General features: G+C 39.4%; 5 protein-coding genes and 2 long non-coding RNA genes across 9 annotated transcripts in view; 3 read left to right on the top strand and 4 right to left on the bottom strand.

Moving 5' to 3' along the window:
* The window catches only part of LOC111575595 (arf-GAP with coiled-coil, ANK repeat and PH domain-containing protein 2), a 52439-nt gene extending 28566 nt beyond the window's left edge, over positions 1 to 23873 (bottom strand). The window contains exons 1-6 of one of the 2 annotated variants that reach the window (XM_023280820.3): positions 23448 to 23873; positions 10508 to 10565; positions 6628 to 6747; positions 5768 to 5821; positions 3699 to 3757; positions 1083 to 1266 (exon numbers count right to left, since the gene is read on the bottom strand). In XM_023280820.3, the coding sequence (XP_023136588.2) occupies positions 1083 to 1266; positions 3699 to 3757; positions 5768 to 5821; positions 6628 to 6747; positions 10508 to 10565; positions 23448 to 23500 (528 nt within the window). In that variant the 5' untranslated portion in view covers positions 23501 to 23873. The remainder of the gene's footprint in view (positions 1 to 1082; positions 1267 to 3698; positions 3758 to 5767; positions 5822 to 6627; positions 6748 to 10507; positions 10566 to 23447) is intronic. The other variant, XM_055017356.1, reaches the window with a different exon arrangement.
* Positions 23874 to 27765: 3892 nt separating this feature from the next.
* ppp1r2 (protein phosphatase 1, regulatory (inhibitor) subunit 2) lies at positions 27766 to 48688 on the bottom strand. Its single transcript, XM_023280839.3, has 6 exons — positions 48344 to 48688; positions 39335 to 39442; positions 37016 to 37099; positions 34369 to 34475; positions 32021 to 32215; positions 27766 to 30679 (listed from the first exon to the last, which is right to left on the bottom strand). Exons 1-6 carry the CDS (start codon positions 48472 to 48474, stop codon positions 30660 to 30662), a joined length of 645 nt encoding a protein of 214 aa, XP_023136607.1. The 5' UTR covers positions 48475 to 48688; the 3' UTR covers positions 27766 to 30659.
* A 1211-nt stretch (positions 48689 to 49899) lies between these two features.
* LOC111575605 (protein ANKUB1) lies at positions 49900 to 55232 on the bottom strand. Its single transcript, XM_023280838.3, has 6 exons — positions 55100 to 55232; positions 54323 to 54466; positions 52201 to 52417; positions 51884 to 51998; positions 50862 to 51755; positions 49900 to 50408 (listed from the first exon to the last, which is right to left on the bottom strand). Exons 1-6 carry the CDS (start codon positions 55187 to 55189, stop codon positions 50327 to 50329), a joined length of 1542 nt encoding a protein of 513 aa, XP_023136606.1. The 5' UTR covers positions 55190 to 55232; the 3' UTR covers positions 49900 to 50326.
* Positions 50271 to 56747, top strand: LOC118471030 (uncharacterized). Its single transcript, XR_004848244.2, has 3 exons — positions 50271 to 50405; positions 51232 to 51382; positions 51910 to 56747. It is a non-coding gene; the product is annotated as an uncharacterized LOC118471030 (long non-coding RNA).
* Positions 56748 to 57863: 1116 nt separating this feature from the next.
* rnf13 (ring finger protein 13) lies at positions 57864 to 107783 on the top strand. Its single transcript, XM_023280816.3, has 10 exons — positions 57864 to 58085; positions 60570 to 60819; positions 61037 to 61117; positions 74297 to 74419; positions 93578 to 93665; positions 95928 to 96018; positions 96814 to 96919; positions 97939 to 98032; positions 104534 to 104614; positions 106183 to 107783. The coding sequence occupies exons 2-10, from the start codon at positions 60706 to 60708 to the stop codon at positions 106551 to 106553; spliced, it is 1149 nt and encodes a 382-aa protein (XP_023136584.1). The 5' UTR covers positions 57864 to 58085; positions 60570 to 60705; the 3' UTR covers positions 106554 to 107783.
* Positions 107784 to 111590: 3807 nt separating this feature from the next.
* On the bottom strand, positions 111591 to 119586 carry LOC111575594 (profilin-2). 2 transcript variants are annotated; one of them, XM_023280817.3, is made up of 3 exons: positions 119238 to 119578; positions 116264 to 116456; positions 111591 to 113538 (listed from the first exon to the last, which is right to left on the bottom strand). In XM_023280817.3, exons 1-3 carry the CDS (start codon positions 119364 to 119366, stop codon positions 113441 to 113443), a joined length of 420 nt encoding a protein of 139 aa, XP_023136585.1. In that variant the 5' UTR covers positions 119367 to 119578; the 3' UTR covers positions 111591 to 113440. The 2 variants fall into 2 exon arrangements, with proteins under 2 accessions (XP_023136585.1, XP_023136586.1); XM_023280818.3 differs by lacking the exon at positions 111591 to 113538 and adding an exon at positions 113601 to 113966 and having other exon boundaries at positions 119238 to 119586.
* On the top strand, positions 117584 to 142582 carry LOC118471034 (uncharacterized). Its single transcript, XR_008603803.1, has 3 exons — positions 117584 to 118096; positions 120194 to 120980; positions 129749 to 142582. It is a non-coding gene; the product is annotated as an uncharacterized LOC118471034 (long non-coding RNA).
* The last annotated feature ends 1597 nt before the right edge of the window (positions 142583 to 144179 follow it).

Genomic DNA, 144179 nt, shown 5'->3' with positions numbered 1-144179 from the left:
TAAATCCTGACATATTTTCTTGGAAAGGTTGGAAATAATGGAGGAACATTCCTCAAGTACTGTTAGCCATGGGTCTTTTTAAAAAGTATTTTTTTTCAGTTGCTCTTTGAAAGATTTCCTCCTCTTGGCTTCTTCATCTTTTGCTGTTTTCAAATTATCTTACCTAAAAATATGAATCACTTCTCTTCCACAGTGCTTCATCAAACATGATGCCACGAATATTTTCATGACACAATATTAACCATTTCTTGTTATGTATTATTGTTACATCAATGTATGAGCTGATGTGAGAACTACTGTGAAAATTAATGAATATAAACATGAGAAGATGACAGTATTTTATCCATTTATATGTTTATGTATTATGTGCACCAAATGTTGTAGAATCCTTTACTTTTTTAATCGCCCCTTTATAAGCAAGTGCACATAAAGTGTGCTCGATAATGTCTTTTTCATGCAACAATCAACAACTACTACTTACTTTTACTACTATGGTCTGTCCTGTATAAGGCATTGCCGTTTTTGAGCCAAATCCACTCTGATGTGTTAAGCTGCAACAAGTGAGGTGGCTGAGCCTGAGTGTTTCTTGTTGGCTGTAGCTGAATCAAACACAGCTGTGGTTCATTCTTCTCTGTGCCACATCAGCATTTTTAATCCAACGCAGGGTAATAGGTTCTATGTAAAAAGACATGTTGGCTGGAGAAATTTTGTACGTTACAGTGTACAGCTCAGCATTTTGAAGCTTCTGTGTTAAATGCTGCATGTCAGCAAACTATGTCTATATATAGTCTCATTGAAAACTGCATCACTTTCAGGAACACAATGTACTGTTTGACGGCTCTGCAAGATTTGGACTAAAACCTCACTGTAACAGCAGTGTAGTGATTGTAATGGACATGATTTTTCTGTTATATCTTATTTTCACCACATTTTGAGGATAAGTATAGATATACACTGACCTACTACTGCTACCTGTAATTAGTAGCTGGGCCACTGATTCTGTGCCACAAGACCAACTGATCTCTTGTGATACTGCCATTTAAAGAGCACAACAGGTGAAATCCAATGGCGAGTCGCTGTACCTGTAAGACGTAGTCGAGGACGATGTGTCGGAAGCACTTGCGTGTGGCAGTGAGGATGTTGGTGGCTTCCTCCACCTCGTGTTGTTTGTTGCGTGGAGCCTGAGCGTTTTTTATCAGTGCTGCCTCCTTTTCCTCGCTCACTTTGTCAAATTGCTTCTTGGCCTCCTTGAACTTACGCAGATCACTGTGAAGGACAAGAAGCAAAGAGAGTCATTAGCATGAACACAATGTCTTCAGTCCTTATTATATAAGCATGTTTAATTGTGTGGGAGTGCAAATTGGGAACTGGGTCAAGAAACATCAGCTGTCAATAAAAATGAAAGCACTTTTGGGCTGTACATATATATACATATATTAGCTCAGTAATTGTCTTTCAGGCAATATCTACATTCATTTGTTGTAATTTTAAAACAGCCCTTTAAAATGAAAACAATCTCTGTAGAGTTAAGCATTTTAGCTCATGCAATGGCAAACAATAAAACCAGAGATTTCCTTAACAGCTGCTCACAATAAACAAGATGGGGAATGCCTGTAATTCATTATCCATGTTGAATTAACCACGGGCAGTGAAGGCACATGTCCTTGTTTTCTTCCAGAAAATAGTCAGTGCTGTCTATGTCATCATTTCCCAAAGTCTCAGCTTCTGCATGTCAGGACTAAAACACAAACTGGAGTTTTCAAACTAGAGGGGATCAGCAGCGTTTCTAATAGTTTCAATTTTAAGGGTTCCAAAATGCTGTACTGGTATGCATAGTAGGTGTAAATGTACTAAAGGTTAGGCATTTTCAAATGAAAACATTTGTGTAGATGTAGCCCTATTTGATATTTATATTCTTGGCTAGCTATAATACCTCTACTTATTTTGTTACTCATAATGTTGAACTACCCCAGAATAATGTTTTAGGGGTTCTAAATTTAAATGTATTTAAAGTTTTGTACACTAATCTTTGCTAACAAACATAATACGAAAGCTAAGATTCCTTCACGCTTGTATCAGAGCAAAACCTGAAATCTCATTGGCCACCCCAGATCTGAGAGATCAATCTCATTCATTAAAAGCTCTGAAGTCCAAGTTTTAGTGAATGCAGCTATGGTGTCCAAATGAAAGCAGCATTAAATTATGATATAAAGGCTATCCCTTTACAAGAGTATATTTACAGCAGTGGCACTATTGCATGTGGTATAGAACATGACCTCTTTAATTAATCAAGTAACAGCTAAAATATGGAAACAGATAGCAAAGTCACAATGAAAGCAAACATTTTGGTGCCATAATTAGCTGTAGTTTGAAAAAATGCCATCACACATGGGCAGAATTTTCAGAGCTGAAATCATAAATACTCTGAATATTTTTCCTTCCTCCCCTGAAATGCTCTGCAACATCTCTTCTCCTGGGCTGTTTTGAATGGCGGTAACCGTGGTTACCAAAATATTAACTGTACCTGTATTAGTCTATGCACATCAGAGAATCAGTAATCTTCACTGTAAAATAAGAAACAAAGATATACGAGTATGTGATTACTTAACTCTCATTCAGTCCAACACTTTTGAACTCACCTCTACATTGCAAAAGTAGAATACAATTCTTCACATGAATTTACAGTTTTTGGTTTCTGTGTACCACCATAAAATATTTAGTGGTCTTATCTGGTTCACCCAATGAACCTTTGGTAGATATCATTTTCAGACCAAATATCCCTTACGTATGCAAAAGAAAAGTGTGTACTGTAAAGCCGTGAATTTCATGTAGTGGTACAGTGGAATTTTAACTTAATTTAGGGATAAGCTTTAAAGGATTTCTTTTACAAACTGTAGTTATTTAGGACACTTCCCTTTGTTTTTAATAATCATGTAAGGGGAAAGGTGTGTTGCTAAAGAAAGGAAAGGTGTCCTTAAATATGAATTAACACAAGTATGTCTGGGCAACAGGAACACTCAAAGGTCAAAATCTTGGTCTTCTGGAAATCCAAGAAGGTTGGAAAAACAAAGGTTTTTGTTGAAACTACTTGACCCAGCTCCTGTGAAAGGCTTCAGATTGTATGCTCCACATTTGCTCTTTGATGTTCTGTGTATGAGATTAAGTCACAGTGGAGTGCTACAAGGTACTGATTAATTGTGAGGGAACATACTTCCCAGCTTTCTCTGAGAAGTATGGGTGCTGCTGATGTGGGTGTTTAGCCCTGGTGTGCCGGGGGCAAAAACTGCTCATCCTTAAAATGAAATAAACCAGAAGTGCAACTGTTTCCTGTAATTACACCATCAGTCAGAATTTCTGAGCTGCATCAGGAGGCTTGAAACAGGGAGATAGGAGGTGCAGATTTAAATACAAAACATTGTGTGCAATGTTGTATCTTCATATCATGTCAGTGTCCTCCATCTTCTACTTTCTATTTGTAATTTCAAGAATATTTTTTTCCGCCATTTCTCATTTTTTGTATAAATGTAGGTACAGTGTGTTCACCTCAAATATGTGAAGTGTTCATGCCTTTAATTTGATGTAGATGTGCGTCATCACAGACGGATGACAGGAAAAATTTAATTCAGGTCATTCTTCAAAAGGTCAGATTGCTCAAAGAAAAAGTCAGTTTTATTGATCTTTAGCAAATTAACACTCACTCTTTGACAAATGTTTGAAGTTGGGTCTTGATAGATCTCTGGGCCTGATCGAATAATATCTGTGAAGAAAGAAGAAGAATAAGTGATTGCTCTGTCCACTCAAACATTAAACATTTTAAGGAACTTGTCTAAGAAAGCAACAAGAAGCTGATAAATATATTCCCTTTCCAGGCCACAGCATGACCTGTCAGCATTCAGCATCTCTGTTTAGGAGGATTTTTGTTAACATCACAGGGTGCAATTAAGCAGCTAAATTTACACAAACACGCTGACTTTGTAAACTCCCCCCATAAAGACATAAACACGAGAAATGACGTGAGTTGCTTCTTCTCGCTGATGAGTCATACCCTCATTAATCTGCATGCTTCCTTAAAAATAACTACCAGGCAAAAAGCCCCACAAACACTTTAAATAGGGCTTCAATGCAATTTTGTAGTCAGACAAGACAATATGGGCAGTGTGGCTGGGAGAGGCTACCAGAGAAAAACAGATCAAGCTCTGTGTTTGAGCGGATCATGTGCTGAAAGATCGCTGAGTGGCAAAAACTTATCTGACAGTCAGCTGATGTGACCACAGTCTCTGTTAAAGAGTAACAGGCCTGCACTGTGATTCCTGGAGATTTTTAGAGGACTAGTCTAGAAAGGTAACAAGAGGACCTGGTGAAGAAAGAAACCTCTGTTTAGTTATTCTGATCTGCCCACCCTGCAGCTGTTTACCAGTTCAGAAGACATAAAATTTGTCATCTCCTGGTTTGTTTATCAATCAATTATTTAGCCAGTAAATAAACTGCAAAAAGGCACACTTTCTGAGCCCCAAGTCAAAGATTATGGCTTCAAACAGCTCTACTGTGTTTGTCTGACAAATAGTATAAAACCAAAAGACACTGAGATGTATACATTCATGAACAAAGATTAAATCCGAGCAGCAGTAACATCAGCTTTAGTTGTTCATTCTAACAGTGTATAATGACAATCACAGCATAGTGCTGGCTGGAAACTCACTCTGGACATGTAGAGCTAATAGAGACAAGACACTGACAAGAGCGATCAAGAAATGAGTATTCACTGTAGAGAAAAAAGCCTCTAGCTGTGCCTACTCTGTGTCTGAGACAGTCTTAACAGGAGGACAAACAGAGGAAAATCATGTCTCCATTTTGAAATGTCAACCTCAGACTGACAACTGAGGAGTCTAACAAGGAGACTCAAGGGAAGAGCAGTCCTATAATTAAATTTGCTCCATTGGATTCTTGAAGAGTTTAGTAATATGTGATAAAGCATCATGTGTATTTATTCTCTAAGATCTAGTGGACTGCATTAAGATACCAGGCAGTAAAACCTATAAGGCTAACAGAACACCTACATTACTTCAGCTAAAGCCATGATTGGTTCTTCTTGGATTTCAGCTGTCTAAGGTTTGACAACCACATAGTAAAATAGTGACCATGACCATACTTACCTTAGTGATGCATGATTTATTCCAACATTCCACAACATGAAGGGAATAGATTTTATGAGAGAGGAAACTCATCTCTTTATCCCATGGACTTTTTATACTGGAAGAAGTAACTGGTTGTTTATGTTACAAGAAATCCCAAAGGTTTGTTGACATTTAAGTAAAGGTTAAAGAAAAAAAATAGATTTTTTGCAGCTGACTCAAAGAGGTTGCTTTTAACCACCTTTTATGCAGGGTAGTGTTTGCTGCACAGGCGGGCATGTTTTCAGCAGCACCCTGCTTCACAGTTTTACCAATTATATGAAATCCCACCCGCAAGCTGCTTATTATTTTGCTTTCTTCATATTAAACTACAAATGCTTACTACCAGGCTAAGCTTCTTGACCATTTCCTGCTTCTTAAACCAGCACTTCTCGTATAGACACATTATCTCTGCTCTGCTTCATAGTCTGTTTCTGTCTTTCCCAGCAGTAAATTAAACCTCTGACAGTTAAAAAAACAAAAAAAAAACAAAACTGCTCCAGACCATTGGCCCATCTGGGTTTTGTCATCGCCCAGCTGTCAAGTGGAAAAAATTATGACAATACATCCACTTTCACATGGCAGCGACAGCATACCGTGTGATAGTTGATCATCTCCTGCAGACTCTCGGCAAACTTTGTGAGGCTGGACTGTGGAGAGAAAAGGAGGACAGTCAGGAAGGCAGGCAGGCAGAGAGAGAGAGAGAGAGAGAGAGAAAGCGTGTTCATGTATTCTCAATGAAGACCATAGCAATAAAACACAAAACAGCACAAGGCAAACTATAATAAGACCTATGTTAAAATGTTAAAACAAAGCTACACAAATGGTATAAAGTGCTAATTTCTGTTGCATGCTATATCACAAGCATAAGCTTTTCAGGTATGTCTGAAAGCAAACACTGGTCTTTTTGCAGAAACAATAGCACTTTAGGAAAGAATTCCTTTGGCTAAGTTACTCTCTCCAAACACACCAGTGGTTGCAGTTCAAACCTAAGGGAGTTGCAGTGAACAAAATACACAAAGGCCGAGAGGAAGTGCTTGGCGAGCCATGCAACATTCATATGAGAAAACAAAACATCTGACCTCTGCAAGACCCAGTGGACAGTATAAGGTTTTATGAGCCCTCTTTTGTTTTTCTTTTTAAAACTTAGATTAATCTGGTAATGTCATCAATGAAAAAAAAAACACTTTACTCAAGAAAGACAACAAAGCAGAGAGGAAGTGCTCATCTGGGATTCACATCTGGTAGTTAACAAGAAGTCAATTATGGTTTTACTCTAGAGATGCAAGCACTTAAGTTTCTTTATTTTACTAATATTTAGAGATTATAATAGTTTAACAGACTGTTCAAGGAGGCCTGCACGGGCAAAAGCAGCAACAAACAAAATACACTGTGATAGTACCGATGATGAGTGCTCTCTGAGGGTCAGATCAAGTAAGATTATTTTTTTGTTTACCTCGATGACCTCATCTTTGGTGGACTGCTGGGCAAGCTCCCGGATCCCGTTAACAAACTGCTTGTTCGCTGCATTGTAGGCTTTTCCAGCATCAATCATTCCAATACACAACTTCACCAACTAGTAGAGGAGAGAGAACAAAGAAGAGGCAAATATTAACTGGTAGAAAAGAGAGCAATGCAGAAAGGCTTTAAAAGAAGATAACACTTGAGTGAATAGAAACTAGAAATGGTGCCGGTCATTTCTTCAGGGCATTCTCTTATTAAAAACAGCAGAGGTTTGCTGCTAAAAATATAGCCAGGAATCGTACATTTGGAGGAACCTGGAGTTTGACAGCAAAGTGCTCTAAAATATAAGATGCGTAGTGCTTATTCAGTTTCTCGGTAATTAACAACAGGCACTTTTTTTCCCTTCTGACTCATTGGGGGCAAAGATAATTCCAGGTTACGTAAACTCACGACAAACTCTGGCAGCTCTCCATCAGCTCCCACACAGGAAGATGATACAGAGCCTGAACATGCATCTGCAGCCAAGGCAGCTAAATAACTCAACTAAAAACATAAATTCTAAGCAGTTCTTTTGCTGATTAGTACATGATCAAGAGTCAATTAATTAAAAGCTGATAATATACAAACTGCTTAATCCTTGTTCTGGATAGACCTCTTTAAACAATGGATAACTGGTATTTTGCAGAAAAGAGCCAAGTGAATCATGGATTAGAATCAGTAATGAAATAAAATTGAGTCAATTTTTCCAGTCACAGATTACATGACTAATCTAAATAATTCTGCCACTAAAAATGTGGCAGTTCATTTTAAAAAATACATGTTGTTTTTTTGTTTTATAACAAAAATAAATTATTTTAGTCCCAAATATATAATTGTCTCAGTAGCAAAGGTAAGAAAACAAGATGTAACAACTCAAAGTGCCTGATATATGCCTGACGATCAGCGACTAAGCAGCTACCACACTGAAAGTTTTACAAGACAATGCAGAGTCTTTTATCTGAACATCTGTACACCCACTTCTCACCACCAGGCTTTGCATTTCTTCTACATTTGCATAAAATATTTAGTTGCAGTTGTTGTTCCAGCCACTCTTGTTATCACACACATTATGTTGTTGGCTTAATATATTCATAAGGTTTTTAGGATACATTGAAACATTTTGTAACTTTTTTGGTTCAGACCACGCAAATCAGGACTTCAAATTTAAAGTTAACTCATTTCAAATATGATTTCACTAAACTTCTACTGCTCATCTGTGCGCTCTGTTAAATGCAGATACAGTAGCAGTTTACTGTTTACTCCAACAACATTTTATTTTCATTTCAGTATATGATTATTTTGTTTACTTGTGTGATCAGTAAATAATTTTTCAAAAAGTAGTTTAGTAATCTTTCAAGTAGCCATATGGGTTTTCCATTTCTCTCTTGCTCAAATTTCTAAAGTTCAAAAGCGAGACCACTGAAGGATGATTTAGCTTCAAAGGAACTGAACCACAGTCAAACATGGTCAACTGTAAGACACCAGACAACCACTAATACAGTTTCCAGCCTGTTTATGCACCTTCTTTTTTTGAAAATAGCCTTTATGAGAGCAGATTTAATAATGACAATTTAACATGTGTTTACTTTTCATTCAACATGACTGTATGTGTGCCAGTCAGGCAGGTAGAAGCTCCACGAGAAAGCTGAACTCTGGTCTCTTTGGCACGACTCCACCCAAGTTAACACGAACACATTCATACACTATCACAGTCATACACATGCACACAAACACACCCACTCTCTGGCAGATCCTTCCTCTCCACAGCAAGAAGGGAAGTGAGGCCGGGGCTGAGTCACAGGGGTGGGGTGAGGAGGAGGGTGGGACTATGTAAGACTAAGTCCAGGAACAATGAACTGGACTTTTCCAGGCTCTCAGCGAGTGAATATAGTTGCAACTCTGCAGGGATCCATTGAGAGGAGGGTCTGGTTTGCTATCATCCACCGATTAACGACACTTCGTTTGGTTGGTTTATTACTTTGGTTTGTAAATGTGAACAGAGTGTGTGAGATCAACTGCAATGCAGTTTACTGGGAATGAAAATGTAATCTGAAGCATCTGCATGAAAAAACCCAATAGGCAAGAATTTATTGGCGTTGCAAACAGAGATTCCCATGTGAACACTAGCAGTTACTTACTCCAGTGAAGCAAAACAAAAAGAAGCCAAGACACACTTAGGACTAGTACTAATCTTCAGCTAATCACATCACAGATGGAAAACTATGACAATGAAAATGTAAAAGATCCTCATCTAAACCATACTATAAAAGATGAGAACATGCTAGAGTTGCTTTACCTTTCCTATAATTTTAAAAATGTATTAAAACTGACCGAACAACCAATCATTGTCAGCGTGGGCTCTGGATCTGCAATGTTCACATGCATTCACACATGCAGTGTGCATGCCTTATCAGTGCTAGCAGTTAGCAGTTTAGTTAACTATGATGACTGACATGGACAGTAAAAAATTAACCCAGTGTTGTAGAAAAAGGAGAAGGCAGAAAAAATAAGCTGTGTGGGCGCACTGTAGCTTCACTAAGCATGACACTGAACAGAATGAAGGTACATGCAAATACTGCAAAGACAAACCATGTCTTGCTGAGTGCATGTCCAAGAAAAAGGTAACAGCAGAAAATCACACACCTAAATTGGGGACTCTTTAAAGATAGTAATCCATTACATTATGTTTGCTGATGCTACACGATTGGCTTATATCTAAAAATTCATTTGCTAAGCACGTTTGCTAGGAAATCTAAAGGCGAGCAGTATTTGAGCGGTTTAGTTTTTCCATTTTCTAAAATAACAGAAACTGTGAAGAAATTCCAGTTCTATTTTTTATTTCAGCAAAAGCATAATAGGGTTTGAAGCAATAAATAAGACGTACAAATGTTACTATCAAAGCTACAGTTTGACACATTTAAGACAGAGAGGGACTAGAGAATGCATTTTGCTGTATTAGAAGTACCAAAACAATACAAAATTTTGCTGCAAACATAGAAGTCTTCATATTGAATGCTTAATAAATTGCATTCTGGGTACATGTCCATAATTCTCTGTTCCATGCGCAGTGAAAATAATAATAAAAAAAAGTCTGCTTAGAGGACAGAGTAACACAACTACACTTCATCATTATTATTAAAATAAATATGAATAATTAATTGTGATACTTATGTTAAAAGAAATCTTGTAGCCCAAATGCAAAAACTGGGATCTGTGTCTATTTTGACACCAACAGCAACCTAAATCTCTAACCTTGTTTTCCATCATAGTTTGGCAAAAAAAATCTAACCATACGGAGTACTGTGCAACCACTTTTTCCATTTAACCGTTCTTGGCCAAAGCAGATAGCATTTTCACACTATTTTTCACATTTATGATTTTGATCAACAAAGTGTGACTGTTACAACAAAAAATATCACAAGTTTCTTGGCAAAAAGGCTCAAATTGTGAAATAATCAGACATGGGTACCATCACTTGGCGGTTAGTGTTTACCTTTAACTGTCAGTGGTAAAAGAGATGTGATCTGCTCAAACTCACTGGTACATCTGAAACACTGAGTCATCATGCTGAGAATTATGCATCTAAAATGTGAGATTACAGCACATGCAGCTCTGTATAAGGTCTGACAATTCATATACATTCAAAGCACATGAACATCCACATATTTCAGATACTCAGTGTCTATATTTACTCAACAGGCAATCTGCCAGGGAATCTACTGGGGACAAGGCCAGAGACAAATCTACACCTTACAGGATGGCCATTGTAGCTGCCAGTTCACACAGTGGCGCAAAGGAACAATTAAGCAATGTTTTTCATGGGTGGTACTCACTTTGTCGAGTTTGGATTCCAACTCGCACACATCCCCCTCCACTTCCTCTATGGTGGCTCTGTGAAGACAGAAAACACAAAGGTTTGAAATCATGCACAACCATGACTCAACACTTTCGACTTAATTGATATTCAGAAGCATGAACAGTGAAACTGAGAGAGAGACACAGAAGGGAAATCCTGATGTAATACACATGGACTCAGTTTCAGTTTGGTTTTCCATATTTGTCACATTAAGATTTCGACTTAACCATCCTGTTTAACTGTGTATTAAATGTGAATATTTAAAAATAGAACTAAGATAGTCCTTTTGTTCTAATAACACTAATTTAACAGGCTACAACATTAACATTCTATCTTACAGGAATTCATACTGATCTACAGTGGAAGGGAAGCAATAGACTTCTTATGCAATCAAAGCTCCAGAGAACCACAATGAAAGCCAGTTTGACCTTTATTATCGAGGCTGCTAAAGAGAGACAGGAATAACAAAAAGGATGACGTGCAAGAAAGGGCTGGAATTAACTTATTTTCATTGTCAATTAGATTCTTGATTATTATTTGATTACCTAATTAGGTGTTTGGTCTATGAAATAATGGTGACAAATGTCTATCAGTGGTTCTCAAAGCCCAATACGACATCCTCAAATGTATTGTTGTTTCCACAACCCCAAGATATCCACTTTGATGTCATAGATGTCATTGTTGTTTCCACAACCCCAAGATATCCACTTTGATGTCATAGAGGAGGAAATAAACCATAAAATATTCACATTTAAGAAGCTAGAGATAGAGAATTTTCCCTGCATTTCTTGAAAATAATCCCTCAAACCAATTCCTCTATAGCCAAAATGGTTGGCAATTAATCTAATAGGTGACTAATTAAGAGACTAATTAATTGTTGCAGCTCTAATTGGAATTCAAACCTAAATGATGCAGTAAAGGACGCAGCCTTTGTACACGGTGCAGACGTTCTTCCAGGTGAGACATCTTCAGCATCACGGTCCTTTTCAGACATATACAGTACTTCATTCTATTTAACATTTAAATTTCACCACCATAACAAAATTCCACAATTACAGTTTGTGAAAACTACAACTGTAGTACATGATATCACGCACTTGTAGTGAACTGACACAAGCATGTGTAGACACACACACCATTAGAGGCAGCCAAACTGAGAGCTGCCATTTTGGTTCATGCCGCAGGACTGGAATCAGGTCTGGCACTCTGCCCTGTGAAACGTGACAAGGCACAGCTTGGTTCTCCACAGGATCAACAGCCTTCAAGATTCAGAAGAAGAAAAAACTCAGATGCCTCATCCCAGCACAAGCTGTGTGAATTAATCTCTACTATCTTTGATGTTAATCTAGGCAGTTTGATTTGTGACTGTAGAATCGCTTCAGTGCAGTTAAGATAGAGAAGTGGCTGATTAAAACGTTTCTGTGTACGACAGTATACTTATACTGTATGCGCAGTATGCATTTATAAGTGGAAGAGAGTACGAAAACAAGACAAATGCCACCACTACTAATAGGATTATATGGATGTGTCTTTACACTACTAAAGGACACAGATCTGCAGAGAAGTACCTGAAACGCAAACTTAACTAGTCAGTACAACACTAAGGCAGCTTGTGTTCAACAATCTTGTAAGAATTGGACACTGGACAAGAATTTATAACACTGCACTAAGCCCCTAAAGTCTGCCCTAGAGTTGCACTGGCTAACCACAAACCATAGTCTTTTAGAGAAAAATATATTCAAAAGCAACTAAAGGATCCCTTAGGAGACGAAAATACAGAAAGACTAAGGTAGAGAAGACGGTATTTGTTGACTTTGTTAGCACATGACGAATGCCAAATCTATGATTGTGTTGCTGTGCTCTGCTCTGTAAGCCACATACCATCAGTTTTGTCCTACAGCACAGATGTGGCTTTAGGTAATGCATGTTTTACATTTCTGACCATTTCGCAGTAATAATCACCAGAGAGCAAATTTATGTTTTAGACAATAGTGACGCTAGCCTGGTTTACGTCTAATAATGTAGCTGAAGCTCTCATCCTCTCCATTTGTTCCTTGTAAAACTAATTATCCAGATTTCAGGCCTATTATGTGGCTGCCCTCAGTGTAAATCACAGCAGATTAGTGTAATGCTCAAACATAAAAGTAATTCCTCTATTCAAGGAAAAAACTCACAAATTATCATTCAGTGCTGTGAGTGTGCCATGTATCAGTATGAAGCACAGGGATTAAGAGTGTCACCCTGCAGTAGCAGCGGATGGCGTTACCTAAACCCCCAGCAGCTGTTTGTTCTTCCATATCGTCTGACACTGACAGCTGTCAACATCTGGTCACTCAGAGAAAAACAAAAAGCCGACTGAGCCAGCCAAGAGATGCTACACTCTTAAAAAAATCTTGCTTTTTTGACAGCTTTTAACTGTAATTTTCTGAGAAATTTCCTGTTGTTTTACAGATTTTCTATTTAGGTAAATTACAGATAATAGCTAATAAATCACAAAAAAAATAAATAAATTCATGCTGATCCTAAAAAAAACAGGCCAAACTGGAAATAATGTTCACATCAAAAATCTTTTTTTGTTGTTGTTTTTCAAATGGTAATTCATTCTTTTGAATGGCAAAATCACACTATTTCAATATTTTTACTGGAACTGACTCAGCAAAAGATGCACACATATTTTCAGTTATTTAAAATAGGGCTGGACTTAGTAATTTATATGTTGACTGTTTAAAAAACAAAAAGCAAAACTGCACATCACGTATACATCAAAAATCTGCATTTTTAATAAAAGTAAGTTACCCACAGTGCTTTATTGTATTTAAATCATCAAAAAAATCATTATTTTACACAAATTTTCAATGATTTCCAGATTTTTACTGAAGGGATTCCATCGTTTTTATGACATATTTCTTCTGGCAGCCTTGCTTTTAAAGGAATCATGTTCACGTCTATGAACATATTTGTCCTGCATACTGAATCTCAGACACTGTATTGGTACATGTATGATTTACTTTTTTTTAAACAAAACCCAATCCTAATATACAAAATTGTCAACTGAAATAGATCTACAGTTGCCTGCTGTGCTTCACTGAGAAGTAAATAACCTGTTGGCAAGTCTAATTTATCTAACAACAAAAAAAAATCACATCGAAGCAGCAAATCCATTACACTGCAAGTTAAATAGTAGGAATGCCAAAACCAAATTTTTAAGCCTTCACAAACTGACATAAGCCTTATTCAGCTAAATGTGTTAAGTACCAGGCCCTCTGAGAATGTCTTTTGCTTTGCAGAATGCACTATACAGCAAAAGAAACTTTACTCATTTCATATGCTTTAACTAATACATACAAACCTAAACCTAAACATGAGCCAGCATGCGTTTATTAATTACTTTATACCTTCATAATACACTTCATAATTCAACAAGCCCCAACTAAGTGAAAGGCTTTCAGCTTGGCAGCAGTATAGTGCTCTTTTTTATGAGATTTTGACAGCAACCCAAACAAAGCAGAATGAGTTGAGGACTTAAGTAGACAGGAGGGCAGAAACAAGGTCAAAAGCAATAAAGAAGCTTGCCTCTTTCACACAGACATTAACCCTGGTCAAAAGCTAAAGAACAGGGTACCAGCGCTGTTTGCTCGTTGCTACAGGCAAACTTAATTTCTTTGATGAATCACCCAGAATCATGACTGTTCTGCTGACAGGCTCTAGTGTCTGACTTCAAGAGGATTAGACCTATTCTTATATATTTCTAATTTTAAACACTAAGCATGTGACTGCTAAAGATGTGAGTACAAAAGTAGTGAGCAGAAACCCTAATCACCGACTCACCAACATTACCAGCAACTAAAAGACGGATAAAAACATGACCTAAATTAGTCTTTCCATAACCCTTAAAAAAATGGAATCAATTATTATATTAATATTATCCCAACATGTGAATATATTTGCTGATCCCTCAAATAAAAGTTATCAGATTATCTTAAGTTATCTGGTATCTCTGCTGGATCTGCCAATTCTTACATTATAACAGACACTTGACCTCCCCGCTCAGGGAAAAGCAGCAGGTCGCATTTAGCAGCCAACTCTCACATATGAAATACGTTAAACATGACTGAAATGAAGGCAGGCTGGCCTGGAAAAGGTCAGGTGCATCCTGGAAATAATGGTATAGAAAAATAAGCCTTGAAGATCAAACTCAAATCGTTTGTCAGCCAGTCTGTCACTCTGGCTTTCTATGCAACCACAAGAACAAGATCATTTCCTTCTAATCTTGAAACCTGAGCCTGTTGGGTGAACTTGCGAAAGTGCTGACAGAGGATAAGAAAAGGAGGGGTCGTAGCAAAATGAAAATCTGGGCTATTGCCTCACAGCTCTGACCTTGGAGCGTGTCCAGTCTGAATGTGGAAAATGAGCACAGCAAGAAAGCAGGAGAGAACAAGGGACAGATTTTTAATTCCAACACACACATCTCTTTTACTCAGGAAGTATGCAGTATATGCACAGCAGAACGAACGGCGAGAAGACAAAGAATTTCAGAACCTCAGAGAAACACTGACAACACTCCTCGGCCTTGCATTTTGAACTGAGAATGATATACTGACTGCTGAGCAACACTCTTTCCAATGGTGGCTGATGCCAAACTGAATAGCTGGTTTCAGCAGATGGTTCCCAAATGGGGCCCAAGGATTATTGTGGGGTTTATAGCAGTATGCAAAAACTCACAGCGTGACACAAACTTGACATTTAGGGTGTCCTAATTTCTCTTCTAAAGATTTTTGAAAAAGCAGTGAAAGTTGGTAGATCATCAACTGCCTATAACTTGTAGGATTAAGAGAGACATTGTTGGGCCTTCACCCAGGACTGCCTGAGCAAAGAGCAAGTAGATATGACTACTCATAATATGTGGCAGTTATGTGAAACAAGAGACCCGAAACACCACAGTGCACTACACTGGAATTTATATTCTCCACTTTAATAGGTCTATTTTTTCTTATCTTTTTTTGTTTTTTACTCTTCTTAAATCCAATTTATGCATCTTTTCCTACTGTCTTCTTATATCGCTATGTTTCTTTTATATCTTAACGATTTTTGTTTAATGTAAAGCACTTTGTACTAGCTTAATGTTGAAAGGTAATGTAAAAATACATTTTCCTTACACACACAATACTTCTGCAACTGCATCAATCAAGTATGAATTGACAAGCTGTTTTATAAGGCTGTATCTATGCAGTTTAATATGTGGCCTATCACTTCACTTTTTATCTTCATTCAAGATTAAAAAGTTCAACTAGCGTCAGTGAAGAGTGCAGAAAATAGCAGTGATAGGGTTGTTCCTAGAGGCTTTATGCTGTCTATATTTAGGCAAAATATGCTGCACACACATTAGGACTTTGGTTTATGTAATAATACTAAAATGCAATATCACTGACCTGCAAGTGAAATAGTTTTTTTTTGCCAGTGATATAAAAGTTTAGAGTAAGAGCTGAGAATTAAGTATACTGAGTAATAATTTTGGTTAAGTACAGAAATAAAGAAAGTGTGGAAGTCTTCTGATTGCTGAGATAAAGCTCCTTCAGGATCATGTCAGACAGACAAGAGATTACCTGAACACTCTCAGACAACTGAATGCCTCAGAAAATAGGAGTATTAGCCATCACACAATTCTTCAGCTTCAAGGAAATCCATTTCAGGTATGAAGTACTTCAGAATTCAAGGAATAAATCTGGCAACCCATGTCTTTCTACAATACTCTGATACTCCACATTTTCAATGTACAATGTTATCAACATTTGGTATAACTTTTGCTTTGGAACATGGATGTGTCAAGGTGTTTCAAACAAGAGACTGCTATTTTCCATCCTATATATTGCAGTTTCAGACTGCTAAATTAGACGGGGATCCCATAAGGATAAGTTTTGGACTGACTTGCACTGTGAGTTTGATAGCAACGTATTGTCAACGGGGCTCCAGAGTGTGACCAAAAGATTTGTAAACTACAATAACATCAACCTTTTCATCATATTCATAGGTGTTTCTGTAGTTTGTAGCGGGCAACCAAGATTGAACCACTGCAATTTGGTGCTGTATTTTAGCTTCAGCTTACTGCATGCTGTTTTTTCTTTATCATTTCTTATTGTCAGAGTACATGGCTGTCAGAATACAAATCACAAATCACTGTGTCTTGGCGTATTGTTCTTACAACAACACAACTCAGAGCCCAATTGCTTGTTTCATCTCACCAACAGCTCAAAGACATCCAATTTGAGCATTTTCTTAGTACTGTTATAGAACATCTTAATTATTTGAAGGATTTTTTTTTTAAACCCTGCTTTCTGTTTCCACTCCCACTTAACTGTCAAAGAAACTGTATCATGATAGTAAATGCTTCAGAGTTCATGAGAACTCCAAGTACATTTGCCAAAATTATACAGTGTCTGGTTTTCCTCATTCGGCACCAAGAAAAATCATATCCACCACATTTGTTGACCTTAACAGCTAAGAGAGGACTCTCCCTCTGTGAAAAAAGCTGTACCGGTAGGAATAAATTCTAGCAGAAAAGTAAAAGGAAACAGAAACATATGATTACTACCTTTTTAACTACATGAAACAATATAAATTAGGGAACTAAGACATCCTGGTTTAAGTGCTGTTTGGGTGTGAGGGTGAAGCCGTGGCTAAATAAAGAGAGACGTGTGGTATAAAAGAGACTGCAGCCCATGAAGAAAACGAAGAGAAGAAAAGCCTGCCTTGTAAACCACATCACTGAGAAAGAGGCCAATTCAGCATCACTGGGGGAATGTTTGGCTCCTAGTTCTCTTGGTGCTGACCAAGAGCACGCAAAAGGATGCTGATCCACAGTATAGGCCAGACAGAGGTTTACAGCTCTGTACGTCAAGAGGGAAATCATCTTCCAGGATTATAATAGTCTAGTAGATATCATTTGTTATGATAAGCTAACAAAATCATAATAAATGTCAATATCTTATATCATCACAGCACATTTTCTCATTCTGTCTTATTTACATTTTTATATCGGCATACTAAGCATTTTCTGCACAACCACAAGCCTGGCTACACAAACTTATTTTCTACTTTAGAAAATCTATTGTGTTTTGATATCTGAATGAGCTTCCAGTGTTATCCTGATAGTCTTTAGTTTCTATATTGTTAAAATATGAATCAAGTGGATGCAGTTACTTTGAGTAAACATCCACGTAAAATTGTGTTATTTTAGCAGTGGATGACAAAAACTGTTACACTGCCAACAACCAACAGAAAGAAACACAATTTTGCATTCTTATTGTGCTACTTGCCCCCATTCTGTTGTAGAACAAGCACTAATCAAAGATGTGACTGCATAGTAATATCTTCTATAAAAACGAAGACACCTAATTCTTCTGCAGTGATTCAGTGACCAAACTAAAGCAAGAGTGTCGCCTCTGGAGCTCTGTGCGGCTGTTGGCAGCCATCCAGCAGCCTGTGTGCACTCTGCATGCAGAAGTGAGGCAGTTGAACAGGTTTGTCATCCAGGCTGCCAGCACAATGAAGTCTTCTATGGGACCATGGCACAGGCTTCAGCACTTCAAAGACATAAGCAGACACTCAAAGTCCATCTGCTCCTCACATATTTTTAGTTTGCTTCTAATTGGCGTACTTTTTTGACAGAGATGCACTCTGTGATTGCCTGATTTGGCTGGAAATTTGGTATAATACAGTTTCTGTAGAGCAAACTGTTATAATGCTGATGCTATTATGAGCTGATTAATTGATTAAGAGACTGAATGAATGAATGAATCGGCCCTTTCCAAGCAAAAACATCAAACTAATCAGGTGGGTATTTTTGACAGTAGGTAATAAACTGGAAGCAAAATGAAGACATCATTAATTCTTAATGGCAATTCTCACATCGTTTTTAACATGGATTAATTAAAGGAGTGATGGGCAGATAAAGTAATAATGACAATCATTACTAGTGGCAGATCGAAACTGTTCAGTCCCAAACTGCATAACTTAATATTGAGTCCTATCCTGTATTTATATTTTCCAAATAACACAGCTGCAAACTTGAGACTTAGCCCGAAGCAGGCTTACTTCAAAATTACTATAACTAATCCAATTCAGATATGTCTGACAGTTGAGCTGCTCTGCACTACAACTCTCCTTTGATGTTTTCTAATTATATTTTCTATAGTGTCCTGGAAAGTTTTGTCATCTCTTCTTCTTCCCTTTGGTGCTTCTGTCACTGACAATGTTTTAAGATATAGGAAGAAGAGAACATGTGGTGTTTGCTTTGTTGTTTTTCAAAGTATTATTCTAATACCCATCACAAAAACTGACAAATGGACACAACATGGGTTTATTCCACTGGACGGTAATCACAGTTGGTGGAGGCAAACAATTCAACACATTGAATCTGCTACTGTGGATGGAAATGTGAAGAATGGGGTGAGCTTCAGTGCCATGACGTAGATCCTGTAATTGTTAGAGTGGCGCAGTGGTGACATGGAGGGGGTCCTCCTGCGGTAAATCCCACCATTAGATGCACAGGCTGCAACAACATCAACAAGATGAAGTCATGACTTAAAGATAAACGTTACAAGCTTTGGGAAATTCTGCTTCGTGTTGTAATGATGAATTAAGGCCAGTTGTGCAATTAGAGTACATCCTTAGTCCTTCCATGTCCGACACAAGTTACAGGAAGGAAACACGCAGACTGAAGAGTGGGTGAGAGTTTCTATAGCAAAGGTTAAGGAGTGAATGTGACTGACAGGGCTAACGTGTTAATGTTTTAGCAGTTTTACTCTGGAGGAAAGAAAATATTACACAGCAGTAAATACACAGATGGCTATAAACTAGGGCCAGAACTATCTATATTTAATTATTGATTACTCTACAAAATATATATTCAATTGGCTGGTTAGTAATTTTGCCTGTAAATGTGAGAAATCTGAAAAAAAAGTCCCCTCGCAATTCAAAAATTTCAGAGGACATATTCAGGAGATGAATAATTAACAGAAAATAGACAAATCCACAAAATCCTTATTTTGTAGAAGTTGGAATCCAACAATATCTTTTAAAAAATACTTAAATTCAACAAATGATCGAAATAGTTGAGTAATTTTCTGCACATCGATTCATCAATATAGCTACTTTTATCAACTTCAAATGAAAAAATTTTCTTTTCTTTTTTCTTTGAGTTGCCACTGCTCTATTTAAAAGCTCAAGTTGCGTTTGTTATTTGTGGCCCTGTACTTAGTGAAATAAAACTGTGCTGCTATAGCTATACACAGAGTCATTACATTACATTAACTGTTAATTGTCTTAATTTATCACCACTAAAATGAAATGGACCGCAGCTCAATTAAATCAAACTACAGCAAGCCAAGCATGCTAATAAGCCTTCAACTGGGCTCCCATGGGAAACTACTCAGGGTGTATGGCAGTATGAGCGCTTGTCGTTAGGCTCTAAGTTCAGTGTAAGAGAAGTCTGTCAGTGATATGTTGACTCTACAGCTGCTGTCAGTGACTCAGGGGAAACTGCAACAGACGACGTCGGACCAGTGACTTCATAGCATGGCACTCTGCCAAGCTCAGAATCAGCAAAACCAATGGGGTTTGTACAATCGTGATATAATGATTAAGACAAGGGAGAAATGTTGCTGGTAATTACAGCAATTAGCTCACGTCGGGGCAGTTAATGTCTACTAGATTTGAAAATATATCCATCCTACTCCAGTGTCTTAATGCTATGCTTCCTTGCGTGCTCTATTTAGAGCTGGATATGGTCACACTTTAGCGTCACAGATGTTTTGCTCAGCTGGATGGAAATTTAGTCCAAAACAACAACATCTTTATTATGGGTCATAAGCTACCAATACAAACAACACATAGTTAATGTAGTACGAAAATCACATTACAGATGCTGGCTTTCTTGGAGGTCCTGCAGGATGGAAAGACATATAAAATATGTAAAACATTTGTTCTTATACATGTGGGGAGAAAAGCCACAGCACTCTGAAGGGAATTTTCAACTATCATACTTGAAGAGGAGCCAGGAAAGCTCCCGAGGCCAAGTCCAATGTCTATTCTCAAGTGGAAACTAGGCTACTAGGGTTTACTGCCAAAAATACATAATTTTTGCACTAGTGCATCGTCTCCTCTGAGCTAAAAGCATGGTTTATGACCAAAGACAGTTTCCCAACTAAAATGAGGATGAGAGTTAAAAAAAAAAAGTGTGGGATGTGCCAAATTACCACTTAAAAACAACCCTCTCTACATTTGGGGGCTCCATATTCTCTGGCACCAAGTTGAAAGCAAACACCAAAATGGAAACAGATGTTGGGCAAGTGAGAGCTGCACTATACTGGTGTATATTCCATGTTTTCATCCATTCTCTCTTTCTCTCCCGCTGTCGTCTTCTCTGGCCAAACAAAACGAGTGGGGGTTGGAAAAATGAGAGTAAAACTGTGGTGGTCGAAGTGGAAAACTCTGCTGCAACAGCGTGTGATAACTACAAACCAGTTATGAATCTACAGTGGCGTTTAAGTCCGGAAGCACTGACAGATGACACTCCCAAAGGGTAAAGGTGGCTAAAATATAGACAGAGATGGGGCTATATGCTGAGCTCAACTTCTGAGCGCAATTCAATTCAATGAAGCACGAGTGTTCATCGTGCTTGATTGTACATGTATCTATTAAGTTTTATTCCACTGACAAAAAATTGGCAAAAAGCGACAAATTTAACCTACTGTACAATTATGTCTTATTTAGTCTGACCAACATTACAAAACTTTAACATATCTAGTTTACTATTACATAAAACTGAGACATGCTACATTTTTGCCAGAAAACAGATCAACAAATTGGTTACAATACTCTGGCCAATTCTTCACATATTTGTCACTGCACATAGGCTTTTTTGAAGGAAAAAAATAAGTGGCATCACCAAACTTCATGAGCCAATGACAGTGAGGAAATAAAGCTGTTATTTATAACAGGTGCAGCGAAGCTACAGGATGTCAGAGAAATGTCAGTCATGGAACATCTGGACACAGCCTCAGAACAAGTCTAATAAAATGAGAACACCTGGGCCAGCAGTGCAGGATCTTTTAACAGAAGTACAGCCTTCCCTCTAGTAATAGAAAGACAGTAGTTGGCATGTCCATTACGTCTACAAAGTTGATATTGATGTTTGAAATTTTCCAAATTTAATAAAGGGTTTGGAGCAGCCCAATAATGGCATGCTTTGTATTTACCAACACCATAATCAGGGAGGCCTTGTATACAAATGATTCAATAGGAAAGAATACATCATTCCAAGTTCTATTGAAAATCCACACCGATGTGTCATATATAAACTGAAAAACATTGGTTCAAGGTATCAGTTTCAAGAAAACAATAAATGTTCACCGCAGAAGCAGTTTCCTACTTTTGAATAAAAACTGTACATCACTGATACAGACAACTTCACACTATCTGCAGTGTTTCAGCCCTCCGCTACCTGCCATCAACTGAAAGTGAGCTTCTGTACGATGACAGTGATGATGCAAAAGTGGAAATAAAGGTTTCACACACTAGACAGTATGTTCAAACAACACCAAGTATACCAACCACTTGCCACGCTTTTAAAGAAATACATGTAAATAACGGACCAGTTAGGCGACGTAGTTACACATTAACAGCAGGGAAGTTATTGCTATGGAGTGTAAAATCACTCAACTCCAAGTATCACAACTGACTGGGATGTTTCAGTTTGTTCAGCCCCCTTAAATATGATCCTAAAGGATGTGCTTCAATATATATATTAAAAAAAGTCCTACTCTTCTGCAAACGACTTTCTAACATCTGTTCCTCGTTTGTGTGAGAGGATGTTGCAGCAGCAGAGTGTGGGGGCTGAAGGAGGAAGGAGGGAGATGCTTTCTCAAAACACGGGAAAATGCAAGAAGGGACTCGAAGACAAACATCCCATTTTACACAACTTTTCGGCTTGACTAAGTAAAAAGTTAAACAGTCTAAGAAAAAAAAGAGGTTGTGAGAGTAGATGTCAGAAATGACAATACTGTCGGGAATACATCACATGAACACAAACCACCTGATCAATGCTGATGGTGAGTTTTAGGATGTCCTAGCTATAGTGGCTGGTGGGAAAACTGAAACAATTAGTCGATCAGCAAAAAAAAAAAAAAAAGCTTTGGTAAGAATTTTGATGATTAAATCCTATAAGCAAAAAGGCACTAAATTCATTTATTTTAGCTTCTTGAACGAGAGTATAATTTGTATTCAGTATTCAATAAACTTGAGTTGTGGATTACTGGTGGGAAAACAGGAGCAATATGTCAATTTGGTCATTGGGAAATTGTGAAGGCTTTTTTTTAAACTAACATTTAAGGTGAAAGAAAGTAGCAGACATACTAATTGATGATGGAGAAAATCTTTACTTGCAAGTCCTGTGTCCTGCTGAAAATAATGTAGAATTCTAGGTAAATAAAGTGTAGTTTAATACAAAATTAAAAAATAAAAATATCTGGGTGACAGTAAAGGACACAGGACTATACAGTATCATGCCCGTTAAGGCTACTAGCAAAGACTGTAATTTCCTGCATTCATATATAATATTTTTTTTTTTTTTTTTTTAACATAATTCATATATGGAAAACAGGCACTGGAGCAGCTTCCCCCTGTACATTTGTGCTCACTACACCGCTCACTGAGTTTGTTTGGTTTCTTGCCCCACCAGCAGCCTCCCCGGCTGGGCCCAGCTTTCTTAAGAGACAAAAATAGAAAAGTGGCAGCCAACAAACAGCTAGCTACTTACTACTGATTGGGTTAGCAAGCGGCTAGCTGGTTACTTTCCCCCCGTGATAATTCAATGAAAACTAAACGGGACCAAAAAAAAAAGCCCAGCTGTCAACACTCACCTGAACCGTGGGGAGTCCTTCAAACACTCCTCGAAATCCACAGTTATCTTCATTTTTACCGCAGTGAGTAAAGCCGCAAAGCTGCGCTGTCTTTGATTAAACACAGTAATCCAGGCTCAGTCTCTCTTGCTAATTAGCTTGTTTGCTAACGTCCCTGTGTGTGTCCGACCAGCTGGCTCCACTCTGTCACCGCTCGGCTAGCCAGCTAGCCCCGGAGGCCAGCAGCTACGATTAAAAAGTCGCGGGAATGCTACCATAAACGACGGTATGTTGAATGTACGGTTGCCAAAAAACGCCGCAAAAAGTGTTTTCCTTTTTTTTCCGAGGCAGCGGTCAGTGCTGAAAACAGAGAGTGCCGTCCGGTAGCTCGGTCATAGCAGCCAGCGGAGAGCAGCTTTTCTCCAGAGCAAATACTACAGACGCGCAAAGATCGTCTATGCAGGGACGGAGGGAGCAGCGGCCAGTGTGCATGTGCCCCGCCTCCGGGAGCGCGTGGAAAAGATCCGTCAGTTAGAAAAGCAGTTAATAACAACTGTAATGTGATGTCAACGCTTTAAGATAACCAACTTCTACAGCACAACTTTTCTGGAGCTTCAACTCCCATTTCAGGCTGAGTGCATTCTTGAAAAGCAAGTGATAGTGAAATCACTTCACCACTGATTTTCTGATAACACTTAAACAACTTCCTAATAAATGTAGCCATTAGCATACAAATAATAAAATAGGACTAGAAAAATAGTTGGACTATTCCATGAAAAGTCGATCAGGTCCTCTCATCTGATTGTTATGTATAACTTCAGTATATTTCATGAAACCATGCACAATTTTATCTTCATATTATGGATATTTTCAGTTACAGGCCCTCTAAGCACACAGTTTTATTTTCTTCCTGAAAAAAACATGAACTCTGTTGGAAACTACAACCAGATCAATGTTACATCTACTCTAAAGCCATTATCTAATTTTCTTCCTGTAACCAACTTTGAGCATCAGTATTATGGGATATATCATAGTCTCAACAGCAAAACTTCAACAGAGTCATTTTGGTTGTAATTGTTCATCATATCACTTTACCACTGATTTTCAGATATCTGGGTGTGACAACACTTCAACAACTTGCTAATAGGTTTAACAGTTAGCCTACGTAATAGTAAAATAGGACAAGAAAAACTGTTGAATCATTCCATGAAAAAGCCTCTTGTCTGAAGGAGAAGAGAATCATGTGATTTATATGTACAATAACTTTAGTATATTTAATGAAGCCATGCAAAATTTTATTTTCATGCTATGAATATTTCCAGTTATGAGCTCTCTAACTACATAAGGATGGATCAAAAGTTATTTCTTTCTGAAAAACATGTGAGCTCTGTTAAAACTTGCCACCAAATCAATGTTGCATTCATTCCAAGTGTCACAATCTTAAGCCCATATCTAATTTTTGTTCAGCACAAATTTTCGTATAACCAACGTTGAGCATCAGTATTGTGGGATATATCATAATTTCAACAGCAAAACTCTAAAAGTTTAATTTCTGTGACACATAGAAACAAGCATTAGTGGCCTGAACGTGTTATCTATTTTCTCATAATTCACCAGAAAATACTTTTAAAAGTGCATTTAGGGTAAACTTTCAGAAGTCGTTCATCAAAACAAGTTACAACAAATTAAATGTCTCATTTTCACCTTATGTTGATACCAGGTTCATCTTCCAGCCATGATTCCTTCTGGGTCCACACTATTTTCTAATATAAACAAAATGGTTGATCCTATATAGAATGACTCAGTTATTCTATTAGTGCTTCACTGCTGTTTCCGAGAAGCTGGAAAATAATCAGCTGATTTCAGCGTCTTTGGAGTCATTTGACAAACCAGTTTAGCTACATATAAATGAAGGCTTTATCCTTATTTTCACAGTCACTGCATGTAAGTCTCACTTATACAACACTGTAAATATTTCTTTCATTTCATCATACCTTTGATTTTCTACATTTGCTTTTTATTTGTCTAGTAACACTATTTATTCAACTTGCAATAGATAGATAGATAGATAGATAATTTATCCACTTTGGGAAATTCAAGTTTGTATTGAGGATTTTAGCAATTATGTATGCGTTTCACGTTGCATTTTCGGATTTTCCTCTTCTTAATCTGTCAGCAAGATACATTTACTGTTCAGAATAGTGCATTAAGTTCAAGCTGAGAGACAAAAATTCATACCTTCTCATTGGAAAATGATTCATAGGAGACAAAATGTCACAGAAAAGTGAAATAAAATTGTTCGTTTTCCGGTCGGTTTGGCCGCACTTGAATGGGACATACATTTAAGTCAGAGTGATCGCTCTGTCCTCACCGACACGATCTTTGTGTGAGTTGACAGGAGCTTCCTGATCCAGGAGAATTACGTCTTTATACTTTCAACAAACTCTCCTCCACTGGATCTCATCTGAATTCACTCACGAACAGGACGACATGTGTTCAACATTTCACATCTCACATGAAATAAATCCACCAACCTCTGGAACTGAAATGTTGTTTTTAACGTCGGAACAAGACGCCAGATTAAGCGTTTATTCTGAGCTGTAAACACCCACCAGAACGAACACGCAGGATAATCCCTGCAGGAGCAGAGTTTCCTGCTCTTTTCTGGTAGAATTACTAGAAATCCTTACGGGAAATAGAGATGTGTTGTGTGACAGTGCCATCTGGTGGTAAAACAGATACATTCAAATTTACTGCCAGGAAAACAGTGTTCATCCAACCAATCGACCCTTTTTCCTCCAGTGTAACTGTAACTTTATATAAAATTGACAACAGACAGTTGTAAGAATTTCAGTGTTGCTCTGTTTCTACATTTCTGATTAAACAGATTTTTACATTTGTATGTGTTTCAAGTATAAGCAGTGGTGGAAGATGTATCAGATCCTTTATTTAAGGAAAAGCATTAATAATAATAATAATAATAATAATAATAATAATAATAATAATAATAATAATAATAATAATAATAATAATAATAATAGTCCTAGAAGTATAAAAAAAATAAAAGGGTCATTCCAGAATTGGAGGACATTTGATGCCCCACTCATCAGTTTCAAATAATCCATGTACAAAATACCAAAACATGTAATTGTTGTGTAAATTTACTTGGCCTTCTACTTGTGCTGAGACCAAATCTAAACAACACGAGGAGAAAAGAATGTTTGAAAATATTTTTTAAATACCAAATAACTCTGGAGTTCCCCCAAAGTTTGGACACACCTTCTCATTCAATGGTTTTTATTTGATTATTTTATACACTGTAGATTAATACTGAAGGCATCAAAACTATAAAATAATACATACGGAATTATGTTGTAAACAAAAAAGTGTTAATCTTCAGTATAAATCTACAATGTAGAAAATAAGACAAATAAATAAACAGCAGTGAATGAGAAGGTGCGTCCAGACTTTTGAGTGGTAGTGTACATCCCACTATTGCCACCAGGAGAGCTGAAACATGTTTAAGATGTTTGTAATGTAGATAATACGTCACTGGGAAGGTTACCTACTGCAACGCAGTGTAGTCTTCTAAAATACACGCAGACTGATTGTTACGCAGCAATAATGTAATTTATGGCAGAGTATCGAATCAGGAAGTTTGTTTTGATATTTTGATGGAATATTTAACACGAGTAGCTTTCAAATCTCTGCAATTTAACTTCCAAACCGCAATAACTGAGTTTAATTCAAACTAAATAAAGACTTATGATGGAGTATGTTTCTAATTCAGTTTGGTATCGACACCAGTTAGCCACAACATTAAAACTGCCTGCCTATTGTTGCATATACCCACCTTGAGCTTCCAACACAGGTTTGGCTGGTCTGGACATGAACACAGGACGTCTGTGGGTGTCCTGTGTTGTATGGCTGCAGCATGTCGACAGCAGATCCTTTGGGTCTTGTGGGGTGCTGGGTGGGACCTCCACGGATGGAGCTTTTTCTGTTAGTAGTTTTAATGTTGTGGCTGATTGGTGGACATTTAAGTAAAGGCAGATTTTTCTTTTATCAATGCAAAGTTAAATGAGAATTAGTTGGATAAAATGTTCATGGCATCTGATAATCACAGACTGGACATCAAATTGACATGGGTCTTGTTTGCATCAACGCCGCAACAGAAAAACAAAGTCAAAGCTGGATGAAGATAGAAAAAAGGTTGGCTGTGTTTTTGACAAAAGCTGTGTAACTCCAGGCTTTAATTCGACACAGTTTCTGAGACACTCACGTTTAGTCCAGATTTTCTGCATCATCGAGCTGCAAAACAAACACGACAAGACACTAGTTCCTAACAACGTCTGTTTAATGGTAGGAGACAGAACAGAACACACACAATCTGATGGTTAAGGACATGCAAACTGAGAATACAAAAAAAAGAAGAAAACAATAAACACCTGGATTCAACATCCTTTTAAGACAGACAGTACAGAGTCATGGGGCTGTTTAACAGTCTATCATTCTTAGAAAACAATCAAACAGGGCAGAAGTTGTGTGAAACAAAGAGCGACACATGAGGCAACAAAATAGTAACATGGAGCATAGCCTGTTCATTTTACATACATGTACATAAATACATAAGAGGCACATTTGACAGGTAATAACCACCGACCGGGTGATCGTGTCAGTCACGTTTTGTCTTAAGTGAGAAGATAAATCGATCAGCTCAACTCCTCTGCAGTTGTTTTCTATGATTTCTAATATTACTATATTCAGTGATCAAAACAGAAGACAGCAGTATCGTCAAAATCTGTTTCCAGACACATTCCTGTTTATTGAAAAACAATAAAATAATCAACTGCTCAGTTGTTCCATCTACTCACTGTACTGTGATTTTTAAAAAAATTTTCTGTCGTTGGTTGGTGGAAATGGTTAAATTAAAAGGAGTTTTTCACCTCATGGAGAGAAAACGCCACCAAATACTAAACTACAGGCAAGAATGAAAGCTGCAAAGGACATTGGCAGAAGTCATACTGTTGGTCGACGCTCACTTGTGTTTCCACAATACAAAGCTCAACACTTCCAATCACAGTGAGGAGTTAAAGGGTCAGAGGAAAATTAAGAGATCACAACACAAGACATACTGAAGCATCCCGCATGCTTTTCATTTCATACTGTTCTCCTTTTGTTTACTGGACTCAAGTGAGGCCATACAGTGTGTAGTGAAGCCTCAGGAAGCTTCAAGTGTGCAATTTAAGTCGCACCAGAATCAGTTTTGTCTCCCCCTCCTCTGTACTTCAGTCAAACTATGCAGTAACTTTCTTGACACTTGTGGGAACACCAAACTTTACCAAAAAAAAGTCTTTGAAACACCTCCAATAAACTCGGTTTAACTCCACCTCCAACGTCTTCTTTAAAGTCAGTAGCATCAAAAAACATCTCTTTCAACCACGTTCCCCAGCTGCTTCGTACAAGACACTTTAGTAGATCAGACAACATTGAACAAAATGTTATGAAGCAGGGTGAAAAATTCAACACAAACTAGATGACTGTACCCTCCTGCATATAACTTATGCACAAATGCTGTCTGGCAAAGCTCAGATGCGATGAGAATTACCTAAGCACAACAAGCACTGTTGTTTTTCTTGATCAGATCTACTTAAGAGCACTGTGCTTAAAGCTGTAACTTATTAAAGACGAGAGCTTGTTTTTTCCCTACGAGAAATTCTCCTGTTTATCAGTAGCACGTGTTATACCTCAGCAGCAGGGTTCCAATACTGTCCCTCCTGTTTTCTTAGAGAGCTAAAATACCTTAAGTGCCAATACAGTTACTTTACTCCTCTGTCCACTAAAACACACATCAGCTCTGAACATTTACAAATGGATTACTGGTTCATCCTGTGATCTTGTTTCACAAAATCATCTTATGTGCAGAAGGAAAAATCGGGGATCAATTTCTAATATTTTTAGTGAAAGAGTGCTTCTTGTTAGACAACCTACATGCCAATTCATAGCAGTGGATTCAAATGGGAAAAGACTGAGTCCGGTTCTATGAGGTATACATGTTTGTGAAACAGAAATGAGGCTTGGTGTGGTGTCCTTGTTTGTACAGACAGAAAGTAAATGTAATATAACTGGTCCAAAGCAAAAATATGTAGATGAGCATCATGGTCAGACACCGGCAGTGACTCTCAAATTTTTTTCGGTCAAAATATTCAAAGCCCCCTTCACACTCAGCAAAAATAACAATACTGGAAAAATGGCTAAAAGACCAAGCTAAATTTGATCTAGAGTTAGCAAGATAGCCCTGTTAGCATGACTAAAACTTTGATTTCAACACTTGAATCCTATTCATGCATCTTTAGGGCTCCTCGACATTGCTCCCCCTGGTCATACATGTCTCCCTAGTTCTTTATATACACCCCCTAGTTTGAGATTAATAGTAAAGTATTGTTGGTTGTAAGGCATCAAATGTAGATTTGGGCTGTGTGGGCTACATAAATAATTCCTAAGCTGCTGCAACACAGTCGTGCCAATATGAAGTGAATTAATCTTATTTTCAGGGAATTAACCATGAATGACCATGTTATGAAGATGTGAATGTGGACAAAAGCCAAACTTGCCGTGATTTTGACCGACTTATCACAACAGGTATTGAAGGTGGAAGGACAATGCAACAGAGTGATGGGTCACAAGGCCAAACAGAAACCAAAAACCGTCTGATGTGCACCCAGTAAAAGCGCCGTCGTCATGTCTCAGATATGCCTTCAGTGAGGCCGTGGGGTTTCGTCTGGCTTCCTCCAGCGCTGACGTGCTGGCTCTGTGGCCGGCAGAGCAGCTGTGGAGTGGCCAGCCAGGAGTCCAACTGTTTTTTACATTTTTTGTTTAAAAAAAAGGCCTTGATCCTCCTTTCAGGGTCAGAATCACATATTCTTCAGTGCGACGCCAGTCCAGAAGAAATGGCAGGAGGAAATTCTTGGCAACAGGAGGGGGAAGAGGAGGGAGCAACAGTCTTTACTTGTGTGTTGTACTGATCGTTGGAGTTGAAAATCAGTTTGTTTGAAGGTTATACTGCACAGTTCTGAGGAACAGTAGAGACAGACAGGTGACCAGGGAGGTTATTGACTGGAGAGTTGTTATATGGGCGGTGAAGCAGAGTTTTCCATACGGCCCAGTGTTGAAACGCAGAGCACAGTGGCATTGTCTGTCTGGACACACAGAGCTGATGGTGGGAGGCGACATCTACGAGTCCAGAGACTCAGCTGGAGAAAAGACACACAGAGACTAGATCAATGAGGAAACAGTTCTGTATATCTTTTTGCAGCTTTTTGATCCTGTGAATTGAGGAGCCGCTGGTACCTGTGCGAGTGTATTTTATTTCAGTTCCATTCAGTTTTAGTATAATTAAAGTTTGCTTTTGATCAGACAATCAATAGTCCTTTTCAAGACATGCACTTCTTTTGCTTCTTCTGCTTATCCGTAAAAGTCGCAACGGTAACAATTTCTGTATCACTTTCAACATGGCAGTGGAATGGAAGTCTGAACAGCATGCCGTCATATTAACAGGCCCGCACAAGCAACACGCTGTGAGTTGTGCAAAGTTATTTCGGGAATACTTTTTCCACATTTCAGCACCAATATTCTAGAAATATCACAGAGAGCAAAATGCATAGTTTCTATGTCAAAAATGACTACACACATTTGCTTTGCCTTACAATTTCACATCTATTACAAAATGAAATGTCCATAAAAATACATCTTCCCTGCAATGAAGACAGTCTGTAACAGTAAGACTGATGAGACACAAATATATGCTGGGGTTTTGACAAAACGTTAACAGGAGCTGAAGTTCAGTGTGTTGCTTCCAGCTGTTTGGAGGAGTCTTTCCTTCTTTCTGAGCTTGTTAAATACTTGCAAGATAAAACAACAGTAGGATCCATATGAGCGTCTCAAAACCGAGAGGGTTGCAATAATTTATGCACATGGAACAAGAGCAAGAATTGCATGTACTAGACTTTGTTTTGCTTAAAAATGATTGCAGATGTGGAGAAAGAATCGATCAAAATCTATTGTCAGGATTTTGTTATTTTTACTGTTGGTAAAGTGGTTGTTTCGTTTTGTTCATTAGTAAATTATTGTGTACTACCACAGGGAATATTTATTTAAAATAGATTTTTGTCTGAATAACAGAATGCTGTAACTTCAACGGACTGATTCAGTCAGCGATGTTACGCATCACATCTCTAAAAATATATGCATGTACTACCGGCTCAGTAATATACTATTTTCCAAACATGAAAACTAAGGGATGCATGTTTTATGGCATGCTATTAAAATGAAGTGTTCATTTATACAGTAGCTTCATAAAACACTAGGACCTCATTCTGATGCACAGCTGTGTGATGATATGAACCATAGAGGCGGCACAAATAAACTTTAATGACATCCACACTGATGATGAGCAAAACCATTATTTCTATCCATTTCACATTTTTTCACTAAACCACTATGGTTCTCTACACGCACTGATAAATGTATTCAACTGGAAGCTGATCAAATAATTTATTCACATATGCACAGGAGCATGATCTCTCACTCCGTACCTTCCTGTGGTGGGTCAACACTGATCTCCTCTGTCTCTTCAGTGTCCTCCCTCGGCTCCTCTGTGTCATCCCTCATCTCTTCATCTGCATCTTCGTCATCTTCTAGCTCGCTGGCGATGAGCTGGCGGGCCAGCTTGATGTTCAGGCCCTCATTGTAGTGCATCTTCCTCATCATCTGAAAATGCTTCTTTTTGGCTACAGGGTAAGAGACATTTGAAATTGCTTTAATTGGCTAAAAACCAATGGGTGCATGCAGAATTTATGGCTGTCAATTAAAAACCGGAACATGACAAGATTATTGGAACAATGGTTTCAGTTTTTCATTATGATCCAAAAACATGCAAAAGCCTTCTACTGCTTCTCTATTTTTTTCTTTCCAAACTTATTTTTGCAAATATGATATGAAGCAGCTGTTGACAATTGTTTTAGGAGACAATAACTTTCCAATGCTTGTTGCAACCTTGGAAGGCTGGTAATTGCATTAAATAAGGAACAAGAGGGCCTGACACAGTAGCAAGAACAATGTCACTGCTCTGGACTGTATTACCTGAAAAATCCTAACAGAATTCAAGGGTAAGCTGTCGCTTTCCAGAAAGGGTCTTTATCGTATGAGTTAAAAAGAGAAAATGGACCCCTTTGGTTTGGGTTTATTTCTGCTCTAAACACTCCTATAGAGAGAATCCATAAATCTCTTAGTGAACTTTGTCAACTCCTCATTCCAACAGGAATTCTCTGTCCTTCCTCCATGAACCCCTTAAAAGGTTAAAATTGTTTGCTGTACTTTCTTTTGTCTTTCTTCAATGGAATAAACACAGCAGCACACACACCTCACATGAAAGCCATGTACCACTGTGGTCATGGAAATGCTCTGATTAGCTGTAATCAGCCCATATGACCCCTTTGAGGACAGGCATTGAACACCTCCAACAGTGCATAACAGCACGTGGAGTACGTTCACCTGAGTCATGCATTTGTGCTGTCTGAGCCAGGCTTTGTCAATTCTGTTAGTTGATTCAAGCAGGACTCAAGTTTCTAACGTGTGCATTTGAAAACAAGAGGTTAACTGTTACTGCAATGCAGTTCTTTAGACTGAAGTCTACCACATCAACAGTGTATTCGTGTACAAATGCAAAGTGTTACAAGTATTCATTATTATTTTACTTGTTTGCAACAGTGTTAAATTACTTCGGATATTAACTCTTCAAAACACTGACAACTTTAAATGACTTTAAATGAAAACTTGTAAAAGAGAAAAACTTTGTTGTTACATATATTTTATGTATATATTTTATGGTTATTTACTTACAATATAATCTTTTTTTTTTTTTTTTTTTTTTTAAACAAATGTAAATACAGGAAGACAGCTTGATCTTTCGTTACAACGCAAAAGCAGATGGCAGCAGCCTCACCCAACAGAACAATGAGCGCTGACACACCTAAAACACTGGCCAGAAACAGCTCGAGCAACACAACAAAAAGCCCACAGCATCGACCTGGCTTCCAAATCCCCCAGCTCTCAATCCGATTGAAACTAAAGAATTTGCTGCCAACATCCTGGGGCCAGACACCACAGGACACCCCCAGAGGTCCTGTGTCCATGCACCTTTAATTATAAGCTATTTTGGCAGCACCAGAGGGCCTACACAATACAGAGAAGGAGGTTTTGATGTTGTAGGTGATCACTTCATTCAGACATAATTAGATTTAGGATTTTAAGATTCCCAGTTACAACACTTTACAACCCATATTGCTGCCCAAAACTGCTGCTGCAGCTCTGCAGTTGGATGATATTGATCGGACTCGTAGGTTTCCAGCCTGTTCCAGATATAAATATGAAACAAAAGGCCAGCAGCCAAAATGGGTTCTGTTGCAAAAGTATAGTATGCATGTGTGTGTGTGTGTGCTCTGCAGCAGAGGAGTGTGTCTGAGAGTGTACACACAGGGACAAGGTCAGAGAACGGTCAAAAGCATGCTGACACAGTGTGTATGTTTGTGTGTGTCTGTCTTGAGGGAAGTCAACAAACGGTAAAGAGCACAAAGAACACACGAGCCCTTTTCCAGACTGACCCCTCCCGACCAACAATCCACTGAGCAGTGTCACCCTGAATTTAGTCACCTTCACAGCTGCACTTTGTATGAATGTGGGTGGTATAAATAAACAGGTGAACTGTGGGATGCACTCGCTACAATGAGCAACAAAGATCTTCACTATCGATGCCCATACACCTCTCTCATAGAGCTGCTGAGTTCTGACTGCTACTGAATTTTATGACATCATCATCAAACAGCCATGATAATATCCCACTGAAACTTAATAAATGAAGTTAATTAAAAAAGGAAAAGTTTACCTTGTTCTTCAGGAGTCAGTTCTTCTTCTTCCTCCTCACTGCTTTCCTCCTCCTCTTCTTCTTCTTCTTTCATGAAGCGAGGCTCTGAGCCCTCCGCTGCCACCAACCTTAACAAGACAGAACCAAACAGAAAAGGAAAGGATAGGTGAGACATTTTAATTAATGGACTCTAAAGTATTTCCATTCCAATTTTGCTTTTTATCTATTGAGGTCTGCCCACATTAAATGAATATATAATCAAACAAACAGGAGACCATCAATACATGCTCCTAAACTCACTGTGGAGAGAACAGAAAACTTCTAAATAAGGTTGACTGCAGAGAGAAACAGACATGTGAGGAACACAGATGGAGGGGCATTCTAGGCGAGGTGGAGGAGAGAGTAGGCAGTGTGGAAAGTGTAGAGATGTGACTGTGTGTGTGACTACTCAAGCATGAGACAAAAATAACGACTTGCTATCCCCGTCTCTCACACTCGCAAAGAGCTTTAACAGCGGTGGACAACATGAGTAATGGTTTATGGCTGAATGGATAGTAGTGAATATGTGTAACTGCCCAAGGGAAGCTCCCACTTACTGTACTACTGCTCTCAACCAACTGGCCTGAATCAGCCAGAGAGAACACTGTCAGCTTCCCAACAGTTTCACCCCAAGTGCACCAAAAATTGTACGAGACAGCCAAAGACAGAAGGAGGAGAAAAAGTATAAGAGAAACGGTGATAGAGAAAGGAATGAAGCAAACTTGAGAGAATCACAGGTGGATGAGAGAGATAAGAGGAGAGCAGAAGAGTGAATGAGAAAAATAAAGAGGATGGAGGAAAAGAGCAGCTGCTGTACTATCTGAAGGGTTTAGTGTAAAACAATGGAAGGCACTCATTGTGGAAGCAAACAAAGGCAGCTAATTGACTTGCAAGCCTGGAGCTAATCTCCGTCCTCTCTGTAGCACACACACTCAAACACTCCAACAAGCTCATCCAATCCCTGCATCAATGCACTTATGTAAGCACGATGGCCCACAGCGAATACACTTCTCAAGCTCCCTTTACCATCCAGATCACAGCTGAGTGGCACATACAGATTCTTAACACAGAAAGACTTTTCAGATCGAAGCTGCAGGAGACGGTATAAGATGGTATTCAGCATCCTCTTCTCCTTTTACATGTCCTTTAACATAACATTAAGCTTGAGTTCATAATTTCTGATGTATCCTTAAATTTCTTTTTAAAATGAAAATAAGTTCATGTTAAGTTTCCACATCCAAATTATTTGCATATTTACACCTGTAGTATATGCACAGTATGACATTGAATTTTCAAATAAAGTCATGGTGGCTTTAGAAAGACGGTTTTTACTATTTCAATCTGTGATCACTAACAGCAAAATCTATAATTTATGAATGTGGTTTTAGTTAACACACACGCAACTCTGTAAAATACTCAAATATTTTTGATGAGGACAATATGTTGGGAATAAACCATACATTTATCCTATTTATTCTCCACTGGTGGTTGTAAAGCGGATGAACCATATGTTTAAATTTTATGTAGTTTTGTTCATTAAAATATAACTAATGATAAGTAAATGTATTCCAGCAGTTAAAACACAGCTTCAAACATAGGAAATATATTGAGCAGCAATTCTGTAACACTAAAAGCCAGTGTGATTTAGAGCCATTTTTAATGTTTTTGAATGTTTTTCATTGAAATTCAAGGCCCACCCCCCCGAAAAAATACCTATTATTTATTGATCAGCAGCTTATGTTGCTAAGAATGAAAATGCAGAGGAAGTATTTCCATGAAATGTCACAGGCTGATGTTTAACGTCCACACAAACCATAAAACAGTAACATGAGATTGGATCACATCTGCCCTAAAATCAAACGTTTTTTGTGGTTTTGTGAATGTTATGCACAACATATATGCATTTTTACAGATGTGTTTTTTCATACTGTACATAATCAGCTGAAACACACAATCACATTAGGACCTGTACACATAGTGGTAACAAATACAATGGCATTTTCTAGTTGAGGTGGGAGTTTAATCCTCTGGACTACATGAACTGCTGAATTTATAACATCTATGCATATTTCTTTTGAGTGTTATCAAGCCACACACTGAATGTAAAGACCTGCTGTTCAGTGCTGCTGGTTGTGGTAAATCAGAGTGGAAAATAGAATACGAAAGAAAACTTATTGACTACTATGTTTTCACGCAATGCGATGTATCAGCAATATTGCAGCATTTTGGCAATGTGACCTTTGTGCTGTCCGAAAAAGTTCTGTGTAACACTGTAGTAAAAGGGCCTCTGAGCGTCTTCCAGAGGTCAGCGGCTGTACAGTAAATAACCCTTATCAGTTACTGCTGTGACTCATTACTGTTGGACGACATCAACATAAGTGTGTGTAATCAGGTGTGGTTTATCTCGGCTACATCTCAGAGCACAAAAGATTTCTCCCTTTTCCAGATTACACTTCTGCTTCATTAAAAATCTAAGCCACTGTACCAGTTAGAGGAAGTCAAGACAAAAATGTAGCAGCGCTGTTACAGCAGCTAACCTAATTATCCTTCCTTTCATTGCTCTCTTCTACTCTGTTCATCTGTGAATTCAGTTGGTACTTGTCTCCTTGCATTCACGTTAAATTCTTACTTTGATGCCAGGTCATCCGCTGCGAGTCCACTCTGACCGTCCGAGTCACTCAGTGCTCCCTCATCATCATCATCTCCAACCATCCTGAAAGAGAAAAGTTAACTGAGTAAAGTAAAGCAAGAAACAAGCAAGGGAGAGACAGCTGGAAAGGAAAATCAACAGAAGCAGACAGCCACACAGTCAAACTGACAGAGGAAATACAGTGTGGAGAGGGGGGCAGAGAGGGAGAGAGGAACAGGAAAGAGGGTCATGAAGAATGAAAACAATCACCTATGACCAGGGTGGAGCACCCAGACATACTGATTACAAATCTCCTGAGACACCAACACACACACAGTAGCTTAACAATAGAGGTGAACATCAAAGAATGAATCTCTAACAACACATTTTCAAGGTGAGCTGACTCTACAGAATCAGCCTCGTCACAGACCGATTCAGTAGCCTTTAGCACTTGAGCTCTCCTCACTAGTGACTGAGAGCCCAGCTGTCTGCTGAACTGTGATACACAGTTTATTACTTCCTCACTCTGTAATGTTACACATGTATTCCTAACACAAATATTTCTTGAGTCTATTTTGTGGTCTGAAATTAGGGATCGATCGGGTATCAACCTGGCCAATTACTACGTCTGATATTTACCATTTTTATTGTTATTTTCATATTGCTCACCCATGACAAAAGAGTACTACACTACCCATAGTACTTCCAGATTGTTGGGTACATGTCACAAGCCAATCATCAATGAAAATTACTGTCTGCAGAAGGGAACAGATGAGCATACTTGCAGTGTAACGCAGCTCAATGAGTTCAGTTTGGAAGGCAAGGTAGCAGATGTTGCTGAATCTAACGCTACAGTCTTACAGAAACATTGCCAGTGTCCCTGTTACACTCAGAATGCCCAAATAATGCACTTGATGGTGTCAGTTACCTGTCAGTTACCTAAAACTATCACAAAAAAGCTTACTGTGCCTCTTAGTCTGACTAATATTATCTAGAGTACTGTAGCATCTTTCTATGGTCGATAAACTTTAACAATCTGCTCTAACTGACAGACACGTCTCTCTAGCAGAGACGAAATCTGCAAACCTGAACAAGAATCACAGCCTTTACCACAGATCAGGATGTTAGTTACTTTCACAGTTCAAGGTGGGTGACTCTAGTGGCTACCAACAAAGTTAGGAGGCAGCTACAGATAACCCTGAAACAGTGTCTGGAAAACAATACCTAATAATGCTTTCAGATATTAACAGTGAGAGATCAACAAAACAGAAAAGAACAGCAGATGTAACTTCAGGAGAAGAGGAGAAAAAAAATAAATCAATTGTTCTCACAGTTAACAGAGAAGAGCAACTTGAACCTCTTCACTCCTATTTCTGTTGTACATACACCAATCAGACATAACATTATGATCACTGACAGGCGAAGTGAAAAACACTGATGATCTCTTCATCATGGCACCTGTCAGTGGGTTGGATATATTCGGCAGCAAGTGAATGCTGGTTCTGAGAGAAAGGTGTCAGCATACACAGTGCATCACAGTTTGTTGCAGATGGGGCTGCATAGCCGCAGACCAGTCAGAGTGCCCATGCTGACCCCTGTGCACCGCTGAAAGTGAGAGATGTGTGATGCTTTGGGCAATGTTCTGCTGGGAAATCTTGGGTTCTGCCATCCATGTGGATGTTACTTTGACATGTACCACCTACCTAAGCATTGTTGCAGACCATGCACACTCTTTCATGGAAATGGTATTCCCTGATGACTGTGGCCTCTTTCAGCAGGATAATGTGCCGTGCCACAATGCAAAAATGGTTCAGGAATGGTGTGACGAGCACAACGAGTTTGAGGTGTTGACTTGGCCTCAAAATTCCTCAATCCTCAATCCAATTAAGCATCTCTGGGATGTACTAGACAAACAAGTCCAATCCATGGACGCCCCACCCTGCAAGTTAAAGGACTTAAAGGATCTGCTGCTAACATCTTGGCGCCGGATATCACAGTGGAGTCCATGCCTCAACGGGTCAGGGCTGTTCTGGCAGCAAAAGGGGGACCAACACAATACTAGGCAGGTAGTCCTAACGTTATGCCTGGTCGGTGTATTCAGCTATGCTAATCCTTATTAATGAAGTAAACTAGTTATGAATGACAGGTTCCGTGTTATCACATGCTGTTATAATACAACACATCATGTTTATCGGCTTCAAACACTGTTCTTTAATCAATAATCGGCATCAGCTCCGGACAACAACAGCATGACAATGTTTAAAATTGCCTTAGTAATACAAAAAGGTATTAAGAATATTTTTGGTTGAAGCTTTTAACCTGTTGTAAGGTGTGCTGGGTTCATCTATCTTCATCAGGCCGTAGTCTTTGTCAGCTGGATGGTACGTGGCCAGGATGTTCATCTCGTCCCATTTTTGAGATTTCTTCCTGTAAAGGGATCAAAGAAAAAACAGAGAGAAGAAAAAGAGGGTTAAATGGACTGTCAGTCTATGTGGACCACTGTGTACCAGCTACCAACCCACTGTCACAGTCAGATTCCTACAGGGAGAAGAGCGACCACATTTAATCTAGGACTGAAAGTGCCCCAGTTTTCACTCAGACTGCATTATTTTGGGAACAAAAGCCCAGAAATGTCATCTGTACCAATTTGGCTACTGACAAGTCTCAGGAAGTGACAAAATATTTGTTTTTGTGTCAAGTTAACCCACCTTGGATGCGAATGAGAGTTTGAGTGGGTGTTGAGGCTGATCACCTGTGAGTGAATAAGGTTAAAAGTCAAACCGAGTCTCATTTGTAACAATTGTTTTTTCAAGAGTTGATTTTTGGTCCATCTGCGTTTAACACATCTGTTTCTAATCCCTCAAATGCGTCTACTGTCATGCTGGAGAATGGGGTTTTCACATAACCATACTCTGTCTGGGGTTTGTGTTCAAAATTACAATAATCCTTGCTACCCTTCCAAATCCTTAGAGGAAATGAAGAGAGACAAAGACACTAAATCAGCACTGCATGTATTATTTGGCTCAAGTGGATAAAGAGAATACCTGCCATTATAGCTCAGGAGAGACAAACAAGAGCCATTTGTTCTGAAAAAAGCATCAGTCCACTGCCAATTATTTCTGTGTTATGCATTTTGTATTTCACATCTCAGTGAGCTGATATAAAATTGTTTCTGCAGCCTCACTCACAATTATCTGAGTTTTTATATTTGAATTTCCTTCTTCTTTTCAGTTTATTGCCAGTTAATTGCGTTTTCATTAGCATAGTATTTACCTATTTTCTCACTACATCAGTTTCATTTGCTGATAAACGAAGATAAAACTTACATCGATAAATGAAGGTGCCCCTAGGAGTTATCGGGGTTTGGTTACACCTTTTGTGCCATTCAGTGCCTCTTCTGCCAAGGTACTGAACATCATCCCTGCCCTTGTTAGTGAAGTAAAAGGTTAGGTATCATGGGAGACAGGAGAGAAATGCTAAATCCACCGCCTGCTGCTACCAGCCTGCAGAGCTCCCCTACGTCTCTCCCTAGAGCAGACTTGAGTAATTTAGACTTTACAAAGTCATATAATTGAATGGGATCAAAGCGATGGACTCCTTAGACTATTTTTACTAAAGAAAATGACTAAAATAGAAGATTAATTTATGTTTAAAACATCTGCAGTAATAAATATGTATGTTTCTGTGTTCAGTGACAGAACAGGCAGATTCTGTAGTTCTAAAAAGGTATCATCAGTTCATACTGACACACCAAAAAGAGACAGCAAAAAAGGTCTAGCAAATTAACTTTCCAATCTTCAAATAAATTTAAAAGGATTATGGGTAACAGTTGTCAATATTACTTGGCACAAAATGGCCCTATAATGAGTTGCTAGACTTATAAGCAATAAAATGACCTCGTCTATTAATGAACCCCTCTGTAAAAATGCAGGCACACAGGGCAGTGTTGTCTACCCTGATAAAATGTCCTGGACCAACATCCTGAACATGCAAACTCATTCTATAAAAGTAGTGACCCAGTAAACATGCACAACTGAAAACCTCAAAGAGAGTGTGCACCTATGCAAATACTACACATAACAACCTTCAACAGATTTTAGCTGCAGCAAAACACACACAAAGATACAGAGACAATTATTCAGATTTTTGGAGATAAATTTAGAAATCCTGAGACCATCATGGCTTTTTAAAATTTTTTTTTTTTTTTTACCAAGGATGAATTTGTTAGAGGACATAAGAACATTGCCGAAAGCATAAAATCAGAAAACACGAGAGACTTTCATGAAGATTATAACAGCAAGCTCAGATCTTAGGAATAAATGCGACTCCAAACATTTTCTCAGGAAAAAGGTGCTCATAAGTGCATAGTGCTTCACTCTAGTATGGTTGTCCTAGTTACATAACACAAACCAGAAGCAGATAGCCATGTTCTACTCCCACCAAACTGCTGTTGCCCTTAAATCCACTCCAGTTCACTCAGTCTTTCAGAGCAGTTCATCAGAAATACAATGATGATGCACCTGCCTCTATAAGCGGGAAAAAACAGGACAGTAACAACTTCTAGTACACACTAAATATAGAGCTCTATCTCTTATGTGATGAGGACTATCTCTCGAGGGTGGTCAACAGCTGGCGACATAACGCTTCAGGAAAACTCATTAAATAGAGTGAGTCATCACCGAGAGCTGAGCTGTGCTATCAGGTAGCGTAGTAAGAGGGCGATGAGGAAAGGTCCAGCCCCGTGCCCTCCACAACAGACGAGGCACACCAACAGGAAAAGCAATAGACTCTTAGAGTAGAGACAGAGGCTTGTCAGAGTGCACAAAATATACTGCTTGTGTTGACTCAAGTAGTGCGGGAATGGAATTAGGACCAATCGGGTGGAAAAACTCATCAATTTTACCTGTGTCCTTCCCAACTCCCAGCTTAACTTTGGTTAAAAGACACGGTTTTCATTGAATCTAAATAATTCAGTTTTAAATAATCATGTAGAAATTCTGAAATACTTTAAATTAAGCAAACATCCATTATATTACTGGCATACTCTAATCAGCTATAATGTGTATAATAAAGATTTTACAGGTTCTTTTAAGTTGTACTTTAACCCTAGGTGCATTTGCCAAGTTAGTGTGGCTTGTTATAACTGGTGTTAACCTGCTGAACACTGGTGCAGTTTGTTTGTGGTGTAAAAATGTACTGCTTTGGTTCTGATACATCATAATCTAACAAACTAAGCATTTATCGACACTGAGGGATAAATACTGAAAAGTTTCTGAAGACCTACATAAAAAAATGTTTTCACAAAGTTGTGCAGTGGAGTTTGTTATTTTGAATTTAAACAAATAGATTTTCATTTTTATTGCAAATATATATCTGCTCAAAATATTGTTTTTTGGCCTCCTTGATTACTAATAATCTGAATCAGTATTGGCCTGGAAAAACCCTATTGGTTTGACTACTATTGCATTAATCTCCTGACTGAAACACAAAATCTGCATAAAGACTGTATATGTTTGTGGAAATCATTTAGTCACCATGGGAACATGTATACTTGTCTGAATGTATGGTTCTCCCTTAGCACAGAACAATGGAACCAAATAACAGGCCTATAAACACCCACATTAACTACATGTAAAGTACATGTCCCTGTCTGATAATGTCTCATAGCTCAAAGACACTAACCTAACTTTCTGATGGAATGTAACAGAAAAACCAATATGTAGAATTTGAGAAATTTGAGATCATCTGTCTTTTTCTGCTATTTTCTATATTCACAGTTAACACAAGTGTGAATCAGTGCTCCCTCTGGTCCGTCCTCAGACAGCTGTGAAAAGATTACCCAAAGTTTGAGAGATAGCCAGCTAGAATTAGGACTAAATCTATTTCTTAAGCTCTTGTCATCTGTCCAGATTGTAGAGAAGGAAACACTGAGCACATTAGTGATCATGATGAAGTCATGATGTGGAGAAAGATGAGGTCCTCTACAAAATATGCAGAGGATTTTTATTGTTACGCTAACAAGTAAAACTGATATGACTCTTAAACTTAACCTAATCAAAAGAGCAACAACTGCAGCTACAAAGGTCAAATCTTTCATTTTATTTGAACATAATTAGACCTATAGATGGTATAGTACTTTTTTTTTTAACCAAGTTTTTATTGAAATTACATGTCCTTATACATATTTATATGCAACTCAAAATGGGCAAACAAGAACACATGATAAACACAAACAAACATACAATTCGGCAACACGACAAACTCATGGCATCGTCTCAACCCACCTAAAGACAAGAATTACATTCAAGGAAGAATTAGAGAGCAGCAGAGGGTCGTGAAACATGTCAAAGTACACACTCCAGACACAAGTGCAGTTACAACTGCACCTGCAATTCATACAAAAACATCCTCCCCGGCCTGTTAAATCAAATTAAAGTAAGCAATAACTGGGGCCCATAAATTCATAAAGAAACCTAATTTCAAATGGAGTTTTGCTGTTATTTTTGGTATAGTACTTTTTTAAACAAACCTCTGTGCCAAGAATACAAGAGATAATACAGAAACAGATAACCAAGTATTTTTCCTCTTTTACTGCCTTCAGCTAAAACGGATGCCATCCTGTCACTGCAGAGAGTTTCCAGACACCTGTTGATTCAGGCTTTGTCAGTGTCCCATTAGTACAGAAACTGTATTTGTTTCTGTGAACACCTGACCCATACAGAGGAGGGTAAAATGTCTGAGTGGTCCAGGTAGTATTTTTTTTGTCCACATTATGGAAAGCCAGAGATTCAGTGCCTAACAGTCAAATTGTCAATTGCACAGTCAGGATGAGGCTTACAAGACAGTGAAGGAGAGATAGAGTTTCATGGAAGCACCCATGAATTATATATGGGTGTGAGGCTCATACATCAATGTTAACTAAATAATGGTGGATGACTAAAGGGATAATTAAGAAAAAGTGGTCAAAGCTCACGATCACCTTACAATGCTGAAAGAAACTTAGACAGGGAATAAACAAATAAACCAGTGGGTCCCTATATAATTCCAGTGACATCTTGGAACCAACATATTTTATTTTCTATCTTTAGATCTTTTGTTAGCAAACAGACATGATTGTCTTGTATTTTCAGTCATTCAGCACTACTGCAGATTATAGACAATAAGAAGTGATGAGATATTGTAAAAGACATCGACAGAGCCATGCTGTGATAACTGTAAGCCATAGAGTTACATCTTTGGAGGCCATGTTCTGACTGGAAATTTATGGTGGGAAGCAGAATTCTTTAAACACAGACAGGTATTCAACTAAATGAATGCTGGGTGGTAGGTATTTGCTCAGGATATCCTCTGGGTACTGTAGAATGAGCTGGGAAGGCAATGCAATATGTTCCACACAATTGAAGCAGATAGGAAGAAAAACATGTTTGGCCTGTTGTTAAGCTCAGTGTGAGCACTGCTGCCCTAAACAATGGTAGATATGAAGCTTGCAGATTTTTTTGTTCTCTTGTGACTAAACAAAAGTATCAATGGTTCAAATTCCTTGGTGTGCAGACTGCCTGAATAACCAAAACCAGACAGGTTCTACGTTAAATCTTTGGCATACCACACGTACTGATAAGGCCCTGACATAACTACACTCAGAATATACTGAGATGAGGTTTGTTTATTAGCTGAATCCTGTTGAGTTCATGTCATCTGAGAGCTTGATAGAAGCAATAATGAACAACAATCATGCAGGAAATACCAATGTGTTAATTCCACTCTATGAACACATACGATAGCATGGATTTTCCTCCTTCATTCTAAAAATAAATCTCCATCCACATAAAAATACAAGAATACAATTTAAACACTGTCAAGAGCATGTCAAAAGTACAGGCAGCAAAATAACCCCTAACCCCAAAGTCATGATTGTGATCAGAAACTTGAAAAACGTTCTGTCAGGCTCCCTACAATGACAAAAATGGGAATCATATGTCTGGACAGATTCTGTTTCTCAATATATTGGAGGAGTAACTGTTTATTTGTGTGTAAACATCTAAAAGGTGCTATTAGCAAGGTTAGCACTATTTTGGCCACATCCACCATAACACAAAATTACCTTAATTAATGGTATAATGCTGCATAATCTGACTCTCATAATCCGAAACTTATCTTCTTCTACACATCAACACTCTCCATACAGACTCTCTAAAAATGTTCCACAAAAAGGTCAATTTCCAGGGATCTAAAACTGCATTCACAAATGGGAAAAAGTCAAAATGCATAGAAAAAGCTATATTTAAAAAAAAGACCTGAGAGTTTGTGTATTTTCTCTAAACTCAGAGCTGACAGTTGCAGTATGGCACATCATGGTCAGCTCTTGCTCTCCTCCAAGGATTTGGTGCTTGGCTGCACTCAGGATCCTTCTAGAAATCTCTTTTTCCTCCACTCCCTTGTCACTCAAAGGGAGATTATTTTTGTAACAACACAGAAAAAGCTTGATTCACTGTTGGGAAAGGAATTTGTTAATAACTACCATCCTTCTATGGCCTAATTTCTCAGAATTGCTCAGAGATGACTGCTTCTAATTTCTACACCTGCTGGCAAAACAATGAGCACAGTGGATGAGAAACTGAACATTCCACATTGACCAACTACAGAATAATTAGTTATCCTTTCCAAAGAAAGAAACCGATCAGACATACACGACACGTATGGTAACATCAAGAAGGGGGTTAATTTTGATAGATGCAATTCACAATGCAAAATAGCATGCATTCTGATCTAAATCACCATATCTTTTAAAAAAAACCAAACATTATTCTCATTATTTCTTATTTCCATTTGATCCGATTTTTCAGGAATTAAAATCTCAATATGGTTCATTGCCCAACCCAGCAGGCAGATTTTCCAACTAGCACCAAAGATTTAGCTGCATTTGGCAGGTGGGTGGTGTTAATTCAAGTCCATGACTGTAAAGGGGACAGAACTCAGTTCATGTAGAGCTTTACAAGCCATCATATGGTGATGCATTTATTTTTTACAACCTAATCACATCAGCATATTTTAAATCAGCTGTTGGAAACATACTTGGTTAAGATAATGCTGTTTTTTTAGTTTCCTGTAGTTGTTTTTAAAGCAGAGTGGCAGATGTGCTTTGCAGTGCACAACGTACACTTGCTCAAGGGCACTGTAAAAGCACAAGTGCATCAATGCACCAATGCTTCAATTATGAGACAGCTCTTATGCAGATCTGCACCCTTCTTTGCTTTAGGTATTACATCCTGTTACTTACTTCTCGGATGACACAAACAGGTAAAGCTATCCAACTAAGAATAAATTTATTCATAATTAAATTGTTCCACAGCTATACCCTAAATGCAGTTTGTGTTTCATCAGGATATGTCTCCCCATGCAAGCTGCAAATTTCCTTCATATTGCCTAATGTACGATTGACTTGGAAATTCAATGAACATTTTTCTTAACAACAGAGCACAGTAGAATCATTACTATTAAAAGTGGATAGAGTGGGCAGTATTTACTGAATTGACTCTTTAAGCAGCCACCTTATTCAAGTACAATGTCCCTATTTTCTAATCTCACTTCGTTGGAAACCTAATTCAACAGCATCATACTGTGAACTCTGCATGTCCACAGTGTTCCGAGGGCAGAGGGACACTGAGCGTTGGCTGTGATAGACCAGAGTACTGAAATGACCTAACAGTGGCTGGTAATTTGGGGCGTTATGTCTTGCTGCCACAGTAAAAGTGTCACTGCCAGGGAAATCAATATATATGAGAAGGCAAGGGCTTCAGAGAGAAAACAAACTCGAACTCTTGTCAACTTAGCGCTGAGGCCAAGTACCTTTTAGCCAACAGAACAGCTGATTTAGCAGTCTCAGACCAAATTTCATAATCTGCATGTCAGCATATCATTATAGATCCTAGTCACATCCTCACACTGTGAGCGTATAGGCCCATTCCAATTAACTTGCCCTGCAATGCTCTTGAGCAAATTTGAGATGTCCCCCATGCCATCAAATACACTTGATGCTCCAGTCAGGCACCCTCTACTGTGAGTGGTTATATGAGCTGTCACTTTGGCCAACATTAAGATGGAAGTTCAGTCAGACAATGTGAGGTATACACAAAACCTACTGATTGGCTGTACTTAAGGGCACATTCAATCTGTTCAGGAAGCAGAGATTTTAATGACAACTGCAAATATTCAACAGACGTCCTAGGAGATGGTTGGATTTGAACATAAGAAAGGTGGGTGTGAGATTATCAGATGAGAATTGTCATGTTTATCACAGACTGCTGCCTTTTTCGACACAGACTGGTGCTTTGGTGCCAGCGCTGGCCTGTAACACAGCTGTCAGTGTCAAATGTAGCATCGAGTGTTACATCTGACACTAACAGAGGTAAATGGAGGAAACCCAGCTCTACTTTGTCTATCCACTGCTGTAGAGTGGTATCAATCTGATTTCAATCCTAATCTCTGTAAGAGACTTTTAGCAGCATGCATTTTTACCATTTGTGTCGACTAAAATTTGTTTGCGGCCTTTAGTTGGTGGTATTGATCACTCTAATGTAACCTGTAGCAGATAATGTACTGCACAGTGTATTGTTTGCTAGCACACAGTTTATAGTCACTGTATGCTAGCAGTGTCTGTCTTCATATTAGGTGTTTAAAAACTCAACTATGATTTGAAAAACAATATAACCACTGTGCGTTTAAACTTTTTAACATTCTGGTGGGCAGGGTATATCAACTTGATACAGTGTCCTATTATTGGGTGGCATGGAGGTAAAAGTAAAATGGGTTAGGAAACATTTATCTCAATATGAAGCTACATGAGGGTGCGACTTTAAGTTTTTGCTAATTTACCTTATATGGTCATCTTTGCCTGGGAGTTGTCACTGTATTTTCTTCAGCGTAGTAGTTAAAGAACATAGTTAGGCTACTAAGTTATGCTAGTCGACATTAACAGTCAATTATGCTTCCACACCTCTTATTATCTCTATGACTAACCGGTACAATCATAAAGCCTGTCGTGACTCTCATTACTGGCTAACGAACAAGCTAACCCGACAAACGGTTCCCAAGGGTTAACGTTAGCTCTCCGTTATATTAAGATTTTGTCGCGGAGGAAAGACTAACTGATAGCAGCGAGTTAGACTCAGAAAGTTCTGGTACAGAAAGAACACACTGCCGGCTCACACCGACAGCGGGGGACCGGGGAGGTGACAGAGGAGGAACGTTGGAAAGGCTAACAAGTGTTTAGCCATCGCTAGCTAACGTTACCTGGTTATCAACCTCAGCACAGCTAAGCAGATAACTTACTGTTGCTCATCCTCCGAGAGTCCCGGGGCTTGTTCAGTGTTCTCTGGAGGTACGTCGTCGGGCAGCGATTTGACGTTTGTACCGCTGTTCTTGTTTTTCAGGATGCCTTTTATCGGCCGGGGAGCTGCCATTCCCACACGCTGACTATCACACCGGCTGGCTTTCAACTGCTTCTCCTCAATTGGTTTTCTTATTCGGTGATTTCTGCGAGTCAAATACCGAAGACAGGTTGTGTTTTAAACATGCGCTCCGTCATAACTCAGTGTTCCTCCATGCACTCCCGGCAAACCTGCAAGCACTGACAGTTTAGCATGTCTGCTATCCGGTTGCTTACTGACTGGTGGGGCAACAGCGCTACTAGCGGGTCGACCGGGCTCATCGCGAGATTTGAGAAACGTGATTTCATCCCTGCTGTCAAATGCTCGGAAATTTGAGTTTTATAAACCTAACAAACAGACATTTAGTGTGAAATAATATAGAATGCAGCAACATCAATATCTTGGTGAATGCTTCATATTTGTATTATTTATCATCAATTAATTGTCAATATTAAATATGACTCCATAAGCCTGACCTTTTTACGGAATAGCAGGATGAATAGAAAAAGTATGTAAGGGTGTGTAACTGGTAATAAATTCATAATAAGTAAATAATAACCAGCAACTGTATTTGTGGTGTTGCTCCGCTGACAAATAATGTAAGGTGCTACATCAATTGAAATTCACTGCAGATGCTATTAATTGCAATTATGGATGTTTCACAGGAAGAAACACTATCAGACTACTCTTGTAGTGGAATCCACGTCCTCTGTTTATCTGAATGCCTATTATGTCTTCATCTTGTATTGTTGTGGGTAATCACATTATATGTCCCAGTGCTCATGCATGACTTTTTGCAGCTCATGCAGTTGAGCCTTGTGTTGGTTTCTGTAGTATCTACTTAATAGTGTTCTGTTTTACAATATCTTTCCTAAGTTTCCAAAATTTTGATTTTGTGTTTGCCTTTATAGCCTATGAAATGTGACAAATTTTATTTATTTAGTTTTGCTTTTCCTTCTGGCTCCACCCTAATTTTATTGCCTTTGCATCCTTACTAATATTTCATTGGTGCTTATGTTTTAAAAGGTTCCTCCTGATTTTGTGTCCAGTCCCAGCAACCTTGCTTCAACAAGAAACATAGTATACAACAGAAGTGTGTACTGTTTAGAAGACTAAAAAAAGAAAAACTAATTATTTGTGTAGACAGTAACCCAAAATTCATTATTGTCCTCTCTGTTATTTCATGTAAACCCCAGTAAAAGGTAACTCTGTGCAACCTCCCACCTTTAATAATGCTGGTTCATTCATTTCAACTCAGTTTGTCTTTACTTATCCCACTTAAACTGAGCTTTTTCGCGTATTCCTTTTCACAGTCCCAACTCCTTTTTACACTGCCATTGTTTTAATCTGTATTCATGAAATATCATCATTTCCAGGTTTGTAGTAATTAATGAATTGTTGTACAACAGTGCCTTCACAGTCTCACAGTTGCTTCCAGGTAAAGTAAACTAAAACGGCTGTTTTTTTAACCTTTATTGTAAGTGGGTTTAAGTTAGTTGGCTGTAAACTTGCAACACACACACATGGTCACAGTGAGGGCAGAAGCTACAGCACGTTTTTATGATCTTAGTCTCACCTCAAGGAAAGTAATTTCACAAAGCTAGTCCTAACTTGGACTAGTGTCTCACAAAAAATGCTTTCACAAACAAATTTTTGAACATGGCTATTAATGATTTCTGTCTATTTTTCTCTGGTTTGGCATATCAAGACAAACAAACGTAGGTTTATTTTCAGTTAGCACACTAAGCCTGAGACACGCTCCCCAGTTGTCATTCTGAAGCATTTTTTGTCGTCCACAGTGTTTCAGGAAGTTGATTGGAGCTCCACATGCAGCCGTGCTGATGGCGCACAGATGTGTGGTCTGTAGCACCCAGATTCATGAGCATCAGAACATGGTGTGGACATGCTTCCTGACCAGAGTCCTTGCTATGTCCAGCTGCTTCATCCAAGGCTTCTCTGTGAAGGTACTACATAACAAGAAAGAAAAATAGTCAGTTAAACTGCCAGGTGTCAAATTTCCCTGCCATTTATTGTTAAATAATTGTTTAATTGGCTGTGATTTTTTAAGCATGTGGGTAACAAGGTTATTTAAACATTTAGGTTTACTTCAAACTTTAACACAAATTTTAACATGTAATGCAGAAATTTTTCTCATTACAGATGCTGCTACATTAATTACAAAAATATCTTGATGCTCACGGCACGTGCTTAAGTACTGTGAGTAGCTGTACCAACTACTCTACTTAGTAAGAACAGTGAATATATCTGTAACTAGTGAAAGAGAGAATTTATAGATGAAAGTGATGATCGTGTAAATAATTTACAGAAAAAGGAAATTTTGCCTCACTGATATACAATGATTGTTTACCATGAATCTTAAATAAGATGATGTTTCTAAGAACCATACAAAATACAGAAACCTGGCTATAGTCAAGCAGTACACAGCATTTTCTCTCAGCGTCTGGCCACATTGGTGCGAGGACTCCAGAGATGCATCCGGAATATGGAAGGATTTTGGTGATGCACCAACGAACACCAGCCTGGGAACATTTTCTCTGTTGACTGGAGGGAGTTTAAAGTTGCTCTTGCCAAGGCTGTCATTTCCTTCTTTTTTCTGATCAAATACACCATCCCCTCTGCCCTCAATATTTGCTTGCTTTTCCTGCATCTCTTTCGCAGAGTGCTGGCTGGGTATTAGGGGTTTTGCCCTTTTAGAAGGGAGATGGGATATTGAAAGTAAGTTGCTGATGGGTGGTAAAGCCTTGATTCCTCTTCTTGATTTGATTTCAGCTTTCCAGGATTTAGAGGACATCTTTGGTTGATTGAAGCCATCTATGAGCAATGTTTTCCCCAGTCTGGCTTTAAAGGCAGCACCGTTGTAATGGCATCGATTGGAAGCAGCTCTCTCTTTCCCTGAACTTACCCAGCGTTTTATTTGGAGGTAAATATGCATGGGTAGGGACACATTTGGCAGAGATACTACTGAGCACAGCTTGCTGGTTATGTAGCATGCACATTCCCTGTGACCACACTGAATGGCAATTTTCAAAGGGTCACGACCTTCAGGGTCCCGACAAGCCAAGCTCCGAATGTTGTTGTTGACGAATAGTTTGAGAATGAGGAGCTGACCGCTCTCTGCAGCTGCATGGATGGGACACTTTCTGGTGTCCTGGTGGGCAGTTTGTTGGCACCACTGTCGGTATGGATGAACTCCCACTGGTTCCTCTGCATGAACCCCCCTTTCCAGCAACCAGCCTGCCAGGTCCAGGTGGCCTGACCAGGCAGCGATGTACAGTGCCACCCGCAGCTGAAATCTGGAACCGCAGGAAAGGAAAATTTCCCCTGACATAAGTTCAATCTGTTTTGTGTGTATTCATATATTGTTGATATGCTACAAAACAAAGGAGCAATGTCAAGACATTTATCCATAGGAATCTCTCACCTCATTACTGGCTTCTCCTCTGATAGGTGGCCTTGGACTGTTAATCTATGGCCTTGGAGGCAACCTTGAAGGAACTCCACCCACCCGTCCCACGTGTCCAAACGGAGAATGGTGCCTGCAGCAAACACAATTGGATGCATTATAAAGTAATTCAGCACTGTAGAAACCGAGACATGATGCCATTTCCAGCCTTTTTAGTGAAATAATTACACATATTATTAAATTGTTCACAAATATTTTAGATAATTAGCTACAGGCCCATGATGAAAACAAACATAAATCCTAGTAGAGCTGCACAGAAAGAAAGGTAGCCGTACCCATTTTAATGGCGTAGTCCTGCAGCCAGTTGCAGTCATAGAGTTGCACATTAGCAGGTGTTCTGAGCCTGAACGTGCTGACTGGTATCCCACACTGAACAGATATCAGGGTCGTCAGTTTGTCCACAGACGTATGAAGAAGAGACTCAGTTCCTTCTATTGGTGAAGTTTCTCCTGTCACAGTATTAAACACGCACATCACAGGCCTTTGTTCAGTCTGAGAAGTAATCAGAATGACACAGAGACAAGTAAGGAAACAGTGTTACAGCATCAAAGATCAGCAGTGATGAAAGAGATATTTTGATCTTTTACCCAGGTAAAAACAGAAATACTACAAATATTACACCAAACACACTTCAAACCTTTCTTGAATGAAAATATGTCAGAATTACAAAGACAGTGTATTTAAAATATGAAAGTGAAAATATTGCATATCAAAATGGGCTCTGCCGCTGTTCTATTTTTATATGTCATGCTATAGTCATATGTTACACGGATGCAGTAAGAAGTATCAAAGCTGCCTGAAGTAGCACTGATTTTACAAATTTTGTGTACAAAAAGGGGGCTAAATTCATTGTATATTTTGGTATATTTTATATAGGTCACTATATGGTTACAGGTTTTTAAAAGTCCTAATCAAAAAAATATGACCATGTGAAATTGAAATACTTAAGTACCTTAGAATTGCACTTAAGTGAAGTACTTAAATACATTTACTTAGTTACTTTACCCCACTGAGGTTCAATATTTACTTCAAAAGGTATGACTGGCAGTATAATTCAGACCTACATTAGTCAAACTCTCATTTCCATTACATTTTGAGCATATTAAATTGTACTTCATTTGTTTTCAAGCACAATTTAAGGATTAGATGACCACTACATACCGAGCATAGACATATAACTCACAATATAATAATAGAAATAACAGCTTGCAATTAATAATTTATTACCAAGCAAGATATTTTAAAGCACAGACTACTCACGTCTGTAATTCAAAGTCAGTTGTTATTTTTTAAATCTAATTATATGGTCAGTATCGACCTCTTTTTTTAAAGCTCATATCTAACAAAAGTTGAACACAAGGAGGAATTGCCAAACAATATATCACTGTAATAGTTATCATGTAATGATCGAGTTTGCTGCCACTCTAGTGGACATTTTATATAATCACAGATTTACTTACAAATATTTTTTAATTAAATAGATGCGATTGTCATTACTGATCCGTCTATGACTTTTAGAATCACCCTTTCCAATGAGAAAATGTATCTTTGAGTGAACAAAAGAAGTGAAACATCACAGCAAAGTAAAACAGAGAAGGGCATGCAGAAGTATAGAGAGTGAAATTTGACTGAAACATCATGCAAAACAAATATTTTTATGAGAGGGTGTAACATGAAGAAAGCTAAACATATTCACATATCCTTTGTAAAAAGGTGATGAGCTCGGAGGATCTTGTTTCACGTTGTTACAGGGATTTGACATAAAATCTGGACACTGTAAAACAGATGTCTTTGATTAGAAATAATCCCTAGTACTGAATATGTATGCAGGAAGATACTAATTTTAGCATCTCTAAAGTAAAAGGATTAAGAATAGTGTGTTTTTGAAGTATGCTGTCAGTGAGTTCGGAGCTTGCAGATGCCTGAATGTATAGTTCCAGTAAAAAAAGACTCCTGTGACAGTAAGCATAAGCTCTGCTGAACTGTTGTTTAGTAAGATTCTAAATATTCAGCAGTTCCAGGAATCAAAGTTATATTTAATCTCCTTGAACATTTATGTAAGTGAAAAATTTATTTGGATCTCAGAAAAAGAAGAAGTAAGTCTGAAGAAGGTTTTTGAAGTATCTGAAAATTATGGAAACATTAGCAATAAAGTTTTCCATATTTCTATATACAACAGTATTCTGAATTTAAACATGTACTCTTTGTTTTGTTTTTATGCAAAATGTTTTTATTGTCAGTACTCCTCTGTAATAATTTAAATAAAACATAGAAACGGTGAAGTGAAGCATTAGTGCAGGAATTAAATGTGCATCTCTGTGTGACAGTTAAGCTGATTGTGTTTAAAGCAAATCCCGATGCAGCTAAAAAAATCTAAATCCTTTTATATTTTAATACCTTTATGAAGCATTGGATGACACTGCCACTTGTGATGGCCACATCACTCAGAGCCCAGCTGTCGTGCAGCGCTGCGCCTCCATAACTTAGCTCCAAGTATTGTCTGACCTGCTGGTTATCAGACAGCTGCACAAGAAAGTTGCTCTGCAGAAAAGAGTGGAAATTTAGGGAGGCATGGGACAGTACAGACCAAGGAACAAAAACTTATTGGTTCATTTTCAGTGTCTGCAGATGCATATGCCATACTGCCAGTATCATATTCAGAGTATTGACACTGAAATGCAAATGGAAAATGTAGTGCACTGTATATGACACATTACAAGCAACTTTAAACGAAAGATATAATAAATCCATCAATCATCTATCCATCCATCCATTCTATACATATAGGATCAGCTGACTTAGGGCGAAGGCAGAGTTTACCCTGGACAGGTCACCGTTTCATCACAGGGCTACACATAGAGACAAACAACCAAGCACACTCATGTGCACATTCACAATTCAGAATCAACAATTAACCTCAGCATGTCTTTAGCCTGTGGGAGGAAGCCGAAAAACCTGGTGACAACATGCAAACTCCACACAGAAACACCCCAGGCTGAGATTCAAACCCAAGACCTTCTGGTTGCACTACTGCACCACTGTGCTGCTCTCCATCAATCATTTCCCCTCCATTAAGACATCCAAATTATCAGGCAGATAATCAAATGCAAGTCAGAATTTGTCAAAAATTTGTTAACAGAGGAGGCCCTGAGCTACAACTTTTACGTTTATTACCTTCACCATCTGCTTCAAGGCCATCACAGTCTGATAAGGGGGGACGTCCAAAGGCTCAGTGAAGCCCTCATAGCAGACAAAGACCCTCATAGTCGTTGCATTTGTCCTCCTCTGTGCTGCTCTGGTGGACGCAGGAGTGTGTGAGGTTAGTTTGTTGGAGGCAGAATCAGTGTAGGAGGGGAGGGTTTGAGAAAGCATATGACTCTGCAAAGTAGGATTTGGACAGGTCGCCAAAAGATGATGCTTTTAAACATAAATTTCTTCAATGATCATTTTTTTATATTTGCCAGTAGTAGAGAAGTTAATTCAACTTTTCTTATGGCTTTAATTGGGTGATATGGAGTTTTGAAAGCTATTATATATATACATATATTACTTTTTATGACTGAAAATTCCTTATGTTTGCAGCACTAGCTATTTATTTGACTTGTAACATGCATGGGTTATGGTTATTATTGCCACATTTATTTTCTTTTTAGATCCTTCTTTAAAACATTCTCCACTTTTTTACTGTAATGCACCAAATCACGACATCAGATTCTTTGGATGTGGATCTATTATCTACTTGACTATAAAACTGATTCTATATTAACAAATCTGAGATGGCTTTCATGAGGCAATGAAAAAACTATATTACAAAACAATAATACAACAAAATTATATTTGCTCATATATATGGAGTAAATTGTAAACCGCTCAGGAAATCAACACCAGAAACCACAGGTTGCATGTGACAGTTGTCAGCAGCTGCGTCATAAAACTGGAGTTGGATTTTTCATTGTACCTGTTCACCTGACTTGCTTCTGGTTTTACAGCAGCAATAAGAGTTTCCCACAGATGACTCTTAGTCACAAAGTTCAGACGTAGTGACAGATTTGGCTTCTGAGGAAAATACTACAGCACAACTACAGTGTACATCAGCGCAACTGACTGACTTAAGAAACAGTGCAGAATCTTGTGTTTCTAGTTATTCATTCTGATCTAACGTTACTGTGTAAAGTGAGCTGGATTCATCATTTTGAGTTGTGTTGTTTCTGTTTTAATCTGTTCTGTTCCACTGCAGTACATGTGAATACAGTAGCTGCAAAGAGACTATCACAAGACAAAAGTTACTATAAGTGTATAGAGTTTTATGTGTGAGTCCACATGGAAACACGGGCCCGACCCCAACACTCTTACGTCAGCTCCTCGTTCTGCCTTTTATTTAGAAACAAAAGGGCTGCCCTGTGGTTTCACACTGTTCTGAAGGTTACAGTAATTTGAAATGTTTTTGAGAGTTTTATAGTTCTACTATAAGGTTTTTACAGTGGCTGCTTATTTGCATTTGACCTTTTAAAGTCTAGAGCAGTCCCAGACGTTTTTGTGTTCAGTGTTGACTTGAAGAAAACAGTGATTCCGTTTGTTAAGGTTCCAAACCTGTAAATTGTGATTATTTCTGTTTTAGTGCACAAAATCAGAACATACACTGAATATGAATGAATAAATTTTGTTCAGTCCATGAAGGGAGAATAAAAGGTTGTTCAAAATCTCAGCTGAGTGTCCATCATACGGCCAACGCAGAGACACAATCATTCACCGTTATCCCCAAGGACAGTGTTTAATGTGGAGGGTACACTGTTTTTCCTTAATTTTTATTTTCGTTACAGGTGTGTGTGTGTGTGTGTGTATATTTATATATACATACATATATATATATATATATATATATATATATATATATATATATATATATATATATATATATATATATATATATATATAGTTGTTTACATGTATATATTGTTTTTTAGAAAAAAAATGTGTTTGTTTTTGTATTTATCAGTCCGATGGTGAGCTTGTTGCACCGGAATTTCAGTCATAATGTGCACCAACTAGTGTATGTTCTGGTTGACATTAAAGTGGCTATTCTATTCTATTCTATTCTATTCTATTTGCTTTTTTTTTGGCTTTTTTAAAAAAAAAACTTGGCATAAATAAAGATGTACCTGGAATGTTTTCTAAAGTTAAAAAAGGCAATTTGGTAAAAAGCACTTATTAGGAAGAGCGTTCCCTTTTACAGTGCAACAGCTACTTTTTGTGCTCATACATATGTTTCTATATATCATTTGCAATATTTGATATAATGCTTAATATTACATTAGAATTTCAATACAATTGCAACTATCGCGTCTTGCTTTTCTATTCTAGTGTATTTCAGCTCGCGTATTTTTATGCTAACATATTGTGCATCTATGTCATTGCTATTCTATTTAGGCACTGCATTTATTCTCATGTTTTCAAAGCTTATAACAATACACAGTATTTTTTAAAGCGTTACTCTGTTGCATGCAGCACCCCACACTACAGTAAATACCCCCCAACTCCCCCCAAAAGGTTACAACTTGTGGACTGCAACCAATTCCTAATCACAAACATGAAGCCCTCAAAAGAAGATACACCCCGTTTTCTATAGAGGGTGCTAGAGATTTAAAAGTGAGCGTCTATTCTTTTTTGAGTAGGTGGACGACAACATTTGCTGATGAGAAAGACCTCAATGTGTTTTGTTTCCCTATTAAAATATAGTTTCTTTACGTGTTCCTCTGTGCGCCCAGGTAATCTGATCATGCTCAGATGCAGCGGTAATAAAGCTGTAAATGCAGACTGGCTGGCTCAGCCTAAAAGGCAGTAAAGAGCTGTTTATGCCATCACGTGGATCTGTTTACGTCTGGAGTCATTTCCGGAACGGGATGATTGACAGGTATAATGTCCAATCAGAGGCCAGGAGCAGAGCGGCGGAAGTTTGCGCTCCCACATGAAACAAGAAGCTAACGGATTAAACAGTAACGTTTATGATCACATTCCCCGATCCAACGTTCAAACGGAATGAACCGCATCCGAAATCATCGCTGTTATTCATGCTCTCTCACACGACGTATAGCAACGGAGGGCAATGTTGCTGTCACCTGCTAAATTCGTGGACAAGATAAACCTGCGAGCAGAAATCAAGGTAAACACCCAGGCTAGCTACCAAAGCTAGCCCCATGCTAACTCGCACACAGGACGCTGAGTTTCTGTAGCTAGCTGCACACCTTGGAGACTGTCCACGCCGATTTATTTATGTTAGCTATCTTCGAAAATGTCTCTGTTTAAAAGTGTATGACATTATCGCTGCCGTTATATGATAACGGCTATTTCTTGTGTAAACCAATACTGGTCTTCGACTTTCGGCTTAGTTCAACGACTGTCTTCTGATGTATTATTGGTAATGTTGGCAATGTGTTTTCTCATTTTCACTTGTATTCTCTAGTCACACTGATATATCAATTGAGTCATGCTATGATGGTCTCATGGTTTCTTCCCAAAATGTGATTGCTGTCATTTGATGCTCAGTCATCATCTGCTCACTGCCGTTGCTGCTTTCGATTCCCCTTTGGGTTTGTTATTATCTCAGACAGGTTTGGTGCAATGTCTCCGTCTGTGCAACCATACGTTTGAGTATGTCATGCACAAATGCATTTTAGGCATCTAGATCACATTTGCAAACTACTGTTTTCCTCAAGGTTAGCAGCAACTTGTGTGTCACTTCTGAAACATACCTCAGTAAAGTCTAATCATTTTAAACTGTACTTTGAAATGCTGTATGACACTGACAGGTCATGAAAATACACTTTATGGCTGGGCAATGGGATATCATTGTATATTCTGACAAGACAACTGAAATTTAACAATCAATAGAGGTGTTTTTATGAATAGAATGCATTTAGTTCACTAAGCAGGACTGTTTTAAAGGTCTCTTATAGTGTTCTTTTTCAGCAAGTTTATTAAAATATCACGTTTCCATGATATTTTTCTTATCTTTCAATTTTTCTAGCTCAAAATACTTCAGAAATGGTTCATTTTGAATTTCTCATACAGTGTTTTGCAGTTAATGAAATCGGTTGTTTAGGAGTGCAGAGCAGGAGCTTGGAAATGGCTACAAAGTGACTTTCTTAATTGGTTGTGTTTTAGTCACTATTTTATATTCGTTCAGTTGTCTGACAACAGATGTGAAAACATACGTCAACGATTACTTTATTTGTGAGTTAGTTGTATTAAAATACACTATGTGTGTGCATAAAGAGTAGGATAAAAGCAAAAACGATCCTGGCTGAGCCAAGGATGCACTGAAGCATAACAGGTAACCTGAAGACACATTAGGTTATTTTGATAAAGACAGCCAGTATTTTATATACACAGCGTCTGAAATTGATTTTCAAAAAAAAAATAATGATACCATTATTGCAATCTAAAATATCGTATACTGGGAATATTTTAATCATCTCGCCCAGCGCTGATATCAATGATCGTTGATTATCTGACAATGTTTTTGCACCAGTGAACCAGACAATATGCAGATGCTTAAGCACAGTAGTTAGAAGTGAGTGCAGGTGCTACTGAAGCTGTTTATAGATTTCCTCGTATGCTCAAACCACCACAGCCACAGTGCTGAAGTTAACTTTTGTCAACTAGACACGCGGTGCCCTTGCAATGGAAAATAATGATATCAGTCAAAATGGGAATGAAAACAAGCTGTTAATGGGTTATGAATAAAACAGGAAAAAGGTTACTGACAAGATACTGTGCCTTCCTTCTCGGACCCAGGAAGTATTTGAAAACATTTCTTATCGTCTTTCAAATGCCCTCAACAAACCAAGGCCATGCAATACTGCTTCCCCATTTTGACACCAACGCAGCTTACTGGTCTTGAGTTCAGCAAGTCTTTAGCTGTTGTTTTCTCCTGACCTGATCACATGCTGCCCTCTGCTTTGTGAGCTTGAACTCCTCATGCTGGGATGTTTGGTCTGCAGCTCAGTGAAGTCTTTATGAAGTAACTGGGCAGTAACAAAGAAAGACAGTCCTGACCCCATTTTCTCCATGGAAAAATGTTGCAAATTCTTGCTCATTTCTTGTCTTTGTTCTCTTCCCCACAGAATGCATTTATTTTTGCAGGGTATTTAAACCAAGAGAAAAGCAGCACACAGGAGAAATAAATGTTCTGACACCCTGAATATATGGAGTACCTACATTCTCAGTTAGTCTGTGTAAGTTATCATTTAATAGCAGTAAGTGTGGTGAGATGATGTCATTGACACTCGATGTGTTCAGGTCACGCCAGTAATGACTACCAACATTAAAATGTTATAACTCCTGATTAGTAGCTCAACTTGACTCGTCGTTTCTCCGTGGAGCAAACAGTCAACCATAAGATTTTCTCTTTAAAGACACTGTCGCTAGAGATTCCTAAAAAAAAGCACTTAAGTTCACCTAGTAACTCATTTACTATTTGTGCAAAGCCTCCTCCAGTGACAAGTTTTCGAAACTCGCTTACAGTAGATCAAAATAACAACAATGTGCTCCTCGCTCTGTCTTTATGTTAAACAGCTTAATTACAGTTTTTAGGCTGTGTGAAAGAAAGGCTACTTAATTACACAAACACTGGTGTCTTTTCTAGGTGTGACGACAACGGTTGGTCGGTGCGTAGGAGCCCCACTGCAGGCCGGCCGAGTGGACATTTGTGTGTGTTTATGGTGTTGTGTGTGTATACGAGTAAGTGGCATAGCAGCTGGGGGTTGTAACGTGATGCCAAGATGCTGCTGTCCCTGGGAATGCTGATGTTGTCAGCCACACAGATCTACACCATCTTCACCGTTCAACTCTTCGCCTTCCTCAACCTGCTGCCTGTGGAAGCCGATATTGCTGCTGTGAGTAATTCACGTAAATACATGCACAAATACAGATGGAAACCTATTACAATAATATAACTGTGTACACCACAACTGATAGAGAGACAAATCTTCAATATTGTGTTGCTTTTTTGCAGACAGGTTTGAAATAATGTAAAAAGTAAAATTCAGAGGGCTGCGTTTGTCTGTTTATGTATTAGTGAACCCCCAGTAATTTAATTTCTTCATCTTTCAGTACTCATTTGACAACAAAACGGAGAACTTCGATGACCTGCCTGCGCGGTTTGGTTACAGGCTTCCCAGTGATGGACTGAAAGTGAGTGCAAAAGGGTCATGGGTTGTTTTTATGATTTGTCAGTTGATTGTTTGTTCAGATGTTTTTTACTTTACAGCTTCACAGAATTAAAGTTTAACTATGCAAAAGATTATATTATATTACGTAATTTCTTGCTTTTGACCAAAAGGTCATATATGTTGCTCGTGTACTAGATATAGATGAATACAAACATCTTGTTATACATTTGTAAGCCGAGCAAAATTAAAAATGCATGTAGGTATGCAAAAATGTACATTTTATATATACAACAGGAGCTATGCTTTAAATATTCCTTATCCGTTTGTTAAAACAATGAAAATCAGGATTGGTTTTGAAATATTATCCACTGAAAACACACAAGTTGCCAATGACAGAAAGTGTGGTGGACATGCAAAGTCTAACTCACAAAGCTGAAATGTGAATAAAAGTGTAGTGACACTTAACACACATTGCAAATCAGCTTTAAAAGATATACAAGATATTTTCCAGAGGGACTTCAATGAAGCCTCATCAAAGTTTAATCATACGTAATGGAACGGCTCACAAACATTGCTGCTCTGTGTTGAGAACTGTGATAACGTGTGTTGTTGTGGTGTTTGTGTATGCCGCACTCGTCGGCCTGCACATTTGTTGATCCACAAAGCTCATAGAAGGGATGATTCATGTCTGCTATCTAAGCTGGTCATTGTGGTGTTCCCCACTGTAAAGAGCTCCCTTGTTGTTGTTGCACAAAGGCATTCTGCATGCAGAAGCAAGCTGATAGCAAAATGCTTTGTGTCTTGTTTAGTGTCTGTGTTTATATGCGAGTTAAATCATGTGTATATGGACATTTATAATTTCTGACTCCTATCTGAATTTGAGGGCGCTATGTTTAGCATCACTACACCACTGTCACGGTCTCACAGCATAGTTTTGGTAATGTCACGTGAGTTGTGACACCATGGAATATTATAGGGCTTAAGGTTGAGAAGATTAGTAGCGTCACATGTCATGAAGTTTGTAAAGATCAGCACAAGTGTTTCTATTTTCTCATTTGCTGCTGCCTATTTCACTCCAAAAGCATAATTACATGTCTCTGTTGGACATCCGTTGTAGTGTTAATTTTTGCCATGTTATTCCTGACACATGAAAAACACTTCATGCCATAATCACAGACTGGGATCAGACGTGGAGACAGTTGACTGTGGCTCAGGGTGTCACAACTGTATGGAAATTTGGCAAATGGTAAAAGATGTATATATTAACTAATAATTGGAGCAGATTTCCAACTCTGTTAGATTTCAGAATATATGGAGGACATGTTTCCACAGGAGTTTCTAGTATATCATCTTTAATCACTGAGGTGAGAAAAGAAATGATCTTTATTATGTATTTCTGTTTGCCGATATGGGTCATCACCAAGACAGATTTCTGCTACATCTACTCAAACAGCTAGGGATATTTCACACATATTGCTCTGTGTATGTATACAGGAATATTAGACTTATGTAAGACTCTGTGCTGTGAAAACTGACAAAAGATTTAGTCTCTGTCCTCAGCTTTGTCTTAAATTCATCCAACCTCTGCGTCTTAATTGTTTTTTTCTTTTACCTCTGCTCTCTGCTGTTGTCCAGCCAGTGCAGTGAGGCTAAGTGCCATGCAGACATGAAGTCTGGTCCCTAAGGGCTCCCAGACTTACCCTCCCATTTGCTGCCTCTGTCTGCCTTGTTGAGTTCAGCAGCGAGCTCTTTCACACAACTGCTGTGATTTACAGCTGCTTTAACAAGCTTTTTAATATAAAATGTAGACGCATCAGCACATATATTGTCACAAATGAAGGCTGTACTACAGGAGAAGTTCTCATTTTCTGTAGTTTAGCCACTGAAGATTTATTTGGTTGTAAGGTTGTGTTCAGGTACATGGTAAGGTTTTTGTCCCACAACATCCTTCTTCTTTTATGCACCTGCAATACACTCTTACACCTGCTGTTAAGTTGTTATTATAAATCCATTGTTATACTTGACTAATCGCTTTTCACATGCCATGTTGCTAAATATTAGTTATTCAATCCTTTCATTAATATGTAAGCAGCAAAGAAGGGATAACAGCTTACAAAATCTCATGACATGAAGCCTGCAGCAGTTTTTCCAACCACAAGTGATTCATGAAATGATATGTCAATGTGTAGAATATTCACTTGTTTAAGAAGAATTTGCTCATGTTTCTTCATAGTATTCCTCAAAGTGGAACAGTACTGAAGCTGTGTTGCACCTAGAAAACCCCTGACATCACATGTCAGCACAAGCCTGTTTGTCTCTGGAGGATTCCCCACAGGGAAGGAGGCTTCAAACAGAGCCTTTCCTATTTCCAGTTACACAACCCGGGCTGTTTACAGTTGTCTGAGAGTCTCACAACAAGACCACTGTGCACCGTGTACCCTGCTACCCAAATTAACTCTCACATGTGCATTGTGCTGGTTTAATACTCTAGATCAAAGTGGAGTTAATGTACACTGTTACAGAATTTGCCGGTATGAAAGTGGCACTATGTGTCTTAGATGTGGAGTCACAGAGTGAAGTTTTTACATGGTGCGTTCCAGTATCTATTCAAATCAAATACTGTAAATTATTTAAAGTTGGCTACCATCCCTGTTGAAGTAGCGTCCTTGTGCAGCAATATACTGCTCCAAGTGCTCCTGCGATGCTTGTAATGCAGATCTGCTAATATCTGTGACGAGCGCTGAATCTCCTAACCTGTGTGTTATTTTGGGGAAGAGGAAGAAGTTGCGGGGAGAAATCTGGTGAGTGCAGTTGGTGGGGAGCGATGATTTTGCTGCTGCGGCAACAAAACCTGTCCCGAATCATTGTGATGTGACATAGTGCGTCTGGCACCCACGTGCCACAGTCGTCCACATCAATTGTGCACCAGATCTTTTGCCTGAAAAGCCTCAGAACGTGCAATAGAACTCTGCCTTGACAGTTCAACCCTGTGGGATTAATTCATTCAATCATATGAATGACCAAGAAAGCAACGAACATGTTCCTGTTGTGCTCCTGACCTCATACCCTGTGTCTGGTTTCACTGTGAAAACTGCTGTTTCTTCTCTCTGAGGTAGCTGCAGAACAACCTCTCATCGCTAGTGATGATCCTCCACATGAGGGTTGGATCATCCAGCTGCTGACTGGCACAGAATGCAAAGTTTTCTTCACAAATGTGCAGTTACCTGTGATCACAAATACACATGTATCACAGGCCCTGCTGTTTATAGTATGCCATTTGGTCTCCTGACTCTTGACAGTTGCTGCTCACAAAGTTACATACACAGAATTGAGACACACTCTGTGTACGTACACCACAATCAGCATCTGACCTTTTTGATCACTCCTCATAACATAAAAATGAAATTAATAGCTGTCACTACACACCCGTCACCCTATAAAATCAGTTTTTTGTTTTACATACATGCATACATACATGCATTTAGATTCAAAATTTTTGTCTAAAAAATAACTGTCGCATATGTTTTGAAGTAAACTCTTGTTTGTCCCTTTAAAATCAAGTGAAATGAACACAGTACTGTGCAAAAGTTTGGGGTCACAGAGGCAATTTCATGTTTTCCATGAAAACTCACACTTTTATTCGTGTGCTAACATAATTGCACAAGGGATTTCTAATCATCAGTTCGCCTTTCAACACCATTAGCTAACACAATGTAGCATTAGACCACAGGAGTGATGGTTGCTGGAAATGTTCCTCTGTACCCCTATGTAGATATTCCATTAAAAATTAGCCGTTTCCAACTAGAATGGTCATTTACCACTTTAACAATGTTTAGACTGTATTTCTGATTAATTTAATTTTATCTTCAATGAAAAAACTGCTTTTCTTTCAAAAATAACAACATTTTTAAGTGACCCCAAACGGTAGTGTGTATAGTTACAGGACAAGAGAACAATCTAAGTTGAAAATTTGTATAGCACTGAATATCCTCTGGAGACTCTTACACTTGATAATGGGGAAGCTTTTAAAAAAAAATACTGTTTCTGACTTGTCTCAACAACTCCCACATCTCATATCTGGCATGAGATTGACACCAAAATATTTTTTTAAAGGTCATCATGTGATTAGTTGACTTTATTTAATAATCTAGATAAAGGCTGAGAGAGAGGAGAAATATACAACCGAGCTGAGCATCACTCTGTGGAGACAAGGCTCAGCACTGTGACATTTCATTTAGACATTTCTTACATTAGATACTGGTCAAGAAACGATGCCAAGAAGATACAAGAAATAACTCTGCTCCCATTTCGCAGTAAAGTTCTTGGCATCTTTCTCGGGGTTTAGGCTTTTTTTTTTCAATTCCATTTTGTACCCACTTTCATTTCCACAATTATAGGCCTATCTATAGACAGCCTGAAAAGAGATGCTTGCATTTCCTTTGGAAAGTCTTTGTGGTTTGGAAGGTGCAACAGCAGTAGATGAGAACCAGTGCGAAAGTCTCTTACCCTAGTATAGAGCCCATTTTCTGCTCATTTGCAGGTTCATAATTTTATTTTTGAGGTCTCCTCGAATATGTTTGCATGCGTTAATGTTCAAAAAACACAATATTTTACTCACGGTGTGTGTTTCTGTCTAAAATTGTTTAGTTTTAGCACCTGTCTCTTAAAGCCTTCAAAAACTATGAAAATACCACCAAACTAACAGCAGTCGCTGTTAGTGACTCATATCTATGGTGAGCTGAAACAACACTGTCGTGGTGAAATCAGGATTTTAACTGTACAGATCAGCAGCCCATAAAGACCACATGTGTTAATAGTCTTTGGAAACCTTTGCTGTCACTGTCTAAAATTGTAGCAGTGACTGGAGCCAAAAATGACTGACATCATGACACAATAATTACACAGTGATACTGAAGAAAAATATTTGTCATAATTGAATCACATTGAAGTTAAAGAAAAACACATCTTTTTAAAAACTGATGTCGATGCAGTTTCATCGATTATACTGACTAATTATAGCAACTCTACTCTGATTGGAGAGCTGCCTCGACAAAATGAGACCGTGTGGCGTATGTACCGTCATCCTAGATCTACGAGTACAGGCAGAGAGATGAAGCCCAGTAGAAGGGATTCTTGTGAGGAAATAATGGTGGGATGAGAGGCAGCTGCTCATTCTTCGTTTGAGCGCCAAATCAGCCACAAAGAAAGCAGGCATTCTGCAAATGTGTGACATGGTGACATAAATAATTAGAAGAAGAAACAAGAACTGAACTGAACTTGAAACAAGATATTTCAGGCCGGTAAGGACAGGCTCCCTCTGTGGGGGGGCAATATATCACTCTGGCTTTGACTTTTGGATTTTGTAAGTTTGCAAGCCTTTTACCTGATCAAAAAAGTTTTTTGGCACATTTTAGGAAAGAAGAAAACCCCAAAAAAGCCTAATATGGGCTCTTTGAATATGTTGCTATAAAGGTATGATGTAAAAATATTTATATTTCTACTTAGAACATAAAAGTGTAATTTCTGTGGCAATGTGTGTCCACAAATTAAAAGGTTTAAGAGCCTCTATAACATCTTTACATCTGATGAAACCCTTTCTAAAGAATTCTGAATACTAATTATGCTGCTGTAGAATCAGCAGAAAGAATTATCTTCTATCACTGAACAAACCTCTTAATCTTCCCATGTCACAACTTGAGTCTTACATTTTGACTATTTTTTTTTTAAATTGGGGAACAGACTACTGAAAATTGCTTATAGATATGATTGTGAAGAAATGGCTGTCTCTGGTAAGTCTGGCTTCTTGTTCAGGCAACTGTGCCTGTTGTCTGGTGTGAACTAAGGGTGTAGCGTCCTGCTGCCCTGCTCAGGATTAGCAGGAAAAGACGACCAATAAATGGACGTTTTTGTACGACACACCTGCTAGAAGCTTTCATTCATTCCCAAGATGCATGAGCAGGTGTACACTAATCAGCCACAACAGTAAAAACCAAATGCCTAAGATTGTTTAGGTCCCCCTTGTACCGTCAAAACTGCGTTTTAGTTGGGGCATGTATGCTTGACTTGTGAGGGTTTCCTGGCACTGGGATGTTGAATTTTTACGTCCTGTGGGTTGTGATTTGTTTCATTTCATCCCATTGGATTGGGATCTTGTCAGTTTGTATGCCTGGTCAACCCCACTGCCTTTGTTGTGTTCCTTGAGCCTTTCCTGAGCAGTTTTTGCTGTGTGGTGCGCTGCATCGTTGTACTTGCAGAGGCCGCAACCATCAGGGAGTGCTGTTGCCATAGAAAGGATGGTACATGTCAAAGTAACATCCACATAAATGACAGGACCCGATGTTTCTCAGCAGAACATTGCACAAGACAGATCGGTGTCTTCTGCTTTAACTCTCAGTGGTTTTGTTGTGGCAGACCAGCGTATGTCGTTGTTCCTCCACTGACTTGTGTTTTGTCATGCTGCTTGTGAAGCTAATAGTGGTCATTTCCAGTTCACTAATTTCCACTGAATTAAATTGTAATGGAATTATCTGACAGAATTATCTCAAGGCAGATGTTGACTCATTCGGGTTCTTAGCTCTTCATGTCACTCATGGGTCTTTATCAGCAAACTGAGCCAGTACAGAGGCATTATGTCGCCACACATATTGTTCAGCTGCTCACATGATTAAGAATTTGCTTCTCTGCTCACATTCTCTGCCCTCAAAGACCCCTGAAGGTTCCTGGACTTCACTTTAAAAAGTACCTCTGTTTTGCTCTCAGCCAAATGTGTAATAAATGACCTTCTGGCTTCTGCTAATACTCAAACCAGCTTTCTGCTTAAACGTGCACTTTTGTGCTTTTGTTGTCAACAGGAAAGAGGTGAAATGTTCACACTGAAAGGAATGTATGTGGGATTTTCTCAGTTATGGTGGTGGCTTTCCGTGGTGATGAAGCACTGATATAGTTATTTAATGCATCTGCATGAGTCATTTGTCTTATGCCTGGTTCTGGTAAATGTATAATAATGAACTAATAGCAGGCAGTTGTGATTCCTGTCAGTTTCCGGATGACTTAAGCACATTTGATACTCCTTCCGTAGTACTTGCTGGAAGGAGGGGTTCAGAATGTCTTCAGAAATGTGTTTCCCAACACTTTTCTGATGCTGGATTTGAGAGATCTGTGTCTGACTTTCTAAAACCGGTGAGCCAACATTAACGTTGACTTCAGGCTGTGAGGAGCTAAAACATTGTACATCTCTTGCTAGGGCCTGATACCAGTTTCGGGGAATTAGAAGTACTGAACTTACCATGAAGACAAATCTTGACTATACATCTAACTGTTTGCTTAGCTGTGACACATACTCTGCTACATGTTCTGCAGACAATAGTACAACAACTGTAAACAGTGGAGTTAGAGCTGCTCTCCTGGACAAATTATGTGATGACATGACACTATTTCTAAATTACCACAACCTTATTCTTTAAAGCATTCTGTAAAAGACAGTTTTCATTTCACTAATACATCTATGGCACGCCAAAAAAATGAAATTGTGTGGTATTATCTCCGTTTTGAAAGAAAACCACATCTCCCCCATCTATATCAGCCAACTTTAAACTGTGCCTTCCAGTGAGACTGTTATTATACAAACTGCAAAACTAACTGAAGTCAGACAACACATCTGACAAACTACTTCCTGGAGACCAAATCCGTCCGTTTACAGGCATAAAATGAGTCTAGTGGTTTCATTGGCTGCTTTGCCCCTTTTCTCTTTCGACTTTCAGGTTTACGGTTCACTTTCCCCAACCACATTTTCTCAGCAGACGTTGACCTAGAAACAGACCACCTTTTTTTATTTTACATCAAGAAAGCAGCTCCCCCATTTCACTGGCATTCCTGTCCAGGCTGAAAGCAATAATGGGATAAGCCTCAGTAAGAAGGTCAGGGGTCGGTGCCACAACACTGCAATGTAGTAAATACCGTAAATGGTAACGTAAGAATAAAAAGTGCAGAGTACAAGCAATGTATGTTTGTCTGTGAAAGTAAAGTCTGTTGCCTCACCTGCTTCCTGTTGAGGCCGTGCTTGAGGCCGCATGTTTTGAAGTGGTTTAGGTAAGTTCAAGTGGGGAATCTGAACATGAACGAATCAGTGTGGAGTCTCACAGGCTTTAATCTGCTTATGGGAGGCTTCAGTCAGGCTAGAATGATTTATTAATTCCTTTGTTTTTTTCCTGTCTCAACACAGAGCAAAGCTGCAAACAAGCCCTATAGTCAGATTTTCACTGACAGGATTAAGTGTAATCACTGTGCAATAATTTGGGATAGTCAAACATCACCTCCTCCCCCCTTGAATTCAAATGGAAACAACAGAACATCCCTTCGTTTGATAGCAGGAAAGACGACATTAGCACCCTCTTGGGTTGTTTGGTGTCCAGTGAGTACAACAGCAAGAAACTAAAGGTTGTTTTCTGCATAACTTTGTTTTTTTTTTTTTGTCATATTTAACACTAATTCTCTAAAATGTTAATGTAAGTTTTAGTTTGAAAAGCGTGACTCCACAAACAAGTTGCTGTTAGGCTTTTAAGGTGCTTATTTGGGAGTGCCATAGAAACTTAAAGAAGCAACCTAATCTGTAGTTTTTGTCTTGTTTTTTTTTTTTTTGTCCTATAACCGCTCTTTTTGCCTCTCTCTTCAGAATAGACAGAGCCAGCCAATTATGTGTTTGTGACACATATTGTATACATAATTTAATCTGCAGAAGCAACAGTTAATGTGTATGTTGTTGTGTATTGAAAGTTATATTTGCATATCCGTTTGAATGTTATTGCATTATACAGAGTTTTGATACTGTATATCATTGACAAGTGTGGATTTGTTGACAAATTTATTCGTTTGGATTGGATTTATTAATCAATAAAATGAATTCCAGGTTTTTGTAACATTAAGCTGTAGAACAATAGCTAATTCACTCCGCAGGAACACCAGATTTTTTTCTTTCTATTCTTTATAACCCACTCAAGCAACAAAAACCAGCCGACTTCAGCCCAAGTGTTAAAAGTTAGTCTTGAATTCAAGGCTGGAGTGCAGAACTTATACATATAAATGAATGCTGGTTTCCTTACCAGACAAGCTCAAACAATACTAATAAACCCCAACGGTGCCAGGTAAATCTCTCTGTATTTATCATTATACCAGTTTTATATCTGCTTCGGTAACATTCACCTGCTGACGCACTGGTGGTGATGTTTTATTTCAGCAGTGGTTTGCCAGTGCTGAAGGGGGATGCAACTGTAGCAACAGAGATGAAGGAGACTGGGAGCAAAAATCCAGAAAGTAGTGACTGTGTTATATACTGTAAATACTCTCACTGCCTGAAGGGGGAGACACTGCAGGTTTAAGAGTTCAGTTCTCAGGGATGTAACCACTCCTTAAAACTGGACAAACTACTTAAGGCTTGCACTTTGCACCAGTATGTTGTCTCAGATAAAAACATCATGTGGTTCAACAAGGTCCGTCACTGAACCTGAAAACACTTTGTTGGGTCTGATTAAGTAAATTTACTGTCCTTACACTTGATGCCTTGACTTTGCATTGCTAGTATCACACTGTTGAGTACATTTGAGAAATGTCATTAATCATATTTGTACTCACTGTGGGCTTATTTTTTTATTGCAATTTAAAGTCCTGCACCTCTTTGAAAACATGGCAACCATGGCTAGAAAGGAAAGGAACTCAAAAAGATCTTTTGTGCAGTTTAACAGTGCCATATATCTTTAAAAAAAAGAAAACTGTTAAATTTCTGCGATTATACATTTTACAAAAGTGAAAAGAACCTGGCATCACTATGTACAGCATTTTTCCAAGTGCCCACAACTGTGACCATTACTGGAAAAATGGTGGCTTTACATCCTAATTTCTTTTGTGGTTGTCTGCTATTTGCTCTGTGTGAATGCATCCTGCAGTTCAGCCAAGTTCTGCCAAAAAGTCCCGAAATTTTCATCATGTGACTGTTGGTTGCAGCTGAGTCACAAAGTCACTGATTCACTTCCTGTTTTTACCTTTTCTTGATATGGAAAAAAAGGTGTAAATTTGGCAGTTTTTAAAAAGATGATGCACCTTTCCTGCCTACCCATAGGCAGGTTTTGGGGTTCAGAGGGTTTATTGTGGAGGTGGACTGCAGCCACATATGTAAACTAAAATACTTTGTACCACCTCATGCTTAATGACAGATCTGCCCTCGTGTGGTGTTGTTCCACATTATGACATTCTGGCCAAACTTTGCGGAATGCAGTGAAGGGAAGTTTGTTTTGTGCAATTCAGGCATTCTTATGGAGATGAGTTTCTTTATTACTATTCTTAGTATGTCTTTAAAACCGCATACCGTGACTGTGCAGACATCTTCCCCATTGATGCCTCTCTCAGAACAAAGGAACATGTTCTACTCACAGCACTCACAGGGGCATGAAGTCATCCTGGTATGTACAAACAACAGAGTCTCAAAGTCACAGTAAACGGGCACCACATTATGATTCAAAACTGTGAATTATTATGCAAGAAGACTCGTGTCACAATTTGCAAGTTGCAGCTGTCAAATTCTGGCAGAGCAAATGAATTGTATACTGTGGGATTAGACCCTTCTTGTGTGGGTAAATGGGATATCCTTACACAGACAGGTTTTTCATCTCCTCTCAGGCTACGTTTTCAGGATCCCTCCTCCTTCCTCAGTTATTTCCTGTTTCTCAGCCCGCTCGTGTCTCCGCATTCTGCAGTGCTGGCAAGTGTTTTTTTTTTTTTTTTTTTTTTTTTTTTTTTTAAAGATGTTTTTTCCATCCAACAGAGGGCGCTCTTGCCACTGCTTTCAAAGTCAGCAGGAGGAATGTGAGGCAGTGGCACAGTGATGTCATTTAGCAGCAAGGCTGGGCTGCACTGGAGGCACCCAGAGGTGACGAGGGCGAGGGCAGTGGGTGATTCCTCACGTTCCTCCCGCCTGACGTGAGATTCCGCAGATTTCCCCAGATCGCAGGATTTGACCTTCCATATGCCGAGCCTTATTAAAGTTTAACTGCAACCACACAAGCGCAGTGTAGTCAGCACTTTTCCTCTCCCTGCTGTAGTTCAGTCGGACAGATTTGCTAGCGAATGTGATGTGTCACAACGGTCGTTTTCCGTATGTAGCTCAGCTGCTGTTTTGGAGTTGCACCAGAGCGGCACCGGCAAGATGCAGGAAATCAGTTTGCTGCTAACTGACACCAGACAGAAAGTGCTGACTGTCGCTGGTAATATTGGAGCAGGTTTTTTTTTAAAGCCTTGGCTTTGTGAGATGGAGACAGAAAGATGAAGAGATGAAAGTGGCAGCAGAGTCCCAGAGTCCCACAGCAGTCCACACTTCCTGTCTACCACCCAGCTCTGACACACACAGTGGTGTTAGTTACTCTTACATAAGAACAGCAGAGGTTTTGAAATGTCTGTAACACCAGGTCACACCCTCCTCATGACTTGTTAATTTCCTTTCTCCTTTCATCTGCCCTAGTTCTTTGCTTAAGTCTATTTTTGCGTTTCTCCATTCATTTTTTTCCCATTTGTTCTCTTTTGTCTGTGATAATCCAGTTCTGTTTGCCGCCATGTTTGTATCTTTTGCTTTCTGTGCCTTTGTTCTTCTTTCCTTCATCACTCTGTCAGCCTTCCTCTCTCTCTTCATCTCACTGTCTCCTTCTCATCAGTCATTTCAAAGCTGTCGTTGGAAATAGGACTAAGACAAATGCAAAAGAGAGGGAGATGGGAAATACAAGGACCACAGTTTTTCAGGACAAACTGAGACCCTGAAAAATTTACCAACGTTATCCTTGAAATCTCTAATATACATGCATTTATATTTCTGTTTTTGTTTTCATTATGCATGCACCACCATGTTAAGTTAATGTTTGTCTTCCCAGTGTTATATCTGGGCATGCAGCAAGTGTTCCCCAGCATTTTATGGGTTTCTCTATTTTTCATCTGTGGATGTGATGGATGTTGCTAATCTGGAGTAGGGAAGATAAACAAGGATGCTACTGCTTAGACTTTGGAGCAGAGCACTGAGATTGGATCCTGGGATGAAACTATGTTTTTTCCTCAGCTTGTTAACTGTACACAGGCTCACTAATCATGTCCAGAGAATCCAATAAAACAGCGTTATCATTCCTTGGGAAGCACTGTAATTTACTTACATGCAGATATTAGAAAGACAGAAATAATCTTGTTTTTAGTGCTTATGTCTTGATCTACAGCTGTGGGCCACTGTCATTTATCACACGGTGATATTATCAGTAATAGGAATGCAATGGATCACAGAACTCACAATTTGGATCATATAATGGCTTTTGAGTGATGGATAGGGTCATTTTTCAGGATAAAAAAAGGGGAAGCGATACAGAAATTGCCATGACTGTCGCTGTCAGCTCACGTAAACACAAACTGCGTTGTATCTTATCACTGCAACTCTACATGGAGATACAGGGAATTCCTCATCAAAGCGTAGGTCTGCTGTCAATGTGTTTGTTTTCTGTGTGTGTGTTTGTTTGCTTATTTGTCTGTAAGCAGGATTCTGCAAAAACTCTGAGTTGCAGGCATGGATCACTTGCTTTCTAATTGCAGCATAGGGCATCGGTCTCGGACTGAGCTTTCCCGTTGCCTTTCTGGTAACTTTAAGGAGTTAGAGTGGCAGTAGAACTGTATTTCAATCTGACTTTGTAATTATTCTGTGGTTTACATGAGCGCCGAACTATGGGTGGGGATCTGTGCGGATCTACTTCAGTCAATTACATCAGTTATCAATGCAATCATTAACAGCAGTCCCAGAGATGTGAGTTAGTGAGTTAATGACTTTTAATATCACTGCAGTCTCCAGACATAGATCCCTGTCAAAGTGCCCTTGAAAAAAAAACTCTAACTGATCCATTCTGGTTCTTTTACCAAAATTGAGAAATCTGGAAAAAAAAAACGTTAGCAAATTAGTAATTATGATGGATGGTTGTTTTGATCTTTTTTGGGGTCTCAGTAACACAGTTGTTTAAAAACATGGTTTTATTTTCTCAATAAAAAACTGTTCCTCATTCAATTGATTACTGTAATTATTTAATGCCTTTGTGTGGAAATTGCTCATTTGACTCTTATAGAATGACATTTGCTCAAATTGGATGTCCATCATGTATTTCTCTCAACACATCCATTGATTTCATCCCTGCAGGGCTTCCTGATTGGCGCTCGCCCAGAAAATGCCTGCGAGCCCATCGAACCTCCTCCGAGGGACAACATGACGGGCGCCTTCATCGTCCTCATCAAACGATTTGACTGCAACTTTGACATCAAGGTACAGAGTTTACACTGTTTGGTGCATGTATGTAGTTGTTACAGATAGAAGTGCTTTCTGACTAAACCACACCACAGCCTTAATCCTCCGAGCCCCTAAAACACCCCCTGCAGGTTTGAAAGATATGTTAATTTTGAAAATTGGCTAAAATTTCACCATTTTTTCATTTTTTCATTATCACATCTTTAAGTTCCTTTTACTACTTATCTGTCACACATCAGAGAGCTTAACAAAATCTGTGTTAAAATGAGGATATTTCATCAAAATTGTTATATTCTGCATGTCTCACTTAAACATTCAGCCAAGATAAAGAAATTTTTAAAAAAGCAACTAAAAATTCTGCACTCCCTGCTGCAACCATGAAGCCATGAGTGACTTAGCTGTAATGGAAATGCAAGTAGTAAAATATGTGTAGTACGTAGTGTCTGTATTGTTTTTCCGCTGTTGGTAACACATGTGGGCACTTGATAAAATGTTGTACATCTTGATTCCAGGTTTTTTCAGTTTTCCTTAAAAAAAAATAAAATAAAATTTTTTCTTTTTATGATTTCTTGCATCATAGTTTTGTTGTACTGCACAAAAGACATTGTTAAATTCTCTCTACTTCTAGCTGCGGATGCGCTGTTTCCACAGAGGTGCAGGATTTTATACTGCAATGAAAAATAAGACCACTGTGAGAAAAAATGTGACAAGAGCAAAAGTCACACAAAAACTTGTGGATCAGAGGTTCAATCAACCCAAGACATTTTTAGTTTTATTGTAAGCATAACAATTTTATCTTTACATGGAAACTTAACCAGCCTAATTTGTATATATAACATATCCAGTTTTATTCTGACTAAACTAAATAAAACTGACTTGACCAAAACCATGTTTAGCGTTGTTGTTACAGTGATTTATAGACTTTTTATTTTACTAATAAGCTTTTAACAATTTTTGATTGTGTGTCTGGTTTTGTGAAATTGCAGGTGTTGATTTATTGCAGTGAAACACCTTGAGGCAATCAAAAACTGTTTATTTCAGGAGCTGTTAATATAAAAGGGCACGCTTCCAAAACCATAACTGTGTGTATGTATGCCAAGTACTACAAACACTGTGTGTTGCTTCACAGTGCGTTTATGTCGGCACACAGTGTTTCAGAGATAGTTTTTACTTAAGGCCTTAGATCAGCTTGTTGAAGCAGGAAAACAGGAAGTGGCCATTTCCCTAAACACAGTTTCCTGCATGAGCATCTATCCCATTTTACTGCCTCTCTTTCTTTTCCTGCTGTATTGTTGTGTGGGATTTTTGCATGTGCTTGTTGAAAACTTGTCTGTCTAATAAGTCAGTGAAGCAGCTGAAAGACAGAGAGCTGATCCCCGTTAGTGAAGTGAAGCGTTCGACTATCTACTATGAGAAAAGCAGCATAAGTGTTTGTGCACCATGTTAAAACCTGGAGAGGAAGAGAGAGTCGCTGACAGAGGAGGATGAGGGAGAAACAGAGTATTAATGTCTGTAAAAATGACCTGTCAATGGTAAAATAGAAAGTAATTGAAAACAGCTTGTAGTCCTAGGTAAAGAGTAACTAAGGTTCATGTCAGACATGCACTCCTTTCCATTAATCTGATGCCAGCGCTCCAGACTGCAACCTTTTTTAAGAGTGTGTGAGTTGAAATTTCAACTGGTTGCATTCGTGTGAGTGAATGATGGTCATTCAGCTGCACTGGTGTCGCTGTATTACTTTCATAACTTTGGTGGTTCCGTCAGTCTGTCCCTGTCTGGTGCGTAAAACAAGCTGTGTGTTAAAAAGATAAAATGATCTGTAGCTGATTATTAAAAAAGTAAATGAGGGAAGAGGAGGCAGACAAAGAGAAGTCTGACACAGACACACCTGATGATCAGATGGCAGGTGGAGGCAGGAAGATAGCGAACTGGTGAAGGTAAAAGAGCAATTCACTCGCTTACAATGGCTAAGGCAGATGTAGGGTCGCAAAATTAAACATTAGTCACAGTAGTGATTTTAGCTTTGCACCATCCCATGAACACTATCTACTGTAGTGTTTACGCTTAAAATGCGGTCTTCTTGTGAAATGCCTGCATGCGCCGTTTTTCCCATTCATACAAAAGACTGGCATGTTTCATCTGGGACAAATGTGACATTAGAACGCTGTAGTTTACACTTTTCATGGTCATTTTTGGTCACCCACCTGTCTGAGCACGGCAGCCAATAATGTGGTGTCTATCGATAAGCAGACGTTCAGCAAGTGATGTTTTTTTTAAATGTGACGGGCTGGGACCAGTTCAGAAAGTTGGTTGCACCAGTGCTGCCAGTGAAAAAATCAGTCTAGAGACCTGGATGGCATCTGAACTTGTCTGCATCTTGTCTGAATGAGCACCCCGGTCACTTTTCTGTAAAAGTCGCAGCGGCAGTCTTACTAGGTCCAGCGTAGTGGTATTTGCGCATTCACTTTCAAGACGACACAAATCTGATCTGCAAGTCGCTGCATTAGTGGATAGGCATGCACAACATTACAGTCCACTTCAAGTTGTGTGAATTGATTTGTGGAAGGTTGCTGCCACATTTCACCACCAGTTTTGGTTTAAAACCGTCACTGTTTGCTGCCAGAATCACAAAACGCTTATTCTTGTTCACCTTGCTCTGAGACTTCACATCTGAAGTGTCTATAAAAATAAAACTTTACTGCAGAGTCTCTAACAGGTCATATAATAAGACTTGTTAATAATGAACGTAATCCAAGTCTTGGCAAAATGCTGAAGTTTGTTGATTCCAGCTGTTTGTAGGAGTCACACCTCTGAACACCTCAAAACGGCAGCAGGATCCATAATAACATCTCCAAAAGAGAGTTATGCCCATTTACACACACGTGGAACAACAGTAACTTCATCAATTACTTGTAATTATAAATTGTTCCCAACATGGAGACGGGATCTTTAAAGAAATTATATCTTCTACTTTTCTTCACCTCAGACAGTTGAGCTGCAGTTCAATCATTTGTTACAATACGTCTGTTCTTAGGTTGAGTCCTAAGCTCCATTGTAAATTTTGTACTATCATTATTTTACTGTCAGCAAAAGTCTAATCTGTCAGCTAAGGTCAAATATGTTTCTGTCAAGTTTTTACAGTGGTTTTTCGCTTTCACAGTTTGACAACAGGCTGTTTGCAGTGGTGTTGTTATTGTGTGTCAGATCTTTCCCGTAACTCCATGTACAACATGACTTAGTAATTAAAATAGCAACTAAAATACGCCAACAGCTAACCAAATAATAAAATATATTGTGAGTTTCTTGTAGTTTAACAAAAACTGGTCAGTCTCACACACTGTGGTCTTCCTGGCGCTATGGCGTGTATGTCTGATTCGAGCTGTGAGGAACATGAACATAAAAGTGGCAGAATGCTGTCACTTTAACAGACTGATGAAGCCAGAAATGTTGCTTATCTCATACCTGAAGATGACTTAACTCACCTGTGCATATTCACTCACGTTGATTATAAATTAACCCAGGAATTGAGCTGGGTTGAACTTGGGTTGTGGTTTTGGACATCTGAGACCTTGATGATTGATTTCTTGGTAGAAAATTAAATGCCTTTTTCATAACCGGCAGACATCCTGCATTTTTGCCAGATACTTCACCGGTGAGCACATCAAGATTTGCCTGTGGTTATAAAAACTTCCAAATTGAGGTAGAAACATTTGATAAATTTGGTGGCACCAAGTGAATTTGAGTTGTACCATTAGTGCAGCCCCCTGTGTTGACTCCCAGAGATGGTTTGTGCCTTAAAAGGGAAGATTTTTCAGGTTTGTCTTTTTACTTTTCCACTTAAAGAAGCCAAAAATGTCCATATGTAGGAAACACTAGATAAATGCGAACTCTAATGCGTTTTAAACCTGTTGCTCATGAGTTCAGAGTAAAACAGCAGAAGGAATAGAAAGGAGAGGGGAGAAAGAGAGGCATATGAGGGGAAAAGAGATGAGAATAAAAGTGAGAGCAGAGATGAATAATGGGGTTAAGGAGAGGAAAGCATGCAGCCTCCTTGCATCTTTCCATTTCTCTGTCTCCCACTTCATTTTTTTAGTGCTACCTTTTCTTCTGCTTCACCATTTTTACTGCCTGGTTTCCTCCCCCATTCGTCCAATCTCACATTTCCGGTTTTCTCCCTTTTCAGTCTGTTTTATTTGCTGTCTTGCTCTTTCCGTCAGTCTCTCCCGCTTGCTCTTTTTTTTTTTTTTTTCGCTCTCCGTTGTAACTCTGGAGCAGCCATATGGCCTTATAAGGTCTGACTGCATCACACACAGGAACATGTTGACAGACAGGGCGGTGAGGTGCTCCCTGGGCTGGAGTGTAACCAGACTCCACATAGCTGTGTGTCACACAGACACACACAATATGTACACAACACACACATTCTGAGCCGTGTCAGATTTGCCATTTAACCTCCTGCAGCCCTCAAAGGAGCAGCTTTGACTTAAAAGTTTACTGTGATTTTCCTGTTGCTGGGCTCCGGTGGCAGTTTGAGTGTAACCTAACAGCAATCTTACCTGCAGGTTTTGGCATTTAGACCAAATGAATAAGTTGTTTTAGTTGGCTGTCGAGTAAAAATGTCAAACACCTGTAAGAGAAGATAGTTGATTAGTTTTTCTTATTATTACATTGTGAATATTATATTAACTCTATAGACATTTGTCTTTATTGTGTACCTGTCAAATGTTCCACAGCTCTTTCTAGTTAAATTGAAGTGAATATTTCTTTAAAGCCAGAGAACATTGATGTCTGTTGGAAAGAGAATTGTAGTATTTGTTCTCCAACTTCTTCTGTGTTTATGTGTTTATGGTCAGACAGCAGCTGAGTTTTTTTAGGGTTAGGGTTTTTTGTTTGCAGCAGTTGATTGAGGTTAATGGACAAAATTGTCTATTTGTTGCTGTGTTTATCAGTAGATGGTAGAATTTGACGTCGTGTTTCAGGATAAACATTTCTTAGCCATAAAGATTTTTTTTCTCCTTGCCAGTTTCCATATTTTACGTCTTTCACAGATATGTCCCAAAGACCTTACATTCAGATGGGGGGTGGAAAAAATGCTTTTTGAAAGCGAGAAAGGATGATTTATGTCTACGAAGTCATCTTTCCTTGGGGTGCCCTGGTTAGAACGCATACCGTATAACCAAAACATCCATGGTTTGACTTGCTGAACATCTGCTTGTAAATAGACAATACCTTTTACTGATGTTCCCTGAACGCCTCACATACAGACTTTAGTAGAGGCTAGGTAGGGGCTGTGCACCGTGAAGCATCTAGTTTCCACTCAGTTACTGCAGCGCTAAGACAGACATATGACCGAATTTATCTTTGAGAAGATTGAAATAAGGTTTTCTAGTGTCAGATTTACCTGTTGTGACAGCAAGTGATTTTATCTACCTGGGCTGTTTTCCGTGAGCAGAGAATTTTAAATGTCAGTCATGTTCATTTGATTGTGGGAAACCAAAATGTTATTGTGATTAATATTCAATGAATTGTGCTTCCTGACTCTGTATTGACATTTGTCCAGTAAAAGCAACAATAGCATAATTATAATCTTTAAAAAATATTCATCACTCAAAAGCTCATAACACACTGACTACCAGTGACTGGATAATTCGGATGCATACGATGTAACCACAAGGTCCCTGGTGTGATCTGACTCTGTCTGCATTTTCTATCAGTATCTGTGCAGTTGCTGTCAAAAAATGCTTCCAAATAAATATTTAAAAGAAATCACATTGCAAAATGGGAAAAATATGGTTGCCTTGCTTTGTTGTCAGAAGTGTCCTGTTAATGTGACTTCACTATGGCTGTCTGTGGGTGAAATGCTTTTTGACAAGTTCTTTTTTTTTCATTCAGATAAATGGGCATCAGGGCTGACTCTATGTGGCAGATGTTGCTTTTTGACTAGAACCATGTGTTTACTGCTCATGAAATTCACATTACTCATCAGCACTCATAAAGATCATAACTAAAACTAGTAAAAAAAAAAAGAAACAGACTCAGTTTAGAAAATTATCAATTATAAACAAGGGTTTGACGGTACCCTGGAAACTTTACACTTTATGAGTGTTAAGGAGGGAATTTCTCTATTTGTCTCCTTCTCTACACACTTACTCTCTTTATTCTTCTCTCAGTCTGTCTGTTAGGGGTGCGTTCAGCCTCTGCTTTAATGTTTGCTCCTCTGCAGACATCACCATATGAACACACATATATAGCTTGACCGCTCTCTCCCTGCCCATCACACTGTCAGATTGTCACTAGCATGCAGCTGTCTGCCTCACATCCCTCCCTCCCTCCCTCTCTGGCTCACAAACACTCCCTCCCTCTTAGCCAGGCTCAGTTCCCTCCAGAAGCTGCAGGGAAACAAAGGAATAATAGATTCCATCTTGACTGAGACGGGGCACTCGTCTTGTGTGTGTCACCCCCCCATCATGCTGCTTCGTTCCATTGCTCTCTGCCCTTCTGCAGCCTCCTGCAGCTCTTTGCATTTGGCCATTAGCATCCAGCGAGCAACAGCATAGAGTTTCAGTGCATCTGTGACTGTAATGGGCAATAAAGCAGACACTCAGCCACTTAACCCTCCGTCAAGTGTTAGCACCTCCCCTGGTGAAGTGTGTGCATGAGAGGGAGGAGAGCATGTAGTGCTGAGAGTGTGTGTGCATGTGTGTCGCGATACGACATGACAGAGAGGAGGTCGAATGTCGAGAGAGAGAGTGTTTGAGACGAGGGAGGGGTTAAAAGAGATCAAGTGAAGGGATGTTAATAGGCATACTCAGTCTTGGTGTGTGTGAGAGCATTCCTCCATGACTGGTCTTCTTTCTTTTTTTTTTGGAAAATGAATCTCTAGAGAACGAGGGTTTGCGTTTCCTGTACACTGGAATTCTTTGAGGTGGTAGGGGAGCGTCTCATTGGTGACCTTTCTGACCTTTCTGTGAGGGAAGGGAGAGGGGCTGGACAGGAAATTCTATACCCTTTTCCTCCCCTCTCCCTACCATGAATGCCACCTTGTTGCTTCCCTTCCTTTTTTTTTTGCAAGATTTTTTGACTGTCCCTCTGCTGCCCTCAACTAACACACACACAGGCAGCAGGTCTCTATACACTGAGACATAATGTTCTAGTTATGTAATGTATCCAGACATGTCGAGCTCTGTGTAACCACGTTGTTCTGCTCTTCTCTTACTCTTACATTAGCTGTCTTTTACTCCTTCAGTCTCTCTCTGCTGCCCTCTATCTGCCACTTTTCCTGTCAATTCCCTCTTCCTGTCTTTTTGTTTGCAATAGTTTACTTGATATAATCGTGTATGCGTACTAAAAACTTAAAAGCTCAATGTATTAATATTTGGTAACAACCATGTAAAAGCACCCACAGGCTGGTAGAGCTGACAGCTTTTTGTGTAGTGGGAAATTCCCACTGTGAGACGTAGGTCATGCTATGATTTTGTCTAAAACATGCCTTTCAAAGGGCTGCGCAGCCCCACCTTTTAGTCCGGTTTAAAAACCTTTATCTCCTTTGACAGAGATTAGAAATCAAACATCAAACAATTCTTTCCATCAAAAGCTTTTAGCAGAATAGTTCAATGTAACACTGTGCACTCATGGTACTGACTCAAGCTTCACTTATACCGATGTAACGCTGTTCCAAAAGCATCTTTAGAGAGGAAAACTACGTTATTTGCATTTTAGACTCTGTTATTATGAAGATGGTTATAGCAACTGTATTGTGTCTTATCCAAGTTTGATCTCCTAAATATTGGAATTTATTGATTAACTATGTGCGTGTTCTCATTAAAACTGATTGAGGTAAAAAGGGAGGAATAATGAAATTGCTGGTGCCATAAAAGCTCACATTGTTACTTCAGTATATTGTGCAACAACAAAGTCATGAAAGCTCAAAATGCACAGCAAATTAGAATTCAGCATGAGGCTCGTGAGACCAGAAAGTGAGATTGTCTGTCTCAGCAGATTTTCTAACACGTTTACACTTTTAGCAATTCCTGTGATTTTCCATTTCATTCAAGTGAAAGCTTCAGCAGATTTTGAGTGGAAATATACTGCAAAAAGCAAAATCTGGCATTTGTGGTGTTGTAATCTGTGTTTACTGTGAATTAGAAATGCCATCAAATGACAACTGATCCATCAGATTGAAATGCTGCTAAAGAATTCCAAAGAATGAGGGAAAAACACAGCAAAAGATGAAGGACAGAGTCTCTCATTCTACTTTGCAGTGTGTTACCTTTAACTCCAGTTTAGCATCAACTCATCAAACCTGTCTGACAAGTTGTAGATGAGTCACACAGCTCAAGGCTGTGTATTTTTTTTTTTTTTTTTCAGTGTACCACACTATGATCTGTCTGGTCAGAATAGTATCCAGGTGTGATTTTGCTTTTACCAGTTGCAGCCAGACTTGTTCAGCATTTGTTCTGGTGGCTGGTAATTTCCCCTCTAACCTTACTTCCTACCACTGCCTTGCAGTAAACGCTTTTCATCACGCAGCCTGTTTGTGCTGCAGTGACCTCACAGCCCCCAAGCTGCACACAGGCTTCAGTCTTTATTCAAACAATGATCCAGCTTCCTGCACACGCTCACTCAGTCTTATGACAGGGTATGACCATGGCTGACTGGATGTATGACTAGCTCGAGTGTGTGTGTGTGAGAGAGAGAGAAGGAGAAAGAGGGCAACAGCCATATCTCATGTGGCTCTGTTCCTTCTCTGAGATACTGTTTTGTCTTTTGCAATTTGTTGCGCCAACAAACAGTTCAGCCCGTGTCTCTTTGCCTGCAGGACACACATGCACAAGATGTGTGCTAAAAAATATGCACAGGTGCTGTAACACACTGCGGTCACAAGTTTTCTTAATTACAACATATTATCTCAGATTGGGCTACATATTGTCTCGCTTTTGCCACATTCAGTGCTGTAAGTTAAAATGAAGAATAAGAATGAACTGAAGGAAGGAATCATCATTAAAATTATCTTTATGGCACCTGTAGTTCAAATATAGCCTCTTTTACACACAGAGATGCGTTGCATGAATTGCACCTGAGCTCTTATCTGTGTCTGTGGTCCCTCCCTGTAGTTTGCAGTTGTATTGAACTCTTTATCTAATCAACCGTCTGGACCTTGAAACTAAAACCCAGCTCTGCTCGGTGCAGCATTCCTCTGAAGCACAGAGGAGGGAGGGTGGGATGACGGAGTAAAGAGGAATTGAATGAGAAAAGAGGGCTGGGAGACAGTAAAGGCACAGGGTGGAAATATCAGAGAAGGACGGCTGAGGAGATTGCCCAAGAAGTTAGCAGTCGGCATGATTTAACAGGGATAATGAGGACAGAAAGTAGAGGGAAGGAAGCTGTTAAATTTGGAGAGGAGGTAAGAAGGGAAGAGGAAGAGAAAGAGTTTGAGAGGGAGGAGAACTGAAGAAGGAAGGGTGGCAAGAGGAGGAAAAGGATGGGAGGAGAAAGCTTGTGGACAGGCAGAGAGAAGGGAGGAACTAGAGGGTGAAAGAAGTACAGATGAGGGGAGAAAAAAGCAGACGGGCGTAACATGGGAGAGAGACACTTGAGAGTGGAGAAAAGGGGAAATTAGAACCAGATTGGGACCTCCTGTTCCAGTTCAGGTTCTGTTTTTTGTCTTTCTGAAAACTGAGTGGAGGTTCACATTTGCAAACCAAAAAAAAGTTCTTAATATACCTAAACAGTCAAGTATAATGTTATGAATACAGATTTGCATTTGATCTAAAAAACTTGGGTTTTGAAGGTAAAGTATACTGCGCTGTGCAAACTCATTTACCCACAGTTGAAGTCAAGTCTGCTTTAAGCAAATGCAGACCGAGGACTGCAACAGGCTCCACGCTGGTCATTTATACGGGCCGAACTTCACTGGACAGAAGCGTGGAGGTAAAAATGGATTAAAAAAGTGATGAGGAGGGAAAGAGGAAGGCGTGTTAGAGGAGGAAAAACAGGGATGTGTGAAGGAGATGTAGGAGGATGAAAAACAGGAGAAGCAGGGAAGACAAGTCAGTGTGTTTTAGCTGCAGCACCGCATTAGAAAACTGTACAGCGTTGGCAGCAGATACACACGCAAGTGAAGACGCAGTAATTATTGACACACACACACATACACACACACACACTGGTGATGCAGCAGTAGTTAGTGATGCTATCAGCAGTCTCTGTGCACCCCAGTCTTATAGAACCTAGTATGAGGAGGAAGGACAGCAAACATAACCCACATTTCTTTTGACAGGTAACACCAGCAAATTGGTAATTAACTTATCTGTGTGTCACATCTTTCTGTAATGTGCCTTTAACATAATCTAGACAAGGAGGTTTGCAGAGCAATAAGACACGCACAAATCAAAATAAAAGATTTGCTGTACTGTGTGTCCTGCTCTTCTTCTGTCCAAACAGCTATGGTTTGGCACAGTTTACACACCTTCAACCAACTGAGACCAACGGTCTCACACAAACGTGCACACTCACATGTCTACAAGAATTGAAAGTGCAGTGACCTGTAGTAGAAAGCTACTCAGAAGTATCTTTTTCTACATTTTACAGTTGACTGGGAACATGCTTTTTTTTCCTCAGTAACACCTTCCCTCACATTCACACAGTCCCACACATTTACAGGAAGCAGCTCGATACAAAAGCACAGTCGGCCTCCAGGTAGCTGCAGCCTTCCTACTGAAGGACACATAAACTCCTCAAGGCTCCAGAGGACTTAGTGCAGACGCTCGGCAGATTATGTTTGGGTAAAAGGACACATTTATGGGAAAACTCAAGTGTGGAAGCTTCGACAACTTTGTTTGCATTCATCTGCCTACACTATCTAACTCTAGAGGTTGATTAGACGTAACACAAAATATTTACTGGTTTAAATGTCTCAAATGTGTGAGGATTTGCTGCACTTCGAAATCACTGTAAACCACATAACATTGTAAACACTTCAGGACATGTATCAAAATGATTTTCCAGTGGATTGGCTCTTTCAGTTTGTCGTCACACTCATGATCTAAGTCACAGATTTTATTCAACTTGTGATCACATGATGAGTTGTGTATATGGTTGCCTGAATGCACAAACAGCCTGTCACTTGACTGCAAGGCTGAAGGGCCAACTCATAAATCTCTGCGTCTCGTTCTCAATCCAGTTTTATAGTGAAAGTTCTTACCAGAAGTTGTGATTTGTATTTCTGCCACTTGGATGCTTCTTCTGAACATTCAGTCACCCCTGCCCACATAGCCCCATCCCGTCTCATGTTTCCCTACCTACAAACTGACCAGGTCGCTGATGTGTCGGTCCTCAAGTTTAGCAGCCTCTCCAGTGAGTCTCTCATCCTGAAAATGGACTCCAGATCCAGGGTGTTGGACTGCAGCTGGTGATGGTATTCAGAAGTCAGACTTCAGAGAGAGCGGACACAATAAGGACTCCCATTGCCAGCTGCAGTCAAAGACAATAGAGTTTGAGTTTATCTGCAAGGCGAGAGACTCACTGGAAAGCAGGTGAGTAACAGTGATTGCTACCACAGCAGTAAACTGCCCATCCAACAGGTAGGGAAACATGAGATGAGGCAGGGCTAGCTGGTTAGCATCCTTAAGGCCAATTCTTGCTTATGTTCACAGACCAGTGTGGCTTTTAAAAGCAGAGATCGGACGTACACACAGTTCTGTTTTGCTACTTAAAGAGTTGCATTGTCCCTCATAGCGAACACAACAGAGTTATAGCAGCTGCTTACACTGTAGCACTGTGTTAGTGTGATTACTCCTGAGATGTGCTGAGTGGATGGACGTAATGTAGGACCTCTGGAAAAAGTAGGCCTTCCTACTGTGTTTGGGCTCCATCGATGGAAAGCATGTACAAATCAAAGTACCTCCAAAGTCCAACACCAGCTAGTTGCATTACATATATATATTTAAGATGAATCACAAAGGTGTGTGTGACAGTTAACAGGGCTCCAGCCTAACTTTTTCACTGGTAGTGCTGGTGCTACCTAGTTTCTCATTTGGTCGCACCTCCCACCTTGTCACAGGCAAAACACATCACGTCCTGAACATCTGCTTATTGATAGTTACCGGTTTAAGTGGATGTCAAAATGTACACCCCGCGGAAGGCGTGAATTGACCTTTAGTGTCTTGATCTGTACGATTCCTGTGATAAGCAGATCACATGCCAAATAGATCGTGAGTCTCAGATCGTCCACTCCTAAGGTTTGTCTTTTTAACTGAACTTGTTCACCTTTATGGACCAACAAATACATCAAACTAAAGCGAGTGTAGGCAAATGATGATGACATTATTTCTAGAGGCTCAACAAGATAAGCAACACAATCATTACCACACAAACACCAAATCATCACATTTCTGTGATTAGTTAGACTTAATAATTGTCCTAATAAATGTGTTAAACCACAATCTGAATTCATTTTGATGTTAAATTCTGCCTCTACTGTGGGCTTGCACTGCATTTTAACCTCTTGACAAAATACCATATGGAGCTTATTAAGTTCACCCTCAGGGCTCCAAAAACAACAGCCAATTAAGTCAAGTCAAATCTGCCTTTTAAAAATCCCGAATTGGTTAACTTTGTGAATAAACCTCCACTGTCTGTGCTGGTGGCCAAGTCAAAATCTGGCCAATGTACCACAGGGTGCCATGGAAGGCAAAAAAGCTTCAGATGATTACTGTGCTTCCACTTTGATTTGAATCCAAGGCCTGACGGTACCAAAAAAAAGAGAAAACGATGTGAATTTTGGAAGACAGAAAAGAAATGAAAAGAGCTAGAAATTTGTAGAGCCAAGTTGGGCCATCATGTCACAGCAGTTTTTCCAGTGTAGCTCCACAGGAGGTGTGCAGGGCAGCTGCTGTGTGTAATGTTGCTCTGTCAGCTTCCTTTGGTAGAATCAAAAGGAGTTCAAACAAAACCAACAGACCGAAATGCAAAAAAAATCCACATTTTTGTTCTGTGAGTTACTATTTTTTCCAAAACACCATTATAACCATGTTGGGTTTCTGCGGACTAATCTGCTGCTGAAGGAGAGCAGCAGAATATTTTATGTGTCATCCCTCAGGAATAACAGCAATTAAGTGGTTTAATGAAGGCTGTTAAATTGACTTTGAGGATGGTGCTAAAGCTCAGCAGATGGTATAAGAGCAACAGAGGTCCTCCCATTGTGATGCATCATGTGTGAGTGTGATTTGTATGTTTCGAGTCACACACACTTTTGTGTTATCGATATATATATATATTTTTTTTAGTCCTAAAGGTTTCATATCTCACATTCTGACTCGTCCTGTTTTTTCCCTCTCTTTTGGCTCAGGAATGCATTGAATGTCCTTATCTTGGTCCATGCAAGCGCAAGGGTGGGCCAGCAGCAGAGGTTGAATTCCTCTGCAGATCTCGAGCAGACTGACTGCACCACACACTGGCATCCAGACAGCCTACAGCCAAAATGGCTCCTCACCACTACTGTGAAAACACACTGAACTTATCTGTAGATCAGTTTGTAAGACAGGAGTTAATAGCAAACTGTTAATAGTTTTGCGCTACATATGAGAGTTGAGGAGATAAAGCATGACCTTCAAATGTTACAGTGTTTGTTCTATGTTTGGCAGTGATTTCCTATATGCATGACCAGGGATCAAAAATCAATGTAGCAGAACAAGAGATATCACATTTTCATTCCTTGCATTCCTCTGCCTCGTCAAAACTATACACCTACGTTACCCAAGATGCAACTCCATCTCAGAAAGTTGGGTAAGGGATTATCTTATGCTAGTGACTAATGTAGCCGCGGGGCTGTTCAAGCAGAGATAAGGAGCAAGCTACACACTGTTTGCTTCTTTCTTACAATTTTTTTTTTGTTTCAAACTTGCAGTCTTCAGGCATGTGTCTTCTGCCTGCTTGGATCTGTCTAATTCACCTCAGGTAACAGTCATTAAACATTTGCCACAGTGCATGCTTGCTTTATGGAAAATATATTAAGTTGTCACTGTGTTTTAAACACAGTCAAGAGCAGGCAAGGTTAAAGTTAGTTTTATCATTAACCAATTATGAAATAAATGGCCATGTTGCCCTTCTGCTAATATCAACACCTTCTGTGGTACTTCAATTAATGATTTTATCTATAAAACATCCTAAATAAAGAGAAATATCCATCTGGGTTGTCTGACATAGGAATCTTGCTCTACCTGTCTCACCACCCTTCTTTAGAACACACAGACACACACTCTCATCCAGACTCCATACTTTGTGTGTCACATATCCAGACAGCCTGCCTCAAGACGCACACAGTCGCCATTGATACCTCCACACAATACACCCTCACAGTTAAACACATGGGATCACAATGCTGCGGCTGCCATACACGCTGCTTCACGTATGCCTGTGCATAAAATTACAATGACAAGGGACAGACAAAAGACAGAGCTGTTCAGTGTTGGCGTCCATACAGGCCACAATACACGCTCACAGTGTTCACCCTCACAGCTCTAAATGGATTTCCTTGCATCACAGCAGAGTACAATGCTGGTGTGAGGACGCCTGGTCGAGCTGCAGGGCTGACACACACTCCACACAACCCCTGATGGCTCAGGTTGGAGTGAGCGGCCAGCTTCTTTCATTTAACAGCAGACGACATTCACATGCTTGTCAGTGTGACCCAAACTAAACTGATTTCTCTCCCCTCTGTCTCTGTATGGTGCAGTCTGCACAGCCTCGCATCCATATCACTTTCACTGTCTGGTTTTGGGTGTTAATTTACAACAGGAGGGTGGCACATGCTCTGACTAATAATTAACATCAGCATTTCTTCCGTGGCTTCGTGTAGCAGCGCTTTAAAGAGAAATACGCCTGGATGGTCTTGGGTTTGCTAAATGTTATTAGCCAGTGCTTACAAGTAGTGCTTTATACCTGAGGTATATTACTCCTAGCCTGCAGGGAATTACTTTAAATTTGGCACAAATGTACGCTTTAGCCCCGTTCAGACATGCACTCCTGTCCCTAAATCTGACGACATCTGAACATGCAGACTTCATGTCTGAACACCCTGATCACTTTTCCATAAAAATCCAAATTTGAAGAGCATCACAGAGTGCAAAATATACAGTTTGCACATCCTTCTCATTGACTTTGCCCCACTATTTCACATCTGTTACAAACTTTAAAAGAAAAGGTTAAGTCACAGTAATTAATATAATCTAGGTTTTTGACAAAAGTTTGCAGCTGTTGAAATTTAGTTTGTCACATCCAGCTGTTTGTAGGAGTCTTTCCTCTGAGTTTATTAAATACCTGCAGCATCTGACAGCAGCAAGTGAGTTGCCTGCATTTGCGCTCAACAGCAGTAACTTCATAAATTACTTATAAGTACTGTGTACTTTTATTTATGGCAGACAAGTGAGCTGTCACACTTTCAACAGCCCTTCTCAGGTTGAATCCTGAGCTCCATCACAGCTGTCATATTTTTATTTTACTGCAAAAAGTACTTCAATTGTTGTCACATATGGACTGAATTTGCAGTGTTGAGGAAATCGTAAATAAACTAGGTGGTTAGTTGTTTGGACTCATAGTTTAGATTTAGGGTTTTTTTTTTTTTTCCAATGTATTTTGTTCAACTGAATGAAGATGTGAGAAATTAACATACAAGTGACCTGTGTCTGACACAATGCCATTACTTCCACCAATCTTACATGTCCCATGTCTGAAAAGGGCTTTAGATTCAAGAATTAACACATTTTTGGCGATTAGGAATGTATATGCTAATAATGACAGTTTATTGCAAACATGTAATAGGATATCATGATGAAGTCGTGACATTTTCTATCCAAAAGGTCAACTTTGGTGTCGCATCATGAAATTCTGCAAATACACTTGTCTGTCTGTTATTCAGCACCATGTCAGGAACAGACAGAGAAAGAGTGTGACCATATTTCACATGTGGTTAATACTGTATGTGTGGCACTAATCTTTGGTTCCCGCCCTAAATTTGTGGTATTTGTATAGATTGTATGTGTTTCCTGGTTCATATGCATATCCAGTTCACATTTTAGAATTTGTAGCTTCTTCCTCATATTAGGTTTTGTCTACTGACATGGCGACAACTTTGCCTTCTCTTAGAATCAGCTTTACTGGCTAAGCGTGTGAACACACTTTAGAATTTCATGAATGTGCACACTTGAAAACCTTCACTGCACATATAATTTGAGTCGGGACAGACACGGATGACAGAGGCCTACAAACACGAGGCAGTGATTCTAGTCTGTTTAAGTGCTTTTGTTGTGTTATATAGATCAGAGGTTATTTTTTGAGTTTTAATTTGCCTAAATGATACTATAAGAATATGTTTTCTCTCACAGTAACAGCACTGAGGCTGCTGTATCTCAGCGATGCACTAAACAAACAGAAGTCCTCTTAGATGTTCGCTGCCTTCACTCACGTTGTTCCTCACAGGATTTTACATCAAAATGTTTTCCCCCTCATTTTCAGAGGAAACATTTATTATCCCACTATCTATGCCTCTGTCGGAGCACATAATGATTCAGTCCAGAATTATATTTTCACATCCTATTTCCTGCACCACATCTGCTGTGAGCAATCAGCCACAACAATGGCTTCACCGGATACTGTTGCCTATATACTGTGTCAGAGCCACAAAAAGCGCCTCACAGATGTAGGCTCCTTATTACATCTGTTTCCCCCACATCGATGATGCAACACACATGGCCTTATGCTGCTGGAAGGTTCCTCATTTTACTGTTTCACCCTTTTATTGTTTACAGCCAGTTAAAAAGCTTAATCAGCTGTGAAACTATAGGTTTAATGCAAATCGGCAACGCACCTGGCAGCTTTTAGCTGACTGTGGTAAATCTTCATCATGACTTTTCATTTGATCCATATGCTCAGATATAAAGTGTGAGTTCAGGATTTTTCAGCTTCCATTTTGCAGTTGGTTTGATTCCTGATTTTACCCATGAATAAAATTTGAAAGTAGTTGCTGAATCAAACACACAGTTTAACGTGTCATCGCTGTGCCTTTTGCTGCTGAATAATACATTTACAGCCTTTTTTGTCAGTTCACATACACATTGAAAATGTCTTAAGAGGAATAAAAGTAAAGATAAACGTCTTGACCATTGCATCTGTTCTTTTTTAATGACAAATGATCTAAGTGTTTTTCAAAGGTAGCTCTTCTTTGTCTGTGTTATAAGCAGTGGTTTGTTTTATTAGCATCCTCACTGTTTTAGTTTGCCGCTGAAGCATCTCACATTTTACTGAAGTACTCCTGAATACCTCACATAGGATACAATTTGCCGAAACCCCTTACACATCCTACATTCATTATAGATGCATTTTACCAATGTTCCATAAACGCCTAACATGCCTCAGTAGATGCTGCAAGGTGGTTGTGCACAAAGAAACCCCTAGTCCACTGCAGCTCACACTACTCAGACAGGTGTGTGACCAAACATTAGTTGGAAAAGAGTGATATAAAGTGCTCTGATGTAAGATTTACCTCAGTTGAAACTGTTTTTTTTTTTTTTTTTTTAAATCTGCCTGGGTAGCTGTTAAATGTCTGGCTCACTTGATATGATAAATGAAAATGTTTGGTCGGACTTGATGGATATTTGGTCTCGTGAAACCTAAACGGTCACATTCTGTGGCCCTGGTTAATATGTTACGTGATGGTTTTACAGTCGACCTAAATGATAGAGACTTTTAATATTATTTTTGAAGCAATCATTGCAGAACTGTGTTTGTTCACAGTAGTTGAACAAAGACCCGGACTTTGGAAACATCCTGGTATATTGTATTTTATGGATTTAAATATGTTTAACGAATATGAAAAATGATGTTCCAGAGCATAACTGTTGGCGCTGACGCACACATAGCTACACTCTGTTGCAGGCGTCTGTTTTTATGCAGCAGTGGAGGTGGGTGGCTACACATCTATGATTAATGCGAATGTGGACATGATGGCGTGTTTATGCAAGTGTTTAAACACATTCAACACACATGAGAACACACAGACATGCACTCGACTGTCCTTTTTGTCTAAATGGAATAGCGGGTATTATCGAAAGGCATGACATCAACCTAAATATGATTGCTTTCTAATACAATTTATGGATTCAAACTACATTTTTCTGATTAGATAAATTACAAAAAATGTTGATGAAGACTGACAATAATAAAATTTAGGTTTAATACTGATGAAACTTTAAATGTTAACTTGCTCTTTGGTTTGCATTTCTATCACAGGCTGTCTCTTCTGTTCCTGGGCACACAAAGGGCGGTTGTGGCCTTTTTCTTAGACGTAAAATAAGAAATTGCAGCACACCTAAACAAGTCAAAATGTGCTTTGTTCTGGTGGGGTTTTTTTTGTGCTTTTGTTTTTCTTATACTCTCTATACTCTTGTACCAGAGCTGCCTTTCTAACTTTTGGCCCAATCTGCCTCTAAATGTCGACCTTTCAGCTTTGTTTGTAAACTGTTTCCCTTCATTTCATTGAACGCTTCCTGTTTTGTATCTTCGGTTACAGTTCAGCCGTCGTCAGTGTTTATGGTGCAGGAGCAAACTAATCCAAACATCTTGTCTCTTGCACACACTTTCTGGAAAACGGGCTGTAAACACATTGTTGAATGCTACCGTGTGGCCTCAGTGTTCTTCTATCTGTGATCGATGCTGGCTGTTACAAACAAAATTCAAACATTCGTTGTCTTGCTGGCATTTTAATTTGCAAGTCAGATCATGAATGATATCATATCAGTGGTAGGCAGCATTCTGAACCTGGAAGTAGTGCACTTGTAATGCTAATACTGGGGAATTTACTATATCTTGTTTACACATGGATGGTTTGTGTGTTGGAACCAAGATTTTGTCTCAGTGAGCTAGAAGCCTCAAAGTAGAACCAGAAAACTCTCTCCTGACCACAACTGGCTTATATTTCTGTATCATGGTCAATGTAGATTTATGCTGCTCTGTCAGAAAGTCCAAATCAAATTTGGTGTCTTTATCTGACAGAAAGTCATCCTATCGCACACACACCGCCCTCACTTTCGTTATCTATCATTGCCATTCTCAGCTAGCTTTAGCTTACAAAAGCATCAGTAAGTGTTTTCCTCAGAATGTAAATATCTCGTCTTCCCTCAGGTTCTCAATGCCCAGAAAGCCGGGTACAAGGCAGCCATTGTTCACAATGTGGACTCCGATGACTTAATCAGCATGGGATCCAATGATGGTAAGTTACTGCCCCACACACCAACACATAGTAAACATGCTGCATCTTGCCCCTCCATTTGTCTGTGTGCCCTTTGATTTTCTCTTTGTCTCTGAGCCTGAAGAAAATTTGGGCAGTTTTACAGTCTGAAGCACATTTCAAGTTTCAAGATGTTCTTGAGGAAGGCAGCGGTGCCCTGCAGGGATGTAGCGCTCCCTGCGTATGAATCCACACTGTCCCAGCTCCAGCCGAGCTTTGTGAAGCGACAGTGTCAGTGGTTTTCTTTAAATTAAGCCTCACCTGCTGCTCTCACTTGCAGCAGATACATGAATTACCTCCAAGACCTCCTACCCTGGCTTTTAAAACTAGTAAATCTCACAGCCAACTTGTCTAAAGTTTTCCTTCTGTCACTTTAGCTCCTTAAATGCTTCAACCAAAGTAACCAAAGTTCACATGGTCAAACTGTCTGATCCTGCTTTTCCTCTTTTCCAACATCAGAATTAGCAGAGCTGCATGAGACAGACTCGCAATCACTGTCCAATTATTTTGTAACTTTCTTTTTCATTCTTTATGCAGCTACTTGTTTTTTTTGTTGTTTGTGACAATCAGAGGCAATGTAGTAAATGCCTCAAAGGAGAGACCGATTAAAGTGGAATGACAGAATTCAATTTCACAAGAAGTAATTTGTTTCTGGCAAATGTTTTTTCTAATGATTATTTCAATTATGATGACTTTCTTGATAGGCTGAAAATATATCTATTTTTTAAATGCTCATCACAGCCTTCCTACAGCCCGTGCAGATATTTCCTAAATTCTTGATTTGAGTGAGCAACATCCTAAAACACAAAGATATTATTTACGATGTCACAAAAGACTTAGCAAAACTGTAAATGTCCCCACTTGAGAAGATGGAACCAGGGATTTTGGGGATGTTTTTCCTTAAAGACAAATGTAACAAAATGTTGCAAACTACTTCTTAAATAGTCGCTCTTAGTTCGACTGGTTCATTTGATCTTCATCAGTTGATGGTCTGAGCAAATGGTAATAGTAAATGAAAGCTGGGAGATGTTGTTAAAACCACCAGAAAAAAGTAGTAAGTGAACCAGAGCCCCATCGAATTCAACTGATTTAGTGTCTACTCCTGTACTGCTGGGAAAACATGTTGTACTTTGTAGTAATAAGTCTGTATTCGTGCATTCTCTCGATTAATATGTGCAAGAGGAAATGTTTTTTCTTTGAGGGAGAGCTGGACAGGTGTGTGGCTCCATCCTGAAGCAACATATGAGTGCCCGCTGTATCTATACTTTGTAGGGCTGGACCCGAATATATGGTCGTTACGGTGGTATCCGAATATTTATTTTGAGATCCAAATATTCAGATTCCACCTGTCATTAATCGGGGCCGAATATCCGAAACCCAGAAATTGCTATTCGGGCCAGCCCTAATATTTTGCGCATTTGTCACAACAAATTCCAATTCTTTTTATCTTTGTTTTAGTAACAACTTTTGGTTGTAAAAACACTTTATCCTTCTGATTTGCTCCTAAAGTCTGAGGCCCGCAATTAATTTTTTTCGATAGCAAGCAGCAGCTTTTCAAACGGTAGAGTTCTGCAAGACTTGTAATCACTTCTTAAAACCCACTTTTATAGACTTTTATTCTTTTATATGAAGTTTACTTTTAGCTTTAATTAGTTTTAGTGTTCTATTCTGCATTTATGGACTAGTTACCTGTTTATTTGATCAACTTTATTTAAATTTTAGCTGCCCGGTGCTTTGGTGTGATGTCGTCTTTGATTCTCAATTTTTTTATATTTTCAATTTCTAACTTTAATCTTCAATCTTACTGCTTAGTTCCTTTATCTGATATGCATGCTGATCTAGCTAATTATTAATTTAACTTATCATTTTTACTCATAATTTTGTTTGACTGCTCTGCCTTGTCTCCTTATGTCTTGCTTAATTTTCTCTGTGTTTGCATGTTGTGACTATCAAACCACTTTGTGAATACTGTTCTTAAAGGTGCTATATAGATAAAGTATTATTATTATTAATACTGGCGTTGGGTCCTGCGGGTGTTCCGATGCCATTAATAAAATGGACCTTGAGTTAAACTTTTTTGTGAAATTGTGAAGCATGTAGGTCACAGTCTGCTGGTGTGATACAAAGAAGTCTTTTTTATGCTTTTTTGTAAACATCTGAACTTTTCATAGTTGCTCTGTGGAGTCGAGCATTGGTAATTGGTCACACGATATATGAATCTGTTTTTTGTTTTTTCCTTTCTAGTGGATGTTATGAAGCAGATCGTTATTCCCTCTGTGTTTATAAGTGAAGAGACTGCCAACTCTCTGAAAGACGACTACTTGTATGACAAGGGGTAAGTCCAAACTCCAATGTCTTTTTCTTTTTCGGCCCATCAGTATAAATAGAAACTGTTTCCTGCTCTGCTCCTCTCACCCGACTCTCTTCACAATTCTTCCTTTCAGCGTGAAGAGCTGACTGCTTTTATTCAGCTCCCTCACTCAGAATTGTCTGGACATTCTTTGCGTTCCAGCTCAGACTTTGATTTATTGTTATTGGACAGTAATACCTGTAATGTTCTGTGATATACCGAGGAGAGGATTTGTCTGGCGATGTGTTGTCACTGCTCCTGACGTGATAGTTTGATGGTAAAACGTCTCTGTGGGTCTGGGGGTCATGGCGTTAACATCTCTTTTCTCCACTTAAAAACCCGCCCATGTTAGCGTGTGCTGTCGTGTGTCAGATACCATCCTGTTACATGGGGTTTTATCCCACATTCTTCTGCAGCCTGAGGAATGAACACCAAACATGGTATTGGCAGAGTTTCATCAGTGTGGACCAGTTCAGCTTTTAAATATCTGACTGGCGGACAGATGCTGAGCTCTGGAGGGAGTTCTTAATGAACAGTGCGAAATGTCATTATGTTGAAAGACGAACCTTTATGTGACTGTCACACTGCAATTATTCAAACTGAACAACACCAAAGGAAATATCCTTAATGTGGTGGCTAACGCCAGTGCGCTGTAGCAAAATGCTGCTGTAGCGCTGCCTCTCTGTAGGTCACTGTCACTCAGTGGCTGTAGAATAATAATGTGCCTGTACAAAAGATTAATGTGTCCCACACCTGACAGCACTGTGCTTGCTCTTCTAGGGGGCATGTGGTCCTCATGCCAGACTTCAGCCTCCCGCTGGAATACTACCTGATCCCGTTCCTCATCATCGTGGGAATCTGCCTCATTCTCATTGTTGTGTTCATGGTACGTACATCGAGGCTGGAAAGGCACACGTCAGTCTAAATTTAAGAATTACTTCCTCAGATACACAGTCAGCTGTGGGCCGCCAACAATCAGCGTCAGTAGGTCTATTATTGGCTCTGCAAAAAGTACCTTCAGTGACACCTGAAAAACATTAGACATTAATCTAACACATTTCAGATCTGAGTCCCATTAATAGCTGTGTTGTGACCGACATGCCTCTGTGTTATGTAATGACTGCATGTGGGTGACTTAGTGCTATCTGGACAAAAGATGTGGCTTCATCAACTCTGACTGGAATTCCACAGTGAGGGTGATCACTGATTATGTGTCCATGTGTGCATGAAATACTAAGAGGTGGCTACGATATGAGAGATATCTCCTGATGCAGGGGAGGAGTGAAAAAAGCAAAATAGGTGGAAGTTGGCCTCTAATGTTGCAGATTGTGCTCACGTCTGCTGACAAAAGACATCCAAACAGAAGCTTTTGACTTCTCTGCAAACACTTATGTTTTACTGAACAAATATATAAGAAATAACAAGAGACAAACTCATCAACAGCGTTTATAAAAGGAGGACGTACTTAACTACCCCATGAGGAACACCTGTTTACATTCAAGACGTCTTCATTTTAACTCAGGGTTCAAGTAGTTTCCTGAAGAATTTAACATATTTACAGACAATCTGCTAATTTGATAAAATGCCTACTGAACCTGGTACTAAATGATCTTTGCCTCTTGAGCACTGTTGACTACTCCCCGTAAAATGTATTCTTCCTTACATTATGGAGCCCAAAGTTTTCTCACCAAGTACCAGACTTCAGCCTGCAACTGAAAGTATTATTACAGGAGGTTTCCGAAGTCTGCAATCCAATTTGGGCTGAAAACAATACATTTTTCATAAAGTTAACAGTAGACACAGAAATCACCCGTTAGTTTCTTATCACTGACCAAGATGTGTGTCTGTTTTTAGTTCTTCTTCCAAGCATTTTGATGGTTTTCTCTTTTTTTCCACTGCGACTAGATCACCAAGTTTGTCCAGGATCGGCACAGGGCTCGGAGGAGCCGTTTGCGTAAAGATCAGCTGAAGAAACTTCCCATCCACAAGTATAAGAAAGGTGGGGAAGCAGTACCAAGCATGTCGATTTTAGTGACTGTAACAATGAAATATTAGTGATTTCTAGCATTGTCCATCATTCTTCAAGCTGTAAATCTGGAGAATGTTCAGAAAGTTAAAAGTTACCTCACTGTCTGTCTATAGTGTATACTAATGGGTTTAACAGATGTGGCCAGTTCTATGCACATCTGCAAAATCTTGGTGTTCCTGGATGCCAACAAAATCAACAGGAATACAAAATCAAAGTACCTGCACTCTAGAGACGGAGCTCTGCTCAATATTTATTATCAGAGGTTTGCCGCAGAATTTTTTTCCTCTGGAATAATACAAGGTGTTTTGGTGTTGACATGAGAAAAAAACATTCAGAAAATCTGATTTTGTGTGCCGAATCTTTGCGCTCCTCTTTACCAGGATTGCTCCGTTTCTGTAAACAACTGTCTGCCTGATCCTAACTCTGACCTTTCACCATTAGAGGCAGTTCTGATGCCATTTACTCCTCTTCAGTGCTAGTTTTTCTTCTCACATGATTCAGCCAAGAACAGAGATGTCATCGATGCATTTTGACACATCATTCCTCTCCTTGAGCTAATCGGATTAATATGGACTTGATTTTTCCTACAAAGCCCACCGTGGCAGATTAGAGCTCCTCTTTGTTGAGACTGGACACATGACTGATGCTTTGGAATGTAGTCTTAGTCATGCTGGAGGACTGACTGGGCCAAAAATGAAATGTATTTTGGTTTTTACCTCAACCCTGTTGGGCAGATGCACATTTCAGTAAGGGGAGGAGAAAAGGGCAGAAATGTGGTGGAAGAAAACAAAATCTCTGCTGTGTCTTGTGTGTGAATTTGAGCAATTCTTGTGAAACTTCTGGAGCTTTTTTAGAGGAAACTCCCCTTCTGTCTGAGTACAAGGGTCAGACTGGCTATAGCATTGTTTTGAAATGCAAATCCTCTTTGTGCTATGGTCAAATAAGTTTGTGTATTTAGAGGTTTGTCGTGCCGGCTGTGTTTCCTCCGGCAGCTGTATTTTGCAGACTGGAAAGCCCCTGACTGCAGTCAGCTGTGCAGGGGAACACCGGGGAGCTTTGTAGAGAATGGCTGGTGCATATTAAGTATCCCCCTCGCAAAGCTGCTAATTGAGGGGGCTGCGAGTCGAGCTGCTCCTCCCCGCCTGGCGCCACCACATGCACGTGCGGCACACTGGCTAAAAGCAGCATGTGTTGCTCCGATAGCCGTTTCTGTCGCGTCAGGCTGTGTGGTTTGTGCATTCTCATGGCTGCGTGTGCGATCAGCGCCCGCTCTGACTCAGGGTTTCCACCAGGTACAGTACAACCTTGACCGCTGCAGGGAGTTCAGATGTCCAGGAAACGGCCTCCGGGGCGGCGTCTGCGCTCCTGTCAGCTGAGTCAGAACGTTTGGAAACACCGGAAGGGGACACCAAATCTCTACCTAATCACCTTTTAAGCCCTGCACTCTGGAGCAATGCTAGCTTGGCGAGGGACCAGGTGCCCTGGTCTGAGCATGGGAGGGCTCTAACAGTGGGACAGTGCCTCTGTTGTCTAATGTGGTGTATTGTTAGGCAGTGTTTACTCCAGGTGAGAGTTAGACCTCTAGTGACAGGACTCAACTACTCTGAACATTTTTAGTTACTGCAGTGTTACTTGTTTTTGACATTTTTGTGTCTGCAGTCGCTTAAAGGGGAAATTTGCTGCAGTTTTGGACTGCATTACTGCATATGGCATGGACAGATGTGAATAGAATTCTGTTTTTTTTTTTTTAAAGCCTTCTGTGTCCAAGGAGGAGGTTGTGTGAAGTTTTATAAATGCCTCAAGTGATGACATTTGGGGTTGATGGCAGTTCTAGTCCAAAAGAAGTGAGCTTATGAGCGCTGCATATCCTGCTCACGACTCAAAGCTACATTAGCCACCATTAGCATAACACATCTGAACTGGTGTTACTGACCCAACTGGGAACAGACTGATTTTTAAAAACACAAGGAAGGAAAAGTCAACAATTACATAATGCCTCTTCTACAATCATTTTTATTTTTATTTTAAAACTTTACATTGTGAGGAGCACAATGCTACATCTGTAAATAACTGCCACTATAACCGCCTGAACCCCATTTACTGGGTGTCATCATTTCTTTACTGCAATAAAAAAAACGTGCCACACCACTATGAAAACAGCCTTATCATGGTTAGAAATAGAAAGAACTCAGAAATGTCTTTTGTGCATCACAACAAAGTTATATCACAAATAAAAATTAAAGTTCAACTTCTTTGATTTAGTTTACAAAAGTTTTAAAAACAACAACAAAGCAATAAACCTGTGCTCTATGTTTTAAAGTGTCTACAAGTTTTACTAATACTGGGAAAAATACTGGCTCCATGTACTATAGATAATTTCCTAGTTACATTTTGAAATTTGTTTCCATACATGTCTTCTCCCTGTCTGTGTTGTGTAAACACAGCCTGCAGGTCAGCCGAAAAGTTCCTGAATTTTTGTCACATGAATGTTTGTCAAAGTCGAGTCACTGATTGCCTCATGGTTGGACATTTTTGCACAATTTTGATGAAATATCATGATTTTCAGCTTAGATTTGGTCAAGGCCCATCACAGATGGTTAGTTCAAGGACTGTCAGAAAGTTGAACGACTTCTGTATTAAGCTTTTTTCTGTTTGTAGCTGTGATAAATTATGTAATTTTGGAGATTTTCTTTCAAACTCAGCAACAGGTTTTGAGCTTTAGAGGGTCAACAAACCTTGAAACAGTGTGGCCTCATGGTGGCAAAATATATAAGCCAGTCTTGCTGTAGATTGGTTTCTGATGATGAGTTAGAATCACCAAAGCTCAGACTGTGTGTTTTTTCTTAAGCTCTATGTTGTGACACATAAGGAATTTTTAGCTGTAGCGCTGCTCTGGGACACTTTCGTGCCACACAAGGCACTTGGATGCTCAAAACTTGCTGCTGCTCCAGTTCCCATCCTGAGGTTTTGGGCAGCGTGCCTGAACTTGGGGTACATCAGCGTGTCGCTGTGTGTGTGCAGCACAGAGTGGGAAAGATGCCTAATGGTGCCCTTGGCCTCGGTTACTGCAGATAATGCTGAGCTTGGACTCTGGGGGCTTTGAACAGATGCAGTCATCGTGAACAGGAGCACTGTGATGCTGTGTTGATTTTAAAGCAGCGATGTGTTACCTTCCACATATTCAAAGTCTGCAGCAGAGGTCACACAGTGTGCCTTTTGTCATTTATTTGCTTCTTTTTTGAAAAAGAAGAGTTGAAATCGCACAATGTCTGCTGCAAAGATTCAGTCCATTCTGCAAATGACTGACACTGCAGTTCTTACACTGGCCACTAGATACCAGCTCCAGAAAACACACTGAGAAGGCCTTAAAGTTCTCCCTTGAAAGATAAAGTCAACACATTTTATACATGACATTTGGGTCTCAATTTTTCTTTTTCGAGCGTGTATCTATCCTGGTTCATTTGAGAGATATTAAGGTTTATTAGGTAGTATGTTTTGGGTCGTGTTTTCATCTCCCAGCTACAGTACTTGCCAAGATGGCAGCGGTCAGAAATCATGTGTCACAACTTCCCCTCAGAAGCCAGTAAGTGGCATTTGCAGTCTAGTTTTCAAAAGCCTCTGCGCTGTCTCAGTGTGAATCATCGGCCCCGAGAGTTTATAAATGCAACATGGTGTGAAGTCAGTTTTGGGAAGATGCTTGCCAGCCAATCAGCCACAGCCTCGACTGCTGCTGCGCTGGCAGGATGCCTTTCTGCTGATGAGAGTATCTGTCCACCATCTACCTTCTCTGGCAGCGGAGCTTACGTCTGTCTTATCACCTCGTCAAACACTTTGAAATTATTTTTTTGAGTTGTTTTTCACACTGTTTTCTCCTATTCCTGCTTGCATTTGTGTATTTATTTTTTAGTTTGAAAGTTTTCTCCTGGTAAAGTTAGCCGGCTGACAGTCCTTGTATAAAGCAGAGGTGGTGATGGTCGATAGCAGCGGACGTGTATGGAAATGTGAGTCCACGAGCTGAAAGGAATAGTCGACGGCACAAAGAGAGTCTGTATGCACAGCGCACAATGCCTTAATAAAACACCACGGTACCCATGTAATTGGCGCACAATACCAGTCTGAGGAGCAGCATGCACCATAAGATCTATGTCAATGTACAGGATTATGTAATACCAGCTGCCACGGCTGTCAGCGTACAGAGCTGCTCTGCCATTAACTTGACTTATGCTCCGGTTCTCTTGCAGAACCTTGCGTCATCCCTACTTAGGCTGTAAGCCTGACGCTTGACAGTGAATTCTGGCTTTTTGGGCAGCGAGTTTTGTCTGGCGTTCACCAGACGTTGGAGTCACAAACTGTGAACACACACACACACACACAGCAAACTGGCTGAAAGAAGAAAGTGACTGGGTTTTAACCCTCAGTTCACAGTGAGAGAGCCTTCCCCTGACCCCTGACCTCCCTTCAGTTCCCTCCCTGCATATGATGAGTCACTCTGCCCCTCCCTGCAGCTTTCTAAAGCAAAGGCAAGCACAGCACACACACTGACACTGAACAGAGCAGCTGCAGTGTCTCAGCCGTCGGTGTGTGAAGCATGTTGATGTCAGTACAGAGGAGCTCTCTCTGTGTCTGAGTTCACTGGTCTCAGCGACAGTTGCCCTTGTCTAGTTGGTTCAAGCAGTAGCGAGCTGTGTAGATTTTTTTTTCTTGTTATTTTCTGTCACCACGTCTTTCTTTCTTGCGCTCGCTCACCCAGTCTAGCTCTGCTACACACTTTCACTGCTCTTCTGAAGTTCAGTAGGACAGCGTGGTTCCTTTGAGAGCCAGGAATGCTGGCAGGCTGGTTGATTAATGAAAAGTAGAGGGGAGAGGAGCTGCACCGGCTCCCAAAGCCTTCTCACATGTGCTACTGGCCCCAAAACATAAATGTAAGGGATTCCCAGCGTCTGAAATGCTGCCAAACATGAACTAGATGTTTTCGAGTGGCCTTGAATAATATATTTTATCACCCAACTTCAAAGCTCAGTTAACTCAAAACACAGACGATATGGAGAGTATCAGATGAAGGACATTCTGTACTTCATGTAGACTCATGGAACTGAGCTCATATGTGTGATGACACCATGATGGTGATCCCTAGTAGGAGACAGTAGAAATGAGAAGAGAGTAAAATCCACAACAGTGTCTTTGATCAGCGCAGAGTGGGGCAATTTGTTCTGCGACTGGACCGGACTGTGAATTATGTTCTGCTGCAGAGCGCTGCACTGTATTTCTCACTGTGCAGAGCCTTGGGCTTCTTCTGAGACATCTTTATGCTTTTGAGTCAACAGTGTATATTTGTCAGGTTTCCCAAAGTGTCACAGTGACAACAGCTTTTGAATTATATTCCCCAAAAATAAATCTTCCTTGGTGTTGTAGCGGCATCTGTATAAATGATCCCCAACATCCAGCTTCTGAGTTTACAGATCAGAGTTCAGAAAGCCACTGAACATTTTCCCTCTGCTTCTCTCAGAATAGCTCCGTTATTGCCACAGTGCAGCATTTCCGGAGTGTATACTGGATACTGGATCCCTGCCTGCATAAACGCTCCCTTTCCCTCGCTCCGACTGGAGAGGAAAAGATGGAGGCTGCTCTGGAATAATGTGTCAGAGGGGGAGGAAAAGGAGATGGGGAGGATAGTTGTGCTGATGTCTGGGAGAGGTTATAAACAGAAGCGAAAGTGCAAAGAGGAAGAAGAGGCTGAGATGAGGATGTTGCCTTGAGTTGAAGCTGCTGACGCTTGGAGAGGAAAGGAGGCGGGGAAGAGGTTTGAAGTTAGTCCCCATCCTTATACGGTCACATGCAGCCTTGGCATGGACACAGAGAGCCCAGTCGGGGAAAACATGCTCATTTAGAGCTTACATAAACACACCGGCCCATAACCCTGCTCCCTCCACCTCCCCTCCAGCCCTGGCAGGGAAGGAGGAGGGAAGGAAAAGGAGAAGAACGCTGTGGAATTTGAAATGCAGCGCGTTTATAAATTCCGAAGCTTTTAGTGCAGAGACTGTACACCTGTGACGTGAAGAAATGCGATGCTGGCCGGTTAGAATCTGCTCCGCCTGCAGGCCGAGGATTAGCTGGGTGGGTGCAGGGACACGTTTGGACAAGTGACTAAAGAACTGAAGAAAATTACGCTTGGAAGGTACCTGGAGTTTTACCTGCCTCACCTTAGGGACCCTCCGGACAACAAAAACAGATGGTTAACTTTCTGTGCTACATGCTAGGACGCCAACACCAATGAGTCAGTTTTGTGAGAAATAATCTATAATGAGTCATGCAGTTACAAAAAAAGTCACTGGCCTCCCTCTGATGATTATTTGTCATAATATATAATATAAATTATACCGACAACCAATAACACACTTACATTAGCTACTAGAAGATCAGTCTAGTTGAAACAGTCATAAAATGAATCTGTCTTTATTTTTTTTGATCCAGGGGATAACTATGATGTATGTGCCATATGCCTGGATGAATATGAGGACGGAGACAAACTCAGAGTCCTGCCGTGTTCTCATGGTGAGTCCGAACACACATGAATCCCACCTTCCCACAGAAAAGACCCACAGGTAGCGCTGACAAGGATCGATCAGTCCCTAAGAATTCTTTTTTTGGATTATTGTTAATATCGTTGTTTCAGTGGATAACACAGTATTCTGCTCTTTTCGTACTTTATTAATCTTTGCTTTTATTTCGCACCTCCCACCTTGTCGCAGGCAAAACACATCACTTGCTGAACATTTTCTTATTGATAGACACTAAAATTTACCAATGTTCCCTAAACGCCCCACATTGCAGACTGCAGTAGCTGCGGTGTTCAGACAGGTGTGTGACCAAAAGTGACCTTAACCCTCCTGTCGTCTTCATTTACGGGCACCAAAAAATATTGTGTTCTTGTCTGAAAAAAATCCAAAAATTCAGCAAAAAAAATCCCCAATTTTCTGAAAATTTGCAAAACTTTCAGGAAGAAAATTCCAATAATTCCTTAAAAGTTTCCCTTGAAAATTTTATTTTTAAAACAAATCCCCCAAATTTGGCAATAAAATTCTTGTAAATATTTTCAAAAAATTTGTAAAAATCTTCCAAAAAATGAGTACAAATATTTAAAGTGATTACATATATATCATCAAACATTTTTAACATTTTTTTTCCACCAAAAAATGTTCAAAAATTTCCCAAAAATGTTGAAAATGTGGACATCAGAAGTTTCACTGTGAAAAAAAAAAAAAAAAATAAAAATATATATATATATATATATATATATATATATATATATATATATTTTTTTTTTTTTTTTTTTTTTAATTTAATTTAATTTTTTTTTTTTTTTTTTTTCTCCACATTTTCAAACTTTAAAACGGGTCAATTTGACCTGCAGGACAACACGAGGGTTAAAAAGAGTTAAATTAGGGCGTTCTAATGTCAGATTTGTGCAGTATATAACTGAGTGATTTTCTCTACGTGCAGTTCTTTCTCAGAGCGGGAAAAAACAGCGCATGTGGGTGCGCTCCACATTCCATGAGAAGAGCACATTTTTAAGTGTAAATACTGCAGTACACCCAAGTTATAAAAGTACTACTCTCCCCCACTGTGGTTAACACATTAGCTGCCTGTGCCAGAGTGACACAAATACAGCTTAAAGATCATCATGCACTCGTACAATGCAACCACTTGGAAATTTTAACTCTCACACTCTCAAAAAAAGTTGGAAGTGCGACTGTTTTGGTCATAATCTGGAGCCCTGGTTGCAATGTAGATTATTTTCTGTTTTCGGCTACACAATGTCAGAAAATGGTTACTGATGTCCACCATGCTCCATGAAAACCCAACTAGCATCTTTAAATTGCTTGTTTGGTCCATTTGAAAGCCCAAAACCAAAAGATATCAAATTATATCCAACAAGAAAAGCAGCAAATCCTCTCAAGCTGAAAGCTGGGAATGTTCAGCTGCTCATTAATTTACTGCATGACAACTAATTGACAGAGCTCTAATCATTGAGCGTGTGTGATTCTGGGTATGAATGCATTTTCTGAATATGACAGCGGTGGAATGCTCCAGATTTAACCGGATGTCCTTGTTGTCCTCAGCCTACCACACCAAATGCGTGGACCCCTGGCTGACCAAGTCTAAGAAGACGTGTCCGGTGTGCAAGCAGAAGGTGGTCCCCTCGCAGGGCGACTCCGACTCGGATTCGGAGGAGGGGGACAGCGGCCCTGAGGAGAACGAGGAGGTGTCGGAGAGCACCCCGCTGCTGCGCTCCCTGGCGTCCACCAGCGCTCACTCCTTTGGCAGCATGTCCGGAGTGTCGCGCTCGGAGCAGGACCAGGACTCCTCCGAGTACGAGGACGACGAGCTGGACAGCAGCGACAGCGAGGAGGAGGTTACCGTGGAGACTGTGGTGGTGCAGATGCAGCAGCCGTGCTCTGAGGGCCACGAGCACGACTTGCCCCGAGCTTGACTGACACGTCGGCTGGCCTGTTTGGTCACTAAACACCCCCACACACCCCCACACACCCCCACACACCCCCACACACACACACACACACACACACACACACACACACACACACACACACACACACACACACACACACACACACACACACACACACACACACACACACACACACACACACACACACACACAAAAAGCCCTCCCCAAACACACAGCTGCAGAGACTTTAGTTGGGGGCACAAAACAGATTCATCCTCCCAGTTCTTCGATCACCGCTTACAGTACATTGTCATTTTATTCTACCTGCAATTTCAAATACAAATCTAAGTTTTGTTTTGATTGTCATGATTTTGGATAATGCGCACAGTCCCAAGTTTGACTGCATATCAGTCAGCAGATTGGACAGGCCTGATGACATGGATGTACAGTAGACTGCTATACTGTACTTTATGTAGTCATAAAAAAGTATACAAGTGTGTGTCTGGGTCCAAACACATGATCAAGCTTGACACAACGTTCAGTGAGAGTATAAATCACAGTAAAGTACACCTTCCCCCTTAATTATCTCCTGTCCTACATGTACATACATTATTGTACATACACGTTCATGCTACATTGAGACAACTTGAACCACTATGCAGCGTCCTTTTTGTAAAAAAAAAAATTAACATCAAACAAGTACGGAAACATTTAGAGCCACAGCAATACGGTTCTGCCAATTTATTTCTAGCCTGATTGTTTGAAGGAGCCTCGGTTCTCCTGCGTTCTGTGCCACTGTCTGTTACAGCGATCACACGAGACAAAATGAAGCAAAACCGGTGTGAGTGACACATTCAAGAAAAAGAATGTGCTCTCTATGTGGCATCATGTGAAGCTGTGGGTTTCACTTGTTCAAAGTGTGGAAAGACACTTGCGTGAAAACTGTGTCCGCACTGCCTGTGGTAGACTTCTTTTGGCTGCTCCAGACCCATCACTTCATTTAAACAGTTACTGCTTTGTAGGCTTGGAAAACACATTTAACTGACCTGATCTCATTTTAATACTGTTTATAGTAAATATGCTTAAGTTGTTTTTGTTTTTTTGTTTTTTTGTCATAACATGGCTTGATGTTTGTTGACAAATCCTGTTGCCTTCTCGGTTTATGTAATTTTTGTCTTGTCAGTGTTTTCCTGCTCATGTATGTCTCTTCTCAGTATGAATACACTTCAATAAAATGAAAATGACACTTGACAAGGAAGCTTTTCACTGTTGGTGACTGAAAACATCCTGCGACTTCAGGGGTCCGTTTCACGAAGCAGGTTTAGTGAAAACTCTGAGTTTGTTAACCCTGAAATGAGGGAAACTCAGAGTTTTCCGTTTCACAAAGGGAGGTAACTCAAACCCGAGACAGAGGGGTAACTCTAGCCTGGGTAACTGAAACTCTCAGTCAGTTACCATAGTAACAGACTCTATGAATCTAACCTGGTCGGGACCAGGTTTTTCTCAGTAAACCTCGAGTTTCTCTCAGTCTCCGCCAAATGGAAGTTTTTTATATAATGTCGGAGATGCAGAACACTTCAGTAAGACAACTGTATGCAGGGCGGTCAGAAAAGTGTGTCTGGATCTGAAACAACTTTTACCATCTTTGTGGTTTTCCCTGGACATGAACCTGTCAGAACCATCAAGGCTCTCTCTGTTTGTATATGTGTATATATATATATATATATATATATATATATATATATATATATATATATATATATATATATATATATATATATATATATATATATATATATATATATACACATATATATATAGTTGGCTGAGTAGAAGTCTGTGTTAGTTTAAATAGGCTTAATTATTTAACAGAACATGATATGGATGCAGACATTTAGGCTATGTGTGGGATAAAACCACTGCACAGTCAAACAGCCACTTAATATTTAGGCTACTTTACAATGTAAAACATGATCAGAATGAGGTAGTTCCATGAGATTATGCCGACGTCTTACCTGCTTTAAAAATGTTTTTATATTTCATCTTCAGCTCCTGCCACATGCGCTTCTCCCCTGCAGGATTGCACCTAAATGAAATAACTTAATAGGCTACTATTCAGTTTTCCTGTAATATTATTGTGATTTAAACTTACGCATTGAACCAGGCAGCAATGTTCTCCCACACCGTCTCCCTCTCTTTTGCAGCTGCAGGTGTTGCACTTCTTTCTAAAAACGTGCTCAAACTCGCTATATAAGCGCATTAAGATTTCCAGTTCAAACGGTGTAGTCCTCCGCTTCCCCGTTGCCATGGTTACTCGTCGAATCGGCGCTCCATTGATACTGGCTTTTCAGAGTTGTGGTGCACGCGCTTAACTCCGGGTGAAACTACTCCGAGTTGATTTAACCAACTCAAATCAGCCGTTGTGAAACCGAAAACTCAGAGTTTTCTATCTCAGAGTAGATCAACTCAGAGTTCAGGGTTAAACTCAGAGTTTGTTGAACCTGCTTCGTGAAACGGACCCCAGGACAACACTTTTCTCTGCAGTGAGTTGAGCTGCAATTAACAGGAGAAACATGGCAACGCCACAAATTTGTCACATCTAATACTCCACAGGCCTTATTATCCGATACCAATCAGCTGTTTAAGTCTAGCACGGCTCATTAAGTAAGCGGAAGTTAGGGGACCTCCACACTATAATTTCTCAGGGAATTGGTGCAATTTTACCTGTTTGCAAGATTTGTGTTTTCTGGGGCGGCCTAGACTCCAAACATGAACCACAACATCTCATTCATGGCTGGCAGAGGATCTTTGTTGGACGTCGTTCTCCAGCTCTCCTTCCTCATTTCCTGCCCACTCTCAACCACAGCGATAAAAAGGGGATTCCTCCGTTGCCTAATGTTCCATTTCCCAGCATGAAAGCATAATGCAATCTTCATTGTGTGATTCCCCCCCCCCCCCCCCCCCCCCCGAGCCCTTTAAGAAGTATTGGTTTTAAACTTGTTTCAAATCTTCTACTCCTTTGATGTGATCGAAAGCTCCTTAAGAGTTACAATACAGACCTTGAAGCGTCTTGCAACAATTTTCCATCTGTTTCTATAACTAGCCGAACTCCAACTACTTATGAAGATCGTGGTAATTAAGCTCCAGAACTGTAACCAAGAATGACCTGAAAGTGAGACGACTGCATCACCTGTATGAGGTGAAAATTAATGTTAAATTATTTAAACTTTGTGCCAACACTGAAGGTACACAGCTGTGACAGAAGTACTAAATAACTGACATCAAAAAGTCCTGGGAATGGTTGCATGAATTCTGATTCTTAGAGACTCAGTTCCAACAACAAATGTCTACAATTTGTAACACTTTGTCTTGAATTTGATGAGGCCCAAACTTACTTCACAAAGAGACCTGCTCTTTGGCAGACTAGCTGTTGTCAGTCTTTGTACCATGCTTCTTATTTAATGGACAGCAATGAGTTTATCCAACTTTTGAGTAGATCAAAAACCACATATTCTAAACCAGCCCTATTCAATTAGCGGCCCGCGGGCCACATGCGGCCCGAAAGCAACCCTCGAGTGGCCCTAAAGCAACTGCCGAGTGACTGGGACTTGGGTCCGAGAAAAACAGAAAAACATCTTTCAGTAACACTGACAAGTTCTTACAAAAATTCCAACATTATTGCAAACATTGAATGCAACACTTACCGTAACCTAGCAACTAACCCACAATGCATTGTGATGAGGAGACGCGTTTGAAAAGTTAACATTAGCAGTTCTATACAGGCGAAAATAGCAGCATGTCTTTTTCTATCCTGAAACGACAAATCGGCGAGGAAAGCCGTCGGTTTAATCCTGCGTGGACTGACAAGTATTTATTTATTTACCACCAAGTCCGAACGCCAAACCAATGCGTTTACTCTGCAACGAGTGCTTTGCAGCGCTGAAAGATTATCATGTCCGAAGACGCCACGTTGGAAAAACATGCCGCGTTTCGGACAAACTTTCACGAGGGATGTCATGAGAGAGCGGCTATAATTCAGAGTTTGACTGCATCTTACAACCGGAGCTGTACTACAATGAAGCGGACCTGCACAGCTCAGGAAAGGGCCACGAAAAAGAGGCCGTTCACAGACTCAGAAACTGTGAAGGACTGCATGTTGGCTGTCGTGGATGAAGTTTTAACGGACCATAAAGTTAAGACGAGTGTGACATCTGCTATCAAACAGGTCTGACACGTCAAACATTCTCGCCACAGATGTCTTCGAGACATGGTAAGTGCAACAAAGCAGCGTGCTGTAGCAGACACTAAAGGTAGTTTCATGTATTTATGTGACTATTTTCTGGTCACTTATGATAAGTTTAATATTTAAGAAAGACATTTTGTTTTGACAGTTATTTCACTTAGTTGCACTTTATTATGCACTTTGATGTCAGCTTTATTTCGTTTCAAAGGGATAGTAACTATCACTGTGCCTACTGTTTATTTTTTTGATTATATGCACTGAAGATGTGACTGTCTCAGATGAGACCAAATATGGACAGGGACAAACTGTTTTTTGTTATTTCAAAAGAAGAAAAATGTCTCAAGTTCTGAAAAGTTACTGTTAAGCAAGTTACTTTTTAATGCACTTTGAGATGTGACCAAAACAAAAGATGGTGTTTCTAATCTGCACTTAGTTTTTATGTTCATATGCATCTTAACCTGTGCTTATATTTACCTATCAAAATGTGTTGAAGTTGTGTGTTTGAAATGTAAAATTTAAAGAAGCAGTATTTCAGCCCAGGTTTAGACTAAGTACTGCTCTTCTATTGTGTTTATGTCCTTTTGGATGTGGCAGTACGTTTATAAACATCCAGTGTGTTTGATATCTGATCTGTTTGTGTTTATTTTAAATGGTTAACTTTGCTCACTGTCTGCTAAAAACATCCAGCCCAGCTCATGTTCTTAGTCTGAAAATCCAGCCCGAGTCAGTTTTTAATTGAATAGCCCTGTTCTAAACTGTCAAACTACTCCTTTAAAAGAGCAACACTCAGATGAAAAGAACAGAAAGGACAGTAAACATTTATCTGGTTGGAATAAATTTATTTGATCTGTCTGTAAACAAGGTGATAAATCAATTTATGGCATTTCTTGGTTTTATGCATATGAAATCAGATGCATTAAAGAGACTGTATCCCAGATGTAAGAAAAATAAAGTGGTGAGGAAAAGAAATTAACAAATCGGCAAACAGGACTTGAAACAGTTTTGTGAGTACACATATCCCACAAGGCCTAAACAGTGGATCTGAAGCTACAAAATTAAAGAAAAAGTGCCAATGAAATGACTCTAGTGAACAGTGGGTAAAATCCATCTTACAACAGCAACAGATCTCTCTACATTATGGCACAGGATACACAGGTTCTGCAGTTAAGTTTCAACAAGTCAACCATGAGCGTCTTTGTTCCAACTAATCCCATCTCCCATTGACTGTCATTTCTACTTCATAAGTGTTTTTTTTTCTTCATTTGGACGTTACAGATAGCAGTAATGAGTGTGGACAGACCATGCGATACCCCAGAGCTCAGTTGACTATAGAGTAGAAAGCAATTTATTCCACAGTTATATTGTCAACACAGCATGGGCTTGTACAAATTCAGTCATTTGTGTTTCTAAATAGTACAGAAAACAAAAACTATGACATGAGAATTTTTCTTCAATACTCCGACCTTTACCTCCCCTGTAGTTTCATATTTTTAACCATAGTATTACTGTCTAGTTAGGATTTCCTTCATCAGAAAAAAAATAAAGTTAGCAGTCATCCTTAGCATGATGTAGAGCAATTGTATAAACACCCGAGCTTTGACTACACTTGGTCCTATAAAAAGGAAGAAAAAAAAAGAATTTCAAACTGGACACATTCCATATGATTATATGCTGGGATATCTACTGTCCAAAAAATGGCAGCCTTTCAAAAACAAAATTAAAAAGAAAAACATTAAAGGAGCTGGCAAACAAAACAGTATTAAGTGCCTGAGCCATTGTTAGTGTGGAATGTCCATGGATTTTCATGTAGTCGGGGAGGTTGTGATGCCGGGAGGAGAGGCAACCAGCATCTGGATGACACCAATGCTTGCAGTTGGGCCACGATAGCTAACTGAGCTGATCTGATCCCCCCCCACACACACATAACCACTACCCTCCCCCCTTTATTAAAAGTTATTGAGGACAGAGAGGTGAATCTGACAGGAGTAGTTGGCTGTTGAGTAGTGTTTGATGAACTAAGTCTCCTGTGAGGTTTGTAATGTTGCCTGATATAAGAAAACAGGATTGGGGGGGGGGACTGAACATTTTGGCTAAAGGGAGCCTGGAAGGAGGAGGGGTGTGTGGCAGGGTGGCTTCAAGAGGGGAAATGACAGTGGTCCGAGATATGCACACAGTCTCCCCTCCCGGACATGGAGGAAATAAAAGAGGAAGACATGACGAGCTTTGTTACTGCTCAAATGTTCCAAAAAGGCATCGGCTACTCGGGGAGGGAGTGTGTATGATCAGGTTTGGGAGGGATTAAATGATGGGCACCGTGACATAGAAAAGAAAAGAATATCTACTTCAAATTGATGCTCTAGCTTCCAATGTCAAGAGTGTTCTTTTTTTTTGCTGGTCTTAGTAAAGTACAGATTTGTCATGACATCCTGTTAGCAACATGCTTATCTTTGCTATGAATCAACTTAAAGAGTGCTTAAAGGGGTACAGGGGGTACATAGCTCAAGTGTTGAGGAAAGAGGATGGGTCAGGGAGATAGGACAACAAAAAGATGGATAACAGATGAGGAGAAAAGAAGGCAGAAAAAGAAACTACCAACTAGGACTGAATGTAGAGTGAAATGCAACAGGGTGGTAAAGGTGAGCTGCTAGGTAGCTGGGTACAGGCTGCTTTAGTATCCGGCCTTCCTCAGGTATTCAACCATCCCAAATGCTTTCTTGTTGAGCTGCCCTCCATGGACACCTTCCTTCCCCATGACAACAACCAAAGCTGGAGTGCAAAAAAAGGGAAACAAAAACAATATAAATGAACAAGCATGATGACAGCAGGGCTGGTAAAGAAAACACTTTTATTCCCACCGCAGCTAAATATGGGTTACATTGATGGGAACAGAGCCTGAACCCTGCACTGTTTGAACTGCTCCTGGGATTTTTATTTTGTCTGATAGGACTGTTTGGGGTGGGGGAGAGGGGGGAAGATGGCCTTGACAGTAATTATTTTTTTTGTCAGTTTTTTCAAGTTTTGTGTTTTTTGTTTACATTTTCATTAGTTTTTTTTTCTCGCCCTCAACGACACCACGTAAGCTACGTCAAAACTAAACTAAAACCCTGAATCCCTCAAGTATTTTGCCATCGAGTACGCCTTCTTATTCAATCCGCCTCCATGGACCCCTTCTTTGCCCATTACCAAGACCAAGACTGAAAGAAAAGAGACAGAGAGAGGACATTTAGAGAAGGTGCAGAGATCACAAGTGAAGAGAGATTACCACAGAGCCCAAACCAGCAAGCAGACGAGACAGCTACAAAGGGAGGACAATGGCACAAAAAGCAGAACACTGCCTTTGGTTTGGATGCTGTATAAAGTTGAAACGTTTATTTTCTTATCAGTGCTGCTGGCGGTCAAAGAACATGTGATGTTACAATTAGGAAGACAATACAACAGGAGCATGAATGTAAAGAATACATGCAAAGCTGTTTGTCAGTCTGATGGGCAAAACAAGCAGCAGCACAGAGCTGTAGTTTGTGTTGAGTACACTTCAAAATCTAGAAAGCTCCACAAAGAGTGGATGAACAGTTTATCATTTCATGAACAATTATGACAGCTGTTCTCCCAGTATGCTCTGGCCCAACAGTAAGGCTCACTACTGAATGGGAGCTAAATCAAGTCATTGGTTGTCCAGATCCAGGCCTCAGGTGGTTGTGCCACACTTATCAAAAAATTAAGTTAAAACAGCCAATGTGCACCCCAATACTTTGAAATATGCCCAAATCAACCTTGAAGCTTTTAAAATGGATCAAAGGCAATTATGCAGTTCACCATTTGCATCCACCCCCTTTAGTAAATCCAGCATTTACACTACAGCTAGACAAAATATAGATTAAATTGCCTTTAAAAACAAACAAAAAAATTGATCATGGTAACATGACTAAACCCACATTACTGATATTTATCTTGCAAAGATTTGTGTCACACTCCTGACAGCAGGTGTGTAAAGGCCTGGTTAGCCAGATATCTGAATGAAGGTTGTTTTAGTTTACTAGCTTCAACTGCTCAATAGCCTTGGTGCTCACTTTGGTTACATTAGTTAAAACATCCAAACAATATCTGCAGCTTGACCAAGTGGCTGGTGGACCAGAGTGGAAAAAAAAAACAAAAAAAAACTGGTGTTCATTTGTGTTTCTGCTCCTATCAGACTTTACTGCATTCCATCCAAAGAACCTAGTCTGTTTAATCTGTAAATATGCACCATGCCAGCAGCAAAAGATAAGAAAGTGAAGCTTCTGACTAAGACAACACTAATGCAGCACACATGCAACAGCATGCTTGGAGTACCTCTCCTCAATACATGTAAGAACCCTATATGCCTGTGTATTGTACCAGAACAGAGTGAAAGCATGTGAGCAGGGGAACAGAATCATACTCTGAAGGTAGGAGTTGTGTTAACCAGGAAGGAGAAAGACACATGCAGTTCACGAAGGTTGTAGGAAATCCAGGCCCAGAGAGTGTGCACAAGTGCGTGGAAAACGGGAAACCGCTTGATACAGTCTCACCTGAAAGCTTTAGTAGCTTCTGGGACGAGTGGGGAACAGGGCATCGGGGCCCATACAGGCAACATGAAAAGTGAAAACTCTCTGGCAAGTATCCGAAAAAGACTAGTTCAAATTGAATTTAAGTCAACATGGGATATATCTGTTAAGTTAATATTTCACACATAAGCTTTGAACACTTCATTAAAAAATATCTTTAGACTATTCCTGCTGAAGCAATGTTTGCAGTGCACAATATTATGTGCAAGCTAAACTTTGTGGTTATAAATGACAAGTTGTCAGTTTGTGAAAGCTACAGCAAACACTAATTTGACTGAAAAACATTGATGTTAAACTTTAGTGCTGAATTGTGCCTTAATTTGAGTTAGAATGTCAGCTTTAAATCTCTAATACCATTTTGTACAAATAAAAATACCTTAAAAATAAATCATTAACACACGGCAGTGTGACTAAACCAAAGAAGTGACAACTAAAACTTAAGGATTCAAGACATGGCTGAATTATAATGAACATAAAATCCCTCCAGACAAAGATTAAACTAAACAGAGAGGAAATTGGGAGACTTTTTAAAATACTGATTTAATCTGTAAACAAGGTCTTTACTAATGCCAACAAAATGTAAATCATTCACAACTTAAAACTATTGGCATGAAAGACTTCAAACTTCCCTTTACCCATGTACAATGAATCTCTTTGACCTGAACTTGCTCTTACACAACCTGACGATTTGCTCGGTCACAATCAGCTGACACTGAAAGGCAGTATCTAATTCACAAACATTTTACACCTGTCTGTCACATATTGAGGAAAGGTGCAATCATACATCTATCCCACATGCAAACACAACACAGAAGTTTTATAAGTAGCTAAACTAAAGGCACTACATCAAAGCAGGCTACTGTGTAACTACTAAAATGTATGCTGCAAACACTGAATGTGGTGCTCACCTTTGGCTGCTCTGCCTATAGCAATGTTATATGTTGGCTCTCCTCCTTGACTCTTTGTCCTGATGTCCATTGTCCAGTCATTGTCAGCCTGGAGGCTGTCTCTGATTACAGAGCATTTTTTAGAGCCAAGGGTTAGGCCACAGGTGAAGAATCCCTCTCGGTCCTTTCCTGTTACTACATCAATTTCCTCAGGCTAGCAGGAAGCAAAAAAAGAAGAAAAAAAACATTAGGTCAATGTGTTAAACGTGATGCAGAATATACAGTCTAGTCAGGTAAAGATGCCCTTGACTGTTTTGTTTTTTCTTGGGTTTTCCCCCTTGCTCTTAAACCTAATTCAAACACATTGCTTCATGATGTAGGTGCTGTAAAGCCTTGAGACTGATTATGTGCAATACAAATGACCAGCTCAGTTCCTCTACCCTTCTTCTCAGCTCCAAATTTGATCTCCATTCACTGAACAACAACAAATAAAAAATTAATTTGACATGTTGACATTTTTACATTATTTCTTGTTTAAAAATGAAGTTCACTAAAACCAGATTTGAAAAGGCATGTATCCCCAAATATTCCATTTGTCATACTTATGCATGTATTTTGGCAATTGAGGATGTTTAGTATGTTCTGCAATGGCACTTGTTTACAGTCTACATTAGTGCAGCAGCCACTGGTACAATGTTTAAAATGTACACTCAGTATGTTAAGAGACAATATAATTGAGTGTGACACTGAATCAAACCCATAGACCAACTGATAAACTAAAGCCTTACCCCAAGTTAAAATTTAGACATGAACTAAAACTACACAAGATCTCAAAGTCTCTTTATGTAAAATTGGGATATTTGTACACATAAATTATCCCAGAAAGTTTTTTTTTACTTTACTGCTGTGTGAGAGGCCAAGATACTGGTACAGGTATGATGAATTGTAATTATGTATGGACACACTGCTCATGTTTGAGGATTTAAGTTTTTATGAAAATACTTAACACACTGATTAATACGCTAGGCTTTACTTTACGCATTATCTTTCCATTTACCAAACTTCTAAAATGCAACAGCATTGCTGAAGACAGACCATAATTTAGATGAAACACACTTATTTGGAGTGTCATTACAGTCTTATTTTTTCCTATTCAGGTGAGCACAGAAGGCAGTATTTGTACTAGGTACTGAGAAACAATATTCGTCCTTAGATGAAAGTGCAGAGTGTTTTAAGACACAGCTGCCTCCATTGTATCATCGGTGATCAGCCTTTGAATCTCATTGGCCAACTGCACCCAAAGGAATCTGACAGAAGCCGTGAATACTACTAAAAGTCCACTTACAGCAATTTCGGCTGGTTCATCCGGTCTGTTTCACTGCATTGACGTTACTAATGTTTAGGTTTTATTATACTAGGTCTATTTGGATCGGCCTGCAGAACAAAAGGCGTCGCCCCTCAACTTAAGAAATGCAGAGTCATGGCACACGAAAGCCTCCAGGAAGGAAAAACGATCAACTCAACGGATTTCTACTGGCCACGATACCGTTAGCATGGCGGCTAGCTACATATCCGGGCCCGTTTAGCTAGTTAATTGCACCAACAGTTGTTTCCCGCTGGGAGTCCAATTCTCCACATATCCTGTGTTAACTTGCAGCATTTAGTTGAGAGGCGACATCGCTTACAAATTTTTGGTCACCAAGATTGAACAAAAACGGCCTGTCTGAACCTGGTAGCAGACAATCGGAACACAATTGACATGGACTTTCCACGCGGACAAGAAAACACGCAAAAGGCAGTTCATACGAGGCTTCAAAAAGAAACCGCCAGCTCGGCCCGCATGGACACTCCCCGGTAAACTCAGCTAACGGCGGCTCACTCGTTCACAGCTCACCGTTTATAGCATGGCTTTATCGTTTCGCAACCTTAGCCAACGGCTCGTTGAAACGACTCGAGTGTTGTCACAGTCACATCACGACTCCTACATTCCCCTTCACAGAAATATTTAAATTACTGGCTGATAATTTATTTTAACAGACAAAATGGAGGCTGGGGAAAACGTTGGCGACAATTGTTTAGTCTGTTAAATTCATTGTAACACAGCAGTCAGTTAAAACACATCGGTTGTGAAATAAAAACTTAAAATACGTGTATTGTCCGACACTGGCCCACAGATACAAACGCTAATCGAGTCTAAATGTCTCGAGTTGCTTCCACGAACAAAATGAATAAGAAACTGGGAGTGTATATCCGCCATCTTGGAAAACAAGGGGCGGTAGCGGCTGTGTGATTCACAGAAGCCGAAAAGGAAAAACCAGAAAGACTACTGACACGCCAGCACGTCGGGAAGGCATGCGGTACCGTTAACTTCACGTTTTCACCGTTAGATAATAATGATTTTCCAACGCGAATGACCGGCCTGATTTGAGCTAACCACCGCCGTAGTTTGCTAATCTACGAGTTGGGCTGGAAATACTGCTCCAAGATTGTAGTTTGTTAAACACAATGGGTAATACATGATAGAGTATTTGTGTTGGGTTTAGAAAAAATATCGTGAAACTGGCAAAGCCTTTTTCGATATACTCGTCTTATCTAACCGGTATCACAAGCACACACGGCTGGTTTCCGCTAGCTAGCTTGTGGCGTTGCTAAGCTAGCCCCCTTTAGCTCGAGTTCGCGGCACCTTTGGCCATTAGCTTGAGTTATCTCCGGCTGCTGTAGCGGCTAAATCTTAAAAGAGAGGGAGAATAACCACAACACTGAAGTCGCAGAGTGTGTGAAATGGAACTGGAATGAGAAGAAACGATAAATGCTGACTCTGAGCTATAAAGCAACGGCGTATACGTGCCAATGCATGTTGACCACCGGATACCATGTGTACCCCACTGCTCGCCTCATTCAACAAGGCCTGGCTATACAGAGAAACGCACACGCATGAAAAAATGCACATTTCCCCCCTAACAACTTGAGATACTAGAACACAAAGCGTACTAACCGTTATGTTGGCAAAGGTACCGCCACTATGCGATGCCCAGACGTATTTGGCGTCCGCGTACCCAACAATAGCCGCGTCCTGGCAGCTGCCATCACCCATTAGGTTGTCCACGTAGCTTTGCCAGGACATGTTTGTAAAAATTAGTTCTAGGACGAAAAGGGTACGTTGTGTGTAGTTAAATCACAACAGTCTCTTGAACGACGAAGAAACTAGCTGTATTTATCGATGGTTTAGCGGGCCTCCAGCAAGCAAACCCCTCCGGTTCCGTCACGTCCCGGCTTTCTTCTGGTCTAGGCAACGAAGAGAAGCCGCTGCAATCGGGCAGGCGCTTGGGTGTAGTCCTCACTAAATCACTCCGCCTGGGTCGTCGTTCGCCTTGCTGCCTCATTGCATAATATACTACGCGGCGGAGGAATACCGTACTATTGGGACGACTGTGGCAGAGAAACAAGACAGCCTATTTTTTCTCCGGTCCATCAAAGATTCTTCCAGTCTTGATGTTTTCTGCGGATTTTGAATCCAATCAAATCCAATCAAAATAAACGTTTACATAGTTTGAAATTCGAATTGTCATTGTTCTCGAATATCTCTAATTTAATTTTCAAAATACCCTGATGGAAATATATTGTCATAAAGTATGTAAAATACTTTGGAATACACAATTTAGAGTAGTGTTTTTATCATTATGTGAGTCACTTAGATTAGCTTCAGTTTGTGAAATTTAACCCTAACTCACTGGCCTTTTACAATACGATCCTATCACAGTTGCAGTGTCATTTAGGTCTAAATGTAGATCAAATTCTTTATGGGAACAATAGCCAGTGCATTCATTATGTTCACCATGTCACGGTGTCAAACGTCATAAGGCTATCAGAGATTAAAGTACAGAGAGGTAAGAGCACATATTTCATGCTATTCTTTGTAACTCCATTTTATATTTTCTTCTGCTTATCCAGGGCCAGGTGGCGGAGGCAGCAGACAAAGCAGGTCATTCCAGACGTCCCTCCTCCCAGCAACGCCTTCTAGCTCTTCCTGGGGGATCTCGAGGCGTTCCCAGGCCAGACGAGATACATAATCCCTCCAGTGAGTTCTGGGTCTGCACTGGGGTCTCCAGTGCATACCCATAGCAAAACTTCCAAAGGAAACTTCCCCGGAGGCATCCAAATCAGATGTCCAAACCAACTCAACTGGCTCCTTCCTATACGAAGGAGCAGCGGCTCTACTCCGAGCTCCCTGCGGATGTCCGAGCTTCTCAACCTATCTCTAAGAGTGAGCCCAGCCACCCTGTGCTTTGGCCTAAGGTGCTCTCGTACCAGGTACACTTATAAGCTACCTTATGCTCGAACATGGTGTTTGTTATGGCCAGTCTATGGCAAGCACAGAAGTCCAATAACAAAACACCACTTGGGTTCAGATTGGACAGGCCGTTCCTCCCAATCACCCCCCTCCAGGTTCTCTGTCATTGCCCACGAGAGCGTTGAAGTCCCCCAGGAGAACTATGGAGTCCCCATGCAGTACCCCTTCCAGAACACCACACAGACTCCAAGAAGGGCGAATACTTCGAACTGCTGTTTGGTGCATAAGCACTGACAACAGTCAGAGTTTTCCTCTCCGACACGCAGCCACAGAGACGCGACCCTCTCATTCTCCGGGGAGAACTCAAACAAAGCAGCGTTCAGTCGAGGGTTCATGAGTATCCTCACACCCGCCCAGTGCCTCCCATCCTGGCCAACTCCAGAAAAGGTGAGTGTCCAACCCCTCTCCAGAATTTTGGTTCCAGAACCCTTGCTGTGCGTGGAGGTGAGCCCAACTATATCTAGCCAGTATCGCTCCACCTCCCACACCAGCTCGGGTTCCTTTCCCGCCAGTGAGGTGACGTTCCACGTCCCCAGAGCTAGTCGTCTATGCCACCAGGGGGTGGTGAGCCTAGACGCTCGCTCCTGCCTACTGCCTGGTACGCATAGGACCTGACACCGATTTCATGCCCAGTGAGCGGTGGGCTCACTGGGCGATGACCCCGTGTTACTTTTTTGGGCTGTACCCTACTGAGCCCCATGGGGCCCCAAAGCCCCACCAGGTGCTTTCTGGCAAGCTTCCCTCCCAGAACTGGCTCTAGGAAGAAGCCCCGGTTTCCCTGATCTGGGTGAGGTGGCAGCTTTCCTTACTTTTGCTCTCATCAGGGTTTTCTTAACTGTAACTGTGGATCTTCAATATTGTGAGCAAACTTGCTGTAGAATAATCTTACACTTCAGGCAGGACTGAGGCTAATCCAGTATTTTATGATCTTACAAGAACAGCGTAAAGGAGTGAGACGCTCTGGTTCAGCATTTATATTAGACCGAAAAGCTGTATTTCTACATATGTGTGCAATGTTTACATTTTCAACATTGCTTTTACTCTTGAATGTCTTTGAGTGACTATACAGCAAGAATGTATTGCAGCGTATTTCAATTTTTTCTGTAAGTTGCTCACCATTGTAGTCTGAGATACTCCTCTATAATGTCAACTCCTCACATACATTACAACAAGCATTACTAAGTTGTTGAACACTTAAGTTTTGGTTTAGTCTTATTTAAGCCTATACTTCATTGTTTGGTCGGCATTTGTTTTGTAAGTTTACATAAGTAGAAAACAAAGCATGAAGCTGAGAAAATCACCTACAGTAACCACACTGAGCCATGAAACAAGTGGTAAAAACATAAATCAATATAACCATAAGTAAACAAAGGTTAACATAGATCAAGAAAGAAAGACAGAAACAAAGCATTCCCATCACAGACTATGACCTGTTGTCTACATCAGGTTGCAGACATCCTCTCAGGAAGTGCCATCTAGGCCATCCTACAAGATGTCCATTACAATTAAAGATGAGAAGGTTAAATGCCTAAATGTACAGCAATTTGTTCGAGGGCACCTGCGCAGGACACACATCTATTTAAGATTTCAGTTTTGGAACCAAACCTGTGATTTTTACGGAGAAATATCCAATCACCAGACTATGTTGTACTGTATGTATCTGTGTTTGTGTTTGCTCCATGGAAACCATTAGCAAGGTAACCGCATGACTCTGTGATCTTACTGTTCAGTTTCCCTTTTCTTCTCTTCTCAGGGTGCACTATCTATCGCTCCTACTTATGTATTTGAAACGCTGCACTATTTTTCATATTCTGGTAGCATATCTTTGTGGTGTTTATCCAGGAAGTTTTTTTATTTGTTGAATTTTTAAGCTCCTTTTTTTTAGAACGGTGCACACTGTCTTAAAAGAGGCACACCTGTGGAGCTCCTGCTCCTTCAAGCAGGTTTACAAAAACAAATACATTTCATGCACGTCATTCAATGACAAATCAACTTCAGCTAAGTGACTTTCAGCGCCTGACACACCTAGACTCTCAGTGAAACGACACACGTTCAAAACACACATGCTCAGAGCCTGTCAGAGAGAAGCATTCAGGTTAAGCGTGGAAAACATGTGGAAAAGTGAACCTAAATCAATTTGTAGACACAGATCTAATATTCTCATAAGGGGAGAATGATTTAGACTATGATGAAAAAGGTATTACATATATATAATAAAAATGTTATATATATATGTGCGTGTAATATTATGTTATATCATATTATAGTCCATTTGAAGCCCTATAGCATGTGACAGACTTTATCTAGAAACTTCCACAGAATTCTTTCCCTCTCTCCTTGCAGAAGAATGAGTGCAGGAAAAGTTATTAATTGACCCGGGTTTAAGGAAGTGAGAGGGACAGAAACGCTTGTCAGTCATCCAGCCACACCCTTGTCTTGTTCTCTCATTGGATGCCTACGGTTTCCATGGCCACCTCTGTTTTGCACTTGTGCTTTGTCAAAATAGCACCACATACAGTCAAACCACTCAGCCTGCATGTGAGTCATGGAGACACAGAGGAGAGCTAACTTGTTTGCTTTAAAAAAGGCTCGGACAAGGCCATTAGCGCCATTTATCATCATAACAGTAGGATAACACAGGCTACGTCAGCCTTATCCCTTTGTTTTTCTTTTATTGTGTTGCAGACACGTTGCGCTCCTTATTTTCCCCAGGCGTGACAGAACTTAAATATTTTGTGATCGGTGTCTGTAATAGTTTAAAAGGTGTTTTGCTGCAGTTTTTAACTAATGTACATAAAACAGCCCAGCTAGACTGGAGGTATTGGGAAAGCAAAGCCTGAAGTTTCAGGTCAGTACAGCAGTAGAGTGCATGTTCTGACTTTAACACCTGGCACCGTGGCATCCTGTTCGGCAGGGAGATGCACAAACCATGTGTTTGCACAGATTTACGACTTTAAGTGACACGTTGCCATGAGATACGTTGCCCCTGTTTCACAATCTGTCCTTCTTGTCTTCACTTCCAGATATTTTTAAAGAAGTGTTCAGACTGCAAGGAAGCAAAAGTTTTCAACAGCAGCAGTGTCATTATTTTTGTGCTGCATCTGCTGACAGCTAGTATTGTTCGCCTTTATGCCCTGTGACCCTACAATACAAGAAAATACGTGCCTGTGATCTGCTGTGACAGGCTGAATATGCAGCATGAGGAAATACTAAAATAAAAAAAAAAACAAAAGCAGGTCACAAAACAAATCATAAATTTGTATTTCTACTTTTTGTGGGGTTATAGTTTCATTGTGGATTAATACACATTTGTTGCTCCAGGCGGTATTTATGACTCAGTGCAGGACTGACTCAGATTAAACCACAGTGTTTTGTGAAAAGGAAACAAGAAATATGTTGCCCGCAGGCCCAATTACTTGAGCAACAACGGAGGTGTCTGATACAGAATAATTTCATTTAAATGTACATAAGGAACTTATGCTGGAAATTTGACAACAATAAAACATCAACATCACCAGACAAATCTTTTGAAATCATTTCAAATGCACCGCTATTAGTAAAAAGATGTATTTAGGATTCGATAAACTCAAACCTAAAGTGTCACTTCTTTGTCAGTTAAGGACATTTGAAATCATTTTCACATGTTTTTCAACCATTAAAGTGTCCATATTTTCTTCAGGCCTGAACACACTTTCAACACACCTAACCAGGTGTAAACAAAGTAATTCAATCTAATGAGAAGGAAAACCTTTTTATTGTTATTATTATTTTTTATTATTCTTTGTTAATCAATATTACACACAGATGGTTTGAAGTTCACCATGAAAATATCAGTCTGTTGTCCTTAAGTATCTATGGCTCTGCAGATGGCAGAGCCATAGATACTTGACCCTGGTTCATGCTTTGTCTTGCGTAGCAGCAGAAAAAAATGCCTATTTTTAACTCATAGAGATGAAGGTCGATGCGTTGGTGTGTTTTTGATAAGATGTACTCATATAGCAATATGAGTCAATTTCCTCACTGAACTGCACATTATTATCGAATCACACCATTTTCGAATATATTTTTGTTATTTTTCTCATTTCCTCACATAGGTTGAACTCAGAGAGCTGAAGTGAGCTGGGTGAGTGATGCTGCTCCGATTTGAAGTCTGTGATTCTGGAGAAAGATTGTTGGCGTTTAGATAGTTAGCATATTTCAATTCCCTGCACAAGCATGAATGCACATGAGGCAAAACATGCATGTGACATGGTAAAATATATTGTTTCAAAAAAACCCCAAAAAACAATGAAAATCTGGCAGCAGGGTGCCGAAAAAATTTACAAAAATTGTGGAACTCAGTTGCAAACTGTGAAAATAACATCAAATGTATGAAATAATGATATTTTAGCTGATTTAAGTACAGTTAAAAAAAATGTTATGATCATACATATTTGTAAAAATACAGATTTTTATTGTTTTGGCCATTTTTTTTCTTTTTCTTTTACAGTCAACATGTAAATTAATATATTTTTCTCCCCTTTTAGTAGATATTATACATAATTTAGCAAAACAAAAATGACAATGTGACAATGGAAAACGACAGTCACATTTTTAAAAAATTCTCAATATACATTTCTTTCTTTCAAATAACAGCAAATGTCTGAAAATTAACATTATTTTTTTGTTGATCTAAATATTGTAAAAAAAAGTGTCATTTTATGTCAAACACTGTAAAAGAACAAAATACCATTTGTAAAAATGCAGATTTTTGATGTGGACATTCTTTGCAGTTTTGGCCTGTTTGTAGTTATGGTTAACATGTAAACTAATACTTTTTACTGGAATTTTACTAGATATTATCTGTAGCTTATCAAAGCAGGGAAATCTATGAAACTACAATAAATTGTTCCCAAAAAATAAAATCAAAGGTAAAAACTGTAGTTTAAAAAAAAAAAAAAAAAAAAAAAACACTTTAAAATATTTCCTTTTTTATAGTGTATTGTTAAGTAGATTGGTCTGAGCCACTTTGTTTTCCATTATAGTGTCTGAAAACTGGATTTTTCTTTCACTACACCAACAGCACAGACAGCTAGCCAGCTAATTTGACACAAACTATACTGGACAAAAACTCTGACTTTTAATTTTATGTACTGTGCCTGACAAGTTTGGCGCAGCTTTAGCAGTATTATTGTTGGTTTTACAAACAAATCTCATGATAGTGACCAAGATTTTTTTTAAAAAACTGAGCTTCTCATTGTCGTTCCTTCGTGAAGCAGCTCAGGCGCAGTGCATTAAATATTGAGCAGCAGCAGGTAGAGAAGATGGAGCAGTGGAGCTGCTCTTTTCCTCTCTGCTCACCAGGTCCCAGCCTGTCGCAGACAAAAGAAATCAATAGTAGGCAAGGCTCAGGGGCCAACAGATGCACACATCCTCACCATTTACGAGATAGAGTAGAAAGCATAAGCTTTGACAGATGAGTTGTCAGAAGGCAGTTCTTCAGAAGACTGATGTGATGAGGGTCCCTGCAAGGAAGGCAATGAAGGATACTTATTCAGCAAGGTCAGGGTGGAGCTGGAGAAAGGCCATTATTATCTAAAAACATATCGCTCGTTCATAGCAGCTTGGGACAAAACATGTGACAACCATCTAGTATGACTCCAATAACCTTTGTCCCTGGAAAAAGATCAGCAGGGTGATCAAAGGTGGTCCATCTGCAGCCGAGTCACTCTGCATGTGTTAGGCACAGCGGGACACACAATGAGTCAGTCTGTTCAGAGACCTGCACCACCCCTGGACTGGAGCCACATCACCACATCTTCATGGACTGCACCTTGTAGACGTCACAAACACACACATGCAAATTCACTCTTAAAAGCACACACACACACACACACACACACACACACACACACACTGAACAGATTTTTAAGATGTGGGAATGCAAATGCACCCGACACGGAGTCCCCACAAACGCAAGCAAAGGAAGAGCTTACGTAAACCCCCATGACAACCCTGAGGGCAATGGGTTAGCATGGATTTGAATAGCGATGATGCCGTCAGAAGGCCTCCTGCACTGGGAAGAAAGGAGAAACTGTGTTGAAGAAATAGAGATGAATAATATTGTTTATTATTTGCTTATAGTGATAAAGGTATTGCAACTGGTGTGTGAATAAATCTGACAAATCAGTTAATCAAATCTGAAAGAAGAAAAGCACTCAGAGAGTTCAGTACTCCGTCAAAGCTACTGAGTCATTGTATCATTTCCAACAGCTGAAATCTTGAAAAAATTTGTGACAGAAATCATGGCACCATAGAATGTGGCCATGTAATATAGATGCACCCACAAACAAAATGACCTTGCGCTGAGCACATGCTTGTGTTATGCATGAGTACGTTATGTACTGATACTGCATCGCGTGACCTAAATATGTAGCCGCCGACGGAAATTGATTGGACTCGGAAACACCCTCACAATTTAATCAACTGTTCCTTGTATCATTTCCGACGGATAAGTCCGGATAAGTCGGCAGAGTTCGATTTGTAGCAGGATCGCAATCATGTGATCGTCAAGAGGCAGCTGACGTAGTGTTCACTTGTTTTCATAGTTACAGTGACGCTGTGCCGCTATCTCACAATGATACAGAAATCTTTCACAAATCCGTGGATCCAGATTATAAGCCGTATCACCACCAAAATCTAATGAGGTGGTCCTTGTGTCAATTCTGACCTTCCCTGAAAATTTAATCCAAATCTATTTGTCCGTTTTTGAGTAATGTTGATAACAGACAGACAGACAGACAGACAGACATACACACACCAATTGTCACAAAACCCTGCTGCGTTCTGTGACAGAGTAAAAAGCAATAAAACACTTGATGCCTCAGCTGCCCTGGTATTTTCATTCAGTCCTGCCTGCCTTGTTGCTTCCTGTTCCTCATTTGGTTTGTCCACCTCCCTGTTCTCTTGCACTCTCCATAAAAATGCTTCAGGAATGTGGATCATCCAACACCCACATTTTGTTTTTCTTGAAGGTCAGTTACAGTAAAATACGATGGAGTTCATATGGTTTTTATCTATAGTTGTATCCTGTGTTAATTTAAATCACTTGTCAATGTACTAGAAATCAGTATTTTACCATTGTATTTAACAGAAACAGTTTTTAAGTGAAAAATACACATTTAGTCTGTCAGGAGGGACAGCGTTTGTTGTTCTGCAGGGCAAGTTACTGTACATGCAGTCCTCCTTCCACTGGTACTGTGGTATGATAATGTACAGCCTGGATATAATGCCCCACTGTTCTACACAGATGAATAGTCATGATTCATAGTGAAACATGAAGTGAGTCTAATTCTGGATGGATATTTTCATACACTGATTGGCTTTTCACCGTTTTCCCCATTTAACTTCTTAGCTTGTGTTTAACTGTTCAAATTGGTTATTTTGAATTACAGTGAAACATGACTGTTTCAACATTATCACAGCAAAGAGTGAAGTGAATATTCCCAAATCATAACGGCCAAATGAATTAAGAAAGACATTGTGGATTGTATTAACTGTGGCTGGAAAAGTGCAAGATGTCACAACTCTTTATATCTGTCGATGACAATAAATGGTGACTCTTCCAGTCCACAAATCCGCTGCTAAAGTAAGAAATAGCCTTTAATTTAGCAGAGTTTTCCCGGAACTGTATAGATTCATTCTTGTGGTAAAGTGTTCACTGCTGTGCTGTTTCTGACCCGCACAGTGATGGAATCACCTGTCAGTTAGCCAGACTCTGAGGTGCTTTTCTTTTTTCTTTGTTGCTCTGATGAATTTTGAGCTTCTGTAGGTGGTGCTGCCGCCTCCTCCTTAAAACATTTATTAAAATTAGCTTGAAAGTGTAAACCACATCATTATTTTCCTGGAAATCTGATGTACCTGATGTGGAGAAAAAAGCAAAGTTTAAATGCATTCATGCACATGAGGCATGCTGAAGCAATATCCTGCCGTGTCCGTAGGCTTTGAATAAGAATTTTATCTGAATTTGCTTTAAATGCGACAGACAATTACTAGATGATAGAAAGTAATCAAACAAAATGTTTGGACTTTATCACCATTGTATCCTGCAGTGTGAAAAGTTAAATACCTCCAAAAGCACGTTTTGATTTATAGAGAAATTGCTTGATGAAAAGGAAGACATTTTCTAACTCTACACATCCAAGCTTGATTTCTTTAGTTCTGAAAACATTCTGAGAAAGTTTTATAACATCCTTTTGTTTTCCTCTAAAGGTGGGATAACTAAAGGCGTTGTAAAAACGTTTGTGATAACAATGTTAAACTGAATGTTGCATTGAGAACATTCCTCCTTTGTTGTCATGTAACATTGTGGAACATTGTGGGAAAGTTTCATAGAAGAACGTTCTATCATGTGTTACCTCAACAGCATTCCCCAAACATCCTGACAATATTGCAGGCAAATGGTTTACTTTTGTTAATATATATCATTAGTAGAACTTCCCATGAAGAATGTTCAGAGGCCTCAAGGTCAGAGGCATCTTGACATCTTGAAAACGTTTTTTGAACATTGGTTTAAGAATGTTCTTCTTTTAACCTAACCTGTTTATGTTAAAACGTGGCGTTTTAATTCACTTTTAACCTATCAGAGAGGATTTGAAATGAGAAATATTCTTAAAATGCATTCTGAACATTAAAATTAAAACATTAGTGTAACTTGAAGGTAATGTTAGCTAGCATTGTGGAAACATTCCTGAAAGATTATTGGTACATTTTCTGTGTTGTCAGTTTAATTTTACGTTTCTGTGACTGAAAAATAGCAAACCATCGCAGGTGCTTTTCCCACCTTGGTGTCTTGAGAGCATCAAAGTTTACTCTTCTAATAAAGCTTTTAACACAGCTGAATCCTCATGGGAAAGAAGCATCCACCACAAACTGTGAAACTGAAGGACTTGCTGTTGAACTTATCAAAAAAAATCTGACCTTTTGATTTCAGTCAGGGAACTTTACAGCAGCTTCTAAGTGGATTTTCTGAGAGATGGAAAAGAAAACATGTTCATTTGTAGGAAAAGTCCCAGAAACCAAAACTGAGGCGCCAACGTGAGGTGTTTGTTTTGTTTATTTTACTGCTCATTTGATTACCACAGCAGTAACGTATACGTACAACTGCCTCCCACCAGGTGTGCATGAAGGTGACCCGTTGTGACAGCTCGGCGCCTCACAAGCCGCTGGACTGATGATGTGGTTGTTTTTCCGTCCACTGCCTCAGCGATGAACTGCTCTCAGAACGAGTGAGTCAACATGTCAACACCTGGTTAGTTCTTTGACCGCCACACCCCACTGATATGAATACATGTTTACAGGCCATATATGAAACAACCACAGTTAAAGCTGTCTGCAACCAACCAGCCACACCACATCTACAGACACGCACACTCACACACACACGCACGCACGCACGCACGCACGCACGCACGCACACACACACACACACACACACACACACGCACACTCACACACACACGCACGCACGCACGCACGCACGCACGCACGCACACACACACACACACACACACACACACACACACACAGGCACCACCTAAGTGGCTGTCATTTGTAAGTCAAATGAATAATAAATGGTCCCACTGCAGCATACAGCACTTTGTTTTCAGGCTTGTTTGACGTAAATGAAGTTAGATTTTTTTCTTAAATCTTTTGTGATGCCACGGTGATGAAAAAGTGACACGATTTAATGCAACAGACAATCTCTTTTCTCTCCCTCTTGTTCAGTGGTTCTTACCTGCTAAACTACACTCACCTGCTGCTTTAGGTTCACTTGTGGAATCTAATGCAATCCAATGCAAGCTGCTGCTTTCTAAAACTTAAAAAAAAATTATTTCCAGTTTTTGTTAATGTTGTCGAAAGGGTGATGATTCAACCTTTATGAGATTATAGTGAGTGGTGTTTTGTCCACTGAACGTGGAATATTTTTAAAAGTACAATTTTGCATTAAATTACATTAAACTTCACAGGTTTACCTAATAAAGTGGCAGGACAGTGTTTTTCTTATTATATGTACAAAATAATTTTCTTTTTAATTATTTTTTCAGAATCAGGAAGGTTTTATTGGTAAATAGATTTTCACATACAAGGAATCTGACTTGGTGTTTTAGTGCCCAACAGTAAACAGTAGCATATAGCTTTTTTAAAAAATGCTGCCAGTCAGTAGGTACAAGACTGACAAGAAGCAGTGTTATTAAAATTAGCAGCAGTAAGTGTAATCAAGGGTTTATAAATCACAAAAAGTCGTAGGAATACTTGCAGTGTGCAGAAATGTGCAATGAGACTGTGCAAGCTAAAGTTTACCAACATTTTTTATTTCTTTCACCATAGTATACTATGCAATAAAATTCACATTAACTGCCCTATTTACACAGTATATAGAAAGTCAGATATACCGGTGCAAATGGAGATCTAGATTTAAAGAGATAATGTGGTAATCTGTTTCACTGCTCCATGATGACATCTTGTGTCTGTGAGTGTTTACTGCAACTCTGATTCATGTGCTGAAGAGCCACTAACAGGAGTAATGAGTGCAGTGACACACAGATGGTGCTCTATAGCCACTGGTGAGAAAAACTTGGCGTTTATCACCAGGAATCCTCCGGCAAGAAGCAAAAAGACACAGAAAAAGGGAGATAGTTGATGTCAGGTCATACAGAATCTGTAATGTAGAAAGTAACAGGTTGGGCGGCAGCCACTCCTCTATCATTTGCCTATAAGCAGCACATTTAACAGACATGAATTGACTTGAATTGTATGGGAGAAAGCCTATATGGTATAGACGGCTTTCCTTTGCAGCAGATTAATGTCTAATTTAGAAATCCTGAATACTTCTCTTAATAATATGACACTAAAAAAGTTATTTTCCAGATATTTTAGGACCTTTGCCTGCTTCAAAGCTGATACTGATCCACATCATCACTTTATAACCACTCAGTGTTTTGGGGAAACAAACTGCTGGAATAATGCCTTGTTTTCTGCAGGATTATTGCTCAGGTTTCAGAGCCTCCAAAGGTTGTTGACTTAGATTTAAAGTGCTATTCTTTATAAATTGAGAATTCACTAAAATTTCACCAATCAGGAGCTGCTTCTTTCTTAGGATCATCATGCAACCTTGAATTAACAGAGATGATGCTGCAAAATTTGGTTGACAAATGAATAAACCTTATACATAAAGGTGTAATCATTTTTATGAAAAAAAAAACAGTGCAAAGTATAATATCACAGTTTTCTTTCAGTTGTTTTGGTGACTAGTCTGGTAAATTCTGTTTACATTTTAAGCGTTTTAAGCTCATTTTCTACAACTAAATTCTTCACCAAAATGTAAACACTGAATTTTTAAGTTAAGGAAGAAAGTTTAACAACCAAGCATCTGTACTTTTCAAGCAGCAGCTTTATGCCACTTTTTTTTTTTTAGAAAACAACTCATCATATGAGAAAAATTTCACTTGATCCATGCAGAAATCATTGAACTTAGCATTTAGATGATTACTAAAATTGCATATTTAGTAGTTTTTTATTAGGAAAATGCTCCCTTTTTGTCTTTACATGGTTAGATATAGCTCTACACCGTTGCTTCGCCGCAGCACAAGCACGACAGCTCAATTATAACTCTGCTCAAACACTGTAAAACTCCTCCACACAATAGTGAAGTGGTAATATGGGAGTAATTCAGCCTTACATGTTTGACTTACCAGTTCAGATTAATTGTTGATCATTTTCATACATGAGGGCCTTTAGGGACCTCCTCCAGGTCTAGTACACTCAGTAATCAACCCATTTAAACGGGCTCTGTTATCATTTAATGTCGGTGAAGCCGCAATTTTGCTCTGATGCAAAAAAATAGAAATCCACTTTTTGAGGGTGGAAGAATGAGCCAGCAGATTTTCACTGAGACTGAAATTTGAGTCCAGTCCTTTTCCTGGGTGATGACTTCACTGGAGACGTTTACAAGCACTTATTTACTCGGCTACAAGGAGTCATTGACATTATTGGAGTTACTTTATAATCATCAGCTTTCAGTATTGATAATAATGTGCCTGCTGATACACTAGAAGGTGGAGGAGGTCCCTGCTGACTCATACATGTGGGAATGATCAGTGATGATAGTGGTGATGTAATGGGCTGATCACATCTGAATCGGGTGTTCGAACTGGAAACTGATTCTGAAAAACATATTATTAAAAGCCCCACCTTGCAAATTCACAGGATTAGTTGCTGAGGTTTGTTATGTATGAAATTCTGACTGAACTGTCTGAAATGAAACGTAATCTGCAGTTTCAACGGCTTCAGCTGCTTACTTTACTCATAAGGTGTCTTCCAGTGTTTAAGAAAAGACCATAAGGGAACATTCACAAGGTAGAAAAAACTTTATTTTTACAAGTGTGGGTCTTTAAATTTCACCAAAACATCAATCAACAATCATAAAACACCTGCAATGAAAAGATTACCAACAAATAATACAAAATATGGAAATTAACTCAATAGTGGCTGCCACTTACAGCAAAACTGATAACTGTAACCTGCTGTCTGTGGTAGAATACCCTACATTTCCCACAATGCAATGAATAAGTATTTTCAGCAGAACCTCTTTATCTAAACATTCCACACATTCACCTACCAAAGATTTAAAGTGACTTTAAAATGCTCCTTCCTCCAGAGCCACAAATGACATTATAGAACTATTTTTACAGCCTGAGAGGGATGCTTTGTGATGAAAAAAAATGACTTTATAAAATTGATGGAGGGGTCCTTTAATCTAAAGGAGCTCTAGCAATAAACAGTGCAGCATCACAGAACATGCTTTGGCCTGCAAAAACTCAGATTCAGCCAAAATGTAGTTCTTCCGGTCACTTCCTCTGCACACTGAGCATACTGTACTCGTCCAGTACGGGTCAGACATGCTGACCCCCCACTCCCACCTCTCACCTCAACCTGAGCCTCCTGATGGCCTGGCTGGGCTCGGAGACTCCCATAAAACAACATAAGCCCCCTCAAGCCCTGCAATTAAGAAATTAAGTCGCTCAGGATTGATTGAAAGATGGAAGCACACCTGCTAGTATAAACAGAAGGGGATATTATGGCCTGTCAGGTCAAAGGTCAGAGGATGGAGTTAGTCCTATTCATAAGCTGGTAGGAGGACGGGGAGTGGATGAGATAACACAATGAAGATGTAAAAAGGCATTTCAGACATTTTCGACTTTTTTAAAATTTAGTTTATTTGACAGAGACTATGTACAGAAGAACATTAAACACAAGGTAAAGATGCTCTGTACCAGATTATAATGTACTCACTAGTTCCATCTGCAGCCCCTGGGGAAGGCAAGAGAGAAACAAGTAAAGGTAGAAAAGCAATACATCACATTTTTTTTAAAAAAGAAAGGATCTCACGTTCTCACATTTACATGGTGAAGCAAAATCATTTCAAGGAATGTCAGTGCTGACAGGTTCGGTTTCTCCAGATCCATTTTTTAGTCTCTTTAGAAAAGTCTTTAAAATCAGTTGTTGTCTTTAGGTCAGTAGGGAGCTTATTCCATTCTGTTACTGCTTTGCAGGAAAAAGACGATTGTCCATGGGCAGTTTTAGATAGAGGAATACAACACTGCCACCTAGAAGAAGCCCTTGTTGTCCTGGTTGTATTTCCAGAAGTGCAATGAATTAAAAAAACTTGAGATGTGAGGACACATAACCAATCTCACTGATGATATGCATTGACGGTACATGCATCAGTAATTACTGGCTGTCATTCAAGTATCCTGGCTGTGTTATTTATGCATTTTCCACCTATGTTGCACTGAATGTAGCTTTAACTAAATGTACATCATAAACAAAACTATCCATATATGAAGGATTTGCTCTGAACATTCCAAACAAGCAATAGTTAACATCCTTCATGTTTATCTGACTTTGGAATCTAAACTGCAAGAACAGTAAATATATTTTGCTCCAGGCAACATCTCTGAATCATGGTGGGTGGTGATGACCCACATTTCAAGCACTCACATGTACACAATCATTCAAAAGTTTGGGGTCACCCAGGTAATTTCATGTTTTCCACGAAAACTCACGGGTTTTCTAATCATCAGTTAACCTTTAAACACGATTAACTGACACAGTGTACCATTAGAACACAGGAGTGATGGTTGCTGGAAATGTTGCTGCTGTTAGTATAATAGTCATTTAACCCCTTTAGCAATGTCTAGACTGGATTTCTGATTAATTAATGTTATCTTAATTGAAAAAAAAATGCTGTTCTTTCAAAAATGAGGACATTTCTAAGTGACCTCAAACTTTTGGACAGTAGTGTATAGTATGTAAGGTTCCCTCTTTCTGTTCACAAACACTGTGTTATTATGGCTGCAGACAGACTCAGCTCAAAGACACAATACAGATTAAATGAATTAAACTGAGAGGGAAATGACACTATAGCTTAAATGACAAAACAGACAAAGACAAACAAATGAGGATGAATAGCTACAGTAAAACTCATCCAGTGTGGGGCTGTGCATTTTTCAGCATCAGGAAACCACATTATTTTGAAATTGTTATTGTAATACAGAGTCAAATAATTAATTTGGACTTTTTTGGAATTTTAATTTGCAACTGTTGTTAACCATTGAAAACAACATCTTGTTTGCATTCTTACTGGTCAAAATCTACCTATTCACATATGATTTTGAGAAATACAGCAGTTTTTGCAATGTACGAGTGAATCTTCATGGTTTTCACGTCTTTCAATAGAGCTAGTACAGAGGATTTGTTTTCTTTGCAACACTGTGTGGCCCCAGTGTTAAAACAATTTGATCTATAATCAGATAATTGACAGCTTATCTTTGTAGGTTATCAAATTCATATGGGAAACTTTCATTAAGTATTACGCTTTGAGCTAAATGTTAAAGCCGCATAACATTCTTCTGTTCATTAGGTGTTGCATTAATCATTTAGCTATTTGATATGTACTGGCATGCCAAATGTGCAAATTGCAACGTGCACTGCTGTTGTTGACGGGATTGTCATTAGTTTTTGTGTTTTGGTCATAAGCCAAAGTACCGGACAAACTGATACTCTGACCTGATGTTGACCACAGTATTTTCATTCATATAGATTTTCAGATGTCATACATGCTGATATTTCAATCTTGAGTGAAGTGGTGAGCTGACAGACCCACAGAGGCACAGAACCCTGCTGAAAATTGGCTAAAAATTTAGATAAAATTTAAGTTGCTCAGCATTTTGTCTTGCTTCACATGAGGTTCATACAAATCTCTTCAATCCATTTTTTTTTTATCCTGTTAGCATGTCCCTATGGTGTTTTTTAGAAGCCACACATCATGAGTGAAACAAGCTGTCAACACCATGGCTGAACATTTCTACCATGAAGTTGTAGATGACAGTCTCAGAAACATGTATTCACCCTTCCACGGTTTCTTAGGAAAACACACCAAAGCAGACAGTCCTGCCTAGTTGTGTGAGTAGTTTTGCTGTGTTTGAGTAGAGCAGTAGGTAGCATTGGTGGCATTCTGTGGAGAATGGGGCAGTGGTAGGTGAAGATAGAAACAGGGGACTCCATAAGGTCGTTTTCTACTGCAGGAACTTGTGGACCTGAATCTTTGTGCATGTTCCAACCATAAGACTTGCCCCTGTGGAACTTGTTTCAGGGCTAGTTTCATGGGAGGGAAAAAAGCTCGATTGGGTATATCTGAGTGGCCCTGAAAAACTGCGCTGTGAGTCTGGCACTGGCAACACTTTGAGAAGACAAATGCTGATTGGTTAAACTCTGAGAGGACAACAGGTGATGTTTTTCTGCCCTCTCGATGTCCACGTCCAGTAGCAATCTACTGCTCTCTAACATCACCATCAGCGTAAAAGCGTAAAATTCACTCCATGGACAAAACCTCCATCGTCCTGTTACTTCCATTAACTACCATTCCTTGTTTTGGTGCATTCTGAGCTAATGTCACAGTCAAGGCTGTCAGATGGAAACAAACAGGCAGAAAATTCTGATCATGGGGTTGTTCCTGTAAACACTCGTGCCACCTTGTGCCTGACCTGAGTTCCTGCTGTGGAAAGCCACTTCTAGATCGACACTTTCTATGATGTAGAGTTCAAATGTAAGCAATCAAAAAATCATTTTCTTGGAACAATTTCTTGATATCTTCCAAATATGTGACTTTAATACACAAAAGTGACTTGTTAGGGGCCTGGGGGGACTTTAAGATTCTTGTAACTCATGATAGCAATAACTTTATATTTCTGACATTGTGCGTGTAATAACTTAAAGATTAAAAATGAAAAAAGGAAAATAAATAATGAGAGATTTTTTATACTCATAGCCAGAGGGTCAAAGTCACATGACACAGCTGCCTTGGGTTAGACGACCTCACATTTCACTCGATTCTTGAAGAGCTTTTTAATGAATGATTGTAACTACGTCACAGTGCTGATTTTGTGTTTCTAGGGCCTGCAGATAGAGATGGATTACAATGAGATGAAAATATGAATAGCAACCATTTTTAAAATGAAATATAAATTCCAGCTTCTCATATTTTATCAGTCCCTCGTGCTTCTTTTGATTTCTTATTAAATTAACCTACATCTCATGTTGTGTCAATCTGAGACTTGATGTCACTGGAAGCTGCAACCCAACGATACGCAAAATTATATGGATGCAGCTGCTTAGTTTGTGATTGCTTGTGACCTTAAACTGATTTGACCTGAACTGATTTAATCTACCTGTATAACTGGAGACAAGTACAGGTTAAATACTTGGTGCAAACAGGCCCTGACAGGTGATCACAAACAAACAATCACACAGCAACAGATGGATATATGTTTACAGTTACTACATTTTGAGATTCCTTTGTTTCCACATGAGGTGTGGTGAAGCCACATAATGTGACACCAGCCAGCCCTACATGAAACGTCACTTAAAAAAGATGCACGTACACACAAGTAAAATGTGCACAGTGGAAGATTCACAAAAGACTGATATAAATCACTTCATAGGAATTGGAATATTTTTGTTAAAACAAGTTTCATCACAATGATTCTGCTGAATGATAAAGATAAACACGTAACCGTGAGTGTGGAGGTGGAGTTAATCACTCCAAATTTTCCACTAAAAACATCTCTCAGTTTCTGAGGCAAAACAACCCCCTTCATTACATCATGTAGTAGCTTTGATAAAATGTCAGAAGCCCAAAGAGGAAACAGCTCGAGTGGATTTTAGCTCTGCTTTGTTATTGTTTTGCTCTGGCTCTGAACTTTTCACATTCCTGTGAAAACAGACATATTCGGTTATAAGTGGGCGTGTAAGCACATTGTATTGTTTCCATGCTCACTAACACGTATCCACATTCATGAATCACTGTGCTTCTTTCACACACACACTTGAGAAATAATCTTTTCGGCCTAGCGAATGAATAAGAGAGATTTCTGTTGTTTTCTTTTGCTGTTGCTGCAGTTTTATACAGTGAAGCAACAACTCTGCCTCACTCAGGATTACAGCAGAAGCAGGAGTCCTCTGTGAGAGCATTGTTTTACCTTCTTTGCTTGTAATTTCTACAGTTTCCAGGGTGACGGGTATTATTCTTTGTGTTGTAAGAGTTTTAGGACTCCGAGGCCTGAACTTTGTACTTATTGTTATTGGTAGCTTGTGATTTTGGTGATTAGGGAGTTTAAACATCCTAACATAGCTGTCATTACAAATTCCCCAGGATATGACTGTGCAGTGAGATATAAAAAAGAAAATGTGAGGAAAAGAAACACACATTTTCATCTGTTTTGTTGTTTCTAGTACATACAGGTGAAAGACAAATTAAAGGGTTGATGTAAATAAATGAATTACTACCTTATCTTCCATTGCAAGAGAGTTTGCAGCAACACAAAATAAAAGGTAAGATAAGATAACAAATGAAACGTTTTAAATCCAGAAGCAAATTCTTGTGTCAGATATGGCTCAGAAAACCAAATTACATAGCATGAGTATAAATGTGGTGCCTAATAGAAAACAAATAATACTTTACTGTTAAAAAAGAGCTAAAAATAACGCTGTAATAGAAAATAAGAAGTAATACCAACTTGCAATGACCATCTTGATCACACATGCTAATGAAATAATGCATTCTATAAAGAGATATTATGCGTAAAATGAAAGTATATGACACATAAGATTGAAATATGGTGCATGAAGTTTAAGCATATTACACATAATGTTAAAATATTGCACCTGAAAAATTTAATATTACACATTAAGTTAAAATGTTGCACATACTACTGAAATTGAAATTGGACATCAGAAAATAAAGATCAGGGAGCCAAATGTCTTAGTATAACAGTTGGATTATTATTATTATTATTATTTTGCTTTAGTATATATATCCGGTCTGCATACTTCCTAAACAGGGATTTTCTTGGAAACTAAGGTGAGACCCTGTTAAACAAAAGGGTTTGTGTTAATCTCAGGTTTACTGGCATTTAGTGGTTGTTGCCATTACTGGCTACACTGACAAGTAGTTTGTTCCTTTAGAGAAATTGTCCCAAAATAATTAAAACTACAGTTTCCCCAAATGCAAGTTACATAAATGGCCCAAAATCCAAGGAACTATAGTTTTCTAATATTGAACACATGACCAGGAAAACCAGAAAACACAACCTAAAGCTAGTAGTTTATGCAGTTAAATCTCCTAGCAAGCAAATAATTAATTCATTGAGCAATAATCCTGCTCTGAAACTGACCTACATTTTCTAAACTGAGACCTTATTATTTCCACCCACAGAGTGAAGTCAGTTCAGGTCCTACTGACACCTCTGATTATGTTTTGATGAGCGGCATTATGCATGTCATTGTAATGTATGTGCGCTCATCTAATTACCTGAGGGTTTGAGCTTTTGATGTTGGCTTTCCTCTGTATCAACTGAACGTCTTCTGCCTGAGGAAGACTGACAATCATGTGTCAACACAGAGTAGCTGTCCAAGACGGTTTAGTGTTCACTGGGTCACGAAATGTCAGTAATTATGTGAATGCTGAGCACAATAATACATCCACAAGATATTATCTTTTGTTCTTTGACAGCTTAAAGCCAAAAATGACTAAATTATAGATGATAAATGCAGCTGTTTATAAACCACCTGATCCAGTTCAACGGTCACAATGGGAAATCTTGTCAGGTTTCCTTGCAATGTCAACAACATAACGCAATAGGGATCATTTCAGTCAAATCAGAGTTTTAGAAGAATTTCTGCTTGACCATCTCTGATTTGCCTGATTTTTTTTATAGAATAAAAACTGGATCATTTTAAAGATATTTGGGAAATTTTAGCTTGATACAGCAATATTTTGTGAGATAGATGTTGTTAAAATTGTACATCAACCCACTTTCAGCACGTTTGCACACACTGAAATTTGTTTGAAAAATAATATCTCAGCAACTATTAAATATAAGCTTCATATTTCAACTCACCCACAATCAGAGACTATTTGATTTATTTGCCCAATGTTGTAATGAATACTAAACTAATAAAATTAGGAGAAATAACAGTGAAATTTTCATGCTTTTATCTTTAATAGTTCTTGAGATATTGCTGTTCAAAACAATGCCTCAAATTTCAATGTCCAAAAAAAAAACCACTTGCTCAAGTGGGTCAGCAAGTGATTTAAAGCAAAAGTTTTGCAAAGTATTTGATACATCAAACTATAATTTCAAAATTTTAAATCCATAGTTTCCGAAGAAAAAGTTACAGGCAAATTAAACGTGGTTGAGTGGAAGGCTCCTGATGATTTGGGATGAATAACCCATTATTTTTGCAAACCTGTTTCTGCTTGTGAAGGGACTTGGACAGAGCAGATGTTACACAAACAGGTGTATCAGAGATGATTCCTGTGTGACGCCTCGCTGGCTTACTCGTCTGTTGACGTTGTATTAGTCAGAATATTCGCTGTTAGTCTCGACTGTTGTGCCAAAAGCTTCAAAGGAAAGGAATGATTACTTTGGTGGTCTTGCGTCCTCCTGTGAGTTTCTGTCAGGTAACAGACACATGTTATATAACCATGATATTATACGGTCAAATGGTGTAAAAACAAATCAAAATCAGTAAAATATTCACGTGTCTGGGTTGCGACAGTATCAATACAATGTCCTTACAGTGTTCTGTACATTTTCTGGTTTAACTCACATGCAGTGTTATATAATCTCAGAATGTTGTGTAATAACTCGGCTATGAGTTCCCCCAAAACGCTGCTTCTGAAGGAATCCATGAGGTAGCGAAATATGATGAACATGCATACCTCAACAGAAAAGTGCAAGCAATCACCTCCAAATATGCTCCAGACTTTAACTCGGAACTTGTTCTGAGAATCGTGTATATTTGGAACTCATGGGCTGCTTATGTGGATGAAATGAGACACAGCTGAACTTTGAAAAAACGCACTCGAGATGGGAATTAAGTTTTATTTAACACCGACTTTTATTAGCAGTCAGACACGGTGGGGAAAAATGTCCAGGTCAAGACTGAAAAGCCAAGTGTGTTTCTGTGGAAATGGAGCCCAATAAACCAGAAACCATACTCAAGGTTCACGTGCATATTTCTTTTTTTCTTTTTTTTCTGTTTCAGGCTGGTCAGGTTGCCCTGAACCAACCCCTTGTACCCTTTTCTCTGGGGAAACCCTTTTTTTAGCATGTGCTGAGTGATGTTTGGTCAGTCTGTTTGTTGATCGTGCACTCTCAAACCCCACAATGCTTTGCTAAAGGCCAGAGGTCTCCCAGGTTGAGCTGCTGAAAGTGACCGTTGGCCAGGACCACAGGCCCCAAAATACCGACGGCACAACGCCTGTCTTGTTGCTGAGGTGGTACGCTGAAAGTGGACCCAGCAGGTTGGACGGTGATGCGCCGCAGCACAGCCTGGTAGTCTTCACCCTCAGACCAGAGTAAATAAACACAACCAGCTACACAAACACTTTGGCTGGGGCTGGGAAAGCCCACGCACAGCCCGCTACTAAAGCAGAGTGTCTAAGTATAGAGGGCTTGTTGGAGCTGATGTTGCAACATTGTTTTTACAGGGAGTTGTTTCCAGGTCCATTTAGAGAGGAATAAAAAGCCACATTTGACTAATAAAAACACGTCTAATCCTGAAACTATTGCAAGGCCTCTGCTGTGTGAGCTGTGTGCTACTCAAAGTTACGTTAGATGTATTCTCATGGCAGAACGGAACAACTTTTTCATGCAATACTCCTCAAACTGACTGCTGTTTGAATCTTAAAGGCCTCGAAAACCATAGTTTCCAACATCTTATTTCTACTTGCACCATGTTTCCAGAAATTAAGTCATAATCCTTTGACATTTTCCTTCTTTCTATCCTTTACTAAATGAAAAAGGAATAAAAATCTAACTGTGTAACTGCTTGCTGTGAGCTAGCTCATGTTCTGAGCTGTTTTCCATCTATTCTGTTTTTTTTTGAGCGCCGCATGAAATTGCTTTTGTCAGACAGACCTTGTGAGTTGGCACCCGGACATCACACAACTGTGTAATTCAATGATTTGTCAGTTAAACAGTGGATATTATAGCAAATTTTCAGTCTTACTGTTCACCACTGATTCAATAAACTTCCTGAAAATACTAAGCTCGGTCGTATTGACGTTTCTCACACAGACACGAACAATAATTCTGCAATAATAAATATAAGATGGAGGGAGAAGGTGGAAAAGTGGACCGACAAATATTACTCTGAAGAACTGGACATTTCAATCCAAGATTCTTCTGAATTAAAGCACTTCATAATGGTGGATGGTCTTTGAGACAAACACAGGAAGACATAAAGTGTTCTCAAAGTGTGGTCAAGTATGCCTTGGACTCAATTGCAGAGACTGGTACTCGCCAAGGAAGAGGCCGAAAATGAAAGCTGACAGAAGCAGATGTCGGGCACCTCAAGATTTTAAGTACCAGAGACAGAAAGAAGACTTGATGATCTTCAGGCAGAGATAATGCTTTGACCATGATTTAATGTTGAAAAGTAAGAAAATGTGAAAACTTCCACAAAACTTGTGGCTTCAATCAAAGCAGGCCTGGAATTCTGGCTCTGTCTGTTCAGTCCATCTCCTCAGAGTCTCGACCAAAGACTTAGCAGATTGTAGTTTTGTGAATACATGATGTTAGCTTAGAAGAGTCCAGGTGGACAGCTGAAAGTTCTTTCATCTTATATTATTGACTATTTAACCAAATTGAGGTAGTCCAAAGTTAAAGCAGACACAGCTCAGTGCTGGTATGAGATGATGTGGAAAACTAAGCTTTCCAATTTTTTTTAGCGTTGTTGATTCATTCATTAGCTTTCAGACTCCCAGTATGTCTTAGATCTCTAATGGTGCAGCAAGGTGTGTACAGGTCGCTCAGTTGAATGTTGTTGCTAAGAAGTTACTCCCCTTACATTTCCTCTTTTATAAATTTGGTTTTCTTTGCCAAAGCGTCCAGATGGAGGTTGCAGTTGAGGAAGACTGAGCCAAAGGTGAGAGCTCCAGTGAGGGCGCCGGTGAAAACCCCAAAAAACATGTCCTGACCTGCAACACAAAAACAACAAATGTGACAAATGGAAGAAATATTGTGTTCAGTTCAGTAAACTGGATAATATGTGGCTGCACAGACCTGTCAGATAGAGGTTCTTCAGAAGAGTCTGAGGTCTCACTGTGTCCACAGATCTCACCTTTAGGGACTCTGATGTAGTGAGTATTTGTTAATGTACTTGATCTACACAGACACAAGTCGACAGGACGGATTAAATCTTGGAACAGACATGCTGTGCTGTGTAATTTATATTTTAAACTGCAGCATGTGGGATTTATTAACTGGATTGCTTCAAATTTAAATTTAAAATTGGTTAATTATTCATTTCAACTGGAATTCTTACAATCATTATTTTATTTATTTATTTATTACATTTTTATGTACATCTGTGGATCTAAAAATAAGAAAAAGGAGGTCTTTAAAGCAGGACTATTTCTTTACCACGATCACAACTGATGTCATTCAAACACAAGTCAACATCATGACCCATTTGTTTTTCTTTCTATCATGTGTTTATCTTGTGACAAACTGTCCAGCGGTTGAGCATATGCCTTTCATTGGCTTTATTGACACATTAACCTCTAAGTCATCAGTTCATTGCACATGGGTTGCAATGAGGGATAAGGTCACTAACACTAATACCGTGTCAACAAAACATGGTAAAAGAGGGACTTTGGTGTCTACAAGTCCAAAAATAAAATATAATTGAAAACATGTCCTCTTATCTAAGGGGTTTTATCAGTTTTACTGATAGTGGGGAGTCCATATCATTAAAACTTGCATTTCATTTATTCCATAAAGTCACTTTGGAGCTGCTGTGGTGGCATATGAGTCACATGAATTAAGGTGTGACACCGTAGCACATATGCTAGTAAGGCAATGGTCCAGATATGTGTCCTAGCTTTGCTCCACCCTCCTTCACTTGTATTTCTGTTGTTTTTGTCTAAAATGTAGACACTTTTGTCCACAGAGGAGTAACTTCCAGAGCTCTAAGACT

The sequence above is a fragment of the Amphiprion ocellaris genome, chromosome 2 (assembly GCF_022539595.1).
Source record: "Amphiprion ocellaris isolate individual 3 ecotype Okinawa chromosome 2, ASM2253959v1, whole genome shotgun sequence".
Taxonomy (NCBI): Eukaryota; Metazoa; Chordata; class Actinopteri; family Pomacentridae; genus Amphiprion; species Amphiprion ocellaris.
Note: the sequence above shows the minus strand (reverse complement) of the source record. Positions and strands in the feature narration are given on the sequence as shown.

Coding starts and splice junctions, on each gene's coding strand:
- ppp1r2 (XM_023280839.3), bottom strand. CDS start 48,474: ATGGCAGCTCCCCGGCCGATAAAAGGCATCCTGAAAAACAAGAACAGC. Junction 39,443..48,343: donor CTCTCGGAGGATGAGCAACA/GTAAGTTATCTG, acceptor ATCCCTTTACAG/GAAGAAATCTCAAAAATGGG. Junction 37,100..39,334: donor CCCAGCACACCTTACAACAG/GTTAAAAGCTTC, acceptor TTTCTCTTTCAG/GATGGTTGGAGATGATGATG.
- LOC111575594 (XM_023280818.3), bottom strand. CDS start 119,366: ATGTCCTGGCAAAGCTACGTGGACAACCTAATGGGTGATGGCAGCTGC. Junction 116,457..119,237: donor GTACCTTTGCCAACATAACG/GTTAGTACGCTT, acceptor GCTTCCTGCTAG/CCTGAGGAAATTGATGTAGT. Junction 113,967..116,263: donor TATAGGCAGAGCAGCCAAAG/GTGAGCACCACA, acceptor CTTTTCTTTCAG/TCTTGGTCTTGGTAATGGGC.
- rnf13 (XM_023280816.3), top strand. CDS start 60,706: ATGCTGCTGTCCCTGGGAATGCTGATGTTGTCAGCCACACAGATCTAC. Junction 60,820..61,036: donor TGGAAGCCGATATTGCTGCT/GTGAGTAATTCA, acceptor TTCATCTTTCAG/TACTCATTTGACAACAAAAC. Junction 96,920..97,938: donor TTCTCATTGTTGTGTTCATG/GTACGTACATCG, acceptor CACTGCGACTAG/ATCACCAAGTTTGTCCAGGA.
- LOC111575605 (XM_023280838.3), bottom strand. CDS start 55,189: ATGAGGGTCTTTGTCTGCTATGAGGGCTTCACTGAGCCTTTGGACGTC. Junction 54,467..55,099: donor CCTTGAAGCAGATGGTGAAG/GTAATAAACGTA, acceptor TCTTTTCTGCAG/AGCAACTTTCTTGTGCAGCT. Junction 52,418..54,322: donor TCATCCAATGCTTCATAAAG/GTATTAAAATAT, acceptor ATTACTTCTCAG/ACTGAACAAAGGCCTGTGAT.